Raw genomic sequence first — 122693 nt, 5'->3', positions numbered from 1 at the left:
GCAGAAGAGAGCCCTTTTGCTGCATTACGGCGGTCCAGAAGTCGACGAGATCTTCGACACGCTTCAAGACGTCGGTGGAGACAAAGATTACAAAAAGGCCGTCGAGAAACTAACTGCTCACTTCTCTCCGCAAGTCAACGTAACGTACGAAGTGTACAATTTCCGGCAAGCCAAGCAAAAAGACGGAGAAAACATTGACTGCTTTCACACACGCTTGAGAAGCCTAGCGAAGACCTGCGATTTCACAAATCCAGACAAAGAAATCAAAGAACAGATTATCTTGAACTGTAAATCGAATTCCCTACGGCGCAAAGCTCTGCGAGAAGACCTCGACTTAGCCGGCCTCATGAAAGCTGGTAGAGCCTTAGAATTAAGCGAAATACAAGCAAAGGAGTTAGAAAATCACGAACAAACCGTAAACGCGGTAAAATTTAAGAAGAGAGGAATCTCGACACATCTCAAAGGGAAACAGCGCCATCAACAACCTCGACAGGAGTCACGCACTCGCTACGAGTCACGCAATCGCAGCAACTCCCGAAAAGAGAATACTAAATGTAGGAACTGTGGCGGACCATACCCTCACAAAGACTCCTGCCCCGCGAGGAACAAGAAGTGCACCTCCTGTGGCAAACTAAACCATTTTGCTCGTGTTTGTAGAACAAATCCACCTGAGTCAGCAAAACACGTCACACATGAAGACACGGCTGAAAATGACGAATACGTATACACTATAGGCGGTGACAAGCAACCAACTTGCCACGTCAGGATCGATGGAAAGCAAATCGAAATGATGGTCGACTCCGGTGCATCGGTCGATCTCATAGACGAACGCACCTTCAGGGAGTTATACCAACGGAAGGTACCAGAAGCCTCCAAGCGCAGAATTTTCTCCTACGGATCATCCACACCCCTACCTGTTCTGGGAACCATCGAAGCCGAAATATTCGCCAACGCCAGCAGCACATGGACAACCTTACACGTCATCAAAGGTGCTTCAGGAAACCTCCTGGGTTTTAACACTGCTACGAAACTTGGTGTGCTCAAGATCATCAATCAAGTCAAACCTGACGAGACCAGTCCCCAGTCCCCCATTAACGGAGATTTGGAAAGCCTGTTCGGTGGAATCGGCAAAGTGCGAGGGAAAGTCATCAAGCTTCACATAGACACTAACGTTGCACCCAAACAACAACCACACCGTCGGATACCCTTCCATGTCAGAAAGGATGTCGAAATGGAGTTAAAGCGATTGGAAGAGCTAGACATCATCGAGACTGTAACGGGCCCAACACCCTGGGTGAGCCCTATTGTCATAGTCCCCAAGAGCTCTGGTGAAGTGAGAATATGTGTGGACATGCGAGAGGCCAACAAGGCTGTTAAACGAGAAAAACACCTGATGCCGACCATAGACGATCTGGTTGCTGACCTCAACGGAGCGACAGTCTTCAGCAAGTTAGACCTTTCGTCTGGATACCACCAACTGGAGCTGGCCCCAGAGAGCCGCTACATTACCACATTCAGCACACACGTCGGACTCCGAAGATACAAGCGCCTCATGTTTGGAATTAACGCAGCATCCGAGATCTTTCAGAACGCAATCGAAGAAATACTCACAGGCCTCCCTGGATGCAAGAATATGTCCGACGACATTATCGTTTATGGAAAAACTCAGAAGAAACACGATGAGAACCTCCTTGGTATACTGGAACGGCTGAAACGACATGGCGTACGCCTGAACAAGGAGAAATGTTCCTTTTCAAGGAGTGAGATTAAGTTCTACGGACAGATTTTCAGCAAGAATGGAATCAAGGCAGACCCAGCCCAAGATCAAAGCGATCACTGACATGAGCAAGCCAGAAAGCATCGGCGAGGTGAAGTCTCTGCTGGGAATGGCTCAATATGTGTCTCGTTACATTCCAAACTACGCCACGATAACTGCTCCTCTACGACTGTTAACCAAGAAGGACAAGTCATGGCAGTGGACCGACGAACAGCAACGAGCATTCGACAAGCTGAAAGACAGCCTGATCAAGAATCACGTGATGTCGTACTTCAATCCAAGACTCAAGAGTGAAGTGATAGTCGACGCGAGCCCTGTCGGACTTGGAGGATTGTTGGTGCAGGATGGTAAAGTTATCAGTTACGCTAGCCGAGCACTCAGTGACGTCGAGAGCAGATACTCTCAAACGGAGAGGGAGATGCTAGGAGTAGTCTGGGCAGTCGAACATTTTCATCTTTATTTGTATGGATCAGAGTTCACCATTGCCACAGACCACAAACCACTCCTAGGTATCTTTAACAGTCACAAGCCAACGTCAGCGCGCATCGACAGATGGAAGCTGAGGCTCATGCCTTACAACTGCCAACTCACCTATCGACCTGGCAAGGACGCGGAGAATCCAGCCGATTTTATGAGCCGCCATCCAAGTAACATAGAAAGCAAGGAGCGCAGCATCGCAGAAGACTACGTGAACTATGTATGCAACCAGGCAGTGCCAAAAGCAATGACGCTGCAAGAAATCAAGTTAGAGTCGGAGAAGGACGTTTCGCTCCAAGCACTTATCAAGGCCATCGAGACTGACAATTGGACACATCCCGAAGTACAGGAGTACAGAAATGTGAAGGACGAACTGTCGGCCTACCAAGGAATTGTACTGAGAGGAAACAGGATTGTAGTCCCAAAAGTACTGAGAGGCAGAGCTGTAGACCTAGCACACGTTGGACACCAAGGAATGGTAAAAACAAAACGCCTCATCAGAGAGAAAGTGTGGTTTCCTGGTGTAGACAAGATGGTTAAGGAAAAAGTCGACAGCTGTTTACCATGCCAAGCAACAACTACTAGTAAGGCAGAACGACTCGAACCTCTAAAGATGACACCGCTACCAAACGCCCCCTGGAAAGAACTTGCGATGGACTTTCTTGGACCACTCCCTTCAGGAGAGTATCTCATGGTCGTCATAGACGAGTACAGCCGTTTCCCAGAAGTTGAAATCGTCACTTCCACTTCTGCTAGATCCACCATCCCGAAGCTTGACTCAATCTTCGCTCGACAAGGAATTCCTGATGTCTTAAAGAGTGACAACGGACCCCCCTTCAATGGCGCGGAGTTCAAGAACTTTGCTGAGCATCTGGGTTTTCACCACCGCAAAATCACGCCTCTCTGGCCAAGAGCTAATGGCGAAGCGGAACGTTTCATGAAGACACTAGAGAAGTGCGTGAGAGCCGCTACCGTTGAGCACAAGAGCTGGAAACAAGAACTCTACAAGTTTCTACGACAGTATCGGGCGACACCTCATTCGACCACTGACATTTCGCCGTGCGAAGCACTTAATCACAGGAAGCTCAAGACTACGCTACCAGAAGTGACACCACCAGTTCTTGAGAAACAGAAGAACATGACAGATAGGGATGCAGAACAGAAGTTGAAGATGAAAGCATATGCAGACCATAAGTTAGGAGTGAGAGAGAGCAAGATCAAGCTAGGAGACACAGTCCTTATTAAGCAACCAAAGCGCAACAAGCTAAGCTCCCCGTTCAGTCCAGTACCTCTCGTGGTTGAAGAAAAGAAAGGATCTATGGTTACAGCAAGCAATGGGAATAAAACTATCACGCGGAACTCATCCATGTTCAAAGTTGTCCCGAACCACATAAGGCATGCTGAAAAGATAACACAAGGGCAGGCAGACGAAGATTTAACAGCAGAGCCTTGGTCACCAGAAGTTTCAGAACAAGACAAGTCATCAAGTTCTCCAAGCCCAATTACACCCTTGCGGCGATCTCAGAGGCAAACAAGGCTCCCTGCAAAACTGAAAGACTTTGTCCTACTTGTGCAATAGAACCAGACACTCGAAGCTTGCAGTTGAACTTTGTGACAAGCTAAACACGTTCCAGTTTATCGTTCTTAATCATTAGAGTTCAGTTGCTTAAGTCGATCTTTTCTAGACATACATGTATTCAAGTTTACAATCAAGAAGGGGAGAGATGTAGTGTTTCTGACAGCTGCCAATCATAATGTTCGGAATGCACACGCGGTCCTTATGAAGAGAAGCTATTTCTGTAGTCGGGTTTCGTCTCACAGGTTGATTAAATATCGTTGTGTTTCTACCGAACGTCTCAGTGGTTATTTAACCGTAAACACCACAGAACATGATAAAGTTCTTGTCAGGGAAATCATCGCCAATAACCCTTTTGATGGCACTACAAAAAAGGGTACACTAGCTCGGGGAGCCAAGTGGAATGCGGTGATGAATCAGCTACTGCAGATAAGAGAACCATCTTTCAAGGTTAGTTTGGTAAATATAAAGCGAACTGCTACGGCGATGGTAAAAAGAGCGCCGAAAGTAAAAAAGATTTCAAGAGAAGATCTATGGCTCTGCACGTGCCTTTGACAACTTTGTACGTTTCGTAGCCGCTGCATCCAACACAACGCTGCAAATCACCAGATTTTACGTTCATAAGGAAAACAAACTCGATAGGTTTTGATGTTGGCCTGTATTTAGGATGTATTTATGGGATGAATTGCTAGTAATCGGATCCCTTTGCTATACGCAAAGGGTTCTGGGATCGTCACGGGGCTTGGTTTTCTTTAAATTCTTTTTATTCAGTGAAATTTTTAATAGTGAGTGATATATCAGTATGAGGATCTTTTTCTAAAGTTTTTTGTCAGGTGTAAATAGATTTTATTTTGTTCTCCATGACTAAAAAGTTGTCTCAACTCATGCAGGTTTTGTTTTTGTGTTGTGCCATAGTTGCTTTGTCTATAACCATTCTATCATTGTCTGAAAAGGTGAAGGCTTTTAGAAATTCTTTAGCAAAATTTGAAAGGTTGTCCACTGATAGCTTATTAAAATCTGTCTTAACATAATTCTTAGCTTGAGATAATATGGTCAAGTGAGATATATTATTATCAAAATGTGAAGAAAAATGTTCATTCTCATCATAGTTTGGGGAAAATGGTACAAAAAAAACAAGAATACCAGAACAAGAATCAATTTTTTTAAGTTTCTTTGCAAAATAAATTTTTCTATTTGAGTTATTTCCTTTCTACCTTTGATGGGTCTAGGATGAAAGGAATCAATCCAGGAATTATTACATGGTGTTATTTTTCTTTTCTTTTTCATCAAAGGGCTTTTGGAAACTTTCTTTTCAGACATAGGGACAGGTTTGTGTGTAGGTGTTGGCTAGGGGTTCCAATATGCATACATAGTCGTGACAGAATCTTTTTGATTTGAAAGAAATCATCTAGTTCAAACAAAAATTCATCTTAATGTCTGCATCCTTGATCAGCTTCACCCTGGCACTTACAGAATGCAGAATACACAGACCCAGTTGAGTCCACAACAAACCAGAGCCTGTAAAGTTTATCACCCTCTTGAGTTTTTCTTTCCAAGTTGGTATGACTCCAGCTAAAAATAGAAAAAAAATACTGCCATCAAGGCCCTTTGTACCATTTACTCCAAGGTTCTGAACATGACCATTTTTACATAGATCATACTCTTCAAATGAGTGCCAGGAGGATAACATGCTTCTATCATAATCAGTCTAGCTCATAATTAGATGATTAAAAATGTTCATTATTCCAACTTAAGGGAACCGGGAGAAGTCATTGGACAATGGTGCCATCTGGAATGGGACCAAAATTTTTTGTCAAGCTTGAAACATGAGGCTTTTTAACAAACATCTATCAATGAAATTGCTGTTGAAGCCAGGTCAGTAGGAAGGTCCACAAAAGTAACTGCTTTAGCTAGCTGAATAAGTACAGGCTTGCGGTAAGTGGAGACTTGATCACCCTGGGCCAAAATAAATGTTTTAATTTATTTCACATCCATTTGGTCAAAGTTGGAATTAGTAGATGTAGCAATGACTAGTTTTGAAGGTGGTTGCTTGGTAGTGGTACATGCAGTTTTGTCTGTAGATGTTTGGGAACTGGTCATGATAGAATAAGATGGTTGTTGGACAGGAGAAGGTTTAGTACATGTAGCTGAATGTAGCTGTTGCACAGAAGAAGTTTAATGGTACTGGTAGCTTCTGAAGATTGAGTTAGCTTTTTCACAATTGTTTTAGAGTACTTTAAGTGACAATCAGACTAAAGCAGCAGAAACTGTCCCAACAATGAAACTAGGGTCTGTTAAGTCCTATCGCTTTATTTTAATAATTTAATCTCAAACTGAAATAGAACTACAACATAAGAACCAATAAAACTCGCCGAAAATACTTGGCAAGTGTCAGGTGACCTAATGTAAACATTGGTTGTTGTTGTTAGAAGTAATTTCCTAATACTCACTGTTCAGTTGACAATTTCTCTTATTCTGTCTTTTATTACACAAGTTAATACAACAGGGACTAGCTCTGAACTCTCTAGGAAATTGTGGGTTACTGCTTATAAAGGTGACACTTACTGAGCTGTCAATCTCTAAACTTCGTCATGCTTTTACACTTAACTAGCAAATCACACTAAACTACGCAGAGCAGAGTTCACATACTTAGTAGATACCTTCGCAATGTTTACACTTAAGAAAATGTCTTTCTTTCTTAAATTTCTTGGTCTTACGGTCAAGTTTGGGCAAAACAAAAACAAGATTGACAACATAAAAATTATAATAACTTACTAACACAGGGTTCAACAACTGGCTACCTGCATTACTAGCCACTGGGCTAGTGATTTCTAAAATTTACTAGCCCGAAACACTTGGTAGCCTGCATCAATTTCCCTCAAGGTCTACTTCAACCCCAAACATGCAAACCTTCCTCTAAACTTATTGGCAAGCGTCTTTTAAAATTTGTTGCTGTTAACATTGTATCAGTAACACCTGCTACGATTTCTGCCTCATCTTCACTCCACTCACCATCACTAGAACATTTCTGCTTCTCTGCATTAATGCTTTGAGAATTACCTAAAATGTTATCTTTTCCCAAGCACTCTTGAAAGTCCTCAATACTATCATTTAGTTTCCACTTCTCATTGAAGGTTATACCTTCCTCTTTATAAAAAGGGAACTGAAAGCCACTTAGCTGCTTGAAAAACCCTATGTGGTCTGACATTCAAAGACAAAGCTGAACTTTTATATTTTAACTTTCTCTTTAACTGAACTTTAATGGTTCCACTTGCACTTTCAACTCTTGGTAAAATGTGAACAGTATCAGTTATATCTGCAGGGACATTAACAACATTGCCACTTATTTTTAACTGTTTACCTCTTGGAGCTTGTAATAGTTTTTGAAAAGCTAGTCTTGGTGCCACTAGTCTACATTCCAACTCATTTAAGTCAATAAACTCTGGTTTCTTAGGAAACTGCAATCCATTTATAGCAGCTTGAGGTGAAACTTTATTCTTCTTTAAGTACTTGTGACATGAATTGCACAACCACTCCTGATCATCAAAACTTTTTTTATCCAGAGTATATTTTCCAAGATTATTATTAGATGACGTAAATGTTTCAGCCAAAATGACACTATGCCTATACCATAATTGGTCACAACAGCTACATGTATATATTAGACCTTTAGATACAAGACTGTGAAACAGAGAGATGGCATGTCCTAACGTTGATTTTGTCTCCTTGCAAGCATCTCTTTGTACTTTAAGTCTTTTTGCTCTATCATCATTACTTTCATTAGCTCTTCTGTTTCTCATATATTGTCGCATATAAGTTGTGCAGTTTTCCTCCTTGTCGATAGCACAGGTTTTTTACTTCTTAGAAGGCACATTACCTGTTTTGTTACTTTTCTCTACTGGTATACATATATAAGCAGTGTTTCCAACTGTGTGTATTATTAAAATGACTGTGACAATTTCGTGATGAATTCGATCGGCCAGAGGCTTGAATAGTTGAGACATAATGATATTCGTCAATATGTCCTATGAAAATGGTTCTTGCACCTCTGAGGCAATTTAAGGGATGTATAATAGTTTGTTCAGCAAAGTTATGATGAGATTCAACAAAGTGAATTATAAGATTCATTGATTCTGCAACTCCTTGTATTATAAGAGCATCACACTACAGCTTCCAAATGTGTTTCAGTGTTATTGAATACCCTCTCTAAAGTTGAAAAGTCGCCTTTTCCATCGTTCCGAAATTGGGGATTTTCCATGAACCCATTTTCAATCATTTTGACAACAGTACGTATAAGGGGCTTTTCAAAAGTTCCCAAAATGGAATTTTCATGAATCCTACGAGAGGATTTGCAATCGTTCCCACGAGGGAATTTCTCTTCGTTACCACATGGGTAATTTCCTTTTGCGCAAGCCTTCGTCGTTCCCTTTTTCGAACTGGAAAATTATTAAACGCAAATAAAACACTGTTTGAAGAATACCGTAACTCGTAGTTGATCATTCTCCACGTCTTTTACAGCACAAGCCGTAAGCAACGCCTTTTCTAGAAGGGTATTCAGAAACACTGACCGAAAGCTGTTGCAAATCATGTCCGCCTTTAATATCAGGCAAAATAAAACGTACTTACCAAAAGAAATAAGCAGCAAACAGTGTCGCTACTGCTTGAAAAGAAATCGGTCTCACATGAACCAAGCTACTTAGTACGATGTCCGAAGTCGTCGAACCGGTTTTAACCAGTTAGCTGCATCGGTTTTGCGAGATTTTTTCGTTCTGATTGGATAGATCGCTAATTAACAATTGGTTCATGCTTAAGCGTGCGTTATAGAGTTTTATATGATAAGCTCAGTTATGCACGCATTCTGATTGGCTCTCACTTATAATCTATTGGATGACAGACGTATAGATGAAGTTATCATTAAAACCTTTTTTCCCGTATATTTTAATTCTTTATTATATAAAACAAATAGATTCCAAGTTGCCGTGCGTCTGTTCAGCAAAAGATCACAGATGACGTCAAAATGTGGTAAGAACATCAGTGACACACTCGGCTGCGCCTCGTGCGCCACTTTTTTGCTCTTACCACATTTTTAAGGTCATCTGTGATCTATTACTGAACAGACGCACGGCAACTTGGAATCTATTTGTTAAATGGAGCAAGTGGGAAGTTTGGAGAGCACGAAAGAAGCGTATTGCCTCGGGCAACTCTAGCTTCTTGAGTGCTCTCCAAACTTCCCACGTGCTCCATAACTCGCTAGTGCACAACTAAAAGCACGAACCAATTGTTTTATAACATAGCCGGTGGAATTGTGCGTCAAATCCGACGCGAAAAACGGACCAACAATATCAGAAGTGATTGTTCGCGGTAAGCGAAATATTAAGCAAAATAGGAATAGGTTTTATTTCAAATTTTCTGTTGAAAGCTCGAGTTTTACTTTACTGCAGTTTAAATACAAAATTCTTTATTTTTAAATTTCTGGCGAAGCGATTTGCTCACGCTATCAGCGTGCACCATCGGGATTTTGAGCACGCTTACGCATACTGAATTTGATTGCGCGGCTCTGCTAGCTATGTTATAATTTCTATTGTTTACACGAACGGCAATAGCATAGTGCCTACGGCCACGGCCAAGGCCTGGCCCTAGGCATAAAAACTAAGCCAAGTGCGAGACGATATGCAAGGCACGCAACATTGGTAGGGAAAAGACTGGGAAAGACATTGACCATTAAGCACAGAGTCTGGGATCTAATGATGTTTACGATCGACACGCAAGACAAAAAAAGACGCTAGAGGATGATAGGTTTATGCCTTCTTTATTGGTATTATCATCACAATTTAAACTTGATTCAAATTTAGTGCGGAAGATGAAAAGCACTATATGTTTACACCTTAAGTCACCTGTAAGGAAAAGAGGTGTCGCACGTGCTAAATTAAAATTTAAAAACTATTTTCTGGATCGGGAATTCGACATGGATTTAGCCTAAAAACGAGAATATTATAGAGGTAAAGCATTGGGAGGGTTATTTCCAGGAAATTCCTTTACGGGATCAATTTTTATAAGGTAGGGTCATTTTCTTAGTTATTAAGTGCCGCTCCCGCTAAGAGCGGTCCTCTCAACTTCCCGTCGGAAAAAAGTTTTCTTTTTTTTTTGCCCATGAAAAGGGTTTAGGACACATGTTTCAAATGTAGTTTAGTTGTTCTCCAATTTTCCTTTTTGCGTCACCACAAGCCAAAAATGATTTTTGGCCAGACCACCCCTGTGGACAGCGATCGAAAGTGTAAACCTATGGGCGGCCGTCACCACCAAAAATACAAGGATGTCAAATAGATCAGCAAATACATAGATGGCTTAAGGATCAGTTGCAGGATAGCATAGCTAATAAAGGAATGGCATGGCCAAATTATAGACAGTCTAGTTTTCCTTAGTGAAACAGAACACCCTAAACATGAATAGTTTAGCCAAATGAGAAACGGTCTAGTAGCCCATGTTGAGTTGGAACATGAGATTGTGAAATGGACTAGCTCAATTACGAATAGCTTAGCACTCATTTGCAATACAGTACTCAAACGGTGTAGCGTTGCGTTAAACGGTTCAGGGTAACGTCGAGTAGTACAGCCTACGCACAAACGGTGTAGCGTTGCGTCAAATGGCTCAGCGTAATGTAGAATGGTACAGCGTACACACATATGGTGTAGCGCTGCGGGAAATGGCTCAGCGTAATGTCGAATGGTATAGCGTACATAAAAACAGTGTAACGTTGTGTGAAATGGCTCAGGGTAATGTCGAATGGTACAGCGTACATACAAACAGTGTAGCGTTGCGTGAAATGGCTTAGCGTAATGTCGAATGGTGCAGCGTACATACAAACAGTGTAGCGTTGCGTGAAATGGCTTAGCGTAATGTCGAATGGTGCAGCGTACATACAAACAGTGTAGCGTTGCGTGAAGTGGCTTAGCATAATGTCGAATGGTACAGCGTACACACAAATGGTGTAGCGTTGCGTGAAATGGCTCAGCGTAATGTAGAATGGTACAGCGTAGACACAAATAGTGTAGCGTTAGGTCGAATAGCTTTGCAAAACATCAGACGCTCTATCTGAACATTAAATTGCTTAGTATTACTTGAAATATTTCGATGTTGTGGCGAATCGTCGTGGCGTGACGTGAAGGCTATGCCACTCCTTTGTTAGCTATGCTATCCTGCAACTGATCCTTAAGCCATCTGTGTATTAGCTGATCTATACGACATCCTTGTATTTTTGGTGGTGACGGCCGCCAAGGCATCTCGCCGAAACCACCAAAAATACAAACCGCAAATGGAACAGCGATCTGCTGGGGGCATGACGTCATCGAATGCGAAGACTGGCGCGAAACCATTACATAGTGTGGTCACTCTGTGGAATAGTCTTCACTTCGCTTTGCCGTAAAGCAGAGCCAATTCGGTAAGTTTCTCTTCTTTTTTTTCCCTGCCGATATTGCATTTATTCGTTTTCGTTCATGATAGTGTTAATTAAAATAGCGAGACTGGATTCTACCACGGTTTACCGGCCTCCCGGTTTACCACAGTTTGCACGTGTTGGTGAGCCTGAATTTTAATAGTATTAAGTAGTGTTATGATATGCATTAAATGTCGATTGCCGAGCTCTCAATTCTTTTCTTTTCTGACTCGCGCTTACTTTTCAAAGGGAGTTTAACCTCAACGGCTCTTTAAACATTGCAGGAGTACGTGAGAAGTTGGATTTTGTGTGTGCCCTGGACGCCATGGTAAGGAAACTGATATCCTTCATCTGTTTTGACATTCTTCAATCAAACGTGTAGTGTGTGCCAAAGGAACCTTTTTTCCGAGTTGGTTTTGAGCACATACATACCCTCCATGATGAGGCAGGTCTGCCATAAAATTAGTAAGAAAACCTTCAGACATAAAAGAGGGTGGTAAAGGGAAAATGTGTTGAAAATATATCTAAGACATACTTAAAATTACTTCCCACCTTCGCGGGTATCCTTCGGGAAAAATTCGTTCGCGCGCTGGTTTCACAAAAATCCTAGCAAACTATATTTATCAGAAGAAAGCTTAATAACTGCAGATTACGATAAAAATATAATTTAAGCGACTTTCTTTTGAGGAAGTGTCAAGAGCCGGTAAGGCGTGAAACGACCGAAGGTTCTTCTATTGAATTAATCGGGTATCGGATGCTGCATCATGAGCAAAATGGCTGCACAGTCTCATTCACAAGGCATCAATTAACAAAAGTGTGTCAGCGATATTCTGATTGGTTGTGTCGATATCGGCATCTTTAGTTGGAGTAGCTAAAAATATGCCAATCGTGTTGCGTAAATGGACGCCACAGGACAAATATTTCAAATATCAAAATTTCCCGACACACCTTCGTTTGTCATTATTCCTGGGATGTTTTAGCGAAATGTGACGAAAATCGGTCACATCTATATACCCTATAAATTCGCTCAAAGTAGTGGTATTCCTCCTAGAATCAAATGCCAGATTTTAGCTCATAAAGGTTCGCAAACAACTCGCGCCACGCCAGGAGATTATCTGGCCCCAGGAAACCGCAAACCAATAGGACAACGGGACCTCCTGGCGTCAATTACTATGGATCAAGATTTCGCGGTAAAAGTAACCCATTGCAAACTTTTTTTTCTTTTTTTATCTCGATTGCTCAGTGGAGCGTTGAGGAGGACAACACAATAATGAGCAAAGTGGTCAAAGGCAAAGGAAAAACCCGCTGCAAAAATTAAAAAACTGCAAAGCTGAGGGGCAAGACAACGAATCGACATACAGCTTTCGAAATGACGAGTCGAGGCGATTTTTAATATTTTTGTATCAAGACTATTACTTGCATTAAAAAAAAGGAAACTTCGTTTTTAACATCATGTATGGCAAAAGTTGGTTAGGTGGCGTTCTCTTTGTTCGAAATCTGGGCGCCAGCGTGAAGCTCCGTTAGTACTAATCGCTTTCACAAAAGAATTTTGTTCCTTACTTGAAAGAGTGGTACTCTTTCTTTCTTCTTTGGGCCTGCATTTTTTTTCCTTTTTTTCTCCCAAGGACTTTCTTCCGCTGTTTATTTTTCCATGAGCAAAGATTTTTCCATAAACGAAGAGCTTCCACGTGTGACTTTTGGAAAGTGCGCGATGTAAACAAAATAGGGAAATAACATGAAAATCGAGCCTCAACATGAGCGGTTGCCGCGAAAATTCCCCCAGGGAGCTCACCCAGGTCCGAGATAATGACACTTTCCTGATTTATTAACTTGTATTTGAAAATACGTTTTTCTACTTAGCTCGGGTGCTTTTAAAGATATCCGATATTTTTACCATGAAAACATTTGATGGAATGTTTGGATTCAGTTTTGTCAAATAACATAAAAATCGATTTTTTTAGGTCTCTGAAGGTAGGAAGTAACCTTAAACTCAGGATTTACAGCAAATTAAACATTCATTTGCCGTTTCACAGAAAATAATTTTACAAAATCACGCTTCACGACAAAAAGTTTCATATTTCACGGGGAAAACAAAGGCTGATCACAAGTCATGAAAATGCCCTTTACCGCACTCACAAAACCATTTGAAATGTACATTCTTAAAAGAATTGAAAAAGCGAGTAAGAGCTTGAATTTTAAAAGACACAAACTTTGCGGTAGCTTACGGGAGGAGCTTTCTTCCAGTTGATATGATTGTTTACTTACGCTGTAACCTAAAAGTTGTATCCGCGTAAGGTTTCAAAAAGCATTAAGTGTTAGATGATGAAATTAGCGGTAAAGTAAAAATTTTCGCTTGGAAGAGTGCCCGGGGGAGGGGTTACTCCCTTATGTGGCGTATACTTGCCGCTGGACAGGGTATTGTTCTCTGGCCTCTCTGTTTTGAACAGAATCTGAACTTGTCCGGGTATGAATAGGTCAGTGTTTGAAATCCTTTGCTGCACGCCTATACCCCTCCCCCTAGAGGAAGACATTTGTCTACATGGCTGTGTCCGATACCGCTGCATCAATAGGCTATCTGGCAAGACCCCTAACAATTGTGTTCATTTCAGCCCTCCCCTTAAAGGAACGTTAAGCTAAGTTCTAAAGTTAAGCTTAAATATTTGAGACAAATTTTACCGATTTACCTTATTTAAAATTATCTCGAATTTCAGAACAATTCGAACGTCAACACCACTGTTGCTGAGTTGCTACAGCGAGCAGCCCAGATGATAAGCGATGGGAATACACACAGCACCCCATCGACGAACATCCCGGTGGCGGGCCCATCTAGCTCAGTTGTCGACGAGCACCGCAGGTTGTTCAATCGACAACTGGTAATTCATGGCTTCTTATTTCTCCCATCAGAGGTTCAATGCGCTGCAATGCGCTACGTCCACGCTTCTACCACAATCGCTAACACTTTGTACCACACTCGAGCATACGCGTAGCTTCGAGAGGGTCGTGCGGCAAGCGATGTACGTCTGTAAAAATGTCTCTGCACGGACGAGATCTCTGGCGTCGAGTTGTTGTGCTCTTTAGACCGTAGACCTTTTTTACATTATTTTAAACAAAAATGAAAACGTCTACCATACAGGTAACTCTGTTTGGCATGCTTGAACATTAAATCAATCTTAAAGGCTTTCGAGCTTTCTCGTTCTCAGAGGAACCGTCCTGTCTGGCTTATGAATCAATTTTCCTACGCTATTGCGTATTTTTCTTTTTCTACACCCGTATGCAAAAGTGTCCTTCGCCCGTTAGGAGCGACTTTTCTCTTTCATTTGCGGAAACTTTACCCGCGCCGATGCATTTCATTTTCACTTGATAGTATGTATTCCATACGATCAACTTCTCATAACATTCAGAAATGTACTCTGCTTTTATTGAGTCCTGCAAGAAAGGCATTAACAGAGGCATTTTCTCTAATAATATTTTTGCCACTTACAGAGGGTCCACCCTTACGCGAGCAGGCGGCAGAACCGCGTAACCAGTTCCTCCCATAGAGCACAGAGAGTCCCAGAAAATAGAGGTAACTGATGATCACAGATTTTCCTCTACATACGAAGGGCCTTTTGCAAGACCTGGATAGTTTGTAATTGACCCAATACCGAAAGAGATGTGTTGGCCACGGTCTGGAAAGATAAATTGAATCTCTTGTAAAAGTACAGCAACGAGGCCAAGAAACTAACAATAAATGTCATTTTCACGGAAATTTACGCACAATCTTGCGATTTATAGCTTAGCTCTCTCAAAATAAGTAGTAGGCACGGATGCGTTTCTCAAAACCCGGAAGACAGATCGGTTCCGATAGCGACTATTTGAGTCCATTTTCTTTCAAGTGGCGCTGTAGATTTTAGTCCCGTATAAACTAGCCCATCTTCTTAATCAAGTAAGTATTATACTTTCAAGCTTTAATAAACACCAAAGATTGACTGCATGAGAAAATAAATAGCTTTACGTAAGTTATCAGGACTTCTGGAACACTAGTCCCAGGGCCTACAAGCCAGGTATTCTGAGCTTGTTAACTTGAACTTTCCTTGCAGCCGGAAAAAGAACAAAGCAACAGCATCCTATGTTTAAAAACATTTTGAGGAGGTTTTAAAAAGTCTTAGAAATGAAGCAGTATTGATAAATGTTCCTCACCCCTTTTTGTCATTTAGTGGGGCTGACTTTGTGCATTCTATCGTTCACAGTATTTGTTGTCATCTCCAAGTTATTGGAATATCAACTTCCTCACGAGCTAATTCGCGTAAACATTCACATCTTCCTACGGCGGCTGTAGTTTCATAGGTTAATTGGAGTACTGTTGAGAGAAAATGCATTTTTAATTCGGTGCGCACTTGTCTGTCACTAGTCCTTCCACTAAGTGTAACCCCAAACATTGCAAATATCTTTAAAATCATGCATAAGTTAATCTGTATGCAGTATTGACCTTCTCTCTGAGGGAAAAATGACTGCTCAACTCCATTAGGATGACTTTTTTGATCTGTTAGAGGATGAAAACAGGATATTAATTAAAAGCAATGTTTACAACTTATTAAAAAAACACTACAATTTTCAACAGAAAAAACCATTACCAGAACTTTTGTTTGTCTCGCTGGGCGTGACCAGCTCACCGTTCCAACCAACCGCGAGAAGCTTTTATTAAAAGAAAATGGCCTTGGAGAGAAAAAGTTGCAGATCCCCACGAATGCATCGAAGGAGCAGGTCAAGGAGGTTTTGTACAAGTGAGTTACATAACTCTCAATCCACTAGCTTGCTTAAGATCTCAAGTTCCTTTTTTTCCTAGTCTTTTAGCTCCAGCCGTTTGTAAACCGATTTCTTTTGTTTATATTTCCAGGGCCTTCCGTCCATTACAAAGTTGTGGCGGATTCGAAATGCTGTTGTGCGCAGACAACTCGCGCACTAGGTTACAAGTTGTGAAGTATGGGTCGTGCAATACCGACGAACTTAGGTGTTTGGGCATGGGCCGAGTTTATATTCGGCCCATACAAGTAGATATAACTTTGGGCGACATAGAGGATGATGATGAACATGCGGAGGAGTGTCTGCTTTGTAGGGAGTCTATCCCATTGCGCGGGATGCGAGCCCATATGGAAACGTGTCGGGTTTGTGTTTTGCTGGTGACGTTTTTTTGACTATTTCTGGGTAGAATATGGAGCCTTCTGCTAATACTTAATTTTTTTGGAATAATTTTTTTGTAGGGTGAAACAAGGCCTACAGAAACATCCGACGATGATCTGCCGCCAGCATTTGGAGAGAGGGGGTAAGTAGAAGTGGTCACCGCACTCGCATGGTGGTTATCGTTTCCACGCTTTTAGAAAGTACTAAAAGTTGTTTTCGGTATTTCACGTAGTTAGAAGTTCCTTTTTGTACGCATTGTTTAGCCTTAATTTCTTAAAAAAAACAGTGACTTTATACTTTATATTAATATTTAACATGGGGCATTGTGCTTAGCCTGAAGGTGGTCTTTATACACCAATATAATCAATATTTCAGAGAGGAAGAACGAGTTAACCCAGCAGAACTGCCCAATCAGCCTCTAAGTGGCACTGAGCAGAACTCACTGGAACTGCCAGAACAGCCTCCTCGTGGTACTGATCAGGCTTCAATAAGTCATGACGAAGCAGCCGCCAATGAAGAGTGAGTTTCTTAGCCATGTTAAAATTACCGATTATTTAGGTGGCGCTGAAAAGTTTCTCAAGTGCGTCTAAGGGAATGAAACGCCAATCCTGTATCGTTATCTATGCACTAACCGTGTGTACATCCATTCTACTCTGCTGTTGCCGTCATACACTAATTGACAGTTGATTGTAACATCATGAACATTACATGAAAACTTCTACCATTCCGCTAAAAGCCCCCTCAAATAGTTATTCCTCGCTATCTACCTAGGGAACCTGTCCCGTACGAGGAGCATATGAGAAATGCTTTAGAGGAAACATTAACAGCTATGTAAGTACAAATTGATAGAATCATGCTTGGTACATTCTGCTTGACTGTCTTTTGCGTACCCTACAGTGTAGTTGGTGTTAGTGTGTATGAACTTTTGCTGTGATATCGTTTTAAGGGAAGGAAGGGGGAAATTAGGCGTCCGTCCAATGATATAATGTGCTAAGCACAACCTTTTATGTGCAGAGATCCGTTAGTTGATTTTACTACTTTGACTTTGGCACTCAACTATTAGTGTAAGAAGCTAGATACAATCGGGCCGACTGCTCGTTAGTAGACCGGTTTAATGCAGTAGTTACCGGCATACTTTTGGGAATTATTCAAATTTCACGGGCGTTACGCCTCTTTGATCATTTCAAATTTATTTCAGGGCTACTTGTGACGAGCCTGTTACAGTCTTAGGGGAGTTCAAGCGAAGGTTACAGCGAGGGCGAATGCTTGACCTTCGAAACGACTCTGAACTGTGTGAGGGAAAGACCACGGAGATATTTGTCTCTCGTTACCGCCTCTTCGATGATGCTATGGAAGAGATATTGAGGGATGATCCGCCAGCGATTGATTTCAGTGTACCTTTAGAGGTGATCTTCACCGGTGAGGGCGCTCAAGACTATGGTGGTCCAAGGCGGGAATTTTTGGGCATGGTGATGCGCGATATACGTGACAAGCTCTTCAAGGAAGAAGGAGGAGGCTACGTCATTTTTGAGAAAAAAGAAGCACTAGATAGGAAACATTATTATGGAGCTGGCCTCTTTTTTGGTAAATATGCAAAGCCTACTGAGAGACCTGTCTCATTTTCACTTGAGCACACAAGAATTTCAATTTACCTTTTTATTGCAGGTTTCAGTTTGTTGCAAGGTGGTCCTTTGCCTACTTTCCTTGCTGAAGACCAGCTTCAGCGAATCTTCAAAAAAGATGATTTGACTAATCTGGGGGAAGCAGAAACCCAATTTCGGGTAGGACTCGAGAGATTCGGACTCGTTGAGGTAAGATTTCACAGTGACCGGTTGTAACTGATGGTCTAGTCTTCACCCTTTACTTAGGCAAGAAAACCAAATTTAATTATGACTACAGTGGAACCTTACAATACCGACTCTCGCCAAATACGAACAGTTTCTCTTCAAGCGCTTCCAACGAAAAACCCCACACATTTCTTTTACAGGTGATAGGCAGTTGTTTAATCCCCTTAGGATCTCTGTAGTCTGGGAGCAGGTCTAAAAATGGCTGAAGAAGAATAGGGACTGTATGTAGGATGCCCTCTCTTCTCTTTGATCCTCTCTTACTCACACAAGAGATTTGTATTCCCTTGATCTCTAACAATTTTACATAGATTCAATACTTTCCGAGGAAATGAATCTTGCTTTTCTCTTAATCTGTTAGCTCCTTCATGGGAAACCGAGTCTTTCATTCCTCTTCCGAAAGACAGCAGTGCTGCCTATGACATACCCCAAACTGGTGAAACTGCTGGACCCCATGTTTTCCGACGAGGCCAGCAATCAAAGGCAGCGGGAAGAGCGAACATACAGACTCTTCCTGAATTACTTGAAAGAGGTGTCAGGTAACTGTCGTTCTCTTTTCTCTAGTCTAAGAAACATCACCGCTGGCTAGACAGGTGTAACTTTGCTTTATGCCAATCGAAATTTTCCACAGAGCGCGTAAAAAAGAACTGGGATTCAGGGCTTCATGAGTGCACTGCTAATTTTTGTGTTTTTCTCTTTTCAGCTGGAAGGAGGGTAGATGGCAATATATCTCTCCATAGCATTTTAAAGTTCGTCACTGGATGCGAGAACGAGCCTGTTCTGGGTTTCCAAATGAAGCCCTCTATTTGTTTTGATACGAATATGCCATCTTGCCTTCCTATTGGCAACACTTGTATTAGCAGGCTGACTTTGCCGATAGGTGAGAATGTATCAATGACCAAGGAAGAAGTGTTCTCTTTCTTTGACTACGCTTTCGCAAATGATTACTTTGGCCGTCTCTGAGTGAAACTACTGATTTCTGATTGATTCTCTTTGACAAGGTGTTTTTTAATTTATAAGTTGAATTTAGTTTACAGCAGCATTGTTGAGGCGAAAATTCGTATTCATTACACAAGCTTTAAAAGTCTAGTTAAAAAAAGAGCGCTAGTTTAGGCTGTACACCAAAGGGTCATTTGGTGCAACTCATACAAGCAATATTGTGTATATGTTTGTGTTTGCCCTTTATTGGATTCTGATTATGATGAAGATTTTAATAGCGTAGAAATGGGCCTGAGATGAACGAAATGAAAATACATTGAAAAGAACAAAGTTTATGTGTTAATGTTACCAAATACTCATCCAAACAAAAGTAAAGCGAAGGACGTTTATTGCGCAATTTTTTAAAGTCGTTACGTTTTCACTTACTATACTGTTTAAACGTCCCAATCGATACATTTTGGAAATAAAATGTTATCATTTATTTTATCTGTGTGCTGTCTATTCATAGTCAGACGTTACAACCTCTCACTATTTCAGCACCAGTTCCACTCAGCTTAGGTTGGGGTTATCGCAAGCTGACATCGCAGATTACGATAGGATACATTATGAGTGATGCCAAGTGTACTCATTTTCCCGGTGTAACCGAAATAAACAAAAAACAACACATTGTCCAACGAAATAGAAAAGTAAGATGATAGGATGGGGGGGGGGAGATACTTTAACGTAAGTGGCGTACACTGGTGCATTAAAGAAAATGTTAAAACCTAGGTTTTCAGACGATTCATCGTTTCCAGTGCATGCAGATATGGTGTAATGTCCCATGGATCTTCGCCTTGGACTTCTGACATGCTTGCCTCAAAAATCGTAAACGACTCAACATCTAACGGACACCGTGTCGGTGGGACGGCAACCTCATTCTGTAGTGCATCATCTGTGCCGTCATGAAAGTAAGCCGTAGGATCCACACCGTATCCCTCCAAGTCCCTCTGAAATATAGTTGAAAGGAGATTCAAATACCGCAAAACATTGGTTATGACTGCCTTAAATTAACTTTGCAAGCAAGGAATCTTGGCATCGTTTCGATCGTGATCTATATTTAAATTGAAGGGGTGGTTAATTAAAACTCAATATTTAGTAGAGGCCACTTGAAATTGTTCACCCGTGTGGCTTTAATGCTTGGGGAACTGTGTCTGTCATATGCATTATTGCGTTTACCTGACTAAGGTTTTGAAAGTATTCTGATGCCACAATACCACTTTCTTCCGCAATTTCCTGCATCCCTAGTATGAACAGTTGTAAAGGACTTTTGTTTCTTGCAGTACGTATTTTGTGGTTATTCCAGGATAGCACAAATTTTGAAAGAGCCTCGTTGATTATTGGGAGATAAGTGAAGTGAAGGCAAAATAGATGCCCTTCGTTGTCCGGATCGAGCTGACCGCATGCTTCGAGAGAAAGGAAAAGGTCGTAAAATGAGGATAGGACTAACTGGTACACATCGCGCCAGAGTCTTTCTATACGCGAGTTGTGCACGCTTCGTCCGGTGATGTAACTCCCTCTTCCGGGCCCTCTTGCTGTATGGTTCAACATGTAGTGTGCCACGTCTCTGTTTTCAACTCCCATGTCGCCCCTGACTCGTGATGGCAATCCCCATTCAGACACCGCACCCTCAAAGAGACGCAAGACTGTGACAGACGTGTTATTCGTATCGCACTTAAGATAAACGACGGAGCGACTGTAACCGTCAATGCAGCCGTGAACCACGAATCGCCATCTAAGAAGAGAAGGAATAGAGTGGTAAACCGAAAGTATATGAAGGGGGGGGAGGTTACTCCTAAAACAAATGGTGCAAAGTTATTGAGACCTGAATTACAGCAACAATTATGTAATCAAAATAGTGAGATAAGTGACAGCTACCGTATCAGTTTGTGATTCCCGTCCATATGCCAGAGGGCCAGTGGGGAACGTACGTTATACACTCGTCTACGGATGGCATTCATAGACCTTAGCCTCCTGCCAATGGGATCGACTCTCTTTATGGCACTCCTTAGTCTCCACCTCTGCACATGTACACCTTGCGAAACAAGGTAACCCTCGATTGTTTTGCAACCTGTCAACAAAAATAAGGGTTTTAATTTCAAGCACCCTGTGACACAGTAGTGAAGTTAATGCCACTTGTCGTGCTTTCTTGAATTCTCTGTTTAGAGGATACAAAGTGTGTTTCTGATATGCAAAATTTTGTGTAAACACTAAGGCGGGCTTAAAAGTTCTTGCCTGTAAGTTGATTACGTTTTGAATCAATATACTGGAAGAGAACAGCATACGGGATTTTCAGAAACGGTCTCGAGTGTACGTCTATACTAAAATAAGCATGTTTGCGCTTGCCAAGTGTGATAATGTCTACGTTTCTTGAGGTGTTCAAGCAATAACGCGTATCGGCCGAAAAGGTTTAATTAATTTATGCAATCTGAAAGAAATAAAGGCAAACGAGAAATTTTCCCAATTCAGATGTTTATCATGTCTAGTTCCAGAGGAATAAATTGTTGCGTCATTATGTACTGGTTCTCAAACTATTTTTACCAAGCTAAGGGCAAAAAAATCTTTATTTTTTGACTTAACATGACCGGCCACAGCCTCAAAATTTTTATGAAGACTTACTTACCCGATCTAGGGAAATTTGTCATGATACGCTGGATTAAAGAATCCAGAAAATCGTCCTCTATGTCACTGTAGCGGGACTTGTTCGTCAACTCGTACTCGGCCATACGGTTTTCAATAGTTCGCTTGCTAACCCCAAGCATTAGAGCCATGTCTTTATACGTGAAGTTGTTCTCTAACAAAGAGATAACTTGTGTTCATAAAAGAAAACACAGTCCTTTGAGAGTAGATAGTTTACACTGAAAATTGAATGAAACCTTCAAAAGGTGAACTCACTAAAGATGTTATGAATAACCAAAAAACGTGGTTTGGCGAAACCTATCAACTCGAAAAAAAAAGCACCCACTTCATATGGGGCATATATGGATAATTTCAAATGTGTCTACCTTATTTTCATTTCAAATTTTCAACCTCAAAATGGTAAAAGCACTTTTTCCTCCTTACCTCTGAAAAATAGCAGCTGCTTCTCGGAAATCGCAAACTTAGGTCTTCCTCGGCGACCTGCCTCACTCACTGCTGGTGCTTCATACCCACGAAAAGGCTCTTGTTGATGCAAGTTTACGTTCAGGTGTGTACGAGCTTGATTGATTAAGTCAACCGCATCTAAAGGAATGTCCCCATTGATCAACGCTGCCTCGTAAAGAACCTCCAGTCTTAAAACAGTATTCTCTGAATCACCTCCACGATTTCCGCCTTCTTGTATATATTCAGTTATTTCATTTAGGGAATCTGATAAATGCTGACGAAAGTCCATGACTCTTAACAGTACTGAAAGACAACAAACAAAGATACCTGTGAAGAAAAAAAATTCATAAGATGGAGACGAGCCACTTATAAAGCAAGCACTAATTTTTTTTCTTCTTTGCTTTTTCATCATCTGGAAGTTTTCTTTGCTTAGCCCTAAAGGCAAGAAGAGAAACGTTACAAGTCACGCAACTCTAGTCAATATATCTAGTGTGTATTGAACTCAGTCTGTAGCAATAATAATAAAAATAATAATAATAATAATAATCACAAAAATTAATAGTTGAGGTACAGAAATGTAAAAATAAATAAAAATGTAAATAAATATGTCTACCGAAACAAACGACGAAACAGCAAGATGTCCTGTCAATTGTCTGAATTATGCAATAGTTTTTATTCAGCAAGTTGCGACTGTAACAGATCGAACGGTAAAACTCGACCTAGAGTTGTAGAATTACGTACAACTACGTGCATTACGATGTCCGCACTAGCCTTCCTTAATACGTGATGACTACGGAATGGGAAAGAGCACTGGGAAGATAAGTATGTATGCGCGCAAAACCAACTCAGAAAAAATATTACCCTGACAAACACTATTTTTGGAACGCGAAAAAAACCCCTTAACTGTTTCCGGTCCAGACATGTAATCTACGTTTGATCGACAAAATAAAAATGGAACTTACTTTTACTATCACTGCACCCAGGAAAAAAATTAATAAACAAAGCAATATAATGTACACCTCTTTAAAATAATAAATATAAACAGTCTTCTATGAGCTTACTGTTATCGTCCGGCACACCAGTTAAAGCATTCCGATATCACTTTGATCGAAAAATGTCAAAACAGATCAAGGATATCAGTTTACTTACCATGGCGTCCAGGGCACACACAATATTCAACTTCTCACGTACTCCTCCAGTGTTCAAAGAGCCGTTGAATTTGGACTCTCATTGAAAAGTAAGCGTGAGTCACAGAAAGAAAAGGGAGTTCGACAATTGACATTTAATGCACGTCATAACACTTTTTAATACTATAAACATATTCAGGCCCACCAACACGTGCAAACTGTGGTAAACCGGGAGGCCGGTAAACCGTGGTAGAATCCAGTCTCGCTATTTTAATTAACACTATCATGAACAAAAACGAATAAATGCAATATCGGCGGGGGAAAAAAAGAGGAGAAACTTACCGTATTGGCTCTGCTTTACGGCAAAGCGAAGTGAAGACTATTCCATACAGCGGCTACGCCATGTAATGGTTTCGTGTCAGTCTTCACATTCGATGACGTCATGCCCCCAGCAGATCGCTGTTCCATTTGCGGTTTGTATTTTTGGTGGTTTCGGCGAGATGCCTTGGCGGCCGTCACCACCAAAAATACAAGGATGTCGTATAGATCAGCTAATACACAGATGGCTTAAGGATCAGTTGCAGGATAGCATAGCTAACAAAGGAGTGGCATAGCCTTCACGTCACGCCACGACGATTCGCCACAGCATCGAAATATTTCAAGTAATACTAAGCAATTTAATGTTCAGATAGAGCGTCTGATGTTTTGCAAAGCTATTCGACCTAACGCTACACTATTTGTGTCTACGCTGTACCATTCTACATTACGCTGAGCCATTTCACGCAACGCTACACCATTTGTGTGTACGCTGTACCATTCGACATTATGCTAAGCCACTTCACGCAACGCTACACTGTTTGTATGTACGCTGCACCATTCGACATTACGCTAAACCATTTCACGCAACGCTACACTGTTTGTATGTACGCTGTACCATTCGACATTACCCTGAGCCATTTCACACAACGTTACACTGTTTTTATGTACGCTGTACCATTCGACATTACGCTGAGCCATTTCCCGCAGCGCTACACCATATGTGTGTACGCTGTACCATTCTACATTACGCTGAGCCATTTGACGCAACGCTACACCGTTTGTGCGTAGGCTGTACTACTCGACGTTACCCTGAACCGTTTAACGCAACGCTACACCGTTTGAGTACTGTATTGCAAATGAGTGCTAAGCTATTCGTAATTGAGCTAGTCCATTTCACAATCTCATGTTCCAACTTAACATGGGCTACTAGACCGTTTCTCATTTGGCTAAACTATTCATGTTTAGGGTGTTCTGTTTCACTAAGGAAAACTAGACTGTCTATAATTTGGCCATGCCATTCCTTTATTAGCTATGCTATCCTGCAACTGATCCTTAAGCCATCTATGTATTTGCTGATCTATTTGACATCCTTGTATTTTTGGTGGTGACGGCCGCCCATATAAACCTCAAACCTTATCTCTAGCTTCCATCTACCAACTTCTTAAAAACAACGCAAATCCATGTGTTTGCTCAATTGCGCTCGTATCAAAGATCATTTTCATCATTCTTAGAATTGACCAAGATCTCCTAATGACTGTTAAAACTTCGTTCGTTTATCTTCTACGTTGAGGATTTTAGGTTTTCACAGCAACTGAATGGAGATTAGATGCCGAGTTGTCTTAAAACGTTGCGTAAACGTGATCGGTCGTTACGCTTGCGCAAAAGGGGATCTTGGTCAATTCTAAGAATCATGAAAATTATGGCAATCCGTGACCTCATTGGTGTATAAACTATGCACTGATATGTTTTTTCAGCCCGATTAACGCCTGCATTTTGAGAATTCTTTCGTACAAAGTAGTGAATTTTTGATATGCAAATTAAGGTCGAAGAGAAGGGTCTCCTCTGATCACGCCGGTATGAAAAATATTTCAGCAGAAGTTTCCTTATTTTGTGTGTGAACTAACTGAATACACCTTGTAACTTGTAGCGAGATAGAATTCCGTGAGCTACATTGTTGCAGTCGCTGCGTGCTGGACAAAATCTTTGAAATTTACACTTTCGATCGCTGTCCACAGGGGGTGGTCTGGCTAAAAATCATTTGTGGCTTGTGGCGACGCAGAAATAGACAATTGGAGAACAACTAAACTATTTTTGAAACATGTGTCCTAAACCCTTTTCATGGTCAAAAAATAAAAGAAAACTTTTTTCCGACGGGAAGTCGAGAGGACCGCTCTTAGCGAGAGTGGCACTTAATCATCTTTTTAGAAACACAATGGGACTATACTGACATCTAGCCGCAAATCGCAGTTTACGCAAAAACATCTGTCACCATGTTAATTCACAATCACAGTGAGGTTTATGCTAATATATTATTTCCATTCGTTTTCAACGTTCAAAGAAGTCAAAAAACACCTGTCTTGCTAAATGCTAATTTTGTCTTTTAACATAATGAACTGAAGCTTGACATCGAGGTAAGCTTGATTTTATCAAACCCACGATAAATTTCTCTGTTCCTCTCAGACATCACAAATTTATTCTTTTTGTATCTCAAGTAGGTAAATTAAAATAATATACAACATTCTGCTGTGAGATTTTACCTCGTAACAACTAACTTCGTGTCTCAATCGAAGCGTAAACATCTTTCTGTATGCATCAGCTCTTCTGTTTATATCAGCTCTAGCTAAACAGCTGCTGGACCATGCTTTTCTCTAGTTAGAGTTTCTCCATAATCATGGCGTGGAGGTGATCGGCGACTAATGAAGACAAAGAGATAATAAATCGCTTCAAGAAAGAACAAACTAGCAGCTATGAAGCCACAAATACCTGATCCAACCATTACTTCCCCTTTCATATAGATGTTGCCATCATGGAACACAATTCCAGAGCCAACAAATAAGGTTACCGAGAGAAGAAAATATCCGATCATTCCAAACATCGGTGGCACCTTCTCGAAACATCGTAAGCTTCTGAAAATGATGTACAGGACCAGGAAGACGAGCGCGCAGGTGGCTATGCCGATTTGATATTTGTATCCCGACCGGTAGCGATAGAACTTGTAGCAAAGCGTAAGAACAGCCGCTAAGAAAGTCGCTACCGTCTCGATGAGTTTCACCCATCCTTCCCCCGTGGTCAACATCCATGCCCAATTGCAACATTTGCGTGAATTCGGTGAATCCTCCCTATCCGCCATAAAAAGTGTCTTTCTTGTACTGAGGATGGTTATATGGTATGTCGGCGTTTCAAAGCATAGGACACAATATGTATTGGGGACAATAATTCCTAAATACATGACGTATTTACTGTGGAGCATAAACATCCGCTATCCAGAAAGGAGCCCGTGCTCCTCAAACAAAATGACGGTTCCACGCAAAGATTTGCTGTGTTGTTGACTTCCCTGATCCCACCAACCATCGGAATGAAAATATGACAAGATTACTCACTGACTATAGTCTTTCAGATGATCGATACTAATCTTGTACGTAGATCCTACCGTGTATCTGAAATGAAGGAACTTTTCCACCGCTTGGCCAATGAAGGTCATGGTACGAGACTAGACTAGGCCTGTCCCAATTGTGTACAGCAACTTTTGAGCAACTTTTGAGCAACTTTTGGCGTTTGGAGCAACTTAGCAACTTGCAGCAATTTCGCTATTCAGAGCAATTTTTAAGAAAAACATAGGTTTAGAGCACTTATAAAGCATGAAAAAGTCGATGATTTCATAGAAAATGACTTTTCATATGACTTTTCATATTTCATATGACGTTCGGCGAGACGTCAAATGAACCTTGCGTTTGTCCTGTTAGACTCAAGTATCCTTAAATGTCGCCCATATTTGCTAGCAACTATTTCAAGCCAAGTTTCAAGCTATATTTCTTGGCCAGTGGTAACAATAATTGCGAATAACGAAAAATAAAGCTCTAAATCTACGTTTATGCTAAAATATCAAGAACTTTAGGTAGCATTTTTTTTTTATTTTTGGCAATTTTTTAAGCAACTTTTAGGCATTCCGGTGAGCAAGTCTCCCGCATTCTACGAGCACAATCGCGACAGGCCTAGAATTGACCCATACTTCATTTTTGGGAAAAAAAATGTGAAAAAAAGAAAGAAGAAAAGAAAGAGGAAAGAAAGCAATAAGTAAAAGAAGAAAGATAGAGAGGGAAACGGGCGCACTTTCCTGGAATTCTCCGGCCACTGAAGTCAGTATCCAAGAAGGGCACAGAATCGATTTTGTAACTTTAATGAACAGTCACAGGTTTCACGAGGTCTTCGCACGATCACGGTCAAAGGCTAACTTAAATCACATTGCTTCGGATTGACAACTTATTGGGTGTGTACTTTCCGGTTAATTGACATATTTCCGTAGCCAACGATTACATAATAGCGTAGTGTGTGCTCCAGTCCCCGACAACATATCACAATGTTTTGCACGATCTAACAGATGTTATAAACACATTCGCGAGTTTTGCACTATCTAACAGAAGTCATTAATCCAATCGATCGCGAGTCTTTCAAGACATGGACAGGAGTCACAAACCTATTTTTCTCAATTGCTGTAATTTGGAGAAAATTGACCTGAAGAAATGATCAGTCACATCGCGAAGAGTACCTGGACATCATTAATTATTCATCAACACTGAAGCGGGAGATTTGAATGCACTCGCGCCTTGAAAAGCCCATAATTAGAGAAGAAAGGGCCGAAACTAGCGCAGCAGCGTTGATAAAATTCGCTTTTTCAATTGCCAGAAGCAATAAGTGAGAAACCCAAGAGCGAGTTTTGAAGAGGAAGGGTTAATCTTAGATTTAAGCTTAAAAAGAAGAAGTTTGAGAAAGTATAAGGACTATTCCTGAGCCTTTGAAAATGACGAAAAAACGGACATTTTTAGTATGAGTGCCGATTTCAAGAACGATTTTCCAAAAACTCAAACCGGCTTCCAAAAACCTAAGAGCGGGAATGGAAGATGGATCTTTCCTGAAACAGAACCCGTTTTAACTTGGAAAATTGGTGAACGACAACCACAATTTCTCGCAGTTTTAAAATTACTAGTCGCGCAAAATTTAAGAAAAATTTTGAAATTGAAGCAATTTAGAATTCTTTGAGGAGTTATTCCTCTTTTTTTAAAACCAATGCTGAATAGAATTATTTTTGTTTATGCTGCTTTAACTAATTTATCCCAAAGAAGCATGAAGTAAGAAGCACACTGCAGAAGCAAAAACTTTTAGTTATTGAATTTGTTGATCTACTCCCTTGGGAATAACTTTTTTGTGTGAAAATTGTCATGAAGTAAGGCTTCCATCAGGAAAGATGGAACTTTTTGCTGACAGTAAAACTTTTAAACTGTTGCTACAACAGTTTCCCAAAACTTATCATTAAAATTAATTGTAACAATAAATATCCCTTTACTTTTATTGGTAACAAAATGGCAAGTTTTTAAACCTGAAATTGCCATGCTAGTCTGAACTTGAAAATGATGTAGATGATTTTTGTCAAGAAAAAAATTCCCATTTTCATCTTTTTTTCCACTAACAGTTGGTAGCAAGAAGGCAATTTTAGGGTCAAGGTCCTTCTCTTTAAATGGACTTTTAAGCTGTTATAAATTTTTCCTCTTACATCGATTAAGCCTGGTTTTCACTAGCGACGCAAACACAGGCAAGCTTTAGGTGAACATGCCAAATGAAAACGGACGTCGACATGCACAAACACTAGCGTAAGAAAAAGAAGACATTTGATCTTCATGACTTTATGAGTACTTCTGTTTGTGCTTACGTCGAGGCTGTCTACACGGTGGAATAAGAGTTGTGTTGCTTGTGTCTTTAGTGACAATCAGACTAAAGCAGCAGAAACCGTTCCAACAATGAAACTAATTAATAAAACTAATTAAGTCCTACTGCTTCATTTCAATAATTTAATTGATGTTTACGCTTTACAAAATGTCTTTCTAACTTAAATTTCTTGGTCTTACGGTCAAGTTCGGGCAAAACAAAAACAAGATTGACAATATAAAAATTGTAATAAACTTACAAACAGAATTAAAATCAGATCTTAAGATCTCATCTTAAGAGAAAATAGTCCTTGACGGCTGTTGCATAACAGCAGAATAAACACAAAACTCGGAGAAGAAAGGGTATAGCCAAGGTGGCGTCCCCAAAAAGAGCTACATGCCAGTCGTATACGTTATCTGATTCAAATTCAGTGCGGAAGATGAAGAGTACCACATGTTTACACCTTGAGTCACTAGTAAGAAAAAGAGGTGTCAAACATACTTAATTAAAATTAAAAACTATTTTCCTGATCGGGAATTCGACATGGATTTAGCCTAAAAACGAGAGTATTAGATATTTAAAAATACAAAGGAGGCTTATTTCACGGAAATTCCTATACGGGATCAATTTTTATAATGTCGAATCATTTTCTTAGTTATTAATTATCTTTTAGCAACATAATGAATGCACTGATATCTAGCCGCGACCCGTAGTTTACGCAAAAACATCTGTCTCCATGTCAAATTCATGATCATAACAAGGAAATGTTAACCAAACTCTACCTGTAAGGTAAAACCGCCAAAAGGAATAAGAAATGATTAAGTGGCTTATTATAATGTCTATTGAATGGCCTATGCAAATATGTTATTTCCATTCATTTTCCAACACCAATATAGTAAACGCTTACAATGTTTTTAGATAAGATATATTTCAATTTTTATCGTTTAACACAATATTGTCTCCTAACATTGTGAACTGAAGCTTGACATCGAGGTAAGCTTGATTTTATCACCAAGATTACTCACTGACTATAGTCTTTCAGATGATCGATACTAATCTTGTACGCAGATCCCACCGTGTAACTGTAATGAAAGAACTTTTCCACCGCTTGGCCGGTGAAGGTCATGGTACGAGACTAGGCTAGGCCTGGCCCCATTGTGTCCAGCAACTTTTGGTGTTTGGAGCAACTTTAATCAACTTGCAGCAATTTCGCTTTTCAGAGCATTTTTCGGGCAAAATATATGTTTCGAGCACTTATCAAGCATGAAAAAGTCAATTGACAATTTATTGCGATCTTTATCTAATATTGTCACAGATAATTGGCTAAAATGACGTTCGGCGAGACGTCAAATGAACCTTGCGTTTTGTCCTTTTAGACTTAAGTATCCTTAAATGTCGCCCATGTTTGCGAGCAACTACTTAAAGCCAAGTTTCAAGCTATTTTTCTTGATCAGTGGTAACAATAATTGCGAATAACGAAAAATAAAGCCTTAAATATACGTTTACGCAAAAATATCAAGGACTTTAGGTAGCAACTTTTTTATTTTTGGCAATATTTTAAGCAACTTTTAGGCATTCCAGTGAGAAGCTCTCCCGCATTTTACGAGCACAATCGCGACAGGCCTAGAATTGACCCATACCTCATTTTTGGGAAAAAAAATGAGAAAAAAAGAAAGAAGAAAAGAAAGAGGAAAGAAAGCAATAAGTAAAAGAAGAAAGATAGAGAGGGAAACGGGCGCACTTTCCCGGAATTCTCCGGCCGCTGAAGTCAGTATCCAAGAAGGTTACAGAATCGATTTTGTAACTTTAATGAACAGTCACAGGTTTCACAAGGTCTTCACACGATCACGGTCAAAGGCTTACTTAAATCACATTGCTTTGAATTGACAACTTATTGGGTGCCAACGATTACATAATAGCATAGTGTGTGCTCCAGTCCCCGACAACATATCACAATGTTTTGCACGATCTAACAGAAGTCATAAACACAATCGCGAGTTTTGCACGATCCAACAGAAGTCATTGATACAATCGATCGCGAGTTTTTCAAGACATGCGCAGGAGTCACAAACCTATTTCCCTTAATTACTGTAATTTGGAGAAAATTGATCAAAAGAATTGATCAGTCATCGCGCAGAATACCTGGACATCATTAATTATTCATCGGCACTGAAGCGGGAGATTTGAATGCACTCGCGCCTTGAAAAGCCCATAATTAGTGAAGAAAGGGCCGAAACTAGCGCAGCAGTGTTGATAAAATTCGCTTTTTCAGTAGCCAGAAGCAATAAGGGAGAAACCCAAGAGCGAGGTTTTGAAGAGGAAGAGTTAATCTTAGATTTAAGCTTAAAAAGAAGAAGTTTGAGAAAGTATAAGGACCATTCCTGAGCCTTTGAAAATGACGAAAAACGGACATTTTTGGCATGAGTGCCGATTTCAAAAGCGATTTTTCAAAAACTCAAACTGGCTTCCAAATACCTAAGAGCGGGAAATGAAGATGGATCTTTTCTGAAACAGAACTCGTGTTAACTTGGAAAATTAGTGAACAACAACCACAATTTCTCGCAGTTTTAAAATTACTAGTCGCGCAAAATTTAACTATTGGTTGAGCGGGGCTAACTACACCAAACTACAACAAACTAAATACGGAAATAAGTAAAGCAAACAGTTGGTTTAAACTTAATGGAATGCAACCTAACATCAAAAAGACCAAGCACTTACTTATCGGTACTGCTAAGAAACTCTATCACAGCGAAATAACTACATTGGAGCTTTTCATTGACAACGCAAAAGAATGTTTTTGTAAATAGGCTTATCTTTAAATATAATCTTTGATCTTTCTATTATTTTATACAGTATGTCATATGTATTTTTAGACTCCTAACTGCTGATGTAACTTAAGATATGTCTTTTTATCTCAGGAAGAATAAAGATTGATTGATTGATTGATTGATTGATTGATTGATCGCAAGACTTGAGGAATCAGTCGGTGTCGTAATTGATTCCCCATTTTTCTTGGAACTTACATATCGACTATCTAATAAAAAATCCGAACTCTAAAATATGTTTTCTTTAGAGAGCTAAAGTCTATTTAACCATTGAATGCAGAAAAATGTTATTTGATGCTGTCATTAAGCCAATTCTTGATTATTGTCGTACTGTTTGGGGTAACTGTTCTGTTGAAAACCTTCTAAGGCTGCTACAAGTACAAAAACGATGTGTGAGATTAATATTGGATGCCACCATTAATGACAGCTCCGTAGAACTTTTTGATAAATTAGGCTGGCTACCTATAGATGACATCGTACGCATTAGAAAACTCTTTATGCCACAAGAAATTAGCCAGGGTCATTGTCCTGAATCTTTCACCTCATATTTTAAACATGTTAGGTCTACACATGGTTATCGAACTAGATATGCTATCTGTAAAGACGTTTTGGCACCATCATGTAAAAGAAACTCAGGACTTTCCACTCAAGTGCATGTCGTCTATGGAATAACCCAGGTAACACATACAGAGACATAATTTCCCACTCAAATTTCAGAAAAATGCTACAGAATAATTTTATCAAAGAAAACTCTTCACTAGAACATCTTAATATTTGTAGGACTTTTTGATTTTTAGAATGAATTTTAATAATTTAGTTGGAAAGGTAATAATTAGTAGGATCAGTATGATTTTTAACTTGTGAATTGCGCGCATGCGCAAGAGCGAGTTATAGATACGATGTAACGAATAGCACTCGCTCGCTCGCTCGATTGGTCGATTCCTGTAAGCTTTTTTTCGATTTTAGGCTTTTGAGTGCATTTGATAGTTTTTGGCAAGCAATAAACAAACGAAATGGCGATCTTTGTTGCTAAGAATAGTGGTGGGGTGAAAAAGAAGCCCATGATAATCTTAAAAGAGTGTTTTTTTTTCGTTTTAGTTTCAACAAGCGGCGCCAGCGACTGGCAGGCATGCAAGGATTCACACTGAAATAACAGAACAACCTTCGTTTTTCATAAAATTTTAATTCACAATCCTTGAACTTGAAAACAATCCGAAGATTCATTAAAAATATCACTTACTGCGAAGCGCACGGAGTTTACAAATATTCAAAAGCTTTTTCTGTTATGGCGTGAGATTGAGGACAAAATCGATCATTACGTTTCGTATCGTGTGTTTTTCCAGTGTGAAGCAACAGAAGATGCCGGCGACTGACGAAATTACAAGTTAACACGCAAATCAAATAACACCTAAACAAACAATTTTAGCTACCGATTTTCAGTGAATTTTTAACGAACAATTTTCTTTTAAGTTTCAAGACAATTTGAAGATTCAAAATACGTATTACGTACTAAAATGCGAATGTTATCCACCACGAAATTGATAAATAGGCCTGAAATGAAATTCTATCTAGTTATTGACTATACGTTGCGCAGCACGTGACTAACATCTACCTAGGCGGAGATCCAAAATGACGGTGGCAGTCTTGGCTTAGTTATATCACTCAAAACTCGTTCCCGTTTGTCTCATTTGATAAAGAGGGAATCGTTAATGTTTTCATTAAGGCAGTATTGCCTTGATTTTCTAATTTTTACAATGATAGAGAGTAAATTTCACTTTTCACCCACATTTACTTCCAACCTTTTCTTTTGAACCAGAAACAAAAATGATATACGTTTAAAACACATGACATCATCCACCCTTGTCAAATGTAATAACATGATCATTTCAATTGTAATGCCTTCTTATCCCAACGTTACTTTGTTTCTTTGCTACATCAGCGAACATTGAACTACTGCTTGTACTCTAGATATGACAATCAACCACAAAATTCCCTAAACCAGATAACATTAAACGTAATCCAAAAAATCATGTGTCAATTCACGAGTTTGCTCATAGAGCACTTTGATTGTTTTTGTTTTTGTGTTTTGTTTTTGTTGAGGGCCATTATGTAAACTACCGGGCTACCGGTAATAAAGTATTTCACCCTCGATAAATAAAGTATTCGTTTGTTGGCTAGTAAGTTCCTTTCCAGGCTCCTTTCGAAAATGGAGCATTGCGAGTTCAATACCATCAACCTCGTTCCCATGGCCTTTTCCCTTACTTGAGAACGAGGGTTGCGACACCATTGTTTTCAACCAACGCTTGAATAACAATTGAATAAAGGGGTAAGTTCCTAAAGAAACTGTGGTGTTGCGTCGGTGGGAGAGTATAGCAGATAATTTAGTGTTAACAACTGGGTTGAAAACGTAAATTAGCCACCGTAAAGGGTAAAATAGCTGACGTTTCGAGTGTTAGCCCTTCGACGAAGGGCTAACGCTCGAAACGTCAGCTATTTTACCCTTTACGGTGGCTAATTTACGTTTTCAACCCAGTTGTTAACACTAAATTACCTTGAATAACAATAGCTGTCAAAACTAAACAATGGCCTATTCAAGAAAACCACTCATTTGTAAAATAGACGATTTACCACCAGTTTTAAAAATGATCTTAGTGCATCAGCTGGTTAATTACGGGCTTTTCTTATTATGTACGAAGGAAATGGATAACTCGCCAAAATGGGTTCTTTTCAACATAGTAAGCGGTCAGAAAGCAAGCGATGCACTGTGGAAGTAAGGTGAGGTATTTTTTATTGAGAATTTGAGTGTATTTTTTATTCCTTAGAGCGGTCGTAAATATTTCCATACAAACTCATATAATTTCGCCATGACTCTTATTTTGCAAGATGATCATCTCACAGCTGGAGCTTGGGCCGCCTGTGATGCAACTAGGCCACGCGATGATGAATGATCAAAAAACAAATGATCGTGATCGGGAGCTCTTTTCAGAGCTTATAGAACCCCCGATCCACTCTAATCTTAAACAAGAAGTTCCACTGTTTCTTGAGGAAAGAAATCCAATGTACATAGTTCAAATGAGCAGTGAAGCAGCCTGGAAATGTAGAGTGTTTTACTGGCTGCCTCGTAGGGTATTTGATTCACTTCAAGCGAGCATTCTGCCTCTCGGCTACAAGCTAAATGAATCCTCCTGCGATCGCGTTGGTCGCACAGTCAGCGAAAAAATAAGGAGATTTAAATGCAAGATGGACTCAATTACAAGCGGTAAACAGAGGCAAAAAGCACGAGCCGAGACGTGGGTTAAAATTACAATAAATCCGTCCATAAACCCCGAAGAGATCGCGCTAACACTAAGTGACGTGTTCGCAAAGGAGAACAACGAATTTTATCAACGCTTCGTCTCCTTACATATATCCGTCAAACAAATGATAACGACAATAAACAGCTAGCAGAGTAAGTTCGACAAACCAGGTAAATTTGTTTTTATGCTATCGGCTGTATTTTGTATCTTTGTCCGCTTTTGGGCAAGGCCAGAATGGAATGGTAGCCGTTTACTATATATTAAAAAACGGTTACGACTTTTTTTACCGTGAATCTTCCTTTTCAAAGTCAAAGTCTCAAAAATGTATAACCCCATTCTAGTAACTCTACTGAAAACAGCCGAAAATGCAACGCCATAAAAGTCAATGCGGTCGTGAAAATGCGACCCTATCCAGCGGCACATTGTTAGCCTATCTCTAGGAATTTTAACCTCTGAATTAATATTTAAGTGGTAGAAATGGCAAAGTGTGATAAAGCAAAATATCGCACATAATCACTCCAGGTTGAAAATAACCATTCTACCTTGCACTGCTTGTACCGTGATTGCAGCATTCGCACGTGCGTAAAGTGCTTGTGACTTATGGGAAACACACGCATGTTACACCAAAAAAACCCGCGTGTAGCAGAAGAAGCCGATTACTCGAAATTTCTCGTAGTTTTGAATTTCCCATTTGCTTTTCAGTACACGCATATGTTTATATTTTTTTTTTACACGTATGCGAGAGAAATTAATTGGAAAAACATTCATTGAAATAGGAAGTGGTCCTGTGTCTTAAGCGAAAAAGATCGTCAAGTGGTCAAAATAACACCGACCAAATAATGGTCACGTGCTCGGCAAAGACTTGTAGAAACCGATCATATTTCATTCTTACCATCAAACAGTACGTTTGCAAAGAAAGACGACCATAATGAAAAGGTCGAAATTGGCGTAACTGCCGAAGCGTCCGAAAAAAAAACCTGAAACGAAAGAAATAATGCTGTAAATTATCGTTTTTTATCTCATGGGTACATATTTCCGTGGGAATTTCCATGTCAACAGCTTGCTCTGTCACTCACAAACTCTTCGTGATTCTCGCTGCTCCTCGTTATGTTTAGCGCATGCATATGGACAATTCGAAGACCCTTCAACTTTGGCCTTTAAGTTGATCATAGCACTAATCTGAAATATTTCAATTTAGTAAATGTCTAACCGGCCGTGTAAACATAATAAACATCGCAACGAGCGATGCAATCACAATGGCACCAGGACTTCGGATTTCTTCGGAAGGACAGATCTCGAGTTCGGAGCCGACTAATTACGAAGAGTTCGCGCCAATTTGCATATCCCAAAGTGCCCAGAACAAATCGTTTCTACACTATCGCGTACCCACGAGTTAAAAATGGTTCCGACTTCAGCAGTTAACTTCCTTTCTTTGTGATACAAAAAATAAAATCGCTGCTCCATCCAACACAACGTTGTAAATCACCAAATTTTAAGATCTTAAGTCACGCATAGGGAAACAAACCTGTAAACATTAAACGATTGTCTTCTCTGCATGCCAGCAAGCACATATTTGCATGGAAGGATCAAGCTGTGAAGTGAAGCTAGAGAAGCAACTACTGTAAATTTTCCCTCTTACATCGATTAAGCCTGATTTTCCACTAGCGACGCAAGAACAGGTGCAGGCGGCACAAACACCGGCAAGCTTTAGGTAAGTATACCAAGTGAAAACGGACGTCGACGAGCACAAACACTAGCGCAAGAAAAAGGAGAAATTTGAATCTTTATACTTGTGTGTTTACACGGTGAAACAAGAGTTGCATTGCTTGCGTCTCTAGTGAAATCAGGCCAAGGCAGCAGAAATCGTACCAACAATGAAACTAGGGTCTGTTAAGTCCTACCGCTTTATTTTAATAAGTTAATCTCAAAAAGAAATAGAACTTAAACATAAGAACGCATGAAACTCGCCGAAAATACTTGGCGAGTGTCAGGCGACCTAACGTAAACATTGATTGTTATGAACTGAAGCTTGACAGCGAGGGAAGCTTGATTTTATCAAACCTGCAATATCTTTATCTGGTTCTCTCAGACATCCTAACTACCTTTTTTTGTGCTTCAAGTAGGTAAATTAAAATAACAGACAACATTCTACTGTGAGATAATATCTCGTAACAACCAACTTCATGTCTAATTCGGAACTTAAACATCTTTCTGTGTGCACAGTTCTTCCTGTTCACATCAGTTACAGCTAAACCACTGCACCTACAGTGTCTTCCGCTGGACCATGTTCTCATGTAATTAAATTCTCTCCATCATCATGACGTGGAGGTGATCGGCAACAAACGAGGGCAAAGAGATAATAAATCGCTTCACAGAAGAACAAACTTGCAGCTATGAAGCCACAAATGCCTGATCCAATCATTACATCCCCTTTCACATAGATGTTGCCATCATGGTATACAATTCCAGAGCCAACAACTAAGGCAACCGAGAGGAGAAAACATCCGATCATTCCAAGCAGCGGTGGCACCTTCTCGAAGCATCGTAAGCTTCTGAAAATGATGTACAGGACCACGAAGACGAACGCGCAGGTGGCAACGCCGACTTGATATTTGTATTCTGACTTGTAGCGATAGAACTCATAGCTAAGCGTAAGAACAGCCGCTAAGAAAGTCGTTACCGTCTCGATGAGTTTCACGTATCCTTCCATAGTGGTCACTATCCACGCACAATTGCAACATCTTCGTGAATTCGGTGACTCCTCCCTGTCAGCCATAGCTGCTGTCTATATATACTGAGGATGGAAGAGTCGCTGAAGTGGACTACGTCGGCTTCTCGATAAACATCCGCTGTTCAGAATGGAGCCCGTGCTCCTCATACAAAGTGACGATTCCAAACAAAGATTCGCTGTGTTTTATACTTCCCAGATCGCACTGTGTTTTTGGACGGTTTGGAGAAGCATTCCTGCCCGCCATAACTTTTGTCTATACATACCGAGAATGGTAGAGTGGGTAGATAAGAATGGGCTACGTCGGCTTTTCGATAAACATCCTTGCTCCTCAAACAGAATGACGGTTAGACGCAACGATTTGCTGTGTCGTTGACTCCCCCGATTCCACTAACCATTGGGATGAAAATATGACAAGATTACTCACTGACTATAATTTTTCAAACTGATCGATACTAATCGAGTGCCCAGATCTTACCGTGTAACTGAAATGAAGGAACTCTTCCACCGCTTGGGCGTGGAAGGTCTTGGCACGAGACTAGACTAAGCCTGACACGATTGTGCACAGCAATTTTTGAGCAACTTTTGGCATTTGGAGCAACTTTTATCAGCTTGCAGCAATTTCGCTTTTCAGAGCATCTTTTGGGCAAAATATAGGTTTAGAGCACTTATCAAGCATGAAAAAGTCGACGATTTCATAGAAAAAACTAACACATAACTTGTCAATTGACAACGTTTCACAGGCATATTGCGATCTTTATCTAATATTGTCACAGATAATTGGCTAAAATGACGTTCGGCGAGACGTCAAATGGACTTTGCGTTTTGTCCTGTCAGACTTAGGTATCCTTAAATGTCGCCCATGTTTGCGAGCAGCTATTTAAAGCCAAGTTTCAAGCTATTTTTCTTGACCAGTGGTAACAATAATTGCGAATAAGCTAAAATAAAGCCTTTAATTAACGTTTATGCAAAAATGTCAAGAAATTTAGGTAGCAACGTTTCGGATTTTTGGCAATATTTTGAGCAACTTTTAGGCATTGCAGTGCGCGACCCTCCTGCATTTACGAGAACAATAGGGAAAGGCCAAGACTTGACCCATACGTCATTTTCCGGAAAAAAATGAGAAGAAATGAAAAAAGAAAAGAAAGAGGAAAGAAGGCAGAAAGGAAAAGGAGGAAGAGAGAGAAGGAAACGCGCGCACTCCTTACCTTTAAACCATCATTACCAAAAAACTCAGCGAAACATTTGAACCTTTATGAAATTAAGTAAAGAGTACAAATTAGGAAAGAAGAAAGCACGAGTTTTGTCGAACACGAAGCTCATTTAGTTGCGAGTACTCTATTCAGTGATTCAATTCGACTTTTGTCGTTGTAAACTCCTTCAGGACAGTTGGCTCTATGCACGCCATTTCGCCGCGAGGGCGAATATGCAAAATAATTTGACCACTGTTTTTCACGTATCGGTTGCGTTTCCTCCCCCCTCTCCTCATATTTAATGGGGAAGGGGTGAGGGGAGGGTGGTGAGTTGAGATGTTGGTTTCAAGGGATTGTCTGGATGTCCGTAGGTTGTTCCCACAGTAAAACTGACTTTCCAAATACTAGTTCAACTTTAGTTCGACCAATGGTAGACGAAAGGTCCTACTGAAGGTGATGTTGGATGTAAAATTAATGTCATTTATTTATCGTCACTTATACACTTAAACACACCTTCAGGAGTTCAAAACCACCCAACTCCGAAAAGTAGGCCATGGGATTCATCATGAAAATGAAAAAAATATTTTCCCTTTTCTCACGCGAGCTTCCAATCTGGCCTGGAAAAGATACATAACAACTGGAAGAGGGATTGTGTTATGCAGGCACTTCAGAAACCGTTTGGAAAGAGATGGCCTTTGACCAGGATCCCATTAATGGGCTCTTGCCCTAGACTAATTAAGAACGAGCTTCCACCAGCCAGCCAGTGGCGGTTTCAGACCTTGAGCGAAGGGGGGGTCCGGTTTTTTGTCGCTTGCCTTGCCGGCTTTTCTTCCTTCTGCGATGATTATTATATTTTTTTACTTAAAATAAGGGGGGGGGCGGGAGCGGGCCCTCTGGGGCCCCCCTCCCCTTAACCCGCCACTGTTAGCTAACTTATTTTTCCATTGTTCGAGGCTATAGTTAGCCCTTCGAATGTTCTTCAAGGGTCAGCGGATTGTTCCGTTTTGTTCCCTACGGCAAGAAATCCCTGTCTAGAATTCAACGAACTCACATTGGTGTGTTGTATGAAGAGTTGAAACAAGCAAGAGAAATATCCTTCTCTTCAGCTATGATAGACTGTAATAAAAAACGGCATCAAATTATCCATTGCAGCTTCTACTTCTTCAAGGATATGAATTGGTGCCGATCTGAAACAGTTGCAGTAGAGGAGGACAACGACGAAAGATCCATCCGCGAGGAAAAAAGCAGAAGCCATGAAACCAATGATGCCGTAGAAGTAGGCCTAGATACAGAAATTCCGAAAAATGGCCCGACAATTTATTGGGAAATTCTCCTCAAAATGTCTACAAATCTCATTTTTATCTCGAAAAACTTCGAAATTTTTTGTAAAAGTCCTGATCTGTCTCGAAATTTATTTTAAAATAATAACATAGTTTGCATGAAATGGGAGATTCCTGTGGTGAAACTGCATGGAAGCACCTTCAAACTGATTCAAAATGATTGGTTCGTCTCTTAACATGTATCTCTCAGACAATGATAACGACAATAAACAGGTGGTGTAGTTAAGTTATACAAACCACGTAAGTTTGTTTTTTAGGCTATCGGCTGTATTTTTCTAGACATTATCGTCTAAGAATCCCTGAATGTTCCAAAATCATCGAATTTTCTTAAAATTCCGTTTGACTTTGAAAATCCTGAAAAAAGTCCGGATTTTGTTTCTAGCCGTACTAAAAGAATCTTCTGGATATCATTTTTCTTTCCTATTTGTCAACGGGACTAACAGCTTTTCTTCGCAAGGAAAGAAAAGAGTCTAATTGTATGTATTTAGTCTCTCAAGCGTTGAATTTTTGTCAGTTTTTGATAACCGTCAATTGACAGATAGTTCTTCAAAAAGCGTAGATAATGTTTTTACAGAAGCCCGATTAGTTTTAGTGGCAGCTTTGCCGAACAAAACAAACCACGTACAGCTAGATACTGAATAAAAAGATCCTCACTCGATAAAACCTACAGTATCTTCGGCTGGACCATGTTATCATGTAATTAGAGTCTCTTCATCATTATGACGTGGAGGTGATCGGCGACAAACGAGGGCAAAGAGATAATAAATCGCTTCACAGAAGAACAAACTAGCAGCTGTGAAGCCACAAATGCCTGATCCAATCATTACATCCCCTTTCACATAGATGTTGCCATCATGGTATACAATTCCAGAGCCAACAACTAAGGCAACCGAGAGGAGAAAACATCCGATCATTCCAAGCAGCGGTGGCACCTTCTCGAAGCATCGTAAGCTTCTGAAAATGATGTGCAGAACCACGAAGACGAGCGCGCAGGTGGCTACGCCGACTTGATATTTGAATTCTGACTTGTAGCCATAGAACTCATAGCTAAGCGTAAGAACAGCCGCTAAGAAAGTCGTTACCGTCTCAATGAGTTTCACGCCTCCTTCTATCGTGGTCACTATCCACGCAAAATTGCAACACCTTCGTGAATTCAGTGACTCCTCCCTGTCAGCCATAGCTGTTGTCTATATATACTGAGAGTGGTAGAGTTACTATATGAGGTGGGCTACGTCGGCTTCTCGATAAACATCCGCTGTTCGGAATGGAGCCCGTGCTCCTTATACAAAGTGACGATTCCACACGAAGATTCGCTGTGTTTTATACTTCCCAGATCCCACTGTGTGTTCGGACGGAATGGAGAAGCATTCCTGCTCGCTATAACTTTTGTCTATACATACTGAGAATGGTAGAGTGGGTAGATGAGAATGGGTTACGTCGGCTTTTCGATAAACATTCGTTGTTCAGAAAGGAGCCCGTGCTCCTCAAACAAAATGACGGTTAGACGCGAAGATTTGCTGTGTCGTTGACTCTCCCGATCCTACTAACCATCGGGATAAAAATATGACAAGATTACTCACTGACTTTAGTTTTTCAAAATGATCGATACTAATCGAGTGCCCAGATCCTACCGTGTAACTGAAATGAAGGAACTCTTCCACCGCTTGGGCGTGGAAGGTCTTGGCACGAGACTAGACTAAGCCTGACCCGATTGTGCGCAGCAACTTTTGACATTTGGAGCAACTTTTATCAGCTTGCAGCAATTTCGCTTTTCAGAGCATTTTTTGGGCAAAATGTAGGTTTAGAGCACTTATCAAGCATGAAAAAGTCGACGATTTCATAGAAAAAACTAACACATAACTTGTCAATTGACAACGTTTCACAGGCATATTGCGATCTTTATCTAATATTGTCACAGATAATTGGCTAAAATGACGTTCGGCGAGACGTCAAATGAACCTTGCGTTTTGTCCTGTCAGACTTAAGTATCCTTCAATGTCGCCCATGTTTGCGAGCAGCTATTTAAAGCCAAGTTTTAAGCTATTTTTCTTGACCAGTGATAACAATAATTGCGAATAAGTTAAAATAACGCCTTTAATTAACGTTTATGCAAAAATGTTAAGAAATTTAGGTAGCAACGTTTCGGATTTTTAGCGGTATCTTTAAGCAACTTTTAGACCCTCCTGTATTTACAAGCACAATAGCGACAGGCCAAGACTTGACCCATACATCATTTTACTAAAAAAAATGAGAAGAAATGAAAAAAGAAAGAGGAAAGAAGGCAAAAAGGAAAAGGAGGAAGAGAGAGAAGGAAACGCGCGCACTCCTTACCTTTAAACCATCATTACCAAAAAACTCAGCGAAACATTTGAAACCTTTATGAAATTAAGTAAAGAGTACAAATTAGGAAAGAAGAAAGCACGAGTTTTGTCGAGCACGAAGCTCATTTAGGTGCGAGTATTCTATTCAGTGATTCAATTCGACTTTTGTCATTGTAAACTCCTTCAGGACAGTTGGCTCTATGCACGCCATTTCGCCGCGAGGGCGAACATGCAAAATAATTTTACCATTGTTTTTCACGTAACGGTTTTGTTCCCTTCCCCCTCTCCCCATATTTAATGAGGAAAGGGAGAGGGGAGGGTGGTGAGTTGAGATGTTGGTTTGCTTCAAAGTTTCAAGGGATTGTCTGGATGTCCGTAGGTTGTTCCCACAGTAAAACTGACTTTCCAAATACTAGTTCGACTTCAGTTCAACCAATGGTAGACGAAAGGTCCCACTGAAGATGAACCACTGATGAATATGATGAATCAAATTAGATTTAAAATCAATTTCACTTTCGTCACTTATAAACTTAATGGGATAAAGTGAGATTTGTAGACATTTTCAGGAGAATTTCCCGATAGATTGTCGGGCCATTTTTCGGAATTTCTGTATCTAAGCCTACTTCTACGGCATCATTTGTTTCATGGCTTCTGCAGGAGCCCATTAATGGGATTCCGGTCTAAGGTCATCTCTTTCAGAACGCTTTCTGGAGTGCCTGCATAACACAATCCCTCTTCCAGTCGTTATGTATCTTTTCCAGGCCAGATTGGAAGCGCGCGTGAGAAAAGGGAAAATTTTTTTTTTCATTTTCATGATGAATGCTAAGGCCTTCTTTTCAAAGTTTGGTGGTTTTGAACTCCTGAAGGTGTGTTTCATGGGCTCCTGCCCTAGACTAATTAAGAACGAGCTTCCACATTAGCCAGTGGCGGATCCAGACCTTGAGCTGAGGGGGGGGGGCCTGTTTTTGTCGCTTGCCTTGCCGGCTTTTCTTCCTTCTACGATTATTATTATATTTTTTTACTTAAAATAAGGGGGGGGGGGGGCGGGAGCGGGCCCTCTGGGCCCCTCTCCTTGACCCGCCACTGATACCTAACTTATTTTTTCATTGTTCGAGGCTATATTGAGCTCTTCGAATGTTCTTCAAGGGTCAGCGGATTGTTTCGTCTTGTTCCCTACGAAAAGAAATCCCTGTCTAGCATTCAACGAACTCTCATTGGCGTGTTGTATGAAGAGTTGAAAGAAGCAAGAGAAATATTCTTTTCTTCAAGAATGAACACAGCTATGATAGACTGTAACAAAAACGACATCAAATCATCCATTGCAGCTTCTACTTCTTCAACGATATGCCTTGGTGCCGATCTGAAACAGTTGCAGTAGAGGAGGACAACGACGAAAGATCCATCCGCGAGGAACAAAGCAGAAGCCGTGAAACCAATGATGCCGTAGAAGTAGGCCTAGATACAGAAATTCCGAAAAATGGCCCGACAATCTATCGGAGAATTCTCCTGAAAATGTCTGCAAATCTCATTTTTATCTCAAAAACCTCGAAATTTTTTGTAAAAGTCCTGATCTGTTTCGAAACTTATTTTAAAATAATAACATAATTTGCATGAAATGCGAGATTCCTGTGGTGAAACTGCATGGAAGCACCTTCAAACTGATTCAAAATGATCGGTTCGTCTCCTAACATGTATCTCTCAAACAAATGATAACGACAATAAACAGCTAGTAGAGTAAGTTCTACAAACCACGTAAATTTGTTTTTATGCTATCGGCTGTATTTTTCTAGACATTATCGTCTAAGAATCCCTAAATGTTCCAAAATCATCGAATTTTCTGAAAATTCTGTTTGACTTTGAAAATCCTGAAAAAAGTCCGGATTTTGTTACTAGCCGTACTAAAAGAATCTTCTGGATATCATTTTTCTTCCCTATTTGTCAACGGGACTAACAGCTTTTCTTCGCAAGGAAAGAAGAGAGTCTTGTTGTCTGTATTTAGTCTCTCAAGCGTTGAATTTTTGTCAGTTTTTGATAACCGCCAATTCACAGATAGTTCTTCAAAAACCGTATTTTCACAGAGGCCCGATTAGTTTTAGTGGCTGCTCCGCAGAACAAAACAAACCACGTACAGCTAGATACTGAATTAAAAGATCCTCACTCGATAAAACTTACCAATTAGGATAAATGAAATCTCCTTTATAGGCCAGTTTATCGTCCCTGACAAATGTGCATTCTTCGTTCTGGATGGCGTGATCCTTTTCCAGGATGGTAAGCTTTCGTCACGGTAAACAAAATTAATCCGGCTTCAACAGTTAACTTCCTTTCTTTGTGATACAAAAATAACACATTTTTACGGTTACCGTTTGTAACGACTAATTGTCAAAATTTGCCGGTCAATTTTTACGCCTAAAAGCCTTAATTTTTGACTGTTTTACGGCTATAGGTTAACCCCATTGAGACCCTCAAGGCAAAATTTCTTGCTTTTCAGTTCATCTGTTTAGTATGGATGAATAAGATAGATAAAACGAACGCGAGCGATTATCCCTCTCGAAACGTTTCCTATACCGTTCCTCTTGGAATTAAAATTCTCGAGTCAATCTCGAAGGACAAACCGCCCGGTTCGTGTGAATTGTAAAGATATTAAGATACGTTACGGTGATCAACCTTGAGCTACAATTAAATAAACCCAGGCTCTTATGAAGAGGCCCTCGGGCTGAGTTATAGGAATATCAAGCGGACTGCAACTGCGGTTGCAAATAGAGCGCTGAAGAAAAAAAGATTTCAAGAGAAGAATTATGGCTCTACACGTACCTTTCACAACTGAGGGGGCATTGGGGCTTATTAGAAACCGCAAAACCGCAGAAAAAAATCATCCAAACCCGAAAAACCAAAAAAAATACAGTTGTAACAAGTGGAGCATACAGAGTAAACTATACTAATTTCATTACAGAATTTATGAATGCCATGGACTTGGCATTCGTATCTTCTAGTATCTGCTTCAATTAACAGCTGCACTCTTGAGGACCTCGATCGTGGCCTCTGCGGACTCAGCAGCTGGTAATGGAGCCTAGTTAAATTAAGGAAATTTACACAAAATTCCTCTATAGGTTTGCAATTTTGCAGTCGCATATATAGCTCCGGAAAGTTTAATCGAAAATCCCTAATCTAACATCTCATAACATCTAATCTAATTTGCGAATTAAGGCCTGAAAGTTTGGAAATTCTATTGGAATGTTGAATCAGTCACGTGTGGCCTGTAACTTGGTCACCAACTTCGAGGTAGCGTTGATGAAGAAACTCTGGCATGTTCCGCGATGAACAAATTTCCCAGGAAAATTACTAGTCGAAGCGTTTGCGCTCAGCATGCGGCTGGCGCAAAAGATCGCCAGGCGAGAGAAGCTGGTCCCTTTCCCCCCACCTTGGGGGAGGGGGAGGGGGAGGGTACGGCTACACGTAGGCTACCTAGGGTTCCCTGCGATATTTCAATTGGTTCGTCACGCATTCCTCTCGATAACATTTGCGTTAAGCGGCAGCGGTGGCGCGTAATTGCCACTCAAATCGATGAGAAACCGGAACCCAAATCGGTCAAATAGGAAAAACCGAAAACCGTATCGAATATCAAATCCGGAAACCCATTGGTATTTTTGGCGAAAACCGAAAACCAAATGCCGGAAAACGGAATATCTGCAAACCGCAATGAACACCAAAACCGAAAAACCGAAGTTTTTTAGCACAAAAACCGATCTAAAAAAATAACCAAAACCACAAAACCGAAAATCCCAATGCCTCCTCACAACTTGGCACATTTCGTAGCCGCTCCATCCAACACAACGTTGTAAATCACCAAGTGACGCATAGGTAAACAGGATATATGTCTAATGTAACAGGAAACTTGATTCGAACAATTGTCTTCTCTGCATGCCTGCAAGCGCAAATATGCTTGGAAGGTTCAAGCTGTCAAGTGGAGATGGAGAGGCAACTGTTGTAAATTTTTCCTCTTGTATCGATTAAGCCTGGTTTTCCACTAGCGACGCAAGCACAAGTGTAAGCCGGTACAAACACCGGCAAGCTTTAGGTGAATATGCCAAGTGAAAACGGAAGTCGACAAGCACAAGCATTAGCACAAGAAAAAGGAGAAATTTGAATCTTTATGACTGGGTGCGTGCTTCCGTTCGTGCTTGCGTTGAGGCTGTTTACACAGTGAAATAAGAGTTTTGTCGCTTGCGTCTTTAGTGAAAATCAGGCTAAAGCAGCAGAAACCATTCCAACAGTGAAACTAGGGTCTGTTAACTGCTTTATTTTAATAATTTAATCTCAAACAGAAATAGAACTACAACATAAGAACGCATGTAACTCGCCGGAAATACTTGGCGAGTGTCAGGCGACCTAACGTAAACTTTGGTTGAATGACAGCGAGGGAAGCTTGATTTTATCAAACCTACGATAAATTTCTCTGTTTCAGACGTCCTAAATACTTTTTTTGTTTCTCAAATAGGTAAATCAAAATCATAGACAACATTCTACTGTGAGATAATATCTCGTAGTAATCACCTTCTTGTCTAATTCGAAGCTTAAACATCTTTCTGTATGCATCAAGTTCTTTCTGTTTATCTCAGTTCTCGCTAAACCACTGCACTTGCAGGATCTTCTGCCGGACCATGTTTTTCTGTAGTTAGAGTCTCTCCATCATCACGGCGTGGAGGTGATCGGCGACAAACGAGGGCAAAGAGATAATAAATCGCCTCACAGAAGAACAAACTAGCAGCTATGAAGCCACAAATGCCTGATGCAATCATTACATCCCCTCCCTTATACTTGTTGCCATCATGGTACACAATTCCCGAGCCAACGAATAAGGTTACCGAGAGAAGAAAACATCCGATCATTCCAAGCAGTGGTAGCACCTTCTCGAAGCATCGTAAGCTTCTGATAATGATATGCAGGAACACCAAGATGCACGCGCACGTGGCTACGCCGACTTGATATTTGTATTCCATCTTGGCGCGATAGTACGCAAAGCTACGCGTGAGAACAGCCGCTAAGAAAGTCGCTACCGTCTCGATGAGTTTCACCCATCCTTCCACCGTGATCACTATCCACGCACAATTGCAACATCCTTGTGAATTCCTTAACTCTTCCCCGTCCGCCATAGTTGTTGTCTATATATTGAGGATGGTAGGGTGGGTAGGGAAAGCGTACTCCGACATCCGTCAGAAGGAGGTCATCTCGGGTAGATTTCCGATTACGAAATCCGAGCTCGCCCGATGTTGTCTTCGTGATGAAGGCCCTATTTAGCATATTAGACCCGCAAAACAGAGTAGAAACGAACACGTGCTTCGTTTTCGCTCATGACTTCGTATTAGCGTTAAGATATTTGCATTTTTTCCGTTGCTTACCCATATTACAGACTCCCAAAAATTTTTGCGATGCCTCCTTTTCACGGATGGCCGATTACAACTGCAACATAGTGACACCTCCACGAAATCTGTCAAAAGGAGGATGTTACAACACCAGAGGTCATCTCGGGTAGATTTCTGATGACGAAATCCGAGCTTTGTTGTCACGAAGGCCCTATTTCGCATTTTAGAGCCGCAAAATAGAGTAGAAAGGAACACTTACTTCGTTTTCGCTCATGACTTTGTATTAGCGTTAAGATATTTGCATTTTTTCCGTTGCTAACCTATATGACAGATTCCACAAAATACATTTGACGCCTCCTTTTCACGGATGGTCGATCACAACTACAACGTAATGACATCTTCACGAAATCTGTCAAAAGGAGGATTTTAAAACACCGGAAATCTTCTGGATTTCTGATGAAATAAATTTAACGCAGTTACGTTCAGAGTTTAAGCGATATATTGTTATTTCTATTATGGTAATTGATTAAAAAATTGTACATTACCTCGATTGGACGGAGATTAAGTTTGAATATAATGTAGCAAGCGATATTACTTTTGTCGACAAGGATAATCCGTGACTTGTCTTACCTATTACATTTTCTCTATCTGCGTTGTGCATTGAAAATCATTGAAAACATTCTACGATAATATTTTTTAAAATATTTAGATGAGGATTTTCAATTCTTAACGCAAGAGCGTACTTTGGGAAAGATCTACAAGAAACAGTTTCTCATGAATACATATTAAAAATTCTTGTAGCTGACTTCTACATAGATAAAAATTACTACATAGATATATTTCACTTCGACGATTATCTTAATAAACAATTAACGGGAAGTTCTGCGAATCAGTTTTTTTTTTTAGTTTTGACAGATTTCGTGGAGGTGTCACTATGTTGTAGTTGTAATCGGCCATCCGTGAAAAGGAGGCATCGCAGAAATTTTGTGGAGTTTGTAATAAAGGTAAGCAACGAAAAAAAAAAAGCAAATATCTTACGGCTAATACGAAGTCATGAGCGAAAACGAAGCACGTGTTCGTTTCTACTCTGTTTTGCGGGTCTAATATGCTAAATAGGGCCTTCATCACGAAGACAACATCGGGCGAGCTCGGATTTCGTAATCGGAAATCTACCCGAGATGACCTCCTTCTGACGGATGTCGGAGTACGCTTTCCGGTGGGTAGTAGAAAGTTTGTTATATGGGGTGGGCTACGTCAGCTTCTCGATAAACATCCGCTGTTCAGAGAGGAGCCCGTGCTCCTCAAAAACAAAACAAAAAAAACAAAAAAAACAAAAAAAAAAATGACGGTTCCACGCAAAGATTTGCGGTGTTGTTGGCTCCCCAGATCCCACCAACCATCGGAATGAAAATATGACAAGATCGTCACTTATGCACACTTTCAGGAGTTCAAAACCTCCCTGGCAAACTTTGAAAAGAAAGCCTTAGCATTCATCGTGAAAAGGAAAAAAATATCTTCCCTTTCCTCACCTTGAGCTAAGGGGGAGGGGGGGCCTGGTTTTTTGTCGCTTTCCCTGCAGGCTTCTCTTCCTTCTGCGGTTTCTTTTCTTTTTTTTTTAACCAAAATAAGGAGGGGGGGGGGGAGACTGGGCCCCCTGGCCCCTCACCGAGACCCGCCACTGTTAGCTAACTCTATTTTCATCATTTGCTGCTATATTGAGTTCTTCGAATATTCTTCAAGGGTCAGGGGATAGTTCCGTTTTGTTCCCTACGGCAAGAAATCCCTGTCTAGAATTCAAAGAACTCTCATTAGCGTGTTGTATGAAGAGCTGAAACAAGCAAGAGAGATATTATTCTCTTCAGGGATGAACACAGCTATCATAGACCTTAACAAACAAAGTTATCATCAAATCATCCATTTCAGCTTCTACTTCTTCAGCGATATGCCTTGGTGCCGATCTAAAACAATAGCAGTAGAGGAGGAGGACGACGGAAAAATCCTTCCGTAAGGAACAAAGCAGAAGCCATGAAACCACTGATGCCGGATTCTATCAATGCGTCCCAGCCATGTTTTTATCCTTTCGCGTACTCTATTCTTGAAAAAACGACTAAAGATTGTTTCGTTAAAGATGAATGAGAATCACATGATTTTATTGTCCTTTTGCCAGATCGAATGAATACAATATCATCTTAATATACAACAGTCAAATTATACGATTTGTGGTGGATCAGTTAATCGGCAGTACTTTCTACGCGGAACAAAGATAATACGGCAAGAATATCTTCGACATGATGTGTAGGAAAACGAAGATGAACGCAGGGGTGGCCTCGAATATCAGGTATCCGTATTCAGGTTTGAAGCTATCGGAAAAGCTCAACATAACAACAAACGTCACGAAAGTCGTGACAGCCTCTGCAAGCTTCGGCTATCTAACGTAGTGGCGATCCACTGACAATAACAACATCTTCGAGTTTCGTGGTCTGGTCTAACAGCTGTAGGAGCATTTTGGCACCGCTTTCTCTTAAAGTGGCTCTTCCTGATCCGGGGATGGAGGAAATAAGATAGACGACGATTAAATACAGTACTGGTCCAAAACTAACCAAGATCATCTCCTTTTTGGTAACAGTTTTGAATCTGATTGGTTGAGAAAGTGGTGCGAGTTCTCTGGACCAATTACATTCAATTATAACTGCCTTCTGAAGTAGTATTTAGAAACAGCAGGCAGAAATATGTTCTCAAACGACGAAAAGGGAACATTCAATATCGCTGCTTTAGTCAACCCCGGCCCAGAGGAACGATGTTCCTATCCAAATCTTCTCCCCCTCAAAAGGAAACAAAACGGAATTTCTAACCAAAAAGAGTCTATGGTTCCCTGCTGAAATTTGTAGATCTGGAAAATAGCTCATCACACCTCTCCGTTTCCTGTTTTCACAAGTAGCAAAATTTTACGGTTTGATGGTCTTCCAGGACCTTATGGTTACATGGAGGTTCGCGTAGTGTAATTTTGCGAAATAATTATTTTAGCAGAAAAGCCCCTGTAGTCTGTTCGCCAAGAAAAAACAAGGAAGATTTTTCTCCCTTTTAAAGAAAATGTCGACCTTCATTTCATATTTTTACGTTTTGCAGGAACTGTTAAACGACAAATTTAACCCCAGGCCAACTCTTAGCACTATTTTCGGTTACGCTTTGTGATTCCGTATATGACATACGAACTGTTTTAATTAATCAAGAGCTTGCATGACATTACAAGTATTTTACTAACAGAACTTTGGCACTCCGTTCGCTTTGTTACTGGTTTCTACACCTTTACCTTTGGTTTGACCCTCTCCTGGTGATTCGTACACTACACATGGCAGATCAGGGCGAGGCAGGTCAAGAAGTAACCACGCGAAAGTGTAGCTGCGGTTGTTGTGATCCTCTGTGGATTGTGACAACGAAGGAAGGATGGCTAAAACTTGTCGAAGCCATCTTGACTTTCTTGACGTTTGTCATTGTTTCTAGTTTTCCCGGTAGCTTCAGAGCTGAATACGAGTTCTTGATCTTTGTTGCTACCACCGCCTGGATCTTTGTGATGCTGCACATCCTCCTAAGAATCACTCATATCTTTGAGAAGCTCCCGCCTGTTCTCACGCAGCCACTCCTTGGAATGATCGCTTGTTTCTTCGCTGCTTTGGCCTTGGTCATCGGTTCTGGCGTTGTCTACGCCAAAGGGAAAGATTACAACATCGGTGAATTAAAAGCTTCAGGGATCTGCGGTTTCCTATCTGCATTGCTCTTCTTTTGCGAGGGTGTTTATTTCGTCTTTCGTTACCGCCGAGCGCCAAAACATCGTGCACAAGAGAAACCAGTTGAAGATATCGAGGCTGACGATTTTATACAGCCCGCCAAGCCAGCCTACTGAGCTGATTCACGCGAAGTTATACAGGTGTGTAGAAATTATACACATCTGTAATTGTGTATATATTAAAAATTATGTAACAGTTAAAGCACTGTTCATGTTTCCATAGGTTTTGGTTATGGGTAGCATTGATTTACAACGATTTAATTGGATTTAAAATTTTTGAAGTAGGTAATCGCGTTTTTCAAAATAGTAAAATCTGGGTTAAGATGAAATTTTTTGGGGTCCTCTTTTGAAGAGGGTCGTAGAAAAAATGTATTTATTGAATATTTTACATTGAAGGCGAGGGACATGAATGATGTAGTAAGCAGTAATCATTCACAGAGTTTTTCTGTGTAACTCTCAATTAGATTGATTAGGAATAGAATTTTAAATCTGCTGCCAATCATGTGTTAGATGCTTAGCTTCAAAACTTCTATCTCATGGCAGGTCACTGCTTTATTCCAAGCTGAAAAAAAAAATTGATACACTGCTGCATTGATGGATACATTTAGTAAAACTGTAAAGGAAAAAGAACTCATTCTAATTTGTTTGAGGGACAAAACATTCAAGTCAAAAATCTTAAAGCATGCTTCCGGGAAATCTTTGGAATTCTTGTAAATATAGCTGTGGATATCCTTTTGGTTTGTTGGACATGAACAGGTTTACAAAGAAAAATCTTGGTCCTTTTAAGGGAAAATTGTCTCAACATTGACTCAGATAAATTTGCCAGGTATACAGTGCACTAGTTAATTAATTAAGTAAGTAACTTTATTTCAATTGGGGTTGCTAATATGCACAGAAAAGAATGAGAAAATAACAAACAACAAAAAAATAGTTCAATTGTTTGTTCAGTTATTTGGGTTTTGGGCACAACACGTGTGACTTGTCTCTTGGGGCCAGAGTTCAAGTCCTTTGCTAATTTGATCACCTTTTTCTGTATCCTTGTAAAGTTGTCTCCAGAGGGGGTAGCTACTTCCCATACATTCTCTTAAATGAAATCGAAATGATGTTCTAACAACTTGCAAAGCAGTCTCACTGGAAATTGTCAGGGGATAGCTCCATTGCAGACAAGCCCTAAATAGTATCAGGGAAAAACATAGTGGCTAACTGAGGAAGTAGCTAAGTTGCCTGGCAGGTAATTTTTTTAAGGATCCGAAGATGCTTTCTGTTTTGTAACAAACATCAGACTTGAATCAATACTTGAAAAGGTTAATACTTTTGGTTAGGTTGATTTCTGCAGTGAGAGTTTAGGTAGGTCTTTGCATTGTAACACTTGCAAAACTTAGTCAGGGCGTGAAATTGCGCTTAATACAGGCGCCAATGCGACTACATTTTTCACTTTGGCGACCAAATCCTGAAAGTTAGTCGCCAAATTGGCGACTACAACGTTTCATCATAACCTTACTTTTAAATAAATTTGCAAAGATAAATCCGCGGCAAACTTCCTCGTTAAGTTTGTTTCCAAAACGTAGCACATGCATCTCGATCGATAACTAGACGCCATCTTGGATTTAGATGAGCCTGAACGTTATATATCATACATCCTAGTGTCCACTTTGTAGCACCTTAAAGATCTTTTCCCTAACTTAATTTTGGAGGGTCTATCTAGAACGCTGACAGCGTAAAGAAAGATTTTGTTTGTCTTTGTTTTGAAAATGGCGACCAACTTTTTTTGAATTGGCTACCTCTTTGAAGAATTTAGGAGCCAAGTGGCTATCAGAAAAAAAAGTTAATTTCACGCCCTGGTTTAGGTAGGTCTTTGCATTGTAACACTTGCAAAACTTAGTTAGTAAAAAAAGGATTTTCTTTATGCAGAAACAGAGTACCTTACTCAAATGTTTTTATTTTTCAGAATAATGATTATAATTGTAAAGTGCTTTGAGCTCAAAGAAAGGGCACTATATAAATCATTGTATTATTATTATTATTATTATTATTATTATTATTACCTTTTTGAAATAATGTCAGTGAAATGCTTTGCTGACCAGAGAGTACAATTGGCAAAACTTAAGTTTTGCTGATCTTGTCACTCCAAAATTTCCGTGTAGATGCATTTACAAGATGTGCTCAAAACATTCTGTGGGTACTATTTTCTGCTTTTCTGGAGCAGTGTAGCTCAGTCTGCTTTCAGGTTAGCATGGTTTCATGTTTTCTGTTATTCAGGTAAGTGGCAGAGTATAATTCAGTTACAACTTGAAACCAAACATGTGAAAAGAGGAATGGGGTGTTTTTTACTTGTTTGAAAGTCAGGCCATGGTCGTAATGCCAACTTTGAGCCATGTTGTACATCATCAATAATGTGGTGGAAACTCTCCTTGAATAAGAATGGAAGAATGGCAGCAACTGAGTCTTTTCCATGCTTGAATTTCTGACCTGAGGTGGGATTTGATTTTTAAGGTTCCCTGCAAATTCAAATAGGCTTTGCAAAAGAAAAATCAACAAACAGGCAAAAGAAAGGAGCTATCCATGATAAACAATTTTAATATGATAAAATTTTCACACTGTGGTAAGAAAACATCAGTAGGAGTTATTCAAAAAAAATTTTGCATGTAAAGGATTCAAGCAGTGCATGTCTTAGGGAGCTGGATGACAAGCCTAAGAATTGACTGCTTTACGTGTTACGGGATCAAAATTTCTTTGTCCCAGACCTTGTGGCTTCCCTCCCCTCCAGTTGGTCTCCCTTTTTTAGTTTCTGTTAACTTTGGAAAGCTCATTTGTGTTTGTGGCCATTAAAAGTTGTTCACGTTGCTTGTTTGGTCTCTTTCAGGTATAGGAGCACTCTGAAGACAGCTGTTTATTTGAATAGGAATTTTTAAGCTGTACACTGGTATATTATTTTTCATCAAGAAAGTAGTGATGTGTTGTCATGTTACACAAATGTTTACAGTTTGAAACTGTGTGCACTTGCTATTAGTTTTTTTTCAAGAGGTTCAGCTGCAGATCATAAGTAACTGATAACCTTTCCCATTTGTGGCCAAGGCAGAATTTGCCTTTCCAGTATTGATACAATGTCAAGCAGACCAGTGAAATAAATAAATAACAGTATCAATTAGTGGCTTATTAATTTATCCAGTACCAAATTATCTTATCAAAATTATAAGAATAGTGTTAAAGACAGTAAGGAGAACTACTAATAAGATAATAAATGAGTGGTTATAGGAAAAAAGAGAGACTATCTTAAGTTTATAGATTTGGTAGTGGACAGTCATTATAGTCTCACAAAGACGAAGTGTTCACCTAGCATAGCAGTCTTGAAAAATGTAATTTGAATAAATTTTTAAGATAAAGTTGTTTTTAAGAAGGTTTCCAAGGGCTCCAAGCTTAACTCTTTTCAGAGTCACCATTTGGAGACATAAACTGTTAAAGAAGTGGTTGCTAGAAATAAATTTGTTGTCACCAACCAAATAAATTAAAATGGAAAAAACATCTTGTGTGTGCAGTGTTACATTATATTTTATGCAAGTATCTATTTATCTCACTTAAACTTTACATTATAAATGCCAAATGATAATCTTTGAATATTGTAATTAATAAATAATTACAGCTTGGTACTTAGCAGCCAAGTACAAGATGCAGAATTGGTAGCTTTATCTGTACCATCAGAGTGTGTATTGCCTTTGCTCTAAGATGAAATTCTGTGTAGTAACCAGAGGTTTATGTATGCACTGATGTATTGAAAGTAATGAAGCATTTTTCAATTAATTAAATCCCTAACCAAGGTAAATCATACACTACACACAGTCTCACATGCAAGCTTCCTGTGATCACTTGAGATCTTAAAATTTCAATGTCACTCAAATAAGGTCTTAATAGGTACAAAGCTTTGATGCCCATGAGTGACTAGCATCTAATTTCCTCTTGCAATATCATCCTTGAATCACATGTCAAGGTCATGAGAATAAATGAAATGATCAGAAACCAAAGAAGTTCTTGATTATGAAACAAATTCTCCTTGTCAGCCCCTCAGGAAATAGTATGTAGAGTAAACATACTGATTTTAGAGTGTTAAAGGTTCACCTCGTATCAGCCCTTGTCGCTTTTTTCGCTGACAAAAACTTAACGCTTCCTTCCGAAAGCATCACTTCCCGACCGTACTTCGTATAGCAGGTAATTTAGTGTTAACAACTGGGTTGAAAACGTAAATTAGCCACCGTAAAGGGTAAAAAAGCTGACGTTTCGAGCGTTAGCCCTTCGTCAGAGCGACGAAGTCCCAATCGCTCTGACGAAGGGCTAACGCTCGAAACGTCAGCTTTTTTACCCTTTACGGTGGCTAATTTACGTTTTCAACCCAGTTGTTAACACTAAATTACCTGCTATACTCTCCCACCGACGCAGCACCACAGTTTCTTTAGAAACTTACCCCTTTATTCGTACTTCGTATAGTAGAGTTTCCATGCCGACCACTGTTGTGGCTTCACAGTTGGTAGGATTCCAAAAGGCGTTGCATGGAATTATTGTCAACCGGCGAAATCAAGTCGCGCCGCAATTGCGCGATGAATTTAATTGAAAATGAGTTGAAATCGAATTCCTCTGCTCCATGTAAATCAACGGTAATCTAGAAAGTGAAATTTCAGTTTATTGTTAACTGTGGGTAAAACCAAATGTGGCACGCACTCCCCTGCACTACAGGGCGGTAGGAACATCGCGTGACAGCTTGTGTTTTAAGAGGGAGGTTGAATTGTGGAGGAAAATCATAGAAGTCGTGAGTTTCTTTTAAGTTAAGGTCGGAGAAAACTTAAACTCACCTCGACTGATGAGGCTTTTTCTCGCTTGGATGAAATCCTGCATCCTGTGTCGTCATAGGGGGTGGGTTTGGGTGACATATGGCCTGTATCGCATTGAGAATGCGCTGTCAAACCTTCACTATCTGTCTCTTGAATGTCAACATGGCGGATCAGAGAGGGGACGGTTTTATACAGTTTACCCCAGACTATATCACCAAGACTTGGTTAGGCCGGCTAAAATGTGCAGAGGTGATATTTTCTCTTCTCGCTGGTGCGTGTGGAGCAGGCGTTTTATCGTGGATAGGTTGCAACTGTAGTAGTAAAGTAAGTTTCTCCAACTTCATCGCATGGACTGCTTTCGTCAACGCGTTAATCGACATGATTATACATCTTGCTGGTTTGTGGGAAAGGCTTGTTTGGTGGTTCCGCCATCCTGGTTTGTACCTAATCTTGTGTGGACTGGCTGTTTTGGGTTTTTTGATCGGAGCGTCCCTCGCCGCTTCTTGTGCAACACAAACCTGTGTAAGCAATCCTGGCACAGCGGGAGCAGCTGCTTTTTTCGGTTTCGCCTGCTTGGCTTTGTTCGCTGCGGAGTGCTGCATACACTTTCAGAAGTACAGGAGTATGCAGCAAGAAGCACAGCATCAATCTTCAAGCGGAGGCAAAGCTCCAGATTTTGAAGAGCCACCACCACCTTACTCTGAGGCACCTGGAGTTATTTGAGTGATCGAGTGCTGTTTACGTGGACATTTCCGCTAAGATCATTATGCACATTTGACATTTAGCTTAGACATTTAGTAAGAAAGAGCAATGGAGAAGACATATCTTAGGACTCAAGATAGACTTACATAACTAACATCAACTTGACATCAATTTTCATCAATCTATGAACAGCTTCGCCATTTTTGTAAACCTCGAGCTCCCTTTAGATCTTACTTTAGCTGCTGGCGTGATCGATTTTTCCTGTATTGCTTTATTTCTATTTCTCTTTTCTTGTTATGGTGAGGAAAATTTCTGTCTCGGAAACAATCAATCAATGATCTATCCATTCGTGCAGTGCTGTTATGAAGAGTATAAATTCAATATATAGTAGTGTTACATGTAATACCAATTTTCACGACAAATAAATAAAATGTAGAGAGTGTGATTAAATCTGCTCTCTTACAAAACTTTGATTGGAATTCTGAAATTGTGCTGGAATTTTCTGACAAGAATTTTTATTCACCAATTTAAAGATGCACATCCTTAAGCACAAAAATTCCAGGTGAAATTGAACAAGAACCTAAGTTGGGGAAGAAGGGGGGAATTTTCCTAAGCAACTGTGGTGCTGCATTAGTGGAGGTATTGAAAGACAGACCAGTCTTTTTTAACTGAGTTGTTATTGTAAATTGGTCACTGTAAAGAGTTTTTTGCAGGCATTTCAAGCATTAGCCCTTAATCAGAGCTCTGAAATTATCCTGCAAAGTCTGGTAAGTTTTCTTGTGAAGACAAGCAGAAAGATAGGTGTAAGGTGAGGTTTACAAAGCAATTGCTTAGGAATATACATCTTTGTTCCACTCCCCAAATGAAAAAGATGATTAACCCTTCCAATTCCCATGAGTGACTAAGGCAGAATTTCTCCTTACAATATCAAGCAGACAGTCAAGTGATGACAACAACAGAAAAATATCAAGGGGGATTATTAGTTGATCCAATAACAAATTCTCTGAACTAACATTATAAGACTTGTATGACATGCATTAAAGAGAATTGCTTATGAGGTCTTAAGAAGGAAAGGGTATAAAGAGGGAAAAAATGCTTTACTATTCAGGGCCAATTTCTCTGTGGGCTGGATGTAGGATTGGAATGTTCAACAATTGAGTGTTGATAATATCTTGCATCTGAAAAAAAAGAGCAAGTGAGAGATATCAATCTGAGAAAGTAAATTCCTGTTCAGAAGTGGACATGCGATGATCTGTGTATTATTAATATATTGATTGCATATTTTAATTAAGGAAATTGGTAACTTGGGGGGACACTGAATGCAGAGATCTCCTGCTTGAAAACTCAGCTTGCAGAAAAGCTTTTTCAACCTCTGAAATGAAGAATTAAGAAAACCAGTTCTCATAACAAGTAATGTTTTCTATTAAAAAAGTTGAACTAAATCTTGGTGATATTTGTAAATGTAGTAAAACCCTTTCATGAAATGTGAAACTGTCATGTAGACATACCTTTTACCATAACAACACTGATAATATCACCAGTAAAAAAATAATTTTACTGCTCATGATGAGGAAATCATGGTCTTGCAACAGGGAATTGTGGCATTTCATCAACATCTCTTAAAAAAAAAATCATACAATTATTATTACAATATAATTACTATTGTGATATTAAGGAAGTTTGACTACCTCTAGATAAGTCTCCCATTGGACAAAAACATGCTGATTTTTGGTGACACACTCCTCTCCATCTATTGCAAGTCTGGTAAAGGCTTTGGTATTTTGCTGTGCCAGTATTTATTTATACTCCTGAGTAGAGAGAGACACAATGAGGACTGCTAGAGCCTAGCACACTAACAACTCAACCACAGAACCCCCTTAAAAAAAAAGAAAACTACAAAAGCTTGTAGTAATCAAGATCAGATTAAGCCCTCTAATGGAATGGTCATGGAATCCCCCAGTATTCTAAATTTTGAGTGTTTTATACCCCATTCACAACAAAACTTTAACATGTTTTAGAGATGTTTTGTTATTAACGGGAGAGTTTGAAATTCTTTTCTTTATAGAAACTGCTTCAACCGATCTTTGTCGACTTCAAATTTAGCACACTGAAACTTCAAGTTAGTGATTTCTTGAAACCTATAGAAAATTCAGTTCTTCAATTTTCTGTTTCCAAGTTTCATTCAGTTAAACCCGGTGTAACAGAACAATTATTTTGCTGGTGTGGATGGGGTTTATATTATTTCTGATGGAATTTTTCTTGCAATTGTTGAGCTTGGTTATAAGAAATGTTGAATATTAGGGCAATCCAGATTGTGAAACCACCTATGAACGTTGACTGAAGGCGTAAGACTTCCCTGTTGCACTATACATCACAAACATCGCGTGACAGCATTATTGATCGATGGGTGAAGATCATTCAAGTCTGTAATTTTTATTTCAGCTTAACTGGAAAAAAACCCACTCCTGTTCACTCGCTGTTATATTCTTGTCTTTATGGTTGAATTATCATGATAATGAAAATCTGAAATAAGTCATGCCCAAAGTGTGGGCTGCCTGTGTTGCAGGATCTTGCCCATAACAACTTCCGTTAAGAGTAACATGGCGGAACAACAAGGGGATAGTTTTTTTGAGTTTTCGCCAGACTTCATCACCAAGACATGGTTAGGCAGGCTAAAATGCGTAGAGTTGTTGTTTACGCTTTTGGCTGGTGCCTGTGGCTCATCAGTTAGTTCGTGGATTTACATTAATGGCAGCGGGTATGGATGCGGTTGTGTTGGAAAACTTACCTTCTTCGATTTCGTCGCATGGACTGCGTTCGTAAACGCTCTCATCGACATAATTCTCCATCTGATTGGTTTTTGGGAAAAGCTACTGTGGTTTTTCCGCCATCCTGTCCTATTCCTAGTTCTTTGTGGGCTGGCTGTTTTGGGTTTCTTAATTGGCTCATCGCTGACAGCTTCGTGTGCAAAACATATTTGTGTTACAAGTCCAAGCACCGCAGGTGCAGCCACCTTTTTCGGTTTCGTCTGCTTGGCTCTGTTCGCTGTGGAGTTCTTCATGCACTTTCAAATGTACAGGGATATGAAACGAGAGACACCGCATCCTTCTTCAGCTGCAGGCATGGCACCAGATTACATAGAACCACCCCCAGCTAACCCATAAAACTACCAGCGGTGTTGTTCAGTTGAGTGGTTGAGACTTCCTATTTGTTCACAACCAGTACTAGTTCTTCTGTTTGCAGTTTTATATCATTGTTTTATTCAAGGCTGAAAATTACGCAAGTTTTAGAGTGAGATAGATTGGTCAGGCCTCGAGAAAGACTTCAACTCTAACGAGCAACGTACTCTGCGACAAGTTCTGTCTGCGTCCTTAAATACAGCCTTGCACTCAATTAGATTCCTAACTCCCTGTACTAATATTATATAACCTGTTTTGGGATCGATATTTTTACATATGCTTATGGACTCACGTATCTTTTTAAGGTAAGCTGAAACTGCTGTTTTAGAGATAATCGATCGACGATTTAATTAATTGAACTGCGATTTACAACCTACCAACACCCTCTTTTATCAAGAGAAAGCAAATTAGGGTGTGTCTGATCTGCTATGTACTTAACTAATTAAACCACTTAACCTTTTAACTCCCAGATCAAATTTGTTATTTATCCTTACAGTCCACCATACAATTCTTAGAATGTTAGTTCAGGGAATTTAGTATTGGGTCAACTAATTATCCCCCAAATTGATATTTGTCTTTATTCTCATCACTTATCTGGTTGATATTGCATTGATATAGAAGGGAAAAATTCTGTCTTGATCACTCATGGGAGTTAAAGGGTTTAATGGCTGTTGATATCTGGCAGCCTTTAAACTTTAATTACAAAATGACTTGAGAAACTCCTTAATTAAGAGGGAAGTTTTTGGACCTGTGGCGTTTTTCTAAAGGTATTGATCTCACAGAATTTTCAAATTTGTGGGGAGGACGAAGGTTCATGGCCAGGCTGATAAACCCTTAAACTCTCAGCTTCTGATTCTCCCTTCTCCCTGCCACATATTACTTTGTAAACTATTAAAGAGAATTTGTTGTTATAAGGGTAGTATGCTCTTGCTGAAGAGTCTGTATTTTCTGGAGATGTAATCAGAGTTGTTAAGTTAATTTACTGGGGTGAGACACCTCAGGCCTCACTTACCTGACTGGGAGTGGGGGGGGGGGGGTATGGGAGCATGCTCCCCTCCCCCAAAGATTTGTGAGAATTTCTATTGTGGGTAATTGTTCTAAAGCAAACACGAGAGGAAAAGGAGTAAACTATGTTCAGAGGGAAAGGAACCCTCTAAGTAATGGGCTCCTGAGAGGGATAATTAATTTTATCGGCACTAACTAATTAAAGCTGTGGTTTACTATGTCAAAATTAACAGTTTAAATCAGAAACCCTGATTGTATGAGAAATAATGACTTCAGTGTGAAAGCCTAACTTTGAATTGGTTTGTGTGAGTCTCATGTTCAATGCATGAGACTTGAGAGCTCTCTGTAATGAGCAGGACTGTCAGTTGAAGTCAGATGTAAATAACTTCTTGGAATTAAATTAAAAGATGGAGTATATCTAATAAAGTTTTTTCAGGAGCCCAAAATTCTGTCTGCCTTTCATTTTTACTTACATGATATTCATAAATTTCAGAAATTTGTACCCTTACAAGTCAAAATAAATGTCTAAGGAATATTCTGTCTACAGTTCTGACTGATGTATGTCAATAGTTACAATACCTTGACAAAGTATTGTAACCATCAAACATCAGGTGAATGATAGTAAAGGATGATGTAAAATTAATGTATTGCTTCTGTCAGCAAAGTGCATATAGTAAACAGATGTATGGAGAGCCACCTAACAGTTTCAGCATGAATTAAGCTGACCACTTGCACAAAATTGTTTAGTGAGATTGAAATACCACTGTGTTGGATGTAAAAGTTACAAATTTGTCATTAAGACTCTCTTTCAAGTGTTATAGGCCTTTGCTAGATGGTGGGCATTTGAGTTTATTGCTACAAAAATTTCCATACCCAGGAGCCTATCACCTGGCCTATTGCCATCTCTCCATGTCCAACCCTACCCTCTGCAACATTTCATCGGTTTCAGATCCCGCGCGGTAGGTGCCAAACTACCCATAAATCCAAGCTCAAAGGAAAAATCCAAAATGTCGGTGTTCTTCTATACATATCATCGAAAGCTCCACTGTTTAAATGTAGATGACTACGTGGTGGAAAATGGAAAACAACTGAAAAAGATCGCATCGGATCTTTGTGGGGTAAGTTTTGATACAAAGGCAGGGATAGCTTTATCTTATGAAAGCATAACGTGTTCGTGGTGGAAGTTTAAGAATAACGATTAACATACCCACGTAAGGTTCTACTGCGAAAACGAATTTTTCCACGGATCGAACATGGGTTGGTCAAGCGATTTTTAAATCACATATAGATTGGCCTTAATAGATACTGATATTTACTGTCAGGGTATACCAGAACAAGACTTGTCTGTGATCCATAATGGCCATCTTGTCACTGATGACAGAGAACTGCTACTTCAAGATGGAGACGTGTGCTATGCTAGTCTGCTTCTACCGGGTGGAAAGGGAGGGTTTGGTTCCATGTTACGCGCCATCGGAGCACAGATCGAGAAGACCACAAATAGAGAAGCATGCCGAGATCTGAGTGGAAGACGAATGAGAGACATAAATGACGAAAAAAAGTAAGTGGAAATTTTCTGACAGACAAAGCTTGATCATGTCCATCCTTTTATCTCCTATATGACCGACTCACTCAGTTATAAAATTCTAGTATGTGTTTAGCACGAGTTTCCATAACTTTGTCCATTAGTGGCTGCCAACGGTTGAATGTGTTCTGTGCCTGAAAAGAGACGGTAAGGTGAAAGCCAAACACGATAACCAGCTCATATGCTAAAAAGACTGTGGTGAGAGTTCTTATAGATAGCAATAGACTGCTGGAAACCTGCTTTTATGGAAACCCCATTGTGTTAAGCCAAGAAAGGCAGAAGGGAAGGGAGCAGTGAGTGGAGGTGGAAGAAGTTCACTGTCATATTGACTAAACTGGTGTGTACTGTGTGATATGGTATGGTTTTTATGATCCTCAGTCTGAGACATGAAGATTTACCACTAAGTGTCTTGAAGAAGGGATCTCTCTGTGCTAGAAGATTCTAATATCTAAGTATCAATACTCTGGATTGTCTGTGATGAATTTTGATTTTGATTTTTCTCTAAGAAGTTGGTGCTGATTCAACTGGTATCCAGCTTTTGATATTTGACTTTCTTCTCATCACTGTTATACTTGATAAAATAATTATATTGGTCACTCTTAGGAGTGAAAGTGGTGGGGTGTAGTTCAATTAACCCTTTAATTCCCATGAGTGACCAAGACAGAATTTCTCCTTACAATATCTATACAATATCAACCAGGTAAAGTGTTGAGAATAAAGAAAAATGTCAATTTGGAGATAATGAGTTGATCTAATACTAAATTCTCTGAACTACCATAATAAGTATTGCATGGTTGACAGTAAGGGGAATTCCAAATTTGATCTGAGAGTTAAAGGGTTAATAAATTTTTCATCCGTGTTTCACAAAAATGTCACCTTTATGAACCAGGTCCATGGTTGTAAAGCTCTATATTTTGCACATAATTTTGATGAACTTTTAATCTCTTGTTATCTTCAAGGATTGCTGAATGGGTTTCTAAACAAGCTGAAAGAGAGCGAGAGAAGGAACAGAAGAAACAGGAGAGGTTGGCAAGAAGAAGATCAATGCCAAAACACATGTTTGATGATAAGACATACACACAGAATATTCAGCAAAATTCAGAGAGAATAGAAGCTGCACTGCATCAAGGTGAGGTACTTGCCTGAAATTTTCAGGAACCATCAAGAAAATGCTGTTTCAAGATGTACCTATACTTAAAAAGCCAAACTTCTATTTGTTTTTACCTATTTCTCTTTATTTTGGATCCGTCCCAGTTGTGTCCATCCTCCCATTTTCTTCCATCTTTTTTTCTACTCCCTGTAGAGCTTCCCTTCCACTTTAAACTGAATGTTTTCTGGTTTTTTTTTTATTACTCATGTCTTTCTCTATTTTTCTTGAATTCTATCTTGACATCCATACTTAAATTGATAAATTTAGAAAATTACAATCTTTTTACTTTCATTTGTTGTTGTTTTTTTTTTTCACATGTAATTTTATTCCAGTTGTAATATGTAACACCTAATTGGCTTATCTATTACTTATCAAACTGTTTTTCATTGTTTCAGTATATGCATGCTGTCCTGCTCATTTCCTCTGTTCAGTCAAACTTGTTATTAAAGAATTTATTTTGATGTTTGTTTCTCTCCGGCCTCAATTAGCTTCACTATTTTGCGGGAAGTGATTGTGAGATATGTATTTTAATTGCTAAAATAAATAGATTTTTGTTTGTTTGTTTCAGGGCTTAAAGCAGCTGGCAGTTCAAGATCATCAGGTGCTTCAAGCACTTCAGAAAAGGCAGCTGGAAAAAGAGTTCATCCAGGGGATCCTACAATTTCAGGAGGAGGGAAAAAAAGTAGATTGTGGTAAACAGTCCCTCCTTATACTCTCTGAGGTTTAAATTTTTGTCCTTTCCATTGAAATCCAAATGATTACATGAAGGAGTTTAGAGAAAAAGAGAAGTCTATTATTATTTTTTGGATCTCTTCCTCAAGTGCCTCAATGTTTTGTGAACTGTTTAATATGCAGTTGACCTGAAATTTACTAAAAACCACTGTCATCTATCTGTATAAGAGCTTTGTTACCCCAAAATCAGAAAATATGTTTCCAAAAGTAATTTTTCTAGTTTTTAACATGAACATGCTACATTATATTCAAGTTTCGTGATTTGAATAAAAAAGTTTCTTTTGGTTTAAGAAGAAAATTGCCTTTTAGAACTACTCTTTGACAGTTTTTCACAAGGTTTACTGGTATATATTTCTTAGTAAGGGAATCAAGGTTTTGTTAGGCAAAAAATGATTTCAGTTTGCTTTCAGGCTGGGAATGGAAGACCTGTCAGACAGTGGTGATGATGAAGAGGGGATGGCTCCTGCCAGAAACAACAGTAATGAAGATCCAAGCAAGCACACATGCTCTTCAACTGGTGTGTCTTATAGCAGCACTCAAGCAGAGGTTGCAGTCCCTGAAGAGGCTTCAGACAACAGACATTGTGTAGACACAGATTGCAAGATAGCAAAGCCACCTGCACAGCCATCAGAAACAAATGTTGAGTCACAGAAAGATGACACAAAGACAGAGCATATTAGAGCAGCTGTCGCTGATACAAAAGATCAGAGAGAAGATTTTCAGGAAAAAGATGGAATGACAGAAACAGTTACCAGAGGAGAAGAAGACAATAAAGCTACTGAAGAAGAGACCATTAGAAAGGTTGGGATTTTAAATATTAAATCAAGGTTATCCAATTGTCTGTACTTAAATATGACATCCAAATTTTCACACCAGTTTCTAATAAGGGGAGTTTATTTTACAGAAAATTAGGGATAAAAGCTCAGGGCCTGCTACCTTAGAGTGGTGTTCACTCAAAGCAGGCTGTTCACTAAATAATTGTGGTATAAAATTTAAGTTATTAATTTGTGATTGGCATCCTGTTCAAAGTTACTCTTCTGAGTAGTGTATATTTGAATCACCCTGATATTTATGCTGATTTATTTATTACACTAAACTCACCAATTGATTTTATTATTACAAGCTCAGCTATGCTAGGAGGGCAGAAGAAGCAAACCCTCTCTTCTGGTTGGTTACTGAAGTCCATCTTGCCACTCGAGATTTCCCAATTTGAACACCCCCTCCCCTCCCTCCTTCATAAAAAATTGCTCATACATTAACCCTCTACACCCTAACATCAATATTCATATTTTCCACTCTGTTCTCTATACATTTACTAAGGTGCTGACAAGGAGAATTTGTCTAACAATCAAGAGTTTCTAGAGTTGGTGATCATTTCCTTTATTCTCATGACATTAATGCTAGATTCAGAGGTGATAATGTAAGGAGAAATTAGCTGCTAGTTATTCCAAGGGATTGAAGGGTTAAGTAATTGAAGTAAGTTTCATATTTTGTTTTTTCTTTCTAGGTTAAGTTTTGCCTTGATAGCTACTCATCAGCAGAGGAGCTTGAATCCCTAGGATTGGAACATCTGAAGGAGGAACTAATGTCAAGGGGGCTCAAGTGTGGAGGGACATTACAGCAGAGGGCTCAAAGGCTGTTTGCTACAAAAGAAGTCCCCATGGATCAACTGGATCCCTCTTTTTTTGCCAGGTCAACATGTGGCAAAAAGTCTAATGGGAAAAAGTAACATGTAAAAGAGAACTGCGCCTGGAATTCTGTTCTTAGTTATAATCCTGTCAAGTTCTTAGCATGGTATTTTGTTTATCTTGCAGTTGCAAGGCAATTGTATAAAGGGTTTAAAAGGTTTAACAGCCATGAAGAAGTTACTTTATGTTTTACAACAGAACTAATTGATTTCGAAATGTATTTAACGTTTACAATACTTCAGTGTTTTCTTCTAATATTATGCGTTTGTTACTTGAATTTTACATTGTATTTTCATTGCTATTACATGAAAAAATTAATGATGCTGTCACTTTTAAGTGCCTTAAACAAACCATTTAAGGGGGCATGTAAAATGCCAAATAAACATGACAAAACAAACACAATGTCATGGAGAATGAAAGGTTACAGGGCAGGTACTGTTACCATAGCTGCTTTAGCATCTGCTTCTTAGCTTTGAGCTAAAGGGTAGTCAGAGATACAGCTAATATTTCCTTCATTTCCTAACAAAAGAAAGGCTATTCTCACGGTAGCAACTTTCTGGGGGTAAGCACTCTTGAGAAGTCACTATTTGCAAGATTCCATTTTATTCTTTAACTCCTTGACATGATTAATATGTAACTTCCCCTTGGATTTTCATAACACTAATCCTTCAGACCGGGAATAAGAACAAATAAGGTTATTGGGTAGAGGGCAATGTCTCATTCTATTATGAAATTCCTAGGTCTTTTAAGCAAGGGATTGGATGACAGTTAGAATGGAAAGTTACTAATTTGATCTTGGGAGTTGAAGGGTGATAGAATTTTTCTGATGCTGCACAAAAATTAAGAATCTACAATTATTTTTTTTCATTTCAATTCACTTTTATTTGGGAAATATCTCAAGTTCAAGATCACTCTCATAAGCTCATTTGACTCTTGATTATGTATAAAAATGTATTAAATGTATAAATTTTGAGCAATTTGCAACTTTTTTGTCTGTCATGTCTATTGTGGAGACCACACTACAACAAAGTATCAACTGGAAAACTTGAAGAATTGATGTGTAACCAATTGTTTTCTTGCTTAAAAAGGACTTTCACAGGTTTCTTTTTGTTTACCATCACATCTAGAAGAATGCAGTCTGGTGGTTTTTCTGTGTTTATGGAATACGCCAGTTTCCGCTTCTGTTTGGGTTTAGTCAATTTAACATCAGTTGTACAGTCCTTTGTAAGAAAATAGAAAGAATACAATATTCATTCAAAAGGCCTTTAGGCACACCAAGGAGATGTTAACCCTTCAACTTCCACATAAGACCAAGACAGAATTGTACCTTAAAATATCAATACAATATCAAGCAGACAAGTAATGAGAATAAAGAAAAATATTAGTTAATCCAACACCAAATTCTCTGAACTAACATCAAAAGAATTGTTTGGCAGACAGTAAGGAGAATTGTTATTGAGATCTGGGAGTGGAAGGGCTCTTAATTAGAGTATTAGTTCAAGATTTCTATTGAGTAACAGTAGACGAGGTCAAAGCCAGAATCATCTATCATGCCCTGAAACAGAGAGCAAATATTAACCTGACTGTTATAGTGTAAATCTAAAAGTTATCCAAATAGAACTACAAGAGAGACTTATGTTTTTACAACCACAATGTGACAGGCTCCTCATTTGACCCATTACCTATCACAGAGCACAAGCTAGTAGCCCAGCTAATCAGATTATAGTATTTGTAAGAGGATGCTAGCAGATTTATACTAATATATAACCTAGCATTATGAACAAGGTTATGAAGATCAAAGAAAACAAGACCCAAGGTGTGCTCTAGCACAAATTGTGAGTGCTCTAGATACCCACTGTTTTGGAGCCAATCTGTGGGGTTAAGTTGGGGTCACTTGCTTCATGTGTACAGAGTTCTGAATTTACAGTCTGAAAGTAAAAAAACATGGTTAATACTGATATATTTGTTTTTTCTTTTGTAATTGATTAAATTAAAAATAAAAAACAAAATGAACAAACAAACAGACAAACAAACATTCACTTCTTGCTGGTGTACATGAAATTAACAAGCTTAAATTGCATAAAGAACAAGAAACCCAAGTACCTCCTCAGTTTAACTGGTAATCTGAGAAATGAGAGAAAAATGTGAGTGACTAGTGATGAGTGCAAAGTGTGAGGGACCTCAGGAAGGAGAAAGAGGTCACTAATGTTTCACTATCACAAATAATACCCAATCATCTAAAGGGGTATTAAGAGATAAAATGGACTTTAAGGAAAGAGCATGGGTAGATGCCCTTTTAGAGTAGAGAACTGAGAGAGGAGGTGTTCTACCTTTTGCTTGTTTTTCTGCTTGCAGTTTTCTTTGTCTGTCTTAGCCCTTTTAGGAGATTCAATCTGTTTGTTGTCCACGGGCTCCTCTGAAAATTGAAAGATCACTTCAATGAATTCCATTTGTAGCACCATAAATCTTGGCACTAACTAAATATTAAATACTGTAACAACCACAGTTCAGAACTTGTGTACTATTGCTATTTATAAGGGCCAGCCACCAGAAAACTTTGCAAGATACTCTGTTGGTTTTTGCTGAATACTTCTTTCTCAAGCCTAAGACCCTACTGATATGTGACCATAGAGATTTACTGCAAATTCTAACAACACTTCTATCAAGTTTTAAGTTATTAACAACTCCCATCTACTACAAAGCTTACAAGGAAACCCGTTGTGTCTGTATGCTGCAATTAATAGCTAAAAGGCTTTAAAACTGAGAAGTCAAGACTTTCTTCTAAGGAAAGAGAGTTCCTTAAAAACCATAACCACAAACAGTCTTTGGCGATCCTACAGAAATAAATTTAGTCAAGAAAAAAAAAATTTATCTCTAGGACACCTCTGGTGAATGCAGCAGCTGGAACAATCTTCAATGTCTGAGTAAACAAACAAATACATTTTGAAAAGCTTACCCAATATGGCTGAAAGGTCTTGAGGGAAAATGTCTTTCAGTTCTAAACTTAAGGCATCTTCTCTGAGGGTTGAATTTTGAGGTTGCAACACTTCTGACTCTGCAAAACTCAAGTCCAAGTCATCTAAAGAGTGGCATATTGTCATGGACTTGAGAGTTGCTTGTTTGGCACCAACAGAATGCCCACTTCTACAAGAAAGACCCCCACAAGCTGTACAACAAGACATTGACCTTGAAGAATATGTAGTTGTGGAGGCTAAAACCTTTGATTTCTTCGTTTTCTTGACATCCTTGGGTCTGTAATAAAAAGTACGCAGTCAAATGAAACAAATAACTGTTAGTAATGGGAACAATCAATTCATGGAAAATGAAAACATTTGAAAAAGGTATATGTATCAATTAAAACATTTTAACAAACATTCAGTTTTTACTTGTAAGCATTGTCAGTGGTATTATTACCAACAATACATAAATATGTGCTAAGTTGCATTTAAATGGACTACATACACTGTTTCCACCACACATTTTACACTACAAAATTATAATAGCCTGACTACACTTACAGCATCATAGGAATTTCAAAGTTATAACACTGCTAAGAATAGATTATATTTGTCTCATTATTTCTCATCTAAATTAGTTGTTTATATTAGTCTCATTATTTCTCATCTAAATTAGTTGTATCACCATCAGACACAGGTCATGAGGTCATAGATGTTGGAATGCAAGTGCAGCAAAAGACTTCCAGTATAACAGTTGTAACATTGCATGCAATCACCAATGGAAAGTGACTTTATATCATGGCTCATTTGACTCTCTATACAGTTGGTGCATACCTCTCTAATTCTGCTTTGTATATCTTGCAGTCTTTATTACCCATGTAGCTTACTTTGGCAGCTGAAAAGCCCCTAAGGAACAGTCTTCTGTCTGAAAGGGTACATAGAACATTTTTCAGTACATTGTAAATTACCAGTAATATTTCAATTCTTAACTTCCTCTTCATAAGTTGCCCTGCTTTGTAGTTAAAGGTTGAGAAGAGCTTATCAACTGTAATGGGTGATGAAGCCATGAAAAATTTTAGGCAGTTGAGATTAATCTAGACAGCCATCTCACAAGTAAAGAGCTGTCTTCACTTAAAAGATTGTATTATCTTGTTTAGTTGTTCTATACTAGCTAAAATTTGGAGAGTGATGATGTTATTTTTGACTGAACCTTAGCAAGGAGGGAAGCAAGGTAGACAAATCTTTTCTGTTCTTGAAATTTTTCAAGAAAAAAGCAAATTCAACTCCCACGAACTCCCAAGATCTGATCATTAATTCTCCCCTCAAGCTGCTACAGATTCCCCTGTAAATTAGTTAAGAGAATTTGTTATTAGGTCAAAATAACAACTTCTTCCAGATAAGTTTGAGTATTCTCGTTGTCTATTGGCTGACTTAAAGATGTAGAGATTATAAGGAGAAGTAACACATAACTCACTTCTTGGATTTAAAGGGTTAAGAGAGTACAATCTATTAAGATTTTCTTACTGGATTGTCTTGATTGTGGTTCACATGGTGTTTGGCTTAAATTTTTTTCAAATGGTATGTTACTTATATTTCGGAGTGCCAGAGTAGACCCTCGTCTGGTTGCAGGTCGGGTGAGTGTTTTGGAACCTTTGAAATAAAAACAAATTTAAAATGGCTGATGTTTTGCTGCAGCATGTATCCAGTACCCTTTTATACTGATGTACATAATATTTGTCAGTATTTTATGTTACCAAGCTCATTGGTGCATATTTATGTCAACAAGAGGATTCACACTATCTGTTCAAACAATGCTTGTTTTTCTTTATGGTTGAAATTTCAGACACAATTGGGTTTAGTTTTGTATCTAGTTAATTAATTAAGTTTCATGAGTTTTCTGGACCAATCATAGAGTAAAGAAAAGCAAAACCAGACCAATCCCAGATTACTTTTGATACTCAGCTAAAAATTTCTCTACTAGAGCTGATATATATGTTTGCCTATTCTGATTTCTTGTTACCTCTTAGCTGATTAAGAAAATTATGGGGCCCAGCTTGAAGCTGAACTGAGCCAGCCTGCACAAATGATTATATATATCACTAACAAATAGAATTGTACCTTTCTTGCTCATGTCTTCTTTTGAGCTCATCTCCTTGCAGGATGGTAACCAGTCTATTTCAGGGGTATCAGGTGTAAGAAAGTGCTCCTTCTTAGGCAATTGGATTGGATGATTCTTTGAGTATGTTGCAATGGTTTTTTTCTTAGTACAGGTATCTGATTTCATGCTTCTGGGATGCCGATGTAGCATTTCGTTCTAAGGAGGTCACCATTAGAACAACAGTTAAATATTAGGACAGTGATGATTATGAAAATGATAATGGTGATGAAATTATAATTATCAAGGCCAATAAAATCTCAATTCATGGATAATTCATTTTCACCATCAAGTCTCAAAATGGAAGTGAGACTGCAGTCAACAATATTATTAATAAAACAAACTTTCATATCACCATTGTTATGTAATAGATAGGGCTGGTTTCCTGGCAATTCCCCTCAACCCTAGGCATTACAAGCAAGGGTACATTCGAAATAAATCCAGTGCTTAATTACAACCAAAGGAGTTCAAACTTCATGTCAGAAGTAATGCCTCTCCTTCCTTGGAGGGAATATTACTACATTGTTGATTTGGTATATCCAGAGGAGAGTGCTCCCGAAAAGGATTGTTAGGCCGCAGGTCATAGACACTTAAGCAAGATGACTTAAAGGGTGCATCAGAGCAATTCCCCCTTGCCCACAGACATAGGAAGTGCGAAAAGTAAGATCTGCCTGAATTTTTATTAAAATAAGAACTAGTAATTCTTGATGTCACCAGCCTTGCGCCTCCCCCCTCCCCCCCCCCCCCCAGTACATTTCTATTGAATGGGATGAGCTACTGTTGAGTGAATTTTGTCAACTGTCAGCTCTAGCATGAAATACCTCAGGTCATACTCACCGATAGAAGGACCTTGATTGACTATATGAAGGATTTCTTAAGTAACAACGCAGCGGCGCTTTCACACGCAAATATGCCTCGAGGAAAAGTCTTCAGCTTGTCTATCTATATATTTAATCATTTTAGCACCTTCAGATACTTGTCTGCGTTTATCAGGAAAGTAAAACTATCCATTATTAAACAGGGTCGTACAACTGGCCCATGAAATACCCTCTTCGGCTATCAACCCTGCCAAATCTATCCAAAAAAGAAACCTGGTAAATTCTTCAGCAATCGCCTCAGGGCCGCGTCAGCGTAACCGCGGGAGGACTGGAAGAAAACTCCGATTTTAGCCGAAATCGTTCGGCAATAGCTTTCGTCTTACTATAAATAATTTGATTGGCTCAAGTTTTTCCGACCTTACCGTCGGTTACTACCGATCGAAAATGGCGGGAAAAACGAGCCGCAGAGCGCGGGGATTCAAGTGCAAATTTCCAGAGAGGAGGAAAACGGAATTCTATTCTTCAGTGTTCTAGACAGGTAACCATTAATTTTCGGTTATTTTTTATTAAGGGAAAAACATTTCGTCTAACAATTTACCATACCGTTCATTTTTCGCAAATAGATGTCCCCCCTCTGAATTTATATCCCGTTTTAGGAATACAAGTCTTCGAAGTACGGATTACATAGAGATTCTCCTTAATTTAAATCTAGCGAACTGATTCCATGGCTTTTACAAGTAGCGAGGACGGCATTTTTCACTTTCTTCCGCCTCAAATTTCTCGCGAACAATAAGAGGACCTCAATTAAAAAAACACTAATACTAAAACCCCGCGCAATTAAAATACTCCGTGGAAAGAACTCTATTAGTGACATGCCGCAAACTTGGAATCTGCATATTTTAGGTTAAATAGTTTCGTGTCTTTTGTGTTTATTCCTTTATATAGCTTATAAAGCATATTACTCTACACAGAAGAGTAAACTGAAACCATCTCAGATGACTGTACCATTCAGTTACACGCAGTCTCCGTTTCTGTTTCATCACGTTCCAAATTCGCCATTTTTGTTGTCAACTAGGAGACCTGCGACACAATCACCAATCCCATTGGTTCCCGACGTCGAACTCGCGAGAAACAACAACTATTCTTCAAATAATATACTTCGAAATGGTAAGCCTAAGTGTAAAGAAAAGTTCGAATCTGTGCAAATGCAAGAAAGTTTAAAGAAAGCCAAAGGGATTGTGGCAAGAGAACAATTCACCCTTCCCTACGCTCTTGGTGTTATTCTTCATTAAATAAAGGAAGAAACGTTTGTACCTTTTTATACATTGGAAAGAAACCAGCTGTCTTGCAAGCTAAGTTTTGCAATTGTTCTCTTTTCTTTTTCTGACAGGAACTTTTCTTTCTCCCACACCTGTAGTCCCATCAAATTCCAATCCAACAACACCACAAGCAACTCCAACCAGGATAAATGTTTCTTCTGATTCACAAAGAGGTAAACTCCAAACTTTCAAAATAAATCATTTTTTCTATATGGCAAGGTAGTCCTGAGTTAAATTGAAACCTTTTGATTGGTTTCCACTCAGTCCTTGGTTTTGTTTGCAAAAGCCAATAAATTCAAGATAAACAAGTTTGGTCCAAGTGCCATGTAATAAACCACTTACTGACTGCACTTGTTCAAGCTGTACTGCCATGACCTCAGGCCAATATTCCTCAGTACAGTCCTCACACATGGTTAGTGCAAAGTTAGTAAAATTGATAGAGTCAGCAATAATTGAGCTCCTTTGTATTTACTATGAAAAAAAACATCTACAAGGAAAGGACAAGGGCTTGAAATATAGACCTTTGTATTGAACTGCACTCATGAAATGGTAAACACAGGGTAAGATCCATTGTAACTTCCATAGTTGTTAGTTTTACATCAAAATGTTATGTCTTTCAAATCCCTGAGCAAAAATGGTTTTTAGCTTTTGCTTTTATTGCAGTGTCAAGTAGTTAAATTGTGTGGCTAATGGCTTCCACAAATTTTAAGTTCATCATTTGAGTACTCTTATGGGCACATGCACTGGGTCAAAAGTTTAGTTTAGATCTTTTTGGGCAAGAGTCAACCACTGAACTGTGACATGAGAAAGAAGTACCCTTGCATTTTTTCCAGAACAAGTTGTTCCACATTTCTCTCCCATGATGGAAAATAAATCACTTAACAGAAAGGAAAGGAGGCTGGATATGTCACCAAAGCAGGGCACAGTTCCAGAGATTAACCTGTTTTCAGGGGAAGAAATATTTGCTTGATGGCCATCCTGACCCTTCACACATCTCCCAATTGTACCTTGTGAAAAAACAATTTTTAACATCGAGATCAGGATATTGTATGGTTCTTAGCTTTGAAACAAATCAACATTAAATTTGGTTTTACTCAACTAAATCTGAGGTTAGATATTGCGTGCATATTTACAAAAATTTTGTTGAATGTACAGTTCAGTCAGAGTTTTGGATGTACATTATGCAATAGTAAGTTATACAATGTTGGGCATTAGATAAAGAAGTTTGAATGAGTAACAACTGCACTTTCATGAAAACCGAAAATTTGGAATGTAATGGTAATCATTCAAACTTGTTTTTATGAATTAGCCTCTGTTCCAACTAACAAAAACAGAAAATTGGGGCAAACATAATGTAAAATATTTATGCATACCGTCAATAAATTATCTTTAATTCCAACTTTATTTGGTGTATTGCAGCACATACTTTGGTCTTACAAATACAATTAATTGAAGTTCTTGGATATTTTTGTTACAGACTTTTATGAGTAACTTCTTTAAACACAGTGTACTGAATATATTTCCCACAAATTGTGCAGCTATAAATAATTTTAATGAATTGTTGAATAAATTATCCACAAAAATAACTGTTTGAAATATTAAATTTCTATTTATAATTTCTAATATCAATATTTCTTGAGCTAGCAATTAGAGATTCATGCTTTATCTGAGAGAAAACATCCAGGAATATAAACAAAAACAAACTGAAAAAACTTGACCTAGAACTAATAAAGAGCAATGGAAAATGATAAAGCACTGTGCATTAAAACTTTGATCATTGCGTCAATGAGTTAATTACTACAGTGTATTAGTCCAATTAAATATTGCATTCTACCTAATTAGATACTAGATTTCCTGAGTTTCCAAGTGTGTTTAATACCAGCAGACATCAGTGGAGTCACATTTGTGAAATTGAGAAGATAGCCAAACTGTTCAAGCCATGTTCCCTACTCAGTTTTCTGTTTTCTCTTCTCTTCTTGTGCTTTCTCATAATTTTCTTTGGCAACTGCAATGCATACCCACTTGGGTTTTTCAGACACCAAACATCTTGCTATTACAGCACACAGTATCAAGAAATGCTCAATGCAAAACACAATAGCCACAACATACCTGAAAAATAAAAACAAATTGAGATTTCCAAGTGCAAATGAATAATATTAATACAGAAAACAATGGGAAATGTTATGTGTTTCTTATGATCTCATTCATCCTACTTACCTTCCATATCCAGAAACAATGAACTGATCATTGTCAATGGTCTCATACATCCAGGGACACCAAACAGCAAGTTGTTCCGAAGAAAATCCAACAATTAAACTGTTTGTAAGCATGGAGAGGACCATCATCTGGTAAAGGACATTGTACCACACACCAATATTGGATACCCTGCGAAAGGACTTATAAATCTTAGCTTAGCAACCACACGGAGAATTCTAGGACAAGATATTGAGGAATTCTTTTTAATGACTTTGAAGTGACCAAATAGAGAACTTTCTTCTCTTCCTGGATGAAATTATTCCTTGCCACACCACTCTTACTTAAAATTCACTCATACAGCGAACAATGTAGACAGCGAATGTGTTCAGGCGTCTTTAAGCCTTTAACTCCAAGATCTCATTAGTAATTCTCTTTACAGTCTACCATACAATTCTTATGATGTCAATTTGGAGAATTTGGTATTGAATCAACTAATAATCCCCTAATTGATATTTTACTTTATTCTCATAACTTCTATGCTGATATTGTTTTGATATTGTAAGGAGAAATTCTCTCCTGGTCACTCATGGGAGGTAAAGAGTTGATAAGGAAACAAGGAGCTCCTGGGGGACAGAAGGGACAAATGTCACTCAACAGCTGACCAGTTGCAGTACAGAGGCCTGGGGCTAATTCAAGTTATTTTGCAGGATAACAATAAATTGTTTTAGTCTTCATTAGTTTGAGCCAACAGACAAGCGAAAGACAGTTTGAATTTTGAGAATTTAGAAGTTCTGGGGTACTGTGTGCATGTTCATGTTGACCTGCAAGGAACTAACCCTGGACATACCTTCTTACTCGTGGTCGTTGACACACATAAAGTAACTTGAACAAATCAGCCCTTCCCTCTATGAACAAGAACACGATGCTCACAACAGCAGCAAGTGGAAATGCAGAAGCAAACAGTGTCACATACTGGTGAACAAAAGAAATTGTTGATTAATTGCTATTGAAATTGCTGATCCTAGAAGTATGCAGTACATGTGTCATATATGAACTTTGTGATGGGCCTTGCTCACCATAGAGTTTCTGCGGCTCAGTGGTAGAGCAAGGGAGCACAGAATTTGAACGTCTGTAGTTAGATTCCTCATGGGGACTCCGAATTTTTCTTTTTCCCACACTTGAGACAAGATGAAAAACATCTTTCTTATTTCTTTACCAAGCTCAAAAGTTACCTTCTCTCTTATTCTAATAAATTAATAAACAAACTTGACTTAATTTTTCCATAATATGTAAAATTTAAAAGTCAGGAATCAGTGAACTATTGGAATTTAAAATATACTCTCCTTTTTCATGTTTTTTGTACAATTACCTAACTTTATAACCAGATTTATTCTAGTCCTAAACTGCGAAATTGAAAAACTATACTTACCCCAAACTGTACAACCATTTCCAAATAATCATCAAACTGTTCATATTCCTCTAAAACAATGTCCCGCTGAGCCTATCATCGTAAAGATGTGCTAATTAAAATTAAGACCAGAAAACCAGTAGACCAAAAATAAAATTAAAATGCATCAAAAATAAGGAAAAATTAAATCCGAAGAAAACAATAATGCAACTTGTAGCTATGTTTGCATTATAATGGTAGATAAAGGATGAACAGATCAGTGCATTCACCTGAGAAGGAATAAATGTTTTCTCTTCTGAATCCTTTTTGCTTTTAGCATAATCTCTCTGTATTTTCCATACATGACCTTTCTCTGTCAAATATGGGACAATTGATTCTGTTACTAGGCGACGAATTTCATCACCTAAGACAAAAACAGAAAGGCAAAAAAGTTGGTGAATCTAAATATTGAATCAGTGGAAATACAACTGCAAATAATCCACTTTTTGCTCAAATGACATTCCCAATTCCCCCGCCCCCACCCAAAAAAAAAAGTGTATCCCAAAGGGGTATAACTTCACTCACACACTTACCCCAAAACAGTCCAACAAGTTCTCTCCTCAGAGCAACAACATTGAGCTGGTAGAATGCAATGTAGAAGAGAGGAAGGAAGCAGTCAAAGACCTCAAACAAGACACGTTTTATTATAAGAGAGTTGTCCCAATCTTTTTCAGTCCTGTAAAAAAACAAGAGAAAATTATAACAATCGAGTTCTTATATCAGATATCAGATGCCAATCACTCTTGCGTGTCAGAGGATTATTTGCAAAAAGTAATTTAGATTCCTAGCACTTAATAAATAAACATCCTTTTCATCAAATTTCATTTATATCTCAATATGTCTTAACCCTTTAAGTCCCAGTAGAGACCCAGACAGAATTTCTCCTTATACTATATGTATGATATCAAGCAGACATGTAATGAGAATAAAGAAAGATATCAACTAGGGGATTATTGGTTGATCCAATTTCAAATTCTCCAAACTAACATCACATGAATTGTATGGCAGACAGTAGGGAGAATTACTGATGAAATCTTGGGAGTTAAAGGGTTAAACACCTGCCATTCCTTGTCCAGGTTGTAGAGAACAACTTGGCCATAGTTTCTATTGCTTTAAATCATCTTATGCAGCTAAAGTTTTTTTTGTATATTTGTGTAATAATTTGAGAAAACAGGTTCAAACCATTACCTATGATTTTCCAGATCAGTACAAAAGTGTGCCACAGAACGGTACAGTTTGTTCAAAATATTGATAACCACTGAATGGCCAATTGTAGGGATCAGGTAACCATAGTACTTGTTATCAGCTGCAAAAATGTGGCCCTTATAATGATAATAATAATAAAAAAGAAATTATTAAATGATCAACAACAGTAAAACAAAAAAGGAGACTTATAGAGCACTTTTCATTCCACTCCCTCATACAAAGGCTAACCCTGAATACACCCTATTCTTCAAACTGTTTTCCATACAGTTCCCATGGTACTGACTAGGAGAATTTGTTTAACAATCAAAGCTTATTAGGTTGGTGATCATTTCCTTTACTCTCATGTCTCAACAGGTAGTATTACTTTTATTATTTTAGGAACATAAAGGGGAAATTAGAAGCTGGTCACTCATGAGGTTAAAAGGTTTGAATACAGTCCATAACCTTTTTTTTTGATAGGAGTTTTTGTTACAGAAGCAATAAGAGATTACATTACAATAGTTAAAAAGATTTCTGGAGTTACCTTAAGTTAATTATGGGACGGGAAGTTTTCAGGCTATTCAAGGTGCAACAGAGTGGCACAAAGAAGAAAATTCACAAAAGATCTACATGACTTTGTACAGTTTTCACATTTTGCAGAAATGAATGAAAGAAGGAGGAATATATGAGAAGCCATGATAATTTAAGAGATTATATGAGAAGTCTGAATAATTTAATGTCAGACAAGGTTTCCATCAGCTAAGAAATTTAGTAACTGAGATTCAACAATTGTATGTTCTTCAAGTCTCAGATAAATATTAATAGCTGAGTAGTGTTAGTTTGAAATATGATGTTTTGATCAGTGAATTTCCATATGCTAAATACAATTTATTTCCAAAGATCAAAACAGGATAATGTACTGTACACTAACTATCACTTACAATTAAGATAACTTGATATACATAAATTTAATAATGGGAAGATGGATAAGTAAAATGCAGTTAAAATTTTCTCTTTGTTTAAAATCTTGTTCAAATTAAGATTATGATTAATACAAACAAAGTAAATTACAAACAAAACTAGTTTGGACAAACATTTCAACCAAGAATAAAAGTTCACTCAAACAGCTCAGAAACTAACCGGTTCTGCAAAGTAAGCAAAGGATGCAATGTAGACAGGACTCTCTTTATCCTTGATGTATCCATTGAAGTTCAATGAACACAGCATTGCACCAATAGCCAACAGAAGGACTGGTAAGGTCAACATGAAACTTAAACCATAACGTAGCCATCTTTTCCATCTGGGAAAATACTTCTCTGGTTTGCCAGTTATAGGACTGGACCGTATTTCACCAGAAAACTCAGGACGAAGCAGTTCTAAGTGTTCAAGGCTGTGTGTTCGCCACAAAAAAGAATATTCCGATTCTTTTCTTTTCCATACCTGAAAGTGAAATAAATTGATGTTTAATATTTAACAAATGATCCTACAAATGAGCAATAATTAGTGAGCTGAATGGGAAAAAAATCACTTGAAGAATTAAAAGAAATGACAAGTTCACAAGGCCATATACTGAAAAAATTAATTTCCTAACATGTCAATAAGTAATTGGTAAATTTACCCCCCTTTCATTGCTGAAAGATTAATTAGTAGCTAAAATAATTTAAGAAATTAATGTTCTGATAGCTTTTGTAGAGAAGTTTGATGGTAAATTTGTATGTTTTCGCAACTGACATTATCATGATTGTAGAACCTACTGCATGTTAAGTAAAGAGTTAACCTTTCCACTCCCAAAAGCGATTGACTAGTAACTTCTCCCTTTAACATCCACACATCATCCAGCAAACAGGTAATGAATGTTAACTCAAACTTATCAGGTAGTTGTTATCTTGATCAAGCACCAAATTCTTGTAAATAAATTGCAAGGAAATATGTAGCAGCTGGAAAGGAGAATCAAAAGTCAGATCTTGGGAGTTCAAGGGTCTCAGGAGAAGCCATGATCTAATTGATTATCAAGTCTTACTGTCAGAAAGCTGATTGCCCAGAAAGCCATTAGAACTTCATACAATGGTAACAGAGGGTTGTCATCCACAGTGACACCAGGTGGCTTGAAGAAATACAACAGGACTCCTGCAAAAGCTATTGGCACTAAAGTCCAGGTGAAACATGTCATCCATCCAAAATAAAATGCTACATTTTCTCCTACAAAAAAAGTTACAGATTTGTTTAGAGTGGAACCAATTTTGCTTAGCTTCCTCAAAGACAGATAAATACCCCTGACACGTTAAAAAAAAAAGCCCAACAAACAAACAACAATAATAACTTTCTCAGTGAATAATAAGGAACATAACAGTGTCTGAAAGATATAATCTTGAAGGGGAAGGAGTGGGGCACTGAGGATAGTATGATAGGGACATCAAGGATCATAGGAACAATTAAAAGCAGGAAACTGGATAAGATATCTACAGACACATTCATAGTATAAAGATATTGAAATAGACAGTTCTTGGTACTGCGTATTTCTGAATTAAAGATATTTCTCCCTTTTAAGAGGGTCTGTTTTTATAATCAAGACAATTATCAATGTTATTTTTCACAGGCAGATCATGGGTCCTATCCAGTAAATTCAACACGTACATACATCATATTCATTAGTCTTACATTTCATTTCAGATTGGTACAGTTACCAATAAACATAAAATCAATCCTAACATAATATTCATTTGATAAAAGTTCAAATTTACCATAGTAATCTCTAATTTCTTGCAAGGGACAAACAATCACATTTTGTTTCATTTTGTTCCATATTTTCTCTTGTTCATGGGGTTGATGAAGAGGCAAAGCAGACTCAAAAATTGGTGGCTTGGAATGCAGCAAGTCTGTAACAAATGAACCCTCCCCTCTGAAAGTAACACCAAGAGACTTCAAATGCTCCTAACAAAGAGGAAATAAAGTAAAGCAATTCATGGTTCTCACCGGTGAGACACAATTTAAGCAGTTGCAGAAATGAAAAAAAATCAGGCTTTGATAAGAGTTGAACCTGTGCCTCCCAGATATTATTTGGGTGCTACTACCAACTAAGAAACTAGGCTACCAAGCCACAAACTGGGAGTAGTACATTTTAAAGGGTTCTTCTTTCTCGTGGAAGAATCTGATCATACCTTTATTTTTTACTTTGAACATTTGAAATTTAAAAAAATAATAATTGTAAACAAAATGATAATTTAATGTAATTTAATGTCACACAAGGTTTTTATCAGCTAATAAATTTCATAATTGAAATTCAACAATCATGTTCTTCAATCCTCAGATAAATAAATAGCTGAGTGCAGCATTTTTGCCAGTCATCAAAATAAAAAGCTGCATTAAGTCATTGAAACACACCTGACAAGAGCTGGTACCATGCACTGTTCAAGGAGTAACCACAATCTGTGGCAAACTTACCACAATCATTGTTATCTATGGTCCAGTAAAACATTATTTAGGATCAACTTACCCTGTTATACTGCACAGACTCCAAGCAAATCTCAAGCAGATATGCTCTTTCAGCTGGAGTGAAAAATGTTTCCTGATTTTCATTTCCAACATACTCACTAAGCCTTTCAAAAACAAACTGGCAAATCTGTGAAAAAAAATGTGAAAGTTGCAGGAATTTCAAGTTCATCAATCCTGTGAAATTGTTTTCTTCTAGTTCATTGTTACTGGCAGACAATAGATAGGCTTGATAAAGGTACCCTCTTGTCTGCCCCCTCCTGTTACCTACTACTTTTTTGGGGCAGGAAGGATAAAAAGTGGCCTTTTCTAGGCCTTTTTCTAAGAGTGGAAAAGGAACCAAAATTGGTTGTGCTTGCCTGATCCTACTGTTTTTCACTCAAAGGAACGGGTAAAGCCAGCCTAAGTATACATTAAAAGCAAAAAGAAATAAATGAGCCCTTGAATCAATTGGGGTTGGAAGAGAGGGGGGTTAGGAGGCCTGTTCAGAACAGAAAATGAACTACACCCTACAAGTGCTTCACATTGGGTGAAAAAAACAAACTCGAGTCATTACGGGTGTGGCAAAAGAGGGTACTCGGGTGTAAGTAACCCCCCTCTTTGTCAAGAAATGGGAATAATTTACTGCATTAAAAAAGATTAATTACACCCTACCTGTCATCACTATCATCATCATTAGTACTGCCTTTACCATTATTTTGTGGCGGAAAAGTACAAAGTACAAACTTATCGGTACAAGTTAAACAATTCTGACAGTTTACACGCACTAGTTTGTTGCAATATATCTCAGTCGGATCTGGGAAATATGACATTATTGCCTCTCTAGTTAAACTCAATAATTTTAAAGGAACAAAAAGCATAATAACTCTCCAAAAGAATCGATATTTCTAGGATACACGAAGTATTAAAACGTGGCCTATGCTAATATTGGTCATTAATATTAAACAAGAATAAAAAATTCTGCAGTGCATCCACTTGCAAACAACCACGATAAACGTTCTTACCTTGTTTTCAGCTGTTGCTGTTTTCTCCAAACCGGTCTCTTCCGCCTAAACAAGAAGTTTTCTACTCAATAATTTTTCTTGTTCCTTAACGGTATCGAAGGCCCAAATAATTTTTTAAAAATACCCTTTGAGTAAAACAATTTGTTCGATATCTGACCTAAGCACCAGCCTCACCTTCTGTGCAAGGACATCGAACTGAGCGCCGATGGTCAGTAAAGTTTTCCCTTCAAATTCCTCTCGGGTTACGCTAAACTTTGCAGAATTTAGGCAGTCGATGATATACTGTTTTATGTCTTCTTTGTGACATTTTTCCGAGAAGCAAACAAGAAACTCCCCGACAGTCATGTTTAGATCTCTAGCTTCTAGCTTTAATTTGGGATACAGCCAAAGCAGTGTCACGCTTTACATCGTGTGACAGACTGGTCAAGGATTACCTTCCCTCCCTCCCTCGGATAGCATCTTAAGACTCGTCTGCAACCTAAAGGAACGAACCGTTATTAAATTTGGGATCTTTTCAGAGAGGAAGACTGTAACAGAGTATGGTATTTCTTTTAACTTTTTAACTCTCTGTCAGTGAGCTTAGACCGCATCTCTTCGCCAAAAGAAAACAGAAAACTTCATCTCCAAAGGTACTAAACTAAAACATTTCAGTGGCACAATTTTGGCAGGAACGACAAAATAAATTAAAATAAAAGGGTACGGGGGAGAGCCGAGCAGAAAATTGAATTTGATATAAATTATGATAAATGGATGGTCTAAATTAACGTCACTGGCTGCGGGTATTTTATCAAGTTAAGCTATCATTTGGCGGGTACTTATACCTGGAACCAATTCCATTCGAAATCACGTCCCATGTTCTTATGACAATAAACTGGTTAAATATACACAGGCAGATTCATCTTTGTTCGTTTATTTCTCGAATATTAAGCCGACCAAATTTTACTAACTTACTCTAAAGAAACATTTCTTCCAACAAACAACGTTTTTCTAAATTTATTTCACCAAGAATAGCAAAATTCTATATTTCCTGTCAACTTTTCTCTTCAAAAAGCGATTTCATTTTAAACTAGATTTGTATCAATTGAAGTATTCCCTGTTAAATGTTTTATTACCTGCGAGCTCGAAATTCAGTGATATTGTGACTGTCTTACAAGCGTTTCTTTTGAAAAATGAAAAATCACAAACACTTCTCAAAGCAACAAAAGACTAATGAATAGAAGTATGCTAATTTTATTCAGTCTCACCTATTGAATCCCAAAGCTTCGGAAGGTTGTAACACAATCGATCGAAAAATAAAACGCGTAACATCTTTAAAGAGTTATAGTGATTTGTGCTCTTCCTCCTTGTTCGATCGAAGACTCTTACCAAACCATAACACTATACCGCAGTTAATTACACAAATAAACACCATAAGACCTAAACTGTTCCCAAATGTTGCAATTGGGAAACGCTCCAAATCGTTTCGTCTCGATTCCATTTGGATTTGAATGGCTGTGAATTGATCCGCTGCCCCAAGAGCAGTGAAAACATGGAGGAAGTGATGGCTGTGGCCAACTAAATCGAACACACCGGGTATTAACCGCTCAGGCATTCGCGACATGTTGGCTAACGCAGAAATTAGGTAGAAGAGCGAGTGACGTCTGAAATAGGAGATGGCGAGCTGCTCTTCCGGCGCATCAAACTGGGATGGTGAATCCACAAATACACGATGTAAATATGGGAAACTGTTGAAGAAAAACGCTAGCACAAAGCAAAGCGTGCGAATAACGTATTTCATCTTAGGCCATCTGTGCCTCGAGGCACAACAGGTAAAGGTTGAGAAAACGGAAATTAAACATGAAATCGCTAGGAAAGCGCTACAGGAATTGAACAAAGTGTCACTACTATTCAGAGAGCGACTGTAGAAGTAGAATGCTTGTCCTGCTCCGACACTGTAAACACTTATTGCTGAATAATCGAAGAAGAAGCAAATGTGTCGTACTCTCGGAGACATGGAGTTGAAGAGATGTGCTCCAGAACTCATCAACAAAAATCCGCAGATTCCAATGGCAAATGACAGCAAAGGATACACATAAGCGTCCTTGATAAGAGAATATTTCGAGAATAAAAAGGCAAAACGTACCAGGAAAAGCAGAAAAGGAACAAAGTGTGTCCAAACGTTGACAGTTTCGTTTAGTGGCAAGAAAGCACTCTTCACACAATCCATCGCCGTACTGTAAGGTTTGCGATAGCCAGAACAGATGAACATTTCGCGGAATTGAGCGGGAACTTCATCCGAGCGCAGGCCGAACTGTTGCCGTTTCTTCTCCATTTTGGCTTAGTAGCTAAAAATAATTTTACAATTCTTTTCAGGGAACTCGCTTGGTACAACTGATAATTTGGTCTCAGTTCATGGCGTGATACTTCAGTTTTTTATTTCAAGCCGGTGAAATAATTGTTCGCAGTAGTGCTGCACGTTCATTGGCTGATATTTAATATTGTGGTTTTCCTTTCATGAATAAATTATGCAATAATAATTAGACAGCGTCTCTTTTTGAACTACTTGATCTTGCTTTCTTGGAAAAAATGTTGCATATCAACAACATAATTCAAACTTGTGAATTTCTTTTTTTTTTAATTTTTTTTTTCTCTTTCTTGCAATCCCAAACGTACTGAAATATACAAATGGTTTGGGTACATGATTTTCCATTGAAAGAATAAATTGGCCTGGACTAATGGAAATTTGGATTGAAGAACAGAAGTAAATGTCAGTTAAGTTGACCAAACCTTCCAAATTAAATAGACAAATCTTGGGAAAAAGAGTGTCACCAATGACCAAGTTGTTAGTACTTTCAACCACTAACTGTAATCAATTTTGAGCAAAGAAAGGGGAACAGACTGAAAAATCAGGGTTTTCACACTGTTCTCTTCTTGTCTCCAGTGGTACTAGTGAGGAAAATTTGTGTGACAAATTAGGAGCTTTTAAATTGTTGATCATTTTATTCATTCTTATGACCATTAGATTGATTCAAGCAAGTTTATTGGAGAAATTTGCTGTCAGTCACTATTAGGAATCTAATCATAAATAATTACAATTTTCTCCATTGTGATTGGTTTTAAAGACTCCTATTTTCCACAAGTTCACTTGCCAAGTTTTTATTGGGCAGTTTGTTATCAGACAGTTCAATAAGCCAACCACACTCAAAGTTGTAGTTTGAATCAACCAATCACAACCTTGGTTTCAATCACCACAGAAACAGTGCATAGACTCCTAAATTTGGGCTTCCTTCAAAATGGAGATTTTTTTCCCCCTTGAACAATGACAATATTTTAGAGGACCAGTGATTTTGTTTATCCTATGGCACAAATGTTTATGCCAACAGTCCAGATTGCAAATCTTGGCTATTCTTCTTTTTTCAGAAATTGTAACTTTTATGATTAATTGGTAATAATACTTTATGTCCTCCAATTCAGCCTGTAATCATACTTGTAATAAACAAATCAGACTCCCGCTAAACAGTCATCCAGTTTTGTCATCACTCATATGATTACAGACTGAATTGGACTCTACTCAGTCCTATTACCATTAAAAATAGTGAAGAAATGCAAGTGCAGAAAAAATTGTGTGAAATAAGTCAAATAATACCAAGAGTACAAATGACATGTGAGTTGAGTGTAAATATCCTACAATATTGAAAAGTTGGTTGTTTTGTACTGTAAAAAAACCTGTTTAACAGGTTGGTTATGCACACTATGGATATCAACTATAGCAGTTGGATAATAAACAACTTTTTAAGTCATTTTGGTGTGAATTACAACTGAGTACTTTCACTCCTTGTTTGTATTTTGACTTGCCCTATGGACTCAGTAAAATACAGCCATGACCTGTAAAAATACAAAGTGATATACGCAAAAACTACTAAGAAGGTATATTTACATATCTGCAACTATGTATCATGATTTGTCAGGGTTTCAAACACTTGAAAAAAATAAAAGTCATGTGGTTTTCTCTTTCTTTTTTTGGAAACCCTGATGAAACACTTGCACTCATTTTTGAAATAGTCCCTCCTTTAGAATCTAAAACAATATCACATAGAGTTCTAGCACTAGCTTTTGTAAATTTAGCTATCCTTCAACCATTACTATCTACAAATTATCTGAAATATTTTCATTATTGTAACTATATAATGCCACATCTGAGCAAAGTTATTCCTTGTTATTCCCTCCCTAATATATTTCTAAAAATCACTATTTGTCTGTAAATCATTTTGCCTTGATTGCATGCATAATATATGTGAATTTAGCACAACAAAAATTGAAAAAGTACCTACTACTGAACAGGCCCTCCCCCTTCAAAAAAAAGCTAAAAAATGAAATAACTCCTCTAATAATAACATCTCCAATATACATTCAACATTCTTCATGTTCTTCAGTGGGTGTTGTCATGTAACACACTATCTGGTAGGAAAGGGGAATAGGTTTGTGCCATGGAAAGACCAAAAAACAGTTGCATAGGAGGCTTCTGAGGCACTGCATTAAAAAAAACTTTAAAAAACTTTAAAAATCCCATGTCTCTCTTTAAAGCTCCTCCAGAGAAATATCCACAATCAGTTAGAACTGGTAAGTCTTTTCTTAAAGAGAACATGAGGAATTAATTAATGGTGGAACTTTCACATAAATTTCTGCTTCGACAAAAAGTTGACTACCTACAGCTAAGATGAGGCTGAGGCAATTCATATTGCATCTCCACCACAGTTTTAAGCTACATGAAGCTTCCATTTGTTTTCTGTTGTTAAAACATAATAACACACTCCACTTCTTAATCCTTCACTTCCAAGATATCATTAATAATTCTCCTTACTGTCTACAATACAATACATATGATGCCAGTATTTCAGTATTAGATCAACTAATAATCCCCAATTAAAACTATAACAAAATTTGGGAACATGATTGGTTATCACCAGCCTGATCGAACATGAAAAGGACAGTGTACACATTATACTTGTAATTGGATAGTACTCATCAAGTGTGGGTGCTGTTACCATGCATTTCACAAAGCAAAAAGTTTGAAAGTATATAACCAATCTGGTTTTTTTGTCATAGTTTTGATTAACCCTTTCACTCCCAAGATCTGATTAGTAATTCTCCTTACTATCTGCCATACAATTCTTATGATGTTAGTTCAGAGAATTTGGTATTGGATCAACTAATAATCCCATGATTGATAGATCTTCTCTATTCTCATCACCTGCCTGCTTGATATTGTATTGATATTGTAAGGAGAAATTCTGTCTTGGTCACTTGTGGGAGTGAAAGGGTTAATTGGTAACAGGATTTAATATCATCCAATTCTGTCTGTAATCTAATGCCTAATTGACAAATCGCACTCATACTTTTTGGTCATTTGATTTGTTAATCACTTGTATGATCACAGAACAAATTCGACTCCACTCCGTCCCACTACCAGCACTCATTGATATTTCCCTTTGTTCTCATTCTTGTTCTGTCTCTCACTCATGGGAGTTACAGGGTTAAAATAAGTGAGCCATATGAGGTGGTGTGCTCCTGCTTAATAATCAGGCTTGTGGACTCAGAATTTAGTCAAGGGCCTTTTTTGAGCCCTGGCTGTTTCATGGTTTTGCATGTTGGGTGAGACACTTTCTCCTCTCACAAAGCTTCTCTTCATCAAGGTGTATAAACATGTTCAAGCAAACTGTCAAAATATCAATGGGTAACCCATGACAGAGAAGCATTCTCTCCTGCAGGAAAAAGGATACTCCTAAACACTACCTCGTGCAGTGTTAGGGCCACTACCTCCATACAACATAAACCAAACATGTAGTGTAAAACACTGCAACATGTAATGTTCAACAAAAATCTATTCTCCATCCACAGAGGAATGTTGGCCATTTTATGTTGAGTTACACTTGCATTTGGACTTCTTTGAACCTTTCTTCAACTTTACCTTATCATCAGTCTCAACCAGTTCAATTTTAATTGTACCAAGGTCAACAGACCGTGTGAGAAGCTGAATCATTGTTTTGAACATGTCTTCAATATTTCCAACATCTAAAGCACTGACCTCTAAGTAGCTTAGCCCATGACATTTGGCAAGCTCTTCACCCTCCTCGCGAGAAACTTTGCGATTCTCTCCTTGGTCGATTTTGTTGCCAATGAGAATAATCAAAGCATTAGTTTCAGTGCAGTAAAGGCGAGCTAGGTCAAGCCACCTGGAAATGTGCTGGAAAGTTTCACGATTTGTTACATCACACACCAGAAAAATACCATGTACTCCACGAAAATACATGGCTTGCACTGCAAAGAACTGCTCTTGTCCAGCAGTATCAACTACTTCTAAATGTACAAACTTGGAGCCATACTTAAAGGACTCAATGTCAACTTCTAAGCCTATGGTCATTGTACTCATAAAAATGTCATATGCAGGGTTTCGAAAGCGCTGAAAAAGGCATGACTTCCCCACTCCCCTATCGCCTATGAAGAGGATCTTAAATTTGTAGTCATAACTGGGTTGACGCTGCACCTTCTCAATTACAGCTTCTTCATTCATTTCATAAGACTCAGAATGCCGCACTAGGTTCCACTTGTGCTTCTCTAATTCTATTTTGATATCTTTAGCAGATGGACGACAGCTGCTGTCATTCTCCAAACACCTGAGTACTAAACTTTGTACTAAATGATCTCCCATCTCGTTGATGTCAGCTTTGCGACGTTCATATTCACTAACCTTCTTCCCGCCTGAAAGAAATTAACATAACAAAAGAGTTACATTAAACTCTTTGCAAGAAATAACTGACAATCACTTTATTGAAACACTTTATTGTAAACCAGGCATTTTGAAAAAATGTTCCTTTAGGCAGGAATTTAATGGTACTAGAGCGTGATTTTGTTGAGTTATTAGAAAAAATATAAACAATGAACTGCTTGTGATGATGCTCTAAAAGCAAGATGGCTATTAGGCCACTTGAGTAGAATACTAGGACATCATGTGTGTGTGGTACAAATTCCACAATTTCAGTTGAGTGAGGGCAACAAGTTTGTCAACCACATTTTGACGTTAAAATCATATTGTTGTCATGGGCAACTGGCTGTTTTTCCAGTAAGGACATGTCTATGGGCCTCTTTTGGCAGGTTTTCACCTGTGATGGTTGGCAATGCACAGCCATTAATTAAGACTCAGTTACCTCTGGAAACGAGGAAGGTTGCCCATGATCAAACAGTAATTTTATGACCAAAACCCCATCACCAAACATTTATTGCACATCACTCAACTAATAATCATAATACCTTTGGTAATTGGAGAAATTGGCCAGACTTTAGGCTCATGACCAACAGCCATGGCCAGTAACATGACACCAAAAGAAAATATATCCACTTGGAGACCATACTTTGCATCGTTCACGATTTCAAAATTCTCCATAGCTGGATATGTTTCTGGTGCTGCATAAACTGGTGTGCCTCGCACGGGAGTTGCATACATTTCGTACCCTTGGACAAAAACTTTAGCCACGCCCATGTCCGCGATCTTAGCAGTGCCGGTATCTGTTAGTAGGATATTTTTTGTCGCCAGGTCGCGATGGACAATTGGATTTTCTAAGCCATGCATAAACTGAAGACCTTGAATCACGTCTAAGGCTATGCATATCAGATTAATTAGTGGGACTTTTGGGGACGACTTCGATTCTCTAATGAACCTTTCCAGATCGCAGTGCAAAAGTTCTGTAATAATTATAGGCAATCTTCCCTTGGGAAACACAACTTCATGGAATTTGACCACGTTCGGATGATTGAGTGACTTGAGAGCATCCCATTCTCGCTGGAACTGTTCTCTAAATTGGGCGATCATTTGGCCGCAGCTATCATTAGCGAGAACGGCGTGAAACCTTTTCGCTGCCACTTCTTTTCCTTTCCATAGAGCTTTGTACACTTTTCCATACGAACCCCTTCCAATTTCTCTTTCTAGCACAAGGTCCTTCACATGAGACTCGAGTGACTCTCCCTCGGCTTGTTCCTGATTCATCCTACGAGTTCGTAACTGCCGGTTCTTTCTTCTTACAGCGACGACTTCCGAAACATGTTGGGCAAACAAGATAGTACAGATTGTAAATTAAAGGCAAATCAAGTGAGATGTTCCAAGTATGCAGTTAAAAAGACATTAAATTAAATATTTTTAGCTAATATTTCGCATCTTTTAGTGTGTCCATGGACGCCACAATCGAAATATACCATCGCTATGCATTCTGGTTAATGTTATGTCACGCACCTTACCCGGACCATAGTTAGTAGAGGCCGAATTAAAAAAAAACAACAACAACAAGAAACTAGCAAAGAAACCTGTCGAGTTCCCCTTTTTGACTAACTTTTAGCCATTTATTGTTTCTACCTCACATAATGGTTAACTTTCCTTGGAGTCGAAGGCGTGATTCGCCCAAAAATTTCCGATTATCACAGAAAAGTACGATAATTCGTAAACAAATCTCTTTTCTCGTATTCGAGCGAGTCTATTATGTTTTATTAACTTTGATAAGACCACGCCCTTTACCAGGGCATGCGCATAGACAAGAGAATATCAAGTAATTTAGTGTTAACAACTGAGTTGAAAACGTAAATTGGCCATCGTAAAGGGTAAAAAAGCTAACGTTTCAAGCGTTAGCCCTTCGTCAGAGCTAACGAAGGGCTAACGCTCGAAACGTCAGCTTTTTTACTCTTTACGCTGGCTAATTTACGTTTTCAACCCAGTTGTTAACACTTAATTACCTGCTATACTCTCCTACCGACGCAGCACCACAGTTTCTTTAGAAACTAACCCCCTTTATTCAAGAGAATACCAGTTGATATTCTCTTACCCATGCGCATTCAAGATAGAGAAGGAGACTACCCTCCAAGCGAGGCCGAGGAAGAATAGAAGAGAGAGCTGCCCTATTTGCGACGCATAGCTAAGACTTTCAAAGTGCGGATTACATGGATGAATTTTATTGCGCCTTACGTGAGAGGCTAATACCGCTCTTTTATCTTGTTTATTGGCAAACCTGAATTCATGCAGCGAAAAGGACCGAAAAATACAGCGAATAAGCGCCCACGTTCTAATAAGCACCCTTCCCCGATTAAGTGCCCACTCTTGGGCCGTAATATTAAACAATCGCCCCCCATAAACAAGCGTCTTTTCCCTCCTTCTTCACTCTATTAAATAGTAGGGATACGAATTTCTAATAGGGGTCCCAAATTTCTTGATATTTCTGCATAAACGATGCTTAAAACCTTTATTTTTCGTTCTTCACAATAATTAATAACATCGGTCAAGAAATGTTGCCTGAAACTTAGCTTTAAAGAGTTGCTCGCTCCTAAATATTGGCAAAATGTATGAATAATTCAAATCTAACGCAACAAAAGACATGGTTCATTCGACCTCTTGCCTGACGATATGAGGGAACTTGAACGAAACTAGCTCATTTGATTGTATTCTCAGAGATAAACATTGAAGAAATTCGCATACATTGAAGTTTTCTACGAAATCGTTGACTTTCCCGTGATTGATATGTCCTTGAACCTACATTTTGCTCAAAATTGCTCTGAAAAGCAAAATTTTTATGAAACGCCAAAATCGCTCGAGGTTTCTAGAACCGCAAAAAGTTGCTCCAAACGCCAAAAGTTTCTGTACGTGATATGGTTCCAGGTACGTGACTGGAGTCTCTTACAGAACCCCACCCAATCGTGTTCCACCCATCTGGCGCCCCCCCATGACTCAGTCACTCCTCATCTCCAAACGGACGTGATATAATAGCCAGGATGAGAACGTTGAGGAAGATGTCGATTAGAATATTTATTTATATTACAGTCAGAATGTCGCGTATGGCTTCTCTTACAACGCCACACCTCAACTTCAGCATAACGTATGTGAGCGGCGGCGTTGAGCACCAAATGGAAAGTTAAATAATTTGCCGTCGGGGTTTCCGTTCTCAAACCACACAAATTTTGGTGATTTCGCGTTGTTGTTTGGCAAAGGACGTGCTGAGCTATTGTTCTGCCCAGTATGTCTTTTGTACTGCCACGTCCTCGTTGGCGTCACCATAATGGTTTGCTTAAGGTTCCTAATGAGAAAAAATCGGGTCGTGGACCGTCCTTGCCCGTTTAAGATATCACTTTAGCAAAGTGATCGAGCAGTTTTCTTTCTAAATATAACTTTCCGTTTAGCTTGAGGCCACACATCCGGCTTTTATGACCTGTAATTGGATCTCTAAGTCACCCACTCACTCAATAATGTCACCTTTTTTAAAAAGATATAACCCGATCGTATTTTCTGCTTTCCGTTATATCTTTTTTAGCTGAAACATAAATAAGTCAGTATTTGTTAAAGGAAGGCGTCATTGCACAAGACTTGACGCCCACTAGAAGTAAAGGGATTGAACTTAGAGTTATTAAAGTTAGATAGCGGAAGTGTTTAAGCTATTAATTCTACAAATCGACTATAGGCCAGTCATGCGCAGCTCGCATAGAACTTGTGCGTGTTCCACTGAACATTCAAGGGCGCCATCCATTAATTGAATTATGTAGTGATGCTAAACGGTAACAATCAGAGTTATAGTCGCTAAAAAGTTTTTTCTTAATGATTCAATCACATAAAAAAAATAAACTTTCCGTCTTGAGGATCTATACATTGTATTGTTTATTCACGGCTAGGTAAGAACTTAACTGGTCAATTTGTGGCTTCATGGCACTATGAATGGTCATTTTCATCGAAAAATGCTCCCTTGATTGGAATCAATTAGATCTTTGGTGAAATCCTTACATCCGGTTTGTTTTGGAGATCACGCGAAATCAGCTAAGTCACGCTTTTCAATTAGAGATATTAGGCGAACGCTTTTCTATGACAATTGTAATGCAGACATTTCCACACCAAAAATGTTTATTTTTACATGAGTCCTATCCACTTTTCTTTCCGGTTAAATTTTCAGTTTACAAGTACTCGTCCGCCAAGCGCTGACACTCACGACAACCTCGTTAAGTACACCGCTCAAAAATTTAATTACCCGGCCGAGCTGTTGGATCTGGACAATCCTTTATTGCCTAAAGGTAAAATTACCCGGATGGCCGAAAATTACTTAGTGCTGATCAATTATAGAAAACACTTTTAATCTCTTTCTAGGAGTATTTAATGCAAATCAGATTTCCCTCTATTAGGAAATTTATTGAGTGTTAACCGAGAGTTTTCCGGTAACTGAATCCTGAAAGGCCGGTGACTTCGGCTAGAATCCAACCATGCACGATCTTGTTTCGAAAATTATTTTTTCAAAACTGGAAAATATATACTGTATATTCTCATTGAGTTTTAATAAACTTTTCAAAGGAAGCAATGTTTTCTGACATTTCCTTATTCTAGAATATTTCAATTAGTACTAATACTACATAGGGGTTAGACTGACTCCCTCTGTGCAGAATGTTTGTGTTTGATGAGGGGAAAATTAATAGAGATAAAGAGTAAATTGGCCTTATTCCAGGTTTCCTAAAACTCCGCCCACGAGGCTTCGAATTTTTTTTTTTTTTTTTAACCAGACTAGAGTCGAATGAGAGGAAATCGGCCTTGCATATACAAAACTTGAAGTGAGGAAAATAAAAACTTCTATTCATTTCAGTCGTTATCGGTATCTGCTGAATGTGATATTCAATATATTTGTCTTTCTTTTGACATTTTTACCCGATTTAAAACCCGTCCTGACAGATAAGCCGTCTAAAATAATCTTTATCTCTGGTAGCAAAGAAGGAAAGCAACCCGATTTCTACTTTTTAAGTTTCACTGCTTCTTTTCAGAACGCTGATTTCTTTTTTAAGATAAAAAAATAAAGATGAACACAAATCAACAAGCGGAAATTGCAAATTATGCGATGATTAATAAACGACTGTGAATATATGAAAGTCATATATTTGAACTGCGGATAAAGACGTAAACATGAAAGCGATCTTTGCAGTGATAAACCGGCACTACTTGAGCTGTAGTGAAATTAAGGCCTGAAAAAAAAATCCAGGCCTCTACGGGATTTGAACCCATGACCTCTTCGATACCAGTGCAGCGCTTTACGAAGGTTTGAAGTTGTATTTGGGAAAAAAGAAGATATTCCATGCAAAAAATAACTTGCTTTGGAGCGTTCACGCAAGTGACTTGCCTTGAGCGAGACTGCTCCGCGCGATTCGTGTGCTTGCGTGTGAACACGTTTGGCGCGTGCCAGTGTTATTTTTCGCGCCGATTTCATAGTCAGCAGGATCAATTGGGAGTTCAAGGCTAAATTATTGGATTATAAATGAGCTGAGTGGAAAATTGAATATTCGAAGTTAATAATATGAAGAATTAATCATGTTCTTCTCTTGCGAAAGGTTTCCGTTCTTATTTGAAGTCTGCAGCCTACTTTCGTGCCAGCACTGAGCTATCTAGAATAATGTTATATGGCGGTTCGTCTTCGGAAGGGCTTCAGAAAAGTACTCAATTAGTTTCCTATAATATCTTGGGTTATTTTGAGGATACGAGCTCCTGGACCTGTTGGCGGCTTCTGACAATAGCATTCTTTCTATGCCCGCTTGCTTTTGGCTCGATGTAACAAAACTTTTCAAACACACGATTAATCAGGAGCCTCTCCGACTCTTGCATACATTGCCTCATTTGTGTCATTTGTTCACCGGCCCAGTATGGCGTACCAAACGCCACGCGATTCCAGATTTTTCAAAAAACGTCAATCAAGTTTCATAAACATTGGAAGGGTTTAATCTATAATTTTCCTCTACGAAAAAATTCATGGATGCACCCAAAATAGACCCGGAAGAACTCAAAACATGCCGGTTACCCAACCAATTCACAATCCACTAAATTGGTTTTTAAGACATCGGCTTTTCGATAACGCATGCTCATGAATACTGCTCTTAAGAAGATTACTGGTGATCTGTTACGACAGCAGGGGGAACGTTTGAGAAAAATAAAATTATTCAGCTCTTGTTGACAGTATTTAAAACTCCATGGAAAAGTGGAAAGCAAATAAAACTTACTTAGCGCACTTTAGTCCTCTTGATGGTGAAAGTGGGACTGTTTGTCGAGGAAGATTGTTTGTCTCCCTTGAAACAAGGAAAGCACTCAGTGCTATTTATTCTTTAAACGCGTGTCGTAAAATGGCTAGCACAAGTGGTGTGAAATGTATATAGAATCTTGGAAAAAAGAGAAAAAAGCGCCCGATTTATAACAAAAAGGAATTTCAATCAAAAAGTTTCTCTTTCCTCGAACGCGACGAGAATAACTTTAAATTGACATACGAAATAAACAGAAAAAACGCCAGCCTTCTGACTCTTTTTGCTATCCATTAAGAGCCGTTATGGCGATGGTTTTGTGTTATAAGGATTACGTGAAAGGCACTTTGCGTATTAACAGGCTAGAGGTCACAGGCTACCCAATCAAGCCGATTCGATTAAGCGGTTGTGTTTATTTGTGCAAGAATTATCCGAAGTAACTCAAACGATTCGAGCGTACGTATCACAGGCCATGGAGCTAAATTTAACATGATGTTTAAAAATGGAATGAATTGTGACCCTCGCAGTTAATTTTTGAACAAAAAGTGAAGGGCGTTATGCGGGAACGTGACTCGTTTTAAGTCCAACAGAAAAACTATGTGTGCTATCTGATTAACCAGAGTTTTAAGCTAGACAAAAATTGCTAGAATCTTAGAGCCATATTGTCGTTGTAAAGGTTGCAGATCGAGAGGGGAAAGAGAAATGGCGCCCCTAGAACAATTGTGAATCTTCTTACCAAATGCTCTAATATAGATTAGAGATTAAGTCATGCTAAAGTCGGTAAGGACAGTACTTTCTTTAAAAACTCTTGGGGGATCGATCCAGAAGGATTTGCGCGTGATCGTAACTTTACCTCCCAACTTTATTCGTATATATATCCATATCTTCTTCATTTTATCATGTTTACGGCGGCGTTTTTGTCGGATAGATTTATTTGATTTGTCTTTTGAATCCTGTCATGAGTGAAATTACACAGTATGTCTAAATGACAGTTAGAGCATAACTTGACTTTTTTTTGGTGATAGGCTACAGCCATCTGTCAATTAATCCGGCCATTTTATCAGCTAAAGTCTTGGTATTATATGGGTCGGCATATTTCATTTCATAAACTCATGACATATCAGGTAGTATCGATTTTAACTTGTTGACATGAAAATACTCCGTGGGAAATAAATTCGAACTTTCTCGCCGGAGGTGTAGTGAGCTGACACAGAAGTAGTGTGAGAAATCCTATGGTGCAGTGGTGAGAGCGCCGTGGCCTGGGTTCGATCTTCACATGTGGGTTGAATTTGTTGTTGGTTCTCGTCCTTGATACGAAATTTTTCTCCGGGTCCTTCGGTTTTCCTCTTTCCACATAACTAACATTATTCCTTTTTGTTAAATATTCGAAAACACAGATGACAACGAGATTAATACGAGGGCTGCCACATGCATGTACGTAATACTCACCGTAAACTTTGTAGCCTCTCACTGTCTGAATTTCCTCTCTCTTCTTCATTTCCTCACCCGTTAGACTTAACAAATCTGTTCAAACAACTTTTTAGGTATCCTTCTCTTGGGCCCCCTTTCTTGAAAAAGCGGCTCCCCCCCTCCCCTAAAATTAAAGAAGAGGACCCAGTGGGCCTTCTCAAGCCAATTTTTAGAATAAACCTTGGTAGCTAAAAACATGCTTGTACATTTTTACACAAGCACTGGCGTCTTTTACTGTAATGCATCAAGAAGGGTAAAGTTTATGTCACCTACATCTTCAGTAAGCTAAGGGGTTTTTATCAAATATCTTCTGAAGTGTATTCCTTACGTTATCCGGAAAATGAAATTGTGAAAAGCGATTACTTTGCTCCACGTATTTTCAGTTTAGTAAGAACTGAGTTTCAAGGAGTTGGCTAAAATGTTCGTAAGTTTACCGTAATTCCTCGAATAAACGCCTGGGCACTTATTTAAAATTTCACTAGAAGAAGGGACACGTTAATTCACAAGTCAGGCAAACATGTAGAGTCCTTGCCGACATATCCAGGAACAGGGTCTTGTCTAAATTTCGTTTACCCTCTCAAGAGGATTTCGAAAATTTTTTTCGTGGAATGCTCGATCATTTTGGCCATGGACGAAATCCTGACCAGTGAGTGAAAGTAAGGTGAATCAAAACAAAAGGTTGGCCAGCCAAGGGAACATTTAAAATTTTTTAGAGGCTCTAGTTGAGCATCGTCCAGGAAACGTCATTAGAGTGGTATTACTAGGAAGCCCTGAGGAAGTGGAGGATGGATGACAATCCCAAAACCATACTATGGAATTATCATCCGACACAAGTTCACCTCTGTTTACCGATGAACAGGTTAGGGAGAGGGAAAAGGATTAACGCCCTTCCTTCCTGCAGAAGGGGGTCTCGCACGAGAAGGGCGGGGGGGGGGGTTATTTGACATTTTGGCTGATGGGGTGGCGGCTTATACGGGAGAAGGCGGAGTTGAAGGCGGAGTTTAAGAGCGTGGGCGCTGATTGGAGGAAATACGGTATTTCTTCCAAACACAATCGAGAGCTAAATAGCGAAGTTTTTAGACCCGTCAAACAAAACGAAACAACATTTCTGTGATCTAAAATAAATATTTATTTTAATCATCAGCTAAAATCTTGTTACAATTTTTTCCTAAATTCCTACTCTCTGTTTATATAGATATTATAGATAAATAAATACAAATATTACAAAATATTTATAAATATATATTCTAAAATAAATATATTTGTAAGGCTTTTTCGTTGAAATAAAATGAACAGTTATAACTTTTAAATAAATAAAAGACGTTAATAAATATTTAAAAATAATCGGCAATAAATACAATCTCGCATATAAACAATTTGACAATATTAGACTAAGTCAACAAACTATTTTAATTTAGTGGCCATGTAACAATGTTCAAATGTACCAATAATGTGGTATTGTCAGTTATTTTATATTTGAGACAAGAATGCGTGACTAATTAATTTGAAACTATTTGGAAGCATTTTTTTGGTTCCTTTTAGGAAGGAAAATAATTTTGTCTCGAATATCGAATACTTTGTAGAATTCAATATACAAAAGTAAATTATATTTTGGTAAGATATCTCAGAACCATTTTAATAACAAGTTTTTCTGTTTCTCCCATAGAGAGCCTTGTAAAATTAATATTTTCAGGTAAATAAACCTTCATTTACGAAAGTGAGTTCATACGAACATTTTAATAACATCTTTTTTCTGTTTCTCCTATAAAGAGCCTTGTAAAATTAATATTTCCAGGTAAATAAACCTTCTTTTACGAAAATGAGTTCATATGAACATTTTAAGAACATGTTTTTCTGTTTCACCTATAAAGAGCCTTGTAAAATTAATATTTTCAGGTAAATAAACCTTCTTTTACGAAAATGAGTTCATATGATAACAAAAAATCCAAAATTATATTCTCACGAATGGAGTAACTTCTGTTACAATATAAATACTAAATGAAATTTTTTTTGCAATAAATACTTTAAATAATTTTTCTGAATTTCAAATAAATAACCTAAAGACTCTTAACATTATTTCTGTTATATGGTGTATTCTATAAACTGCACTGATCTTTGCGACGAGCGCACCTTTTTCGCTGACTTTGTTCTTCCATCCCTGGTGATCGCTAGATACCACCGTTTGTTCAGTTTTGATCGGTACCGCGTGTAGCCCTTAGACGTGTGTTCCTGATGAAAGATGCAACCAAGGTCTGTCTTCACTTGATGCGACGGCTGTGAAATAATACAAGTGTTATTAATGTCAGTACTTCAGTGAAGATGATCCTATCTGGTTTATATACATTGCCAGTTTGGGAGGTGAGTCCATATTATGAAAGATTGACCATAGAAAACCTTCTTTCAGGTACAGTAATAGATACCTTATTCATGGCGTGACAACCACCGAACGGAAATGAAAAGTTTTGCCCTATTAATTCATCGCTTTTCTGAACAATACCGCCCTAAAGAGTTGTTTCTCTTTTTCTTTTTGGGAATCTTCGTTTCATGACAGGATTCGTCTCAAACATTAGTGTGAAAATCTTGATAGCTTGCCCTTGCAACGTTGGCTAATTCCAAGGCCAGACGATATGATCTGTCTGGGCATTTTGGTATGATATTATCAGACACCGACTAATCGTTCAATCAAGGTTAAGAGACCCTGATTCAATCGATATTAAGCACCTTTTCAGGTGGTTGTCTCACGATGATTCATCGTTGTCCCTATTCACTGATAAGTTCATTGACACTTTCTTCAGGTTAGCCTTTGAGGCGGGTGTAACTCGCTCGCAGCCCATCCCTCTCGCTTATCCATCACGTATGTACATCCGTACGTGAACGAACGTTCTCGAACACCCCTACACCTTATTCGCATTCATTTCAAAGCTCTTGACTACATTTCTATCTGCTATCGATGTCAAAAAAACTATCCAATCGCTTGTGTGTGGGGTATGTGGTGGTTTATGATTTGCCCGTATTACTTTTCGATCTCATCCAGTCCGGTATTGATTCTCAGATCTTGTTTAATACTTCACGGGAGGCTGCGCTCCAAACACTTTCCTGTCTGCGGTTGCTCTCTCGAATGAAATTTTCTGAACAGTTAACGCGTACTCCTCAGTCTAAATGAGGCAGGGCTGTTTGAAATAAGTTGAACTTGAGAAAAAAATTTCCTGTTTTGCGTACATCCGCAATAAAAAAATGCAGTTCGCGAAGCTCATCCGGAGTTAGAAGCTCCTGAACACTAACAAGTGATTTCTTGTGTCGAGGGCACTGTCAACACGGAATCAGTAATCCGTATAAGGTAATTTACGACTGTGTAATTTCCGTGAGAAATCCTCGCCCAGCTTGGTTGGAACACCCCATAACTGTTTCCTTGACATTGTTTCGCGCAGCATGATTTAAAATATCGCCAAATCACCCAAGTGAGTGGTACCTGATTCTTTACGATAATACCCTTAAATGCCCCGCCACAGGAGGGTTACTTCTTAGCTTACAATACGGTTGAGACAACAAGGTCCTTCACTAGACTCGCAATTACTTTATCCACTTCTCCGATTGTACAATACAACAATTCCTCTCCAGCAGAGAACTCTTGCTTGTTTCTACTGTACGACGAAGCTATCGTTACACCAAAAATTACAGCTAATACATTTTGGTGGTCATCATTCTACATCGGAATTAGTAAAAATTAAAACTTTAAGGACTTACCCTTGTGACCACCGATCCGCTTCTGTCAAGACAAATACAGACACTTCCATCGTACGACTTCAATATAACCTGACCATGGGATCCCATAGATTCTAGCTTCATCGTAACTGCAAAACAAATGATAATATCGTGACAACTTAGCATAGCAAATTGAATAACTGTGCACGTTGATTTGAAAGTCTGCTGTTTTGTCACGCTCTTAATAGAAAATTGCGCTGCTTAAAAAATCGCGCTCGACAGAAACGAAAGTTTGCAAATTTGGTTGGATGCAGAGGACGCACTATTGTACAGTTAAATAAAATTCGCATCAAAAATCAATCAACTACGGTATCAGTTATTTCATAAAAATTGGAAATTTGCAAAATTGTGTTATTAAGTGTCACTTAAAATCGGCGGCAATGTTTACATTTGCAGTCGCAGTTCGTAAAATTTCCCTTGAAATCTGGCCAAAATTCGTCCGTGCTCAACTTTGAACTGTCCATGAAATTCGATTAAGATTTTCTTTGCCCTACTATGATAGTTCATCATCCAGACTAAGAGTTCGGCGGAAGGAGAAATCGATGGTAAAAGACTTACCGATGGGATCGTGTTTGTTTCCAATGCCGTCCACTTTATCGCGATGGATTCGCACGAATTTCGCGCTGTTTCTGGAATACAACCTCTTGTACGTATGGATTCTGACAACATTTTGGACGTTATTTACCACATCTCCGGGATTGATTCCGCTATTTTCCAGTGCATTTGTTGCCTAGAAAAATTACGTTGAATTCAAATACATTAGACCTACCAGGGTGATGCGACTTTCGGCAAATCGTTAAGATTCGCGCTGCGGTTTCGGTGAGCTTAAGGTATAAAATTCGCAGGATATACCAGTTTGCTTTACAGAGCCTTGGATGCTATGCCGCCAAATAACAAATTAGTACAACCGCGCTAGGTAAACATCGCGTGGGCCTCGCGCGCGGCGGGTAATTGAATTTAACGTGGGAGTTTTGTAAATTGATTTTGTGCCAATTATAAGTTCTCGCGTTCTCGCGTTCACTCGTCTTGATTCACTTAGAGTTTCAACAAAGTCGCTTAAATTGCCAAGAAAAACAAAATTCTCGAATAGCAGGACGTTGACCCCTGACACCAAAGTTTTATTATCTTCCAGCTGTGCGGACTTAACCGGCGAAATTCTTTGTGGATAAATTGCTGTCACTCTTCCTTTTAAGTCAGACTGATATTTCAGTTCAGTGGTTTTCTTGTGCCGAGAAGCAATAACAAAACTACAAAACTCTTTTAGATACGAATCTTACTGATATTGCTTAAATGACGTAAATTCTTTGATGGAAGTCAACTCGTTGCGGGTTTTGTTTGTGAGACGAGCGTTCAATAAAAAAAAAATAATTTGAAAAGTTCACGAACAATTAATAGGTCATCTAACTATATTTAAAAAAACTGTGATGGGAACCGACCCTAACTTAAGGCTTAATACAACTTAAATTCAAGCTTGGAATTTTTGTTTTTTCAAACAAGGTATTTCGGGCAAACGCTGTTTAGTTGTTAAGTTAGATATGGAATTTCAATATATAAGAAACCGCAAACGATTTTGCATAGAAAGGATAATAGACATAAAAATACTTACTGATGATGATGACTTTCTGGTGGGTTTAGCAATACATCTGCAAATTTGAACAAAGAGTACGCTTAAAATCTTGGAAGTCTTAGAAGAAGCCGGAGTCGAAGATTAAACATACAATGTCAAATTGGTTACTCACGGTGAAAGCCACAAAACAGAGAGAACCAACGCACTGAGTAGTCGCCTCGCCATTTAGATGTTGAGTTCGTACGAAATGTCACTTTCACACGGCAACAAGTTCTTTTGTATGTCAAGGAATCCAGGAGCAATTGACCTTACAGATACGAGATATGATTAACTTGTCTCGTCTGCCGACCAGCTCTTTATACAAACCCCGACCGGACACGCGAGCCTTTTAAACGCATTGACAGACGTCGTCAAGTGGTCGGCATTCCGAAAATTCCCGATTTGATCCGACTATTTCCCCACAAATACTGGACAATGTACCCCGCCCTTACTTGTCAGCGAGTTACACAATGCTGACATCGGTTTTTTTAAACGATCCTGGGGAGTTTTTTAGCCCTGTATACGCGGAAAGCGCGGGTTGGTTAGGAAGACTATCCCTACAGCCAACCACAGTAACAGCTCCATAAGTGACCAATTCAAATGGTCTTAAAATACAGGGCAGTTTAACGCAAATCCATCAATGATCTTAACATAGAAATTTTTTTTTTACCTTGGCAGCTCTCAAAATTTTTCCGGGTTGGTTAAGACTCATTGCGATGCTGTTGACGTAAAAGAAACAAGTTTGATCAAGGTTTAAAGGAATGGATCTATATACATTTTAGCAGGAACTGCGTCGTGCAAAACTAAACAAATTTTAACAGACATGTTACGCTGAATTTATTCCCCATCCGCTCCAAATTACGAAATAGTTACAAAAATATTCTTCGAAGTCAACGCCTTTGAAGTCCAGTTTTAGCTCTTCCTTTCCAGCGGGAGAATCATATCGTTAATTGATGTCGATACATGGAAGTTTTGGCTGGCTTTTTTTCACCTTTTACGCAAGCTATACTCCTAAGTATAATTAAAATTTAATTGGATCATTTGAGCGGAAAATTTTATGCAATAATAAAATAATTTCCAGAATTATTTGGCAAACAAAGGTAGGATTAAAGTATTCTATTCTGATAAAAGAAATGCGTTTAGGGCCCGGCCTGTTCAGCATTGCTGTAACTTCACGTCACAGATTTGAAGGTGTTGCAGGGGTTTTCCCAGAGGGAGACGAAGGCCTTATATTGCATTACAAAAACACGATGAAAATCTATTTAAAAAGGTGATTAATTTTATTTGAATGGTGAAATAAAGGATGTACATTAAATCATTGACTAGTAAAGAGCTTTAATTGTACAGTTCCCAGATGAAACCTTTCTAAGAAAGCTAATCAGCTTCGAGTAAGCTACTGAGCATTTTTCGTTTAACTTCTGAAGCTTGTATGTTCGGTTTTCTGCACCGGTTGAAACCTGGCAATCATGTTCTTCATATGTCAAAATATTCTCACGGCATAAAATCACCGTTTTATTAGGATTCAACTGAATTTCCCATAAATGTTTATTTGAGAATGAGTCGCGGGAAAGACGAAATTGTTTGTCCTTACTAAATATTAGTAATATTATTACCTCATGAACGTCAGCTTTTTTCAATCTTATATTTGCTGCGTTGATTTTGAAAGTAAGTCTGGCCGGAATTTATTTTTAGCATTCTTTATGTTGGTTTCTCGATGAATTTGAGATAAAGACTTTTGTTTGATCATAGATAACGTCATTGAGTGGCGCAGCTTGTAATTAGATGGAAACAAACTCACTGTCGTAAGATTAGTAGGAACAGTGCTGAAGAAGTGCATCGAAATTAATCGAAAATTGCACACAATTGCCACCTTATTTAACATTTATCGCATGCTTGGCTTAGCTCTTTATTTCTCAAGCTTCCGGTAATTTTCCATTCAAATAACGAAATGAAATATCTAAAATTTGTTTCAAAGTTTCTGTCCTGGCGATTAAAAGTGTTCCGGGGAAATGTAATTTCTTCCTTCAGATATTCTTAAGAAATGAAACTGAGAGAGAGTTCTGCTGACTCGCTTGAAAATTAATTCAACTTAAATTTTTCACGGCGCCATTGCCATTTGCCAGGAGTGTAACAAAACAAAAAAATGCCTGAGAAGCAAAACAAACCTTGCAACTTACCCAGGTATTCGTTACACGTAAGTCTTCGCCAAGTTGGAGCCTTTCCGCGTTTCCGCCTTCGCAGGAGACTCTTTGGCTGAGCAAACAAGGGCCTTTGGGTAACACCTATTGTCCGAACCATTTGTTGACTAAGTGACAGCCGGAAACACGCTCTCAAACAACTCAATACTACTTAAATAAAATTCAAAGGTCTGCGGAGCCTGAGGAAATATTTTAGATGAATGCGGTTTGGGTTTGTTCAGAGAGTTTGCAAATCGGTTATACATTAGCCTAAACACAATGCCGGCAACAGATCAAGACCTTCGTTCAAAACGTGTTGTAAACAAACCTCCAAACCAAATTGCCCCTCAGTTGACATTTTCAGTTGAACTTTTGAGAGTAGCACGTCGCATTTATGCCACCACAAAATTTTAAGCTCAAAAGTTTGGAGATTATAGCTCAGGAAAATCGGCAACTCGAACTTGCCAGAGCTAATTTTTGACACCTCTTATTGAATGGAGTTACAGCGCACGTAATTTCAAGAAATTAGGGCTTAAAAATACAAATCTCTGAGGTGAAAGCATATTGTTGGCTTACAAGCTAAAAAACAGTAATCAGCTTGTTTTTATGAAAGGCATTAATAAATATAAATACTTATACTCTTTGTGCAGTTTTCTATCTTGGATTATCTGATTATTCTCAAACGGTCGCGTGCTCGGCAGCAATTTATCGCGACTCGTGTAACAATACAAGAGAATGAACAACACGTACAAAAAAATCTGATTCAAAAGTAAAAATATTCCCATATTAATTCTGTAGAACTAGTAGACCGAAATATAATCTTACCTAAGCTCGACTGATCAATCTACTGTGATAAAAAAATTCGAACGACACTCTGTTTTGTTTGATTCAAGTCGACAGCTAAATCAGCCAAACTCAGTGGTTTTTTAAAAGGCACTTTACTTTTTTCACGAACCTCTCTTATAGGCGGTAATAAATATGATAGGCATTTAGCATTGTTGTTGTGGCAGTGGCTGAAGTTAACGCTCAAATGCCCTTGACTGAAAATTTTTTTGCCCAGACTGGGTACTTGGCTAACCGGCTAGTTAAGTTACTCCAGGAAAAATCAGCGCATACAATCCACGAACCAATGGCGCGTTGATCTCATCACACTCATTGTTCTTTGCACTGTGACTCGCCGGTCAATACCATTGAGATAAACATTCACATTTTCACAAGTAAACATTTTACGATAACAAACAACACATCCTTATAAGGAACTAGCTATGGAACACATCGCTCTCAAAGAGACAAAATTGAAAATATCGACCGGATTCCCTCACTTAGGAAGAATTAATTCCTGGTTTACACATTGTCGAAAAACTTGGCTTTATAAATTGTTTGAGTAGGTCATTTGCAAACTGTTAGAACTTTATTTGTCCTTCTCCCACTCCTGCCTCACAGATTCTTCTTTCTATTTGGGTGTAATTCTATAAAACAACAAAAAAATATTAATATCTACATTCCCTTAAAGTGGAAGTTTATTTTTTTTATGTCGTTGCACTTGCATGACTCAAAATGCCGCGAAGTAATTGCATTGCATAATCATGTTTCAAGTGTGAAATATAGATCATTATTCAAAATAATTCCCCAAGACTTAAATTTCTTGGACATCAGCCCTTTTGTGATCAATTCAATCACAGAACAAGAAATCTTGAAAGAGAACAATTAAAAAAATGCGGTTGGGGTTTGTCTATTTTGCAAGGAGAAACAACAGGCCCAAATTCCAGTTAAGAACTCAATGTAGATTTTGCCAACAGTGTTACTCGACTACGACAGTAATTAAATTACTCTTAAATCCCCAAAGGATTAATTGACGTCAATTAAAAAAATAATTCTTGTTTATTACTTGTATGAGCCACCAAGCTAGGAAAAAATGGGAAATATAAAAGGAAAGAACACACAAATTACGATTAACACTGTTAAAATTGAGATTTTCTCTTCAGCTCTAGATGAATTTATCCACGAAATCGATACGAACTCAACTGATTGACACCGACTTCATAAGTTACTTTTCGCCTTACGTAGTAATGTCAATTTTCAGTTCCTCTTTTGCGTCAGCCGAGATTAGCTATTGCTAGTGTATAATTACGAATCACGTATATTGTAAATGAACTGCTTTTGGAACAGAAACGTCGATATGTGTTCCAAGTTGGGCCCACGCACCCGCCCTTTCAGTTCCTTCTCAAAGATTCTAATCTAGAAATCTGTCTTGAGGACCTGCACATACGTGATGGAAATTTATTTAACGCTCAAACTTTCAACACTGATATTAGTGATAAGAGAGAGATGTCTAATTCGGAAATGATTGCACGATGTAAAATTGCAAGACCCGCCAAAATAAACTGAGATCTTTTATCATACGTGTTTGTTTAAATATAGTTAATTGGAAATTGTTCAATTTTGTCAGCGGAGGACGATATTGTAGGCTAAACTGTCCGAAGTAAAAACAAAATCGCGATGTCATTACAGGCTGTTCGAGTTATTGATATAACAGCCTAAGGATTGATATTATAGGTCGTTTTCGTTTCTTGGATTTCGCCGGGTTTACGTTGGGTCGATGATATCATAACATTGTTAATCTGCCGCAATTTTGATTTAAGCCTTTCCAGCAACTTTGCTATTTTACTTCCTTTCCGTTCGGAAGTTGCGCACTTTTCGAACAAACACGTAAACCAAAATTTATATAAAGAATTAGACAACAAGCAATAAATAATTTACGCTTGGTCATGTTCGAAAATGATCTACGGAAAAATGAACAATTTAATACGTACGTCATAAATGACTTAAATGACGTTTCACTGAGTTTCCGAAAACCTTACAGTATTGACACAAACCAAACAACTAATCCCTGAACAACTACTCTGAAAAATATTTCATTTTTCTCTTTAGTGCGGAATTGTACAGTTACCATTGTAGGTCTCTTTGATGATAAATGTGAGGAGACGGAAGGCTTTTCCAAGGTGTTAGACACCTCAAACTTGCCAGCTTTACAAATTTGCGGTTACGAAAAAACGCGGAAAAAAATACATCGCGCTAGAACGCAAAACTTGCGGTTGCCTAATTTGGTCTGTAGTCTTAAAGATAACTGTAAGAAATTTGGGCCTATTTAAAATAGATATAGGCCTTTAGGACAAGTTTTAAGAGGGCTCTACAAAGAGTACTTTACAGGAATACACGAAACATAACGGACTTCGCGAAGGCCCCCAAAACAAGGAAAGCTTTTAAATTGTACTGATTTAATTAACTACTGAGTGCGCGAGAAAACAACAACAAAAAAATCGGTTTTGATTGAATTCGATCTAAGCTACATTTCCTTCTCAGTTTAGGGCTGATATTTAACGACTAGCAGCCTTAAGATGTCTCGTCATTAGTGACGGTTTTACGTACTTGTCTGTTAGCTCACCGAAATTATATTTACTGAGTCAGGTCAAAAATCTATTTTGCAGTCTTTAGAAATATTGTAGCACCTAGTGGTTTCAGTGAAGTTTCAGCTCCATATTTTCTCCGCCTTAATTGAATATTTGCAATATTTCAGTTCAAACAACTGGTTGGAAAAGATTCAATCTATTGATATGCGCCCAGTAAGTCTTTAGAATTTGAGTTGAAATGGTTTAATCTCGTAAAACGTTTCTAATACTTTCCAAGACCTCGATGATTCGGGCATTAATTCAGCGTCTCCAAAAAATTTCAGTCAAACTGCACCCAGGAATTTTAAGATAGGGGTATCAAAATCTCGTTTTGTTTCTCTATTTCTTCTTCTTTTGTTGTTGTTGTTTATTTAAAGAAGCCGTCGTCGAGTCCTAAGCAGTTCTTGCATTTCATCGCTTAGGTCCGCATCGAAGAAAGCTTCAGAGAGAAAAGTGTGAGCTAGAAATTACCACAATTTCTCTTCACTTTGTAACGTGATCTACATACACAAAAGGCATTGCTTTTCTGAATCTCTTTCAACCATGATTCTTACTGTTAACCATAAATCTAAAAGCAACGTTGAACTGTGACTTATAACGGTGACTTAGAATGCAGATGATCCTTAAAGTTTCTCATACATGGAACACAAGCTGGCGGATGTTATGTAACATCAATTAGCTATTGACTAATATTTACTATATAGATACTAGCGGTGGCGAAAAGGTGGATCCTTTAAAAGTAGTTTCTGGTAAAACTGACCAAAGGTAATTCACTGATCTAGAACTGTTTACTATTCCGACCAATGCTCATACACTCGCGTGCGTTTATTTCTAGAGAATTCCCTTACTCGTTATGTAACACTGAAAGAAGGATGTTTGCAAGCTTCGGCTGCATTCACGACAAGAGAGTTTTGTCCCATTTCCTTTTTTAGTTAATAAGATCTTCGAACATTTCTCTCCAAAATAAGTTCTGATACTAAAACGGCACGGATTGGAATTACGATCATTTTTTATGGCTTATCCGGCGTCTATAAAACAAAAATGATAAGTTCAATTTAGATGGGAATGAGAGAAAGTCGTAAAACTGTAGACGTGAAAGCTAATTATTTTGTCTAATTAGGTTTTTGGTGCGTACTTTACACCTTAAATAGAAAAAGCTTGTTATAAGCTGTTTAGAGGGAAAAGACACGACCAGAGACATGAATAGTATTTCTTGTATTTTTTACGTTGTCAACAGCCTACCAAATAAGGATAAAAAATCTCACAGATAGAAAATATCGCCCGTTTTTATTGCGTGTTTATATGTCTCATCCAAGAGGAATTTAATCAACATAAGTATCATAAAAACAATGAATTTTTTATTCCTCAATTCGAATATTTCTTTGTTTCTACATTCCACTGGTATTTCAAAAGAATACGGGTTGATATTGGTCAGTCGTCAAAAGCTTTTTTCAAACTTCATTCGAACCACACCACGTTCCAAGGTTCACAAGGTTGGCTTAGAAATTCAGGCAAATTTCTGGAACTACGAAAGTTCTCTCAAACTGAATTTTGGGATTTTTGACGAGAACGGAAACGAAAAAAGTGGTTGCGAAATCGTAGCACATCTCAAACAGGTTTTGATACAATATACTTGAAACGCACACTCCAAAATAGAAGACAACACCAAATGTATCGAGGAAGTCAGATTGAAACCGATCGCCCAGGGGATAATGTTGATCCCCGCACTGCGCTAACTAGACAAATCCAATATCATTTCTTTCATTCGATGAAAGAAATATATCTTCATTTCACACGTTTACTATAAGTGAGTCGTTGTAAACAAAGTCGCTTTAATTATAAGCTTTGTCATACCTCCGCTGACGTACGCAAGCCTTTCAAGTAGACCGGTTTTTTTCCGCCGGCCAAGTAAAGATGTGCGTTTGTGGTTTCTACCGAAATTGTCCTGTCTTTGATGGCGATAACCTGATAATACCTTCGCTTACTCTGGCGGCAAGTTAAATAAGTTCAGGCGGCTTACGGTGGACATCACAAAAAGGGAATTTTTTTTCTTTGTAAGCACATGTGGTGAGCAAGCCAACATTTCATTGATACACACGCGTTTGTCGGTATCGGTTTGTTTCATATTCTACGCTCTCTTCTAAAAGTTAAGCTTGCCACGTGTTTACAAAGTAGTCTTTGTTGTCTAGATTGTTACAATGCGCGCAACAACTTTGTTAATGAGTAGACAATAATGCGGTAAAAAGAGAGCAAGAGAAAAAGTAGAATTGTCGGCGTCTTACAATTTTGGCCAAAATCAAACATCGCTGGCAAAAACTGTCATGTAAATAGCGCAAGATTTGAATTAACCGTCTTCAATTTAACTAATATTCCTGTTTGTCCTGATCTCTGGGCACTTTTATCCATAAGTAATTCTAATGTAAAAAAGAAACGGATTTTTTCCGAGCTAAGAAAAGTAGTTCGACCTTTTGTCAACATACAAAAAATTGTATTAATTAACTTATAATTCCTTCATTAGAATTCTACCCAACTGGCTCTTAAAAGTGCACAGGTGGATTGCATTGAATAGTTGCTTGAGAGAGCTTTGTCTCCACGTAAAGTCTGGGATCAATTTTAATTTTCAGGATCTCTAGACAAAATTTGAGTTTATCCTTACTTAAATTCTTCCAGTGACCCTTCTCCCTTTTTTTTGTTTTGTTTTGATTTAAATATACTTTCTGTGTTTTTCACTCAGGAGGCAAACACCAATTTTTTGTTGTTTAGAGTACGAGGGTCAACTCAGCACAATGAACAACAAAAGTGTAATTTTCCAATGTTGTAATTCTAAACGTAAAAAAGTGACACTGATACAGTAGAGACAAGTCAGGTCAGTGTCGGGGGTTTTTGAGCTGTCTGAATACAAACTAAATTGCATTGCATCGAAATTAATATTCTGGCAATAAACAGGACACTTTGTAACATGTATCTCTTTTATCCTCTGTGGCTCATTCTCTCCTGCCGAGATTCTCTCATTCTCTCTTCAAGTTATAAAGTTCTACGTGTTCTGTTTACCTGAGATAGGACTTTAAAAAAAAAAACGTACAGCAAATATGTATAAATTGAGACACTTAGTCTAACGAGAGAAAAAGAACGGGTTAGAAGCTCACAGTTGGTAAAATCAGCTTTCGCGAAAAAGATAAGATAAACAGATAAAAAAATTAAAAAACCAACTCGATAAAAACTTAACTAAAAATATTGTTTGAATTGTATATTCAAGACAATAATATCCCCTAACTGCCAGACACAATAATCCCAACAAGCGAAATTAAGAATGAAAAAAAAAAAAAAAGGCGTTTAGTTGTTAATCACGTTATAAAGAAATCGTAGAAAAATTCATAAGTCGAATTTTTTTAATAATGAGTGGATCTAGACATGCCTCATTGTCAGAATCCGAGATTGAAACAACAAAAAAAAAAGACCCGGTTTGTTGCAACCGATGTGGCTCTCATCAAATCAATAGAAGATGACAGAATGGAAACTTATGCCCCATTCACACCAAAGCTTAAACATGTTTAAAAGTTGTTTTGTTAAACACAGTTTAATTTTTTTTTCTTCATAGAAACTATTTAACCGAATATTTTTGACTTGAATGTAGCACATTGGAAATGCAAGTTAGCAAGTACTTGAATCCAATGGAAAATCAAGTTTTTCAGTTCTCTGTTTATAATTTTCATTCAATGAAAACCAGTTTAACAAAACATGTTTTGCTGGTGTGAATGGGGTATTAGCTACTTTGATTGTTTAAGTTGGATGAGACAAACACATTACAATAAAATTGCTATAATAAAACATCCTAAACCAGACAGTATTGTCACAACTCGTGCCTTAAAAATAAAAGCGCAAAGGCAGAACCTTATTGAATGTATATAAATACGGTAAAGAGTAATAAACGAAGCTATTCTGTGCTTGAAAACGATTGCAAACGTACACAGCAGAAATGTCTCGACCAGTTTCCGTTTGCCTGTGCCTTGTGTTCCTCATGCATAGAAAAACAGAGCCGAGAAGTCTTCATTTCAACCAAGGTAAGTTACTTCTAAGCTTGTTTTTTCATTAAAAGTGTTCCAAAATGATAAGTAAGGAAAGTTGGTTTCAATCAGTTTATTTGCGACATTTTCTTCAAACCCCTTTTGACTCACGTATCCGAGGAAGTCATCGAGTTCAATAGCTGATGCTTATCTGCTGCTTTGATAGTATCTCAGAAAACATAGAGGATCACATGCCAATGATTGCAGTAAACCATGCGCCCCACTCGGCACGGTGCAGCTTAAAAAATATAACGGTTTTGCCTTAATTGCTTTAGCATAAAACTGTCTATTTTGGCAATATAGAAAAAAAAGCTGTTTATAGATTTGAGGTTGACGCTCACTTCATTTCATATTTAAAATTCGTAGTATGAAGTTAATAGTACGTTGTTCTAACGGCGAGGGGGGAGGGGGGAGGGGGCAAACTTAAGTCAGGGTAATTTGATTTCATCAGCTGAGTTGATAATGTACATTGGCCACGGTGGTGAGTTTTTAAAGCTGACGGTGTTTCGAGCCTTTCGTAATCATAAGCCGAACGTGTGTCAAGCTTGTTTAGGTGTAATAAACACGGCGTTCTGTCTTGACAGAATACTCAGTGCTTTGCGAATTAACAGGATGACACGAAATAAGATGAATAGACACCAAAAATTCGAAAATGCGATCAACTTTGTGATACTTAAAACCAAAGCTATATAAATCACTTGTTTTTGCCAAAATAAGAAGTGATTTAGTCTGGTCTTATTATAAAATGGACTAATCCCACTCTACATCAGCCGTTCTTTTAGATAAATCTTGCTTGTCTCTAAGGGAACAGCTCCTTTAAAAATAAGGCCTTTTACATCTTATAAATTGGTTGGCGCCTCTGTGGAAAATACCCCCTAGGCTCTGCGAGAAAAATTCTCGACTCGAATTCAATCTCGCGTGGCAAACTCGCTTTTCATGTCGACGTAATACGATTTACTAAGTGTAAAGCTTTTAGGACAAGATGTCCTCCCTGCGTTTTACCCCATGCCGGAATACTCGAGTATAGGGAATTTCCTTGACTAATCCAACAGTACTTAGGGGATGAAGAGGTGACTTGAACAGTTTAATCAGAAGACATGTTTAGTGAAAAAACTTTACTTTGGCAGCTCTTCATGTTATTACACCAGATTACAGCCTTTCTCTCAGTATCATTTGTTTGTCTGTCAATAAAACTAGTTATACAGAACAAGCAAAACTAGAACTATTTTTGCAAGAGTTGAGGCGATCAAACTTAAGTTAAATTATTATTTTGTATGCTGTTGTTTAAATCTTGTTTTGACGGGCACTGATTGAATTAGTTCTATTTCAAACTTCACGCTATTGCTCTGCCGAACGGATTTGACCTAGCAGCGTAATTAAGGACCTCACGCCAGCACGTCCGCGAAAACGCCGACATAAAAAACATCCTTTAACAATAAACATACATTTTTCGCTACCCTTCCGCATACATTTTGATGTTTTTAATGTTTTAAACACCGTCAGACCTTCTCTTTAACGAAGGCCGGCATCTTAGAGTTCCAAAGAGAAACGTGAAATCTTTGGTGTTGGGGTTTCCGTTCATCTAGCGATTTCGCGTTGTTATTTTTCAGAGGACGATTAGGAAACTTAATAAGTTTATAACGCACGTGCAGATTGTTGTTTTGCACATAAATCATTTGTTTTTCCAGTTTATTCGTTTCCGTAGCTGTCCTGGTTTGTGTTTACGTCAGGTCCCTATCACAGTTGCATGAGGACGGGTTCAAAAGTCCAATATGATTTAGTAGCGCAAAGTAAAATCATGACTTAAGACGCGAAATAACAACTGAAATCTCCCTTCAGTTTTTAGTCATTTAAGATACATTGAACCAATTCATGAATTAAGTTTGAAACCAGGTCGCCGAGTGCCTCGCTTCTTGCCGCAAAGTTAGCTTGTCGCGTTGAAGGGTTTCATGGGTTGTGCGGCAACTCTCGAGCTTAGATTAACATAAATTTTGACTTTAGTTTTAAGGTGATAGCTCGACTCGTGACGCAAAAGGGCCCAACGAGAAAAGTAACATGCAGAAGAAAACCAGCTAAATACAGGAGTGTATTGAATCAATTACTACCAAATAAGAAAAAATTACAAACACTTTCTAAATTAATACTTTCTTCTTGTATTTAGAAGGACCCTTGAACTCACTTCCCGACAGCGCTATTGGTTACTGGCTTCAGAAACATAACATGATGAGGAGAATATGTCACAGGGCAACCACGGGCACAGTGCATACAGGTATACCACAGATGTAGAAATTAAGGAAAACTCGAGCTTACAACTTAGACAATACTAACGAGAAGAGAAAAAACTGTTTTTCACTGTGCTAAATTGGAATGCAAGTGCTGAACAACAGAGTTCAAGTCTTTTATTACCACAGACCAACCTCATTGTTATAACGTTAAGTTTTTTCATTCAAAATAGCTTGTTTTCAGTTCTTTACTGTTAAATGTTTCCTCAATTTCAACGAGAGGAAAAAACATGTCTATTTATTCCATCTCAATGGTCAATGTGTTTTCTTTCCTCTCAACTACAGTCTATTAAGATCGTAAGGAACTTATGCGCGAGAAGGCAAATGGAACCGAAAAAGACAAATTTAATGAGGGAAGACAAAACGTGTGCAGGGGGTGTATGAGTACTTTCGGTTCTAGCTCTGAGACGCAAAAATGAAGTGTAAAAGGGAATCGAAAATTAAATAAGTGGAGACCAATGGAACAACAAGGGAAAATGCGTATTGAAAAACGAATTTAAATTTCATTTCCGTTTCACAATTCATGTTTTCAGCTTCCGGTGTCCGGCCAAACTATCTACAGCTCTCGATTCTTTTAAACGTAAAAAGGTTCATTTTGGTAGCCGACGATTTTCAAATCAAAGAATGGTCGTGTGTATTAATCTTTTGTCTTTCCACGTTGTTATTTTGAGAAAGATGGTGTATGGCTGTAAGAAACGTGTAGCGATAAACCAGTATACAAACACTATCGAAGATCATGTCAGTACTATATTAAGAATAACACTCGGAGCCGAAAACAAAGATTATGCTAAAAAACACATCACGTGTCCCAACACTTGACATTGGCTGTTTTTCACGAGCAGCTGAACTTGTTGATCACATACAGTATACTGATCGTAGTGTTTTGTTGATCCAGCACGGTGGATTCCTCATCTTAGGCTATTTATAATAGGACATCTTGTGGAAGCATTTAAAAGTCCGGAACACACATTGGATGTGGGATAGGGGTAACCACATTGACTCACGAAAAAAAGGGTTATACTACCAATGGTTGTTAAGGCGAAGGCCATTTCAGGAAGGGTACGTATGTAGCATACGTCCTAAGTAAAGTTGGAAAAGCGTGTCGAAAGCGTTTTTGTAGAGATATTCTTCAGAGAGTTACATTTGAGCCAAGTCGTCGAATGACGGAAGGTAGGATTGAAAAACAAAAAAATTGCGTCTTCCTTCAAGGACCTTTAAGAGTTCTAATATCAGTCTACAATATGTGCACTAAATGCCAACCTCTCAGCACACAAAAAAAAAGATAAACAGAAGCAATACCAGAGCGTCAAGTTACACGGAATCAAAACACTTGACGATGAGTGACTTGCTGCCAGCGCGTGATGTTTGCTGTTTTCAGCAATAAGTACCTCAAGTGTTCAAACCGTATCATTTCGTTTCAGGAATTGGACACAAAATCAACGTGATTAGTTGTCAAACAAGTCTTGTAGACGCCACTAGGAACGATCAGGAAATAGAGGAAGATGAGGTGTGTATCAACTTATCTTCAAGTTACGATTCACGAGTTTTAGCTTAGAAGCGCACGAAGGGGTAAACGTTTCGTGCATTAAAAACAGTTGAAACTCGCGAAGAATCGCTCTAAAACCACTTATTCAATATCCTTTGAGAACTAAGAAGTTAAGAGGCTCTTGAGCTTGTTACACAACCGGAGTGCAATAAAGAGCGGGGTTTAACAAACCAGGAAGTGATGGTCGATTAAAATAGATCGGAGGATGAGGGGGGGGGGGTAATGCTATGCATCCCTGTAAATCCTAAGAGTGACGAGCATCTAATTTCTCCTTACAACGTCACTCCTGAATCGCACATTAAGGTCATGAGAATAAAGGAAATGGTCACCGGGGAAGGAAGATTTTGGTTGACAAACAAATTCTCTCTGTCAGCTCCTTAGGAAATGTATATAGAGCAGTGTGGAGAATATGCATACTGATGTTAGGGTGTAGAGAGTTAATACGTCCACACACTTACTCAGGCTTAACTACCGGGTTTCATGATGGGTTTAGAAAAATCGTAAGCGTTACTCTGAAATCTGACTGATTGACGTGCGCGATTCAGTTCCGACAAAAATTTAATAATGCGCGCGAGAAGTGCTGCAAAGGAGTTTTGCGCCGCATTAACATACGAGGGCAAAAAAACGATGTTCACTTGAAGAATTTTTTAACGCAACATGTTCAAAATTCCTTTCCGCGAGAAGCCATAAGACGGTAGTTTATAATGAAAAGTTAGCTCATTCGAACCTTTTCACATTTGAAACGTGTTTTATTTTACCTTGAAGACTGTTCTTACAAGAATTAACCAATTGGATATAGAGATGCGTAATGTCCGAAGCAACGAGACTTCCCCTGTAGCGAGTGTTCTTTACATAAGACGTACTTACGTGTCCACATACCTTGACCTTTTTCAGAAACTTTGTCCTGGTACCAATTTTTGCACTGCCTCCCTGGCCGAAGTAAAAACCGTCAGGTCCTTGAGCGATGTTCGTGACGTCACAAGCGCTCTCAGCTGCACCTGTACGTCACGTGAAAAGAAATGTCAGCGTATACCTTCTGAGCAAGTCTTTTTCAGAGGAACTAAGTTTGAAACGAGAGTAGATGTTGGTCAGTGCGTTGGAAAGTGCCTCTCACACGGTAAGTGCTTATTTTGGGGTTCAAAGTGCGCCAAATGATAGATACTAATGGCAGGTTCTGATGCAAGTAAGAATGGCGTCGTGTGTGCAGCCATGTTAATGAGCTCTTTTTCAAATTGGCATCATCCATGTTCGAATATTTTGCACTCTTGAAGACAATTTCTGAATTTCAAATTCGAAACGCGTTAAGAAGTCAATCTTCATATATGCTTTTTAACGAGAGAACGTATGGTTTGTAAAGCATTTTTCTTCTCTAAGCACTGGTTGTTGCAATCAAAGTATTGTTTGAATCATGATAGCCTTTTTCTTTGGATCCTTATTGTTTGGATAAACTCGCTTGAAAGGAAGACAATGAGGAATAAAGCTTTACTACATAACAGTTAAACAGCCAGGTTAAAATAAGGAAAAAGGCGGTTAACGTTTAAAAATTGTTATAAATCAATTTTGGGAAGGTTGGATTACCCTTTGGAATCTAGAAATGCCGTCAGTGGTTGTGTTAATTGAATTCATATATGCTCCTTAATGTCAGAGTTAAACATTTTCTCTGTTTTAGCCCGTTCCAGGCAGTCAGTCGGTAAAGCGAAGCGTGTTAGTCAACGGCGCGATAGGAGCGGCTTAGGGAGGCTTGGGTCGGGTTACGCGACCCGTTCCAAGCTTCCCTCGCTTTTTCAATTCGCCTCTGCTATTGCATGGTTTGTTGTTTCGTTCCGTTTTCTAACTTAACGTCTAGAATGGACTAGAATAGTTTCGAGATAATTTTGCTCCGTTAACACAAGCATGGAAAGAGAGAGACAAAATGTGAATTTTGAGCAAGGTTATGCATAATCTCGTACCCAGATCCTACTATGTAACTAGTTGACCGTGGAAGGTATGGGTACGAGACTTCGTTATGGATTAGTGAAAATGATACCACACATCTGTTATGAGCTCGGGGCAAAGAAAATCTGAATTAACCGTAATGATTGAAACCATAGCCGTCTATTTTGTGGCGGCTTGTTTCCCCCCACAAATATTTTTTTGACGAGCTAGGACGTGAGCCAGATCATGATATATAACAAGGGTCCTGTATGGGTAACCAGGCCTTCTGACCTGTTTGATTGGGTTGCCTTCAATTAATTTTAGTTTCTCTCGTTTTCTCAGGCGCACGCGACGTCAAATGCCGATCAACCTCTTCAAAAACCGTCACAATTATGGGTCCGAACGGTAAGGAACAATAACGTCAACAGAAAACCAAAAAACAAAATTCGGTCATCTGTGACCGATCTGGGATCTCTAGTAATTATTTATTCGGGGCTGGGGGTGGGGAGGGGGGGGTGACCTGGAGGATTTTTCTGGGGGGGGGGGCACAAGGTTTTCTCGGGGAACCTGGGGGGGGGGGGAAATGTCGTTGCCAACAGAGTACAAAGGAGGGATTGTAGAAAATTGACTGCCAATTAACTGCTGGGGTCATAGGAATATCACCGAGCTTTATGGGGGGACCCAGTAAATATCATCGTGACACAACCAAAAACCCCGGCCCCTTACCCCCCTCCTAGCTTTAAATAATGAACATATCGTAAACGGGCTATGACTACTAATACAATTATGTTAAACTTGGCTTGAGGAAAAAATTACATTGTTCACCTAGTCTGTCGACTGTTGCAATGTACTTAGTAAAGCTTACTGGCCGAATGTTTTATGTTCAGGGGCCAGATGTGTTGAGGTGATTCAATCATGCGGATGTGAGAGAAAATGCTACAGGGCCTCGCATAATGAGGCTGTTCAAATCCAACTTAACAATACAACCATGACAGAGGTAAGACAAAAAAGTACTACTACTCCTATACGACAGAGAAACCATCAAATATGAATGAACCTCAGTAACTAATTAACAATTATTCTACGAGGGCGCATCAAATACGAGATGATATCATAAATAGTTGGTTATAATAATCTCATGTTCGACAAGCTTGAGTAGAAAAACTGTTTTGGCAAAAGCGCGCACTAAAAACAACACTACCAACTAGATTTTATTTGGTTTAACAACACGGAAGAAAAAAACAACATGTAAACAAATCATGTTATGCATATAGCAAATAGACTTAAGTTTCCGTAAAATACCTTAAACCATTTTCATACCAAATTTAGTGGCATTGCTTCACAGCTCGCTCACAGAATTTTTTCTCTTTTCGTTGAGCTCGGTACTATTAGGTTGCAAGAGGTTACAAGCTCATAACGTGGCTCCGTTCAGCCAATCAGAAGGCTAGGTTTAAATAATTGTGAATACGTTTTTGCTTTTAATAAATATTCGTCAGTGCGTTTTGGTTAAAGAAACATCGCTTTTCTGACAGGTACAACAATGTTGAAGGTGAATGCTTTTTTTGCTATCTTATTTCAGTTTATTCAATTTTTTTTCAGATCATTGATGTTGGACGCTGCGTCGGAACTTGTTCTGGACATGTGAAGGGTGAATGTCTTTTCTGGTAAGTATTGTTGTGAGAATGAGATGAAATCCAGTTTATCTATGAAGCATTAAAACGTTGCTAAGCAGAAATTATGTTTTCGAGTGGTGGACCATCGGGCTCTCAAATTTTTTTAAGATCCCTGCAAACCATGTATGATCCCCAAAATCTTCTGTCCTCCCCACCCCCAGACAGGGTGAAAAATGACCGGTCCCTAAAGGGAAGTACAATGATAGATTTGGATAATGGTAGAAAATTGATGCTCTTGGATGTAACCATCTGCCCACTGATTCATTTCATTACACAGGATAAACAACCCAGACGAATCAGGGTCAAGAGCAAGGCGATGCGTAATCCATACCAAAACGAGACAAAAAGGATGTTACCCAGAATCCACCAGAGTAGAGATATTGGGTGACAAGAGAGTAACTGTGGTGGAGTCCTGTGCGTGTCGATAAACAAGGCGCTACTGCATAGATCGAGCTCTACTACCTTTTTTAGCAAGTGCAGTTTACATATTGAGTAAAGGAGAGAGAAGAGATGGAAGAATAATTTATGGCCGGTAATTATTTATCGCCGGGGGGGAGGGGGTTCGGAATATTCGGGTTATGTCACAAAAATTTTCATAATCCCTCTATAAGGCTCTGTAGTTCTCTAAGGATCCTCCTTCCCCCTGTTGGCAGTCAATTTTCTCCCTTATACTCTGTTAGCAGCGACTGAATCCCCTCGGTTCCCCCTGAGAGTAATGAGATCCTCAAGCCCACTCTTCACCCTTCTTGATGATAAATGTTGATGATAAATGATAAATGATGATAAATGTTGATAGCATAAACCGCAACAGTGTTGAATGTAAGATGTAGATGCACAAAAATTATCAGCAAAAATTGACCTCTTAAAGTTAATTAAACAACAGAAGTTTTGGCAGCCCAAGTTAAGTTTGTGATCGCTTCTAATTAATGACCTTGTCATATTTACAGATGTGACTCGTTTACTTATGTCATGTGAAATTAAAACAAAAACGCACGCGAACTTCTTGAAAAACTGGACAAAAAAATATGCAATAAACGAGGGTGTCAATGAGGTTCGCCGTTTGCCATAAAACGGCAAAAAAAATTAGCCGTCAGGCGTAAAAATTGGCAAAATTTTAACCGTTGGTCGTAACAAAAGTTAACCGTAAAAAATTTCTCTTAATTGCAACGGAAAGAAATTAACCGTAAGCCGTAAAATGGCCAAATTTTAACCATTAGCCGTAAAAGCCAACACTCCATTGAGGCCCTCATAAAGTGTCAGAAGTTAGATTTCCGTCCACCAAGAAATTTAATCCCAAAGAAAAAGCTGGGAAAGAAATATGATTATAGAAACAAATCATGTTATTTCCCCAAAGTTAATCCAAACCGTTCTAAAGATTCTTATGTTGTTAGTCTAATTTTCAAATACAAGGTAGCGTTGTGGCGTAGTGTTTATAAATGTTTACAATTTTACTATTTTTAACCTTTTTACTACTTTTTAACGTTTCCGTTTTGTAACATAATACATGTAATTTTCATCTTGTGAGGAAATAAAGACTACAACGCCTAGGATTACTAAACCGTCAGTCTGTTGAAAAGCAGCGGAGTAATGAAGGCAGCCATTAGACCATTGAATCCTTAGGGAGACGAAATTGAATGTAATTGTTTTCATCTCATTGAGCTTTATTATTCCCGAAAAGTGCCAATCTTTTTTTAATAGGTATAAGAAAAACTGTAAATGTAAATACGAGCGAGACAACTTGCATAGAAAAATTTAGAGATAAGAAAGCCAGACTGTTGCGCTTTTTGTGTGCGGCGTAACTCCTTCGAGCTCATTGGCCAAGTTTCCCGTTTTGTTCCGTTGAAGAGTGCTATTCTTTTAGTGTTAAATATATTTTCCCTCTCAACGATACTAAATGAACATCAAGACAACTTTGCCAGACGTTTCCATCTCTTCAACAATATGCAAAAATTTTCGGAACATTTTGAGCCACTCTACGCAGACAAGCGGTCGTTCAGAGAGAGTTCTCTTGTTTTGAAAACTGTAATCCCTTTTAACAATTAATACTTTTGCCTTCATAATCTCTAATTACCACCTGCGAGCCATAAGTATTGTTTCGTCACCTCAATTCAAGCTTGAATCATCAAAGGAGGTGCTTTCAATGGGGCTGCCATTTGAAGAGATCTTAATTGTGTTTTACACGGACATTCATTTAGCACTATATTCCTTATTAATTCAACTCTCGGTGCAATCTCATTCGA

At 38.6% G+C, this 122693-nt stretch overlaps 18 protein-coding genes, 1 long non-coding RNA gene and 1 pseudogene across 28 annotated transcripts in view; 8 read left to right on the top strand and 12 right to left on the bottom strand.

The window, feature by feature from the left end:
- Positions 1 to 6979: 6979 nt before the first annotated feature.
- LOC149043043 (uncharacterized) lies at positions 6980 to 7642 on the bottom strand. The gene has a single exon (XM_089213683.1). It carries the CDS (start codon positions 7640 to 7642, stop codon positions 6980 to 6982), a length of 663 nt encoding a protein of 220 aa, XP_089069809.1.
- A 1530-nt stretch (positions 7643 to 9172) lies between these two features.
- On the top strand, positions 9173 to 19691 carry LOC113670875 (uncharacterized). The gene is made up of 13 exons (XM_089211784.1): positions 9173 to 11268; positions 11547 to 11590; positions 13974 to 14135; positions 14746 to 14827; positions 15863 to 16025; positions 16139 to 16406; positions 16503 to 16564; positions 16798 to 16941; positions 17194 to 17253; positions 17621 to 18006; positions 18088 to 18233; positions 18628 to 18805; positions 18970 to 19691. The coding sequence occupies exons 2-13, from the start codon at positions 11588 to 11590 to the stop codon at positions 19227 to 19229; spliced, it is 1914 nt and encodes a 637-aa protein (XP_089067910.1). The 5' UTR covers positions 9173 to 11268; positions 11547 to 11587; the 3' UTR covers positions 19230 to 19691.
- LOC149043042 (uncharacterized) lies at positions 19577 to 24055 on the bottom strand. 5 transcript variants are annotated; one of them, XM_089211785.1, is made up of 6 exons: positions 23475 to 24037; positions 22305 to 22652; positions 21865 to 22035; positions 21120 to 21312; positions 20421 to 20976; positions 19577 to 20191 (listed from the first exon to the last, which is right to left on the bottom strand). In XM_089211785.1, the coding sequence occupies exons 2-6, from the start codon at positions 22612 to 22614 to the stop codon at positions 19970 to 19972; spliced, it is 1452 nt and encodes a 483-aa protein (XP_089067911.1). In that variant the 5' UTR covers positions 22615 to 22652; positions 23475 to 24037; the 3' UTR covers positions 19577 to 19969. The 5 variants fall into 5 exon arrangements, with proteins under 5 accessions (XP_089067911.1, XP_089067913.1, XP_089067912.1 ...); XM_089211787.1 differs by having other exon boundaries at positions 22305 to 22628; XM_089211786.1 differs by having other exon boundaries at positions 23795 to 24037.
- A 1792-nt stretch (positions 24056 to 25847) lies between these two features.
- On the bottom strand, positions 25848 to 26621 carry LOC149043041 (uncharacterized). The gene has a single exon (XM_089211791.1). It carries the CDS (start codon positions 26619 to 26621, stop codon positions 26112 to 26114), a length of 510 nt encoding a protein of 169 aa, XP_089067917.1. The 3' UTR covers positions 25848 to 26111.
- Positions 26622 to 37202: 10581 nt separating this feature from the next.
- On the bottom strand, positions 37203 to 39047 carry LOC149043040 (uncharacterized; annotated as a pseudogene). Its single transcript, XR_016188268.1, has one exon. The product of XR_016188268.1 is annotated as an uncharacterized LOC149043040 (transcript).
- Positions 39048 to 39699: 652 nt separating this feature from the next.
- Positions 39700 to 42367, bottom strand: LOC149043039 (uncharacterized). The gene is given in 1 exon segment (XM_089211790.1): positions 39700 to 42367. A coding segment is annotated over 1 exon segment (528 nt). The 5' UTR covers positions 41752 to 42367; the 3' UTR covers positions 39700 to 41223.
- Positions 42368 to 47171: 4804 nt separating this feature from the next.
- LOC113670975 (uncharacterized) lies at positions 47172 to 48559 on the bottom strand. Its single transcript, XM_027187187.2, has one exon. It carries the CDS (start codon positions 48042 to 48044, stop codon positions 47517 to 47519), a length of 528 nt encoding a protein of 175 aa, XP_027042988.2. The 5' UTR covers positions 48045 to 48559; the 3' UTR covers positions 47172 to 47516.
- Positions 48560 to 49943: 1384 nt separating this feature from the next.
- Positions 49944 to 55560, top strand: LOC113670961 (uncharacterized). The gene is made up of 2 exons (XM_089211783.1): positions 49944 to 52179; positions 54902 to 55560. The coding sequence occupies exon 1, from the start codon at positions 51604 to 51606 to the stop codon at positions 52153 to 52155; it is 552 nt and encodes a 183-aa protein (XP_089067909.1). The 5' UTR covers positions 49944 to 51603; the 3' UTR covers positions 52156 to 52179; positions 54902 to 55560.
- Positions 55561 to 56510: 950 nt separating this feature from the next.
- On the bottom strand, positions 56511 to 57079 carry LOC149043038 (uncharacterized). The gene is made up of 2 exons (XR_016188267.1): positions 56880 to 57079; positions 56511 to 56689 (listed from the first exon to the last, which is right to left on the bottom strand). It is a non-coding gene; the product is annotated as an uncharacterized LOC149043038 (long non-coding RNA).
- LOC113670962 (uncharacterized) lies at positions 56551 to 58039 on the top strand. The gene has a single exon (XM_027187176.2). It carries the CDS (start codon positions 56958 to 56960, stop codon positions 57579 to 57581), a length of 624 nt encoding a protein of 207 aa, XP_027042977.2. The 5' UTR covers positions 56551 to 56957; the 3' UTR covers positions 57582 to 58039.
- Positions 58040 to 59952: 1913 nt separating this feature from the next.
- LOC113671009 (uncharacterized) lies at positions 59953 to 62190 on the top strand. Its single transcript, XM_027187217.2, has one exon. The coding sequence runs from the start codon at positions 60161 to 60163 to the stop codon at positions 60722 to 60724; it is 564 nt and encodes a 187-aa protein (XP_027043018.2). The 5' UTR covers positions 59953 to 60160; the 3' UTR covers positions 60725 to 62190.
- Positions 62191 to 62690: 500 nt separating this feature from the next.
- LOC113671008 (splicing regulator SDE2) lies at positions 62691 to 67877 on the top strand. Its single transcript, XM_027187216.2, has 6 exons — positions 62691 to 62862; positions 63067 to 63302; positions 64286 to 64455; positions 65045 to 65168; positions 65619 to 66009; positions 66716 to 67877. The coding sequence occupies exons 1-6, from the start codon at positions 62752 to 62754 to the stop codon at positions 66935 to 66937; spliced, it is 1254 nt and encodes a 417-aa protein (XP_027043017.2). The 5' UTR covers positions 62691 to 62751; the 3' UTR covers positions 66938 to 67877.
- Positions 67754 to 73156, bottom strand: LOC113671012 (uncharacterized). Its single transcript, XM_027187219.2, has 8 exons — positions 72846 to 73156; positions 71972 to 72167; positions 71378 to 71503; positions 70688 to 70778; positions 69853 to 70148; positions 69227 to 69312; positions 68753 to 68824; positions 67754 to 68116 (listed from the first exon to the last, which is right to left on the bottom strand). Exons 2-8 carry the CDS (start codon positions 72159 to 72161, stop codon positions 67916 to 67918), a joined length of 1062 nt encoding a protein of 353 aa, XP_027043020.2. The 5' UTR covers positions 72162 to 72167; positions 72846 to 73156; the 3' UTR covers positions 67754 to 67915.
- A 117-nt stretch (positions 73157 to 73273) lies between these two features.
- Positions 73274 to 75548, top strand: LOC113671014 (uncharacterized). 4 transcript variants are annotated; one of them, XM_089211782.1, is made up of 4 exons: positions 73274 to 73364; positions 73798 to 73993; positions 74244 to 74318; positions 74979 to 75548. In XM_089211782.1, exons 2-4 carry the CDS (start codon positions 73822 to 73824, stop codon positions 75113 to 75115), a joined length of 384 nt encoding a protein of 127 aa, XP_089067908.1. In that variant the 5' UTR covers positions 73274 to 73364; positions 73798 to 73821; the 3' UTR covers positions 75116 to 75548. The 4 variants fall into 4 exon arrangements, with proteins under 4 accessions (XP_089067908.1, XP_027043022.2, XP_089067906.1 ...); XM_027187221.2 differs by having other exon boundaries at positions 74217 to 74318; XM_089211780.1 differs by having other exon boundaries at positions 73290 to 73364; positions 73772 to 73993; positions 74217 to 74318.
- LOC113671015 (anoctamin-10) lies at positions 75520 to 83897 on the bottom strand. Its single transcript, XM_027187223.2, has 13 exons — positions 83641 to 83897; positions 83467 to 83511; positions 82467 to 82592; positions 81715 to 81904; positions 80994 to 81172; positions 80114 to 80413; positions 78977 to 79110; positions 78322 to 78464; positions 78019 to 78152; positions 77771 to 77842; positions 77189 to 77313; positions 76363 to 76530; positions 75520 to 76254 (listed from the first exon to the last, which is right to left on the bottom strand). The coding sequence occupies exons 1-13, from the start codon at positions 83809 to 83811 to the stop codon at positions 76092 to 76094; spliced, it is 1950 nt and encodes a 649-aa protein (XP_027043024.2). The 5' UTR covers positions 83812 to 83897; the 3' UTR covers positions 75520 to 76091.
- A 463-nt stretch (positions 83898 to 84360) lies between these two features.
- LOC113671018 (membrane progestin receptor gamma-A) lies at positions 84361 to 85972 on the bottom strand. Its single transcript, XM_027187225.2, has one exon. The coding sequence runs from the start codon at positions 85775 to 85777 to the stop codon at positions 84785 to 84787; it is 993 nt and encodes a 330-aa protein (XP_027043026.2). The 5' UTR covers positions 85778 to 85972; the 3' UTR covers positions 84361 to 84784.
- A 1535-nt stretch (positions 85973 to 87507) lies between these two features.
- On the bottom strand, positions 87508 to 91701 carry LOC113670957 (uncharacterized). The gene is made up of 2 exons (XM_027187173.2): positions 90754 to 91701; positions 87508 to 90204 (listed from the first exon to the last, which is right to left on the bottom strand). The coding sequence occupies exons 1-2, from the start codon at positions 91484 to 91486 to the stop codon at positions 89360 to 89362; spliced, it is 1578 nt and encodes a 525-aa protein (XP_027042974.2). The 5' UTR covers positions 91487 to 91701; the 3' UTR covers positions 87508 to 89359.
- A 7384-nt stretch (positions 91702 to 99085) lies between these two features.
- Positions 99086 to 104052, bottom strand: LOC113671017 (fibroblast growth factor 1). Its single transcript, XM_027187224.2, has 5 exons — positions 103482 to 104052; positions 103349 to 103385; positions 102301 to 102472; positions 101725 to 101831; positions 99086 to 100254 (listed from the first exon to the last, which is right to left on the bottom strand). The coding sequence occupies exons 1-5, from the start codon at positions 103532 to 103534 to the stop codon at positions 100063 to 100065; spliced, it is 561 nt and encodes a 186-aa protein (XP_027043025.1). The 5' UTR covers positions 103535 to 104052; the 3' UTR covers positions 99086 to 100062.
- LOC113670981 (uncharacterized) lies at positions 100190 to 122005 on the top strand. Of its 2 annotated transcripts, none has more exons than XM_089211195.1 (8): positions 100190 to 100338; positions 115200 to 115307; positions 116742 to 116827; positions 117761 to 117983; positions 119123 to 119185; positions 119668 to 119777; positions 120380 to 120444; positions 120731 to 122005. In XM_089211195.1, exons 2-8 carry the CDS (start codon positions 115259 to 115261, stop codon positions 120879 to 120881), a joined length of 747 nt encoding a protein of 248 aa, XP_089067321.1. In that variant the 5' UTR covers positions 100190 to 100338; positions 115200 to 115258; the 3' UTR covers positions 120882 to 122005. The 2 variants fall into 2 exon arrangements, with proteins under 2 accessions (XP_089067321.1, XP_027042993.2); XM_027187192.2 differs by lacking the exon at positions 100190 to 100338 and adding an exon at positions 112770 to 113035.
- Positions 122006 to 122549: 544 nt separating this feature from the next.
- LOC113671019 (transforming growth factor beta-2 proprotein) overlaps positions 122550 to 122693 on the top strand; it is a 2939-nt gene continuing 2795 nt past the window's right edge. The window contains exon 1 of the mRNA XM_027187226.2: positions 122550 to 122693. This exon is cut by the window's right edge and continues 380 nt beyond it. The gene's annotated coding sequence lies outside the window, so the exon portion shown is untranslated.

The sequence above is a fragment of the Pocillopora damicornis genome, chromosome 7 (genome assembly GCF_964200805.1).
Source record: "Pocillopora damicornis chromosome 7, jaPocDami1.2, whole genome shotgun sequence".
Taxonomy (NCBI): Eukaryota; Metazoa; Cnidaria; class Anthozoa; order Scleractinia; family Pocilloporidae; genus Pocillopora; species Pocillopora damicornis.
This window is presented reverse-complemented; position numbering and strand designations above follow the sequence as displayed.

Excerpts from the sequence above, each read along its gene's own strand:
- LOC113670975 (XM_027187187.2), bottom strand. The coding sequence starts at position 48,044 with ATGGCGGACGGGGAAGAGTTAAGGAATTCACAAGGATGTTGCAATTGT.
- LOC113670981 (XM_027187192.2), top strand. The coding sequence starts at position 112,951 with ATGTCTCGACCAGTTTCCGTTTGCCTGTGCCTTGTGTTCCTCATGCAT. Across the intron at positions 119,186-119,667 it reads CACAATTATGGGTCCGAACG|GGGCCAGATGTGTTGAGGTG; the intron begins GTAAGGAACAAT and ends TTTTATGTTCAG. Across the intron at positions 120,445-120,730 it reads AAGGGTGAATGTCTTTTCTG|GATAAACAACCCAGACGAAT; the intron begins GTAAGTATTGTT and ends TTCATTACACAG.
- LOC113671009 (XM_027187217.2), top strand. The coding sequence starts at position 60,161 with ATGGCGGAACAACAAGGGGATAGTTTTTTTGAGTTTTCGCCAGACTTC.
- LOC113671014 (XM_027187221.2), top strand. The coding sequence starts at position 73,822 with ATGACTGTACCATTCAGTTACACGCAGTCTCCGTTTCTGTTTCATCAC. Across the intron at positions 73,994-74,216 it reads AAATAATATACTTCGAAATG|GAACTTTTCTTTCTCCCACA; the intron begins GTAAGCCTAAGT and ends TTTTTCTGACAG. Across the intron at positions 74,319-74,978 it reads TTCTTCTGATTCACAAAGAG|AACAAGTTGTTCCACATTTC; the intron begins GTAAACTCCAAA and ends CATTTTTTCCAG.
- LOC113671017 (XM_027187224.2), bottom strand. The coding sequence starts at position 103,534 with ATGGCGAGGCGACTACTCAGTGCGTTGGTTCTCTCTGTTTTGTGGCTT. Across the intron at positions 103,386-103,481 it reads TCTGTTTTGTGGCTTTCACC|ATGTATTGCTAAACCCACCA; the intron begins GTGAGTAACCAA and ends TCAAATTTGCAG. Across the intron at positions 102,473-103,348 it reads CCAGAAAGTCATCATCATCA|GCAACAAATGCACTGGAAAA; the intron begins GTAAGTATTTTT and ends TAATTTTTCTAG.
- LOC113671008 (XM_027187216.2), top strand. The coding sequence starts at position 62,752 with ATGTCGGTGTTCTTCTATACATATCATCGAAAGCTCCACTGTTTAAAT. Across the intron at positions 63,303-64,285 it reads GACATAAATGACGAAAAAAA|GATTGCTGAATGGGTTTCTA; the intron begins GTAAGTGGAAAT and ends GTTATCTTCAAG. Across the intron at positions 65,169-65,618 it reads GGGAAAAAAAGTAGATTGTG|GCTGGGAATGGAAGACCTGT; the intron begins GTAAACAGTCCC and ends GTTTGCTTTCAG.
- LOC113670957 (XM_027187173.2), bottom strand. The coding sequence starts at position 91,486 with ATGAATCAGGAACAAGCCGAGGGAGAGTCACTCGAGTCTCATGTGAAG. Across the intron at positions 90,205-90,753 it reads AATTTCTCCAATTACCAAAG|GCGGGAAGAAGGTTAGTGAA; the intron begins GTATTATGATTA and ends AATTTCTTTCAG.
- LOC113671015 (XM_027187223.2), bottom strand. The coding sequence starts at position 83,811 with ATGACTGTCGGGGAGTTTCTTGTTTGCTTCTCGGAAAAATGTCACAAA. Across the intron at positions 81,173-81,714 it reads AGAAATTAGAGATTACTATG|GAGAAAATGTAGCATTTTAT; the intron begins GTAAATTTGAAC and ends CTTTTTTTGTAG. Across the intron at positions 78,465-78,976 it reads ACTGATCTGGAAAATCATAG|GACTGAAAAAGATTGGGACA; the intron begins GTAATGGTTTGA and ends GTTTTTTTACAG.
- LOC113670961 (XM_089211783.1), top strand. The coding sequence starts at position 51,604 with ATGGCAGATCAGGGCGAGGCAGGTCAAGAAGTAACCACGCGAAAGTGT.
- LOC149043043 (XM_089213683.1), bottom strand. The coding sequence starts at position 7,642 with ATGCGACAATATATGAGAAACAGAAGAGCTAATGAAAGTAATGATGAT.
- LOC113671018 (XM_027187225.2), bottom strand. The coding sequence starts at position 85,777 with ATGGAGAAGAAACGGCAACAGTTCGGCCTGCGCTCGGATGAAGTTCCC.
- LOC149043042 (XM_089211785.1), bottom strand. The coding sequence starts at position 22,614 with ATGGACTTTCGTCAGCATTTATCAGATTCCCTAAATGAAATAACTGAA. Across the intron at positions 20,977-21,119 it reads GGGAATCACAAACTGATACG|ATGGCGATTCGTGGTTCACG; the intron begins GTAGCTGTCACT and ends TTCTCTTCTTAG. Across the intron at positions 20,192-20,420 it reads ACTTTCAAAACCTTAGTCAG|AGGGACTTGGAGGGATACGG; the intron begins GTAAACGCAATA and ends ACTATATTTCAG.
- LOC113671012 (XM_027187219.2), bottom strand. The coding sequence starts at position 72,161 with ATGCTACATCGGCATCCCAGAAGCATGAAATCAGATACCTGTACTAAG. Across the intron at positions 70,149-70,687 it reads TACAAAGCAGAATTAGAGAG|ACCCAAGGATGTCAAGAAAA; the intron begins GTATGCACCAAC and ends TTTTTATTACAG. Across the intron at positions 68,117-68,752 it reads CACAGATTGGCTCCAAAACA|GACTGTACAACTGATGTTAA; the intron begins GTGGGTATCTAG and ends TTTCTTACAAAG.
- LOC113670875 (XM_089211784.1), top strand. Across the intron at positions 16,407-16,502 it reads CCCATATGGAAACGTGTCGG|GGTGAAACAAGGCCTACAGA; the intron begins GTTTGTGTTTTG and ends ATTTTTTTGTAG. Across the intron at positions 18,234-18,627 it reads AGAGATTCGGACTCGTTGAG|CTCCTTCATGGGAAACCGAG; the intron begins GTAAGATTTCAC and ends TTAATCTGTTAG.
- LOC113670962 (XM_027187176.2), top strand. The coding sequence starts at position 56,958 with ATGGCCTGTATCGCATTGAGAATGCGCTGTCAAACCTTCACTATCTGT.
- LOC149043041 (XM_089211791.1), bottom strand. The coding sequence starts at position 26,621 with ATGGCGGATAGGGAGGATTCACCGAATTCACGCAAATGTTGCAATTGG.